This window comes from Empidonax traillii, unplaced genomic scaffold (genome assembly GCF_003031625.1).
Source record: "Empidonax traillii isolate 1590-97213 ecotype Southwest subspecies unplaced genomic scaffold, ASM303162v1 scaffold25:size3598162, whole genome shotgun sequence".
In the NCBI taxonomy this organism is placed as follows: Eukaryota; Metazoa; Chordata; class Aves; order Passeriformes; family Tyrannidae; genus Empidonax; species Empidonax traillii.
The window spans coordinates 1,805,710-1,922,325 of NW_020955218.1; the positions used below are offsets into that span (position 1 = coordinate 1,805,710).

At 46.4% G+C, this 116,616-nt stretch overlaps 4 protein-coding genes across 7 annotated transcripts in view; 2 read left to right on the forward strand and 2 right to left on the reverse strand.

Moving 5' to 3' along the window:
- Nucleotides 1-10,046: 10,046 nt before the first annotated feature.
- Nucleotides 10,047-16,083, forward strand: BID (BH3 interacting domain death agonist). Its single transcript, XM_027905530.1, has 5 exons — nt 10,047-10,178; nt 11,552-11,759; nt 13,034-13,179; nt 14,458-14,661; nt 15,902-16,083. The coding sequence occupies exons 1-5, from the start codon at nt 10,092-10,094 to the stop codon at nt 15,911-15,913; spliced, it is 657 nt and encodes a 218-aa protein (XP_027761331.1). The 5' UTR covers nt 10,047-10,091; the 3' UTR covers nt 15,914-16,083.
- Nucleotides 16,084-20,142: 4,059 nt separating this feature from the next.
- On the reverse strand, nt 20,143-57,907 carry BCL2L13 (BCL2 like 13). Of its 2 annotated transcripts, none has more exons than XM_027905543.1 (7): nt 57,871-57,907; nt 52,448-52,639; nt 44,355-44,465; nt 43,260-43,416; nt 40,060-40,129; nt 34,804-34,947; nt 20,143-23,556 (listed from the first exon to the last, which is right to left on the reverse strand). In XM_027905543.1, exons 2-7 carry the CDS (start codon nt 52,569-52,571, stop codon nt 22,744-22,746), a joined length of 1,419 nt encoding a protein of 472 aa, XP_027761344.1. In that variant the 5' UTR covers nt 52,572-52,639; nt 57,871-57,907; the 3' UTR covers nt 20,143-22,743. The 2 variants fall into 2 exon arrangements, with proteins under 2 accessions (XP_027761344.1, XP_027761353.1); XM_027905552.1 differs by lacking the exon at nt 57,871-57,907 and adding an exon at nt 57,285-57,301.
- Nucleotides 57,908-59,349: 1,442 nt separating this feature from the next.
- On the forward strand, nt 59,350-70,882 carry ATP6V1E1 (ATPase H+ transporting V1 subunit E1). Its single transcript, XM_027905562.1, has 9 exons — nt 59,350-59,494; nt 62,889-62,954; nt 64,424-64,533; nt 65,016-65,082; nt 66,774-66,863; nt 68,153-68,221; nt 68,609-68,703; nt 69,562-69,649; nt 70,251-70,882. The coding sequence occupies exons 1-9, from the start codon at nt 59,462-59,464 to the stop codon at nt 70,311-70,313; spliced, it is 681 nt and encodes a 226-aa protein (XP_027761363.1). The 5' UTR covers nt 59,350-59,461; the 3' UTR covers nt 70,314-70,882.
- Nucleotides 70,883-84,101: 13,219 nt separating this feature from the next.
- Nucleotides 84,102-116,616, reverse strand: part of LOC114069031 (cat eye syndrome critical region protein 2) — a 100,871-nt gene continuing 68,356 nt past the window's right edge. Inside the window, exons 3-20 of one of the 3 annotated variants that reach the window (XR_003573708.1) lie at nt 114,756-114,939; nt 113,863-114,002; nt 113,261-113,365; nt 112,620-112,669; nt 110,106-110,275; nt 109,280-109,357; nt 104,441-104,597; nt 100,923-101,052; nt 100,614-100,651; nt 100,424-100,515; nt 100,002-100,128; nt 98,163-98,596; nt 96,890-97,018; nt 95,964-96,774; nt 92,564-93,971; nt 91,620-91,725; nt 87,878-91,338; nt 84,102-87,445 (exon numbers count right to left, since the gene is read on the reverse strand). Coding sequence is in view for 2 of the 3 variants with exons in the window: in XM_027905573.1 (XP_027761374.1) it covers nt 91,333-91,338; nt 91,620-91,725; nt 92,564-93,971; nt 95,964-96,774; nt 96,890-97,018; nt 98,163-98,596; nt 100,002-100,128; nt 100,424-100,515; nt 100,614-100,651; nt 100,923-101,052; nt 104,441-104,597; nt 109,280-109,357; nt 110,106-110,275; nt 112,620-112,669; nt 113,261-113,365; nt 113,863-113,918 (3,897 nt within the window). In the remaining variant the exon portion in view is untranslated. Of the gene's footprint in view, nt 91,339-91,619; nt 91,726-92,563; nt 93,972-95,963; nt 96,775-96,889; nt 97,019-98,162; nt 98,597-100,001; nt 100,129-100,423; nt 100,516-100,613; nt 100,652-100,922; nt 101,053-104,440; nt 104,598-109,279; nt 109,358-110,105; nt 110,276-112,619; nt 112,670-113,260; nt 113,366-113,862; nt 114,003-114,755; nt 114,940-116,616 lie in introns of those variants that run through there. The other 2 variants (XM_027905573.1, XM_027905584.1) reach the window with 2 other exon arrangements.

The window sequence follows — 116,616 nt, forward strand, 5'->3', positions numbered from 1 at the left end:
TGGTTTCTCTGTCTCTTTGCACCACTGTGGCACTGTATGGAGGTGCTTCCTGGCCGTGACAGGCTTTGGTTGGACTGTCCTTGCTGACAAACATGAGGAAAGGTCTGTACACCTTAATGCATCCTCGGAATGCTGCCCTTTCATGCAAGGGAGGGCAGTGTCATTGTGGCTTTAAACTCCTCCTACTCCAGTGTTTTGCTCACCACTTTCCTTTAAAATTTCAGAGCTTTTATTCAGCCTCACTGAAGTACGAGCAGGGGAGCTGGACTGTGTGTGCAATCATGGCACACACTGATGTTGAATTTTTGTTTAAGTATCTGCAAACTTGCTGTATTTCCTGATAAAACGCTGCGACCTTTGGCCAGTTCTTAGTATGCTCTTGCTGCTGTTTATGGAATGGGCAATGCCCAGGTCTCTCCATATTGGGCTGTTTTCTTCTCTCTGTTAAAGGAGAAAATGAGTTCCTTGCTTAGTGTAACTTCTGGTTAGTTCGGTGTAATTACTGTAACACCTTTAGATTGACAGCCACACGAAACAAATCCACTTAGATCAGCTAGTTGCTGTGTTTCGGTTTTGTCTTTTCTTCCTGTGTTTCAACATCAACCTGTGTTTTCTCCAAAGTTAGAACTGAAAGTGAAATGGTTTTATGCTACTTCATGCACAGTCATGTGTTTTCTCCTAGAAAAAAAAAAAAAAAGACACTTTTTCACTGTGTTTTTAGACCTGCAACTGTAGCTGTTGAGTGGAAGAAGCAGCATGCTGAGGCATCTCCTGTTTATCTGGCACTAGGAAATGTGTGCTCCTGAAGGCAACTGCTCTGCAATTCTGCTGGCACAGTTTCCAAATGGCTCCTGCAGTGTTTCTTTTAAAGGGGTTATTTCCTTAGCTGTGTATTTTTGTTAAAGGTGTTTAAAAGAGGTAATGCTTTCTCTTACGCTCAGAGTGTTTGAGGCGCTGCTGTCAAAAAGGCTTTGGTCAGGGTTATAAATGCCAGTTTGAGTTACCATCATTTGTGGCTGCCTGGTTTGATGCACAACTTCCTCTTCTTGAGGGTGTTCAGGCTCCTGTCATAAGAGATTTTTTGGGGGGGTTTTTTTTGGGGTGGTTGGTTTGTTTGGTTTTGGTTTTTTTTAGTACTGACTTAATCAATTAATTTATGGTAGTGGAGTGGGAGGTTTCAGCACAGCACAGTGGGAAAGTGGAATCAAAGGACCAGTGTCAGGCTTCCCTTCTGGGGATTGTCTCCCTGGCTGTTTGTGCCTCTATGTGGTTTTTTCATAAAAGTGAGGAATGTAAGAGATGTTTATATCTATGATATGCTTGATGTTTAGGAGGAAGGGAGCCAATTTAAAATTCATTTTCATGTTTTGGAAAAGCTGTCAAATATTGAGACAGGGTTGTGTATGCTTTCAGAGCACACAAGCATGCAGCTGTGAAGATGTGCCTTTGTATCCCGTCTTCCGTAAATACTTTAAGTCGTTTGTTTTGGAGGGTTTTTTTGTAGTGAATGTTGAGAGTCTGATTAGGTGAACAAACAGACTCCACTAAAACCATTCCAGGCAGTACCAGTGAGAAAAATTGCCCTCGAAAGCAAGTTGTCCAGTGCACTGAGCTGTTGCTTAGTGGCTCCATGAGTGCCCTCCTGGCTGTTGCAGCAGCATCCTTGTTTGAACTGAGCAGGGAGCTTACCAAGTGCTGTTCTCTGATCCAGTATTTAAACATCACATTGAAGCATTTTTATAGCTGCTGTTTGTTTCAGAAAGCAGTGCAGATATTCCCGGTACTTACGAGTCTGGGAAAGGACTTCTTGTCTGGCCATATGACCTGAAGGTAACCAAGGGCAGAGAGAATGCTACTGTGCCCATACAGCTGTCTTCTTGATTTATTTATTTCTTTTGGTGGTTCTTACTTTGCTTATCTAACTTGCCAGTCAGGTAAAGGAAAGACATATTTACATTTCTCTTTGCTGTTGGTATCAGCTGTGAAATGCACTGGAGCTGCAATATGAAGTGGTATTTCTGATTTACTGACAAATCTGTGCTCATGCTGGCACATAGCAGTAGTGCATGTGTTAAAACTAAAATAAGGAGGATTCATTTGCCCTCTAGGTGGCATGGCAGTTATTGTATCCAGTCCCACTTTCTGAGGTCTTTCGGCTGGCAGAGCCTGTCCGAGGAGCACCTGCATCTGTTAGAGGCACTATTGCCAAGTGATGAGAGACTGTCTCTGCTGCAGGAACTGATCACTTTGCCAGTGCTCAACTGTGAAAGAATGCCAGGGTGCAAGGGTCTGGTACCCATGGCCCAGCAGGGGCATCTTCTAAATCCAGAGGCAAGGCTTGCATTTCCCTGAATGGACGCTGTCACTTGCACATCACCTGTGGTGGCTGCAGTTTGTCCCGATGCTCACCACTTACCAACGTTACTGAGGAGCTCCCTGCTCTCAGTCTGTTTGTCCTTCCTTTGTAGTGTCAAAAGACTGGCACTGTGATTCCTCAGTCCTTTCTCTTTTCCAGTCATTTCTGAGAGACAAACAGTTAAGAACTGCTTCAGTATGTCCTGTTGCTGTTGCAGCTGCCGGGCTGGAACAGTTACACTTTTGAAGACGAAGCCAACCCTGTAAAGACCAGCAGTCTTGAGTGTGAGAGTGCCTTTTCGTCAGAGTTTGCTCTGCTTCCTCCTTCCAGGTCCTTAGGAAATGTAGAAGTGTTTACTCAACCTTAACGAGAAGGTGAAACACAGGGTGGGCTCACCTGGCTGGAGTTACTTTTGCTCAACCCTAAAGGGGAAAAATTCAGCTCAGTCACTGATCAAAAAAAACACCTGGACTGTGATAGTCAAGATGCGAGTCTTGCCTTTTCCTCTTAGTCATAGCCCTGCTCAAAACATGGAGATGCGCAAATTCCTGTTTGAGTTTGGCTCCAGTTAGCTGAATTCAAATTCCAGCTCCAGGCTTTGGGGCAGTTTGAGCTGCAAGCTTCCTGCTGACTCAGTTTAAGCCCAGCTGTGCCTGTAGGCTGCCTTCTTAAGAATAAACAGTGTTGTCGTGCCGCCCCTGTCACTGATCTGATACAGAAACCACAGCGATCAGAAGTTCCTGCCTACCTTTTTTTTTTTTTTTTTTTCTCTTTTTTAAAAGAGGATTAGTGAAATGGCACTGTTCCTTCTTATTCATTCATGTGCTGCCCAGGGGCTGAGCAACAGAGCATTTTGTGCTAAACGAAAATAGTGGTTGATGAGGCAGTTGGATGTTTTTCTTCCTGAGAAGTCAAGGTACTGCCCAGATATCTAGAACATTTCTGCAATTCATGAAATGGCAGTAGACCTTCAGGAACCGAAATAAATCTGTAACAAAAAGTCCAACTGACACCTTCTTTTTAGTGTCATCTCGACTTTAGTTTTCTGAGTTGGAGAATTCCTCAAAGAGGAAAATAAAGCCCCATCAAACAAAGTGTGCAAGGTATTTCTAAATCAAAATAGAGTACTTAGTGTCCAGGCTGAGAAGCAAAGATAAAAATGCCCCAGCTAAGGAAGTAGTTGGTCAAGCATCTATTGGTGTCGTGTCTTTGTGTTCCATTTAGCGTTTCAGTGCCACTCAATACTGGAAGATAAATAAGCACTGAAGCTGTTGGGAGCAGAGAGTATATTCAGCATGTTTCAGTGTATTTTTACATCAAAGGTGTTAGGAGTAAACTGCTTTGTGTTGGTGGTGGGTTTTGTTTTCCCTTGCTGGAGCGATTTGTAATAGCATTATTTGCATCTTAAAGGAGGATAATTTGAAGCTGAAATGAATAGAAACAAAAGCTGAAAGCCTCGTGTAAGCGGCAGTAGTGCTTGAGAGTAGCAGGGAGAGGTTGTCCTGGTTGGATTTTAAGTAGTCTTATGATTCCTGACAAACAGGGTGTCTTTCCTGAGAGCCTAGCAAATAAATCGCAAGTGACTGAGGGATGAGGTCTGTCCTGCTCTGGCCCACTGAGCTCCTGGCATCTCCAAGTATTCTGCTCATGGCTTGTCAGTTTTGCCACCTCCAAAATGAGCTGTTGATGTTGTATCCTCCCTCAGAGGCAAATGGACAGGAAATACCTCTAGTTTGGAAACAGTGTTCCCTAGGGTGGAGAAAGTCCTCGGACTCTCCAAGCCAATAGCTCTGGTGCTACCAGGCGGTACCAAACCACCCCTTTGCCTTTACAGCAGCATGTCTGTGTGCATCCATAGATGTCCAAAGGATCCTGTTCTGCCCATCCTTCATCTGGCTAATACATTGCAACCTGCGTTCCCCCACCATCCTGCTTCTCTTTGCAAAGCCTAGAAGCAAATTCAGCGTTGGGAATGCAGTGGGTCTCAGATGAGTTGAACACTGTTACAGGCTGGCATATCCTGCAGGGTAAGCGGTGACGGGAACAGGTTTTCTGTGGTTATCACAACACCCTATTTATTCATCTCAGCGCTGTTTTGCACACCAAAAAGATATCTTCCCTTTTGCTGTCAGTTCTGTCTGTCTGTCTCTCTCTCTCTCCTTGCAAGCTCTGAAATGTGTGTGCAGCAGCTGTGGGAGTAGTCAGGCTTCTTCCATAGCTCGGGAAATATGAGGAAAAGCTCGGGTTATCTCGTAGATGGGCTGTTTAGTGCTTGGTGGGTTTATGTGCTGGAAATAGAGCATTGCAGGGTGATAGGGATTCCTTTGGGGACTTAGGTGCTAGAGACACCAGTGGCACAGCTTAGAATATCCTCAAATAAGGAACTTCATGTGTCTGTGATGCTGTTTCTCTTCCTTATTTTCCAGTAATGACTGGTTAAGTAAAGTAGCTGTGCCTGTGGCAAGTTTTCTTGAAGACAGTGAGATTGAGGTTGTGGCTTGGTGTGTGGGTTTAAAATGTCAGGACATATCAAGTACTCAGTTTCCCTGCCTGTAAAATGACGCCTTGCTCTGTAGCTCAACAATGAAATGTTTGCCTGCAAGACAGGTAAGAACCACCAGGTCCAGGAAGGGACAAACAGGCACTGTTCCATTTCTTCTAATAATGATGTCATCCTGACTGCTAAAACCACAGTTCTTATCTTTCAGCTGCCAGGCAGGGAAAGCAGTACACACTATGGAAGTTTTTGACTCCTCAGTGACTGATGGTTTATTGCAGTTTCTGCTTCAAAGACTTTAATTCACTCCTAACTCAAATGTGAGACACAAAGATAAGTATCTTGACAACTCGAACAATTGGGCCTTTGATAGTGTGACTGTCCAGGTGTTGGTAAGGGAGGTGTCTGGGAATCCAGACAAGTTGTTAAAGGAGTCAGTCCTACAGGCGTGTGGCTTCCCTGCTGGAAGGAGCATGTTTTCATAACCAGACAGTGTCTGATACAGCTGAGAACAGCAACTCCCAGGCTGAGCTGTGAGGAGAGGCGAAGGGTCTGAGGGGAAGTGATGGTAAGCAGAGACATTATTTGTGGGGTGGATTCTTTTCTGAGCTGTCTTGAAGGTGTAGCAGAAGTGTGGAGAAGAGATGAAATCTGATTTGTAGGGTGGCTTAGCAGTGTTGCTGTAGGGATTCTGGGACCTACTCCTGTTCTGGCAGCCCTGGGAGCTGTTGAATGTCCCCCCCTCCTGCTCCCGGCCGATCCTCGCAGCCAGCAGGAAGCTGCTGCTGACACGCTTGTGGTGCCAGAGAGCAGCAGAACCCCACGCTGGGTTTGGTGCAGGTGACACCTCGCCTGCTTTGCAGCTGTGCTGTTTCCATTGCAGGGAGCACCGAATGTGGTCTCTGTCCAGCGCAGCGATGGCCGGAGGTGGCGTGGCACCATCAGCAAGGGCTGATGTGGGAGAAGTGCTATACAGCACACAAGGCTTTTCCCTTGGCTTACCCCTCACTGCACGATGGAGGAGAAGATGCAGGTGTGGAAGAGAGGAAATTGTCTTGCAGTCCTGCCTCTCCCTTTCCTCTGCCCTGCAAAGTTGCAGTTCTGTCTCTCCTTAAAGCCCGGAGTGAGGGGCTTCTGGTCCTGCCTGCTGTTGCCACCCCTCACTGGTGGGCTGCAGATGGGAACAGTTGCTCTGGTGAGTTCATTGTGAGATTTAAGGATGATATAAGGATAATTTGGGGATGAGAGGGAAAAACATAAGATGGGACATCACACCCAAATGACCTGTGTTGTTGGAGGGCAGTATGTACTCAGGGTGTACTCAGCCCCATCTAAAGAGTTGTGATTGCCTCGGGGGGAAGCCTTGGAGACTAGATTGTGGGAAGCATCCACAGGATTCACTTGTGAAAACTGGCATGTGTGTGGGTGGAAAGAAGTCTGTCCTTCTGTGCTGACAAGTGGCTGGTGGCTGTTCTTCTCTTACTGTAATTATGTTTAATTTGTCCTGGATCCCAATACAATGTTGAATTGGAATGAACATCCTTACGCTGACTCTGCAGAACTGATCTAGGGGTCCTAAACTTGTGTTTAAAGTACCCCCTTCATTTTTTTTTCCTAAGTAAGAGATAAAGAACTGGTCCAAAAAACTGGTTGTAATCTTATCTGTTGAATCCATTCAAGGCATCTAGTGGTTTCTCAGAGGCAGCTGCTAACACATAAAGCTCATTTGTCTAATGAGTGAATTGAAAGTGTGAAAATGAATAATGTATTAAAATTAATTGGTATTTCAATTAAATTTTGTAAAAATTCATTCCCAGGCTTTCAGCAGCCCTAAAGCAGCCTTAGCAAATGATCTAATTTTATTTTGAATGTGAATGCAGATGGGGTTTGTAGCCTTTATCCATCTTTTCTCATTCTTCAACTAAAGATTCCTTTTACCCAGTATAAGGAAAGCTTTTTCTATCCAGTAGAAATGGTCTTAGACTGGATCTAAAACTACCAGGGTTCCAAAGTCTTAATGATTAAAATCTTCAGGTGGCATCAGCATGATTGCATTTGACTGTTTGGGGTTTGCTCCTTAGGGGTCCACGGGGGGTTTTTTTTTTGAGATTCCATTAAGGAATTTGACATCTCAGGAGGAACTTTGTGACTATCCAAGCCCTTTACATTGATTCAGAGTAATTATGTAAAACTTGAGGTTTGTGGAATTATTAGTTAACTAAAATAAAAAATAATTGCCCCTGGATTGTAGTAATAGGAAGGCATTTTGTGATGTGGGAGGAATCCTTTTTCCTCCTCTCTGGCCACCCAAGCAGAACTTTGTTAGCCGAGGGCAGGAACCCTTCAGGGGCTTTGGCTGCCTGGGTGGTCAGTCTTTGATTTAGGAAATTCAGTTCATGAAGTTACCACATTCAAGCTTCCTTGTCTCAATTTATTGCCATATAAGTACTTTAGAGTGTGGTGGAATTTTTCATTGTTCTTTTTTGTTTTACCTCTGCTCGTGTGCAGGAGAGGACAAAACTCCAGTTTGCAACTACAATGGGTGACTTTTTTTGTACAGTCTCTATTTCTGGGGACTTTCCCAGAGCTGAGATGATCCCTGAGGGGAGGGAAGAACCTCACACAATGAAAGTCTCTTCTCCTTGCACTGAGGTCTTGTCAAGGTGCTCTACCTGTGCAGCACCAAGGGAGGACTTTTTTGCTGTAACCAGCATGTGAGCATCTGCCTCTTTCTGAAAATCTTAAGTGCTTTCAAAACGCAATTTTTGAGTCTGTAGAAGCAGACAGGCACCTTTCCTGCACGCTTCCAGGAACTGATGTGTGGAACATGCCCGGGCTTGATCTCCTCTTGCAGCCTCTAATCAGTAAAGTAAGCTGGTGTGGATGGTGCAGAGGCTTGTGCCAAGCTGCTGTTCCCTGGGCACGCCCAGAATAAACCTGGGTTGCTTTGTTTGACTTGCATTTTGTGCGCTGGGAATGGAGCTTTTCCTTCCCAGACTGGAGTGGTCTGTGCTGCCTCTTCTAAAGCAGGGAGTGGGAAATGACAACAGAGGGTCTCTTTTTGGTGGTCTCTTACCGTGAGTGTTCAGACTGAATCAAATGAGTTTCCTGACAGTATGAAACAGTGTGACGAAAAATGTATTGGATCTGGGGTTTAAAACCCCATTCTGAGCTTGCCTTGGAAAGATGTGTCAGGTGGCAAATCCCCCAAGGAAGTATCTTCAATTTCTATTCCATCCTCTTGCTGTAAGAAAAGATTACATTGGTCCCTCTATAGGATGATATTTTATTTACTCTATTTATCACCATCTCTCGATGCTCAGCTCTCCCTCCAGCAATTTCCAGGAATTCTCAGCGATGATAAAAAGTAGGTCATCCCAGCACAGTTGGGCTGGGTTTGGGGGGGAAGAGCTTTGGTTGTAGGGCTTTGGTGAGTAAAGAATCTTATTGGTGCTAGTCAGTCTGGCCACTTGTGTGCAGCTGTCAGCTGGAGAGGCTTGTGTTGCACCACTGCTGCCAGAAGCCTGGGAGAACATTTGCCCCTCCACGATGGAGTGTGGTGTGAACAGAGGGTGGTGCAGCTTCTTGCACCTTGAAAGACGGGCAGGTGTGTTCAGTTTGTACTTTAGTTATAAGGTCAGCTGGCTGCTCCCAGCCCAAATTAGCCAGAAGGGGTTTGTCTGACCGGCTGTGGAGCCCTGCTGTGGTGCCACACGAAGCTTTTGGCACAGGCAAAGGCTGGGTGGGGATGGCAGCACTGATAGAGCCCAAGAAGGCTGCTGTGATGAATGTGGTTTCCCAGGCAAATGGGATGTGGGCAGAGGAGGCTTGGTACTACTTCAGGCTTCCTGTGGTCTAAGCCTTGATGCTTCAGAAAGTAGTGTTTAACTCAACAGGAGTTAATAGCAGAGGATATCCACTGTTTGCCAGTTGTAACATGAACACCTTGGTTTTGGTCTGGATTACTTCAAATTGAAAATAAATGTTATCTGTAAAACCAGACTATGTGCAAGCTGAGGCTTTACCTACCCTACAGAAATACTGCTGGTGTGGACAACTCCCGAGGAGTCTGCACAAAGCCAAAGTCCTGCCACAGACTTAGTGCTAAATCCCCCCTTTCCTCTTCATCCCAGGCTTCTCTTTCAAGTTCTCAAACCTGAATTAACATCTGTCTCTCCTCCAGCAAAGTCAAGCCCAGGAGAAGGGTCACTTTTGACCTGTTTCAGAACTCTGTCAGGTCCCAGAGAAGAGGACAGAGGGGACTGCACTCTCCCCAGCCAGCACTCTGTACGGTAGAGGTGAGTAGCAGCAATGGGGATTTGAATGGAACAGAGAGAAATACAAAGCAGCAAAGGCTTAAGCCTGTGTTTTAGCCATTAGTCTGACATAACAACTCTTTGAAAAGAAGGGCTCATGATTAAGAGGGAGCCTGTGGGCTGTTGCGTGTTTTAAATGTACTTGAGATTCTGTTTTGCCCTTGGACTTTTAAGAGCCTTTAAAAAGTTGGGCAGTTTATGGTCTCTTGAAATATTACTGTGGTTTGCTTCAGAGTTTGAATTAATTTCTGCTTTCACTTCCTCCCTCTTCTCCACCAGCACACTTAGTTATTTAATACACAATTATGAGGGGTTGTTACTGTGAAAGGGGATCATTCATCACTAGCCCAGGTCAGCAGGCCATCTGCCTGGGCTCCTTAGTGCTTTCTCCCCATTTTTGGCATTAGGTGGGAAGTACTGAAGTGAGCCTGAGTATCCACATGTATCTGTGGCACGGGGGCAGGGGGAGGCAGACCTGAGGTCCTGCAGGTGTGTAGTGGTGTCAGCTGGGTGTTTCACTGCAGACTGTGCTGCTGTGCACGCAGAGCCACGCAGCTCACCTGCTCTCAGCAGGGGCTCAAATTCCTCTCTGGTAACACTGCTCTCCATTCCAGCCTCTGGCTCTGTGGAGGGTTGTCCCTCTCCTCCGCAGCACCACCTTGGCTTTAAAACCCCACTCGTAGATTATGTCACTCCAGTGTCTGGCACGTGTTTGTGGCAGGAAGGAGTTTCATTCGTGTTATTCACATTCACATGCCCTTCTCACTGTGGCAGTTGTGGGTTTCTCAGCCCTTTTTCATGACTGCCATTTCTCCAAAAATATGGATATGCATCCCTAAAAAGGTCACTTTCTGTGAGTCCTTCTCAAGTTTCCCAGAGTTCCTGCAGGGACTCTGACACTGCTTTGAACACAGAGGAGTGGATGGAACAACCTGTAGTTTGCAAGCTGCTTCCTTGTTATCTCTCTGTGACACTCCCTCTTGAAATTGCAGGCTGGAGATGTAGCTATTTAAGAGACTACAATGTTTATTGATAAAGCTACAAACTGCTAAAACTAATAAATCAAATTAATAGGCACAGCACTGTGGTCAGTTTATTGCATTATTTTGTGCAACGTTGAACACAACTATGAAGGTGCTATTTTTCACACTTAAATCTGATTAACTACATTGAACTGTTACTGAAATGTCTGTCATCCTGCCCCACCCCAGCTTGTGTTAGGATACAATTCTAACCCTCTGCTCTGCCCTCCCACAAGCCTTTCGAATGTAATGTGATAGAAAGTTTATCTGAGATAAAGCCAAGGACTAGTCCTGTGGGTTGTTGAAGGGATTGCCAGTGGTGTCCCAGAGAGCTTCTGTCACCAGGTGAACTTCACTACTGCCTGTAAGCACTGTGCTCAGATCATGGAAGATGTGCCTTCTGTTCACCTTTGATCATATACCGTAATTTCCATTTGTTTCCATTTCTGAACTCTGCTTTTTGTTGACTTTGTTCCTCCTTTTCTCTTCCCAGTTTCTTCCCAAGTAAACAACCCATGCTTAATTACTCTCTATGCATTTTTCCCAGTTGTGCTACTGCTGCCCAGGCACTGTGGGTCCTGGATGCTGTTACTGATGATGCAGTTATGCAGATGGCCTTGCAAGGTTCCACTCCCCAAAACTCGCTATCAGTTATCAAGTTCATCCTGGTTGCACACTGATCACCTTGTGCAGTTGGCATAGCAAGCCATCCTTTGTTAGCCATTTTTCTTCTCCCTGGAAGAAATTAGGCCTAAGTCTGCATACTTGTGAGCAGCTGCTTGGCTCTGCACGAGGAGCTGAACAGGTTTATTATGGAGCTGGTTGAGGTTCCTTTGAAGGGGGAGAAGAAATGTGAACCTTGGGGGGTTTTTGCAGGCTTATGCTATCTGCTATCTCTGTTTCCCACCTTGTTACTGCTCTGTTCTGATTACATTGAAGGGGGGAGCTGATGACTTCTTTATGCACAGGAAGTAGAATGCCCAGTTCCCAAATGCAGGGGGAAAATCCTTCCAAACAGAGACGTCTGAGTTGGGGAAGTGGATGGTTTTTGCTGAATCCATGTGTGTTTCAAAGGAGGGGCTCTGATCAGGGTTGCTGTCACTGCCACAGCTGGGAGTGTGAGGAGAAGGTGAGCTGGCTCTTCCACCACCAGTTTGTAAAAGCAGAGCCATCTGTCATTCACATATCCAGCAGTGAGCATGCGTTTGCTGAAGTCTTGTGGACCCCCTGGTTAGTGCTACTCAGGATGCCCGAAGGAGGCCACAGAGACGTGTTCAGGGTTGGAAAACAGTGTGTGTGTGTAGAGCTTTGGAGTGGGACATGGGTGTAACCTTGATTTCCTTGCATTTATGATCTCCAGATGGAGCACGCACTGCTGTACACCTTCCTGGAGGCATCCTCTGACTGCAAGTTCAAAGACCAGCTGTGGTCCCTGAAAAGCCCAGGGCCTGCTGTTTTCCAAGGGCTCTCTGACCGGAGGATCTCTCAGCCGGTTTCAGCCTTTGATGATGAGTTTGAGCTCCAGTGTGACGGCAATCGGAGCGGCCACTTCCAGAACGGTGAGCTAGGTGAGTGTGCTTTCCTCCATCCCAAATGCCTGTCTGAACGGGGTGTTTTTCTTTCCCCCTTTCCTGCTTTTGCTGTTGATTGTTTCACAGGAGTGTTTTCTCCACTGAGAAACTTCACAGTGTGGCCGTTGGTTGGGAGTTTAACACTTGGGATAAGACAGACTTTCTCTGCCCCTGGATTTCTAGAGCACCCGTAACCCTGGGGTTTTGCCTGCAGCACATGGGACAAGGGCACAAAGCTGGTTCTCATGATAGCTGCCCTCCAGGAGTGTGATATTAAAGCAAAGCTGGGCCTCGTGCTGCTCCTCAGGCAGTATCAGTACTGGGCTAGGATCTTGGAACAAGTCGTGTTCTGGTACTGGGTGAATCCCTTTCCGCTCTGGTGGAAACTGTTCCTCACTCAAAAGGTTTCTGGTCCTGTTCCTGCTTCACTAGCCCTCTGCAGGATGGCTATTGCCCCTTGCCCAGGGTGTGCCAGCTGGCACATTGACCTCAACCAGGCTGAGGAGGAAGTGCTACAGTAAATAGCACCCCCCCCATACAAATTTGCATAGGTCTCATGCCAAAAGTGACTGCGGGATGCTTTGCTTAAAGGAGATCAGACAAGGTGTAATGGCTTTAAACTGAAATAGGGCAGATTTGGACTAGATGTAAGGAAGATTTTGACAACAAGTTGGTGAAACACTGGCACAGGTTGCCCACTGGCAGTGGTGGATGCCCCATCCCTGGAAACATTCAAGGCTGGCTGGGGCTCTGAGCAACCCAATCTCGTTGAAGATGTCCCTGCTCGTTTCAGGGAGCTGGGACTAGATGGCCTTTCAAGGTTCCATCCAACTCAAACTGTTCTATGGGATGCTGTATTTTAGATGGTGCTTAAAAGACAAGTCGTGACAACAGTCACTTCAATAAATCCTACAATCATTTAGGTTGGGAAAGACTTTTAAGGTCATGCACAGTTTCTCAATTCCCCTCTCAGGGCAGGATGTTGGCTGTAGCTGTCCTGTTCAGATTTTGGTTGGAGATGTTCCAGCATCCCCTGTAGTGATTTTTTGGGCTGCACTTTACCTAAACCACAGATAAAAGATCTGTTTGTGTACTGTCTCTGTTAAGCAACTTGGATTCACTAAAGAAGTTGTGTTTAGAGCTGTCATGAATACTCTATGAGAAGGAAGGTGTTTGCTAAAGGGGATGAGTGAAATGCTGTGGGTCAGCTTACCTGCACTGAACCTCGTCTGGCTGTGGCCTGTGAACTAAATCCTGCTCTGTGTTGGCAGAGTCTGATGCTACGGTAGATGAAGATGTTATCCGGATCATTGCTGCTCAGCTCGCTAAGATTGGAGACAAGCTTGACAAAGATGTCCAAGCAAGAGCAGTAGATGATCTAGTGCAGTACTTTCTGAATGAGAGTCTCTCTAGACAGGTGAGTGAAAAGCAACCTGGCTAGCAGTTCCCCTTTTGAATGTTGTGCATCCTTCCTGCTGTGACTCTGAAAACAGCAAGGTTGTGACTTCTGTATCTTGGCTATTTTGCTGATTTAATTCTTGCCATCTTTAAAATCAACCCAAACACTTACCTTTGGAGTTTTGTTAGAGGTGATTCTGTAGCCTGTGGCAGAAGTTAACTGTGTAAATTTGGTTCCTTGGGCTCATCTCCTTTTTGCAGATGGTGTAATTACAGTTGTGGGTAGTTGTGGAAAAGGACTGACTTTCAGAGGCATTTTGTCCTTGTTCTGTTGGCCCAGTGACTTACCTTTGAAAATTAACTGTCTGGTTAAGGCTTAGTATTTGTCCTTAAGATCTTTGGACTTTGGTGCCAAGTCCTGTGTGTCTGCTGATCGTCACGTGGATAAAAGTGGAGCAGGTTAGTGCCAGAAGCTTGACTCGTGCTTGTTAATGAACAAGATAATGCTTGTAGAATTGAGGGCCCACCTTCTTGCCAAAAAGGCAGGATTTAATGACTTTAACCAATCCTTTTGTTTGGTTGGTTTTTTTTGTGGTGGTGGGTTTTTCTACTAGGGTTTATCACTACACAGCTAGATTCCAGCAAAGTCTGACCATTCCCCACTCTCGCTGCCTTTTTCTCCACCCAGTTAAGTTTCAGATCTTCAAGTTTATTGTCTAACCTTTTAGTCTTTGATAAGACTGAGATATAAACCCCATTACTGACCTTGCTTTTTCACATTAGTAGTATAGCTTAGTGTGTGCATATTGTTCTGTCTTGGAAAAACTGATCTTGGGAGCAAGGCTTGGACACCTTCGCTAGCACTTCCTTATGTGAAGGCTTTTCTGTGAAACTTCCTCTGCCTTTTTCCAGTCCCTACCTAAGCTTGTACCCCAGATCTACGCTCCTTTCCTGGGAGCCTCAGAATTCCTTTACCATTTCAGGACTTGACAGGCTCAGTGCAAACCCTGGGGAGGAGGGAGCTGTTGCATCCTAAGTGTGTAAGGTGCTGTCTAAATTTTCCAGTGGTGTTGTCTCCCTTTCATTTTGTCTTGGGTGAGCAGCTGAGCTCAGAGATAGCGATCCTTACTGTCATTCAGGTATGTAGCAGGCAGGCTGCCCTGCCTGGGAAGAAGGGGAGGGACATCCTGTGGATGTTGAAACAAGCACATCAGTTACCAGCAGTCCTGGCAGGCTGTGCTGAGACCTCTTTCTCCCCCAGCTGTTGCACTGAGATCCCTCTCCTCCTTCCATACAGGAGATAATGCGGCACATGTCTCGGGTAGTGACAGAGCTTGCACAAGCCATCCCCTCAGACATGGAACAGGAGAAGTTCATGTTGGTGCTAACAATGGTCTTGACTAAGAAAATTGTGAATACGGTGCCCTCCCTTCTACACCGTGTCTTCAGCACCTCTGTGAACTTCATCAGTGAGCAGTTCCACAACTACGTTGTCGAAATGGTGAGTGCTGTCAAACAGCTCAGTGCAATCACAGCCAGTCTCTCTGCTGCCCTCCTGGCTGGCCTGGGTTCTTCCCAGAAGGGTGGCCCAGCTCTCAACTGCCTGTGGGCTGCTGGGTTCCCTGTAGTGCTCTGGAAGTTGGGCCAGAAGGGAACGTCAGTCTCCAAAGATCAATGTGCTTGAGGGGGTGTCACAGCTTCTGCTTGCCCCCCTCTCACAGCAACCAGGGGACAGAGAGCTGTGACTGCTCCTCTCCTCCCTGCAGTCTCTTCAGGGAGCTGTGCCTGTAGGACTCAGGTTAATCATGCCCTCAGGGAAGAAAAGACCTGAGCTCTGATGGCTGCATTTCTTAATGTCTTGATCCTGAGCTCTCTGCTCTTGACTTCCCTGGCTCCCCAGAGCTTGGCAGAACTGGAAGGGGAAAGGAATTGCCCCTGAGAAACAACCCTAGCAGAGCAACGAGAAATGGTCAGATCTGTTCTTATTTACTGTTGGAGCTTCAGCATAGATGGATTCTGGGCAGCTCACGGACAAGGCAGGGTAGAGGCCAGAGCTTCACCTGTCCAGGAAGGGGAGAGGACACACATGTACTGAGATGGGGTGGTACTTGAGAATGAGTTTGAGTGGTCGGGGCTGTGATCCTGCCACTCTGTGACACAGTGGTGACGCAGCTGGGGGGAGCTGCAGGTCTTTGGGACACCCCTGTCCACAGCTGTGCCACAGGCAGCCTTGGCAGCCACCTGCAGAGGGGCTGGGCTCACCCTGTGTGCCAGGACTCAGCACCCTGTTCCCTGCCAGGCAGCAGGGCAGTGTCACTGTGCAATGTCACTTAGCACTGCCCTTCCCCTTCACTCAGTTTGGCTCCAGGGTGCTGAGTTATCCCAGAAACGGGTCACTCGTGTGGGACAAGCCCTTCCTGCTGCCCCAGCAGGCTCCGAGCACGGAGCAGCGAGGGCAGTCGGAGGGCTGCTGGTTATCCGCCCAGCCCAGGAGGTGGCATCGGGAGCGGGCTGGGGCTGGGCGCGGGGGGCTGTGCCGCAGTTCCCCCGGGACTCCTCCCTGCCGCTGGCACGGGAAGGAGGGTGATGGCAGCCGAGCTCGGCAGGTGGCAGTGTCGGGGCGCGCTTCGCGACACGGGGGACGCGCGGAGGTCCCCGGGAGCTGCGGGTGGGTGGGCTCAGGGCTTGCCGCGGGAGGGGCTCCGCTGCTGTTAATGCCCGTTCTGTTTCTCTCCCTCCAGCTGGGTGAGTGAGCTCTCCTGCCCTCCACGTGAAGCAAGTGGATTCTGGAAGACTTTTTTTGGTGTTTGAAGAACACTTTATTTGCTTTTTAACTTCTGAGATACTGTGGAAGTGTCTCAGTATCTCCCACAGCTGTGAAAGGGATGGCAGAGCTCCATAGATAGGCTTTTGTAGACTAGCACAGCAGCAATGGTAGTGTGAGCTGCCTGCCAGCTCTGCCAGTACCTGTAGGGAGAACTGCTTGCCTTCTCTCATTTTACAATATTTTTTTCTGTTTTTTTTTGGGAGGGGGAGGGGGCTTTTTGGTTTTTTTAGCAGTAGCAGAGTTCGTGCAGACCCTGTCTTGTATCTCCAGAGGCCCAGTGAGGACAGGGCCTGCACTCTTGTGTTTTTTTCTTATCAGCTGTAGCATTTTGCTTTAGTTATTCACTTTCCCGCCCTGCTCTTGCAGCTGAGCCATGCTGAGTGTTGTTCCCAGGAAGGCCTCAGGCTATGAAATGGGTACAGACCACAAGGGGGGTGGGTGGAAATCAGGCCTATCTTGATGGGGCAGCAAGAGAGAACAGGGCCCTGAAGGATGGAGGAGTAAAGATACTTCAGTATCCATCACCATCCACCTGTGTTGGCTTGAAAAATAAAACTGATGGAGAAACTGTAAAGAAAAAGGCAGGGGTAGGCACAGGGCAAGTTTTTTTGTGAATGCAACCTGGATATGCTTGAGAAAAAGTGGTATCTCTATTAGAGATCACATCTCAGGTTCAACAAACTTCTACTCAGGTTGTTTGACACATAATCACACGAGGTGGCAAATGCGTCACCCGTGATCCAGCTGCCTCACGAGTTTTGAAAGTTTGTAAATATTTTGTGGGCTTTCTTAAATAAAAATGTCACTTCTTGTGGCACTATGGCTCGTAAGAATTTCAGTTTCCACCTGGATTTTTTTGGTGATGTCAATTTTTTGTTCAAGTACTCACGCCATTCCCCTAATTTACCAAGGCTGACAATGCAGCTGGCAGCAGTAGAGACACCCCGGTCCTGTCCTTGTGCCTTGCACAAGCAAATTTTATGTAAGTAAAAGCATCTTTTCTTCTGGTCCTGCACTAAAACGCGGGGGGAAGCACAGAATAGTCTACACATTTTTCTTGAAAACTGTACCATTTATTAAAGTGCAACCTGGGGGCATGGTCTTACAGCAGTGTCCCGTTAGCAGAGGGAGAAAATGTACATACCCCTTCACTTCAACTGACTACAGAACAATGAAGCTGGAAAGAACTTTCTTTTAAAGGTGGAAACACTTTTATTAACCAAATGGCACAAGAAGCTTTAGACAGTTTTCCCCAAGAGGGCTGCACTTGCATATTAGAAGGAACAGTATGACAAGTTCCTGGGATAATGGGTGACTTGAGGACCAGTCAGGGTCTCTTCCCCCAGGCAGGCCTCTTGAGAACAGAATCTGAAATCCCTGCAAGTCTGTCACTATTTGCTTACACCCAGCAGAAGCCTAGTAGAAGATATCCCCTAACATGCAGCTTTAGTCAGTCCCATTAGTCTTTGCTACTTAACAAATCAAGTCCCATTAGTCTTTGCTACTTAACAAATCAAGTGGCATTCTTTTGGTCTGAGTTTGAATAAAAGCTTATACTGCAAGTATAAGCTGCTTATACTGCTTATACTGCAAGTTAAAAATGGGGACAGACCCCCTAAAGGTATAGCAGTAAGATGCATCCTCTGCAGCTTGTTCTGTCCACGTCGATAGTGTTCCTTCCCTCCCCTGCAGATACTGCAGGGAGATCAAAGGCAGCTTCCACTGGAAGCCAACAGGAGCTCCCCCACTTCTACAGCATGACCACAGACCCTGGCTCGGAGGAAGCAAATCACCTACCCAAGAGACCAAGAGAGGGTCAGCTCTAAGTAGGAAAAAAAGTGATACAATTTTGTTATTTAAGTTAAGGAGGTGGATCTGCGCGATGCTGTGTTGTGGTTCCCCTGGACTTTACACCCCTCCGAGGTGGGGCTGTGCCCCAGACAAGGACTGGGCAGGAGAGTTCAGTCTGTCAGACACAGACTGAGTTCCCTGCTCCTCTGGGCCTGAGAGCTCACTCTGCTGGAGTCAAGTAGCGGTGGCTTAAATTTTATAAATACCCCCTCACCCCCCTGTTTTGTTATGGCAATACAGAGCTTGCCCTTTAACGCACAGGTACATACAGGGAGTCAAAACAACGCTGTTCTTGGAACCTTCCTAGGACTGAAACTAAGCTGACCAAGCCAAATTAAAGTCATGCACAGCTTCTGCCTTCACCAGGTACCAGACCTCTCCATGTTTCACCGGGAAGCACCTCCTTCTAGTGTGCTCCAACCTGAGCAGACACAAACAGAGCTTGGGATAAAACATTCTTTTGAAGCCCCTCAGGCATCGCAGCTGGACTGTGTGTTCACCTCTCCACCCCACGCCCTCCCATTTCACAGCAGAGGAACCTCATTACACTCTCAAATTCTGTAACAGGAGCTTGCTCTGGCTTAGGGAGTGAGACATGATGCTGCCAGAAGCACTTCTAGTTTCTTTTTTACACAAAATGGCAAGATCTACCTTCCTGGGTGGATCTTCCTAGTACTGCCCTACCACTGTAGCTGAAATTAAATGCAGGGAAGGTTTATAAATTCAGATTATTTTATCTACTACAGTGATTAAAATGAAAAATGACCAAACTTTAGAAGCTTGCATGTTTAGCACTAATTAAATTTTTCATTAGTGACCCTTAGAAAGCATTGATTAGTTTTAAAAATCCAGTCCAGTGCGTCAGGCTGGCTGTGATTAGCGCTGTGTGAAAAGGAAGGAAGCGGGATTCTGGCAGCAGAACTTGTCCTGGGTAAGAGCACTCAGCACTGCAGCTTTCACCTGGCCCTTGAGCTGCAGATGCCTGAGCACAGCTTCCAGCCAGGATGAAAAATCAAGCCCTCACAAACAGCAAGGATGGATTCCTTAGTACTAACTTGCTCTCCAGAAGGCATGTTAGGAAAGAAACAACCAACTGCAAACACCACCACAACAGGCACTTCACCTCCAGCCAGAATCTAAACTGGTGTCCAAAAGCAGGTGCAATACTGAACAGAGACCATCCAGCTCTGTGCCAGAAAAGCTCCTGAACTGGTGAGTACCTGGAACAGCAGCTGCTCCAAGATTCACATCTTTATGGACAGAAGGCTGCAGAAGTGCTGCTTTCTTGGCTGCAGATTGTTTGGCTGGGCCAGCCCAAGCATCTTAGATTAAGTAAGTTATTTTCTGTAGTCTTCAGCAGCCCAATTACCACCCTGAGAACCCCTCTCAGCACCCCCCAGCCCAGAGAAAACCAAAACCTTAAGTGTTCAAGCTGCCTCTCTGTCTGTGCCCAGTACTATTCCTGTTGTGGCCAGCTGAGCAGCTCGGTACTGTCACGCTGCCCCACAGCTGGATTTAGTGAGGGTGAAGGGAGGCAGGAATCCCCCAAGCTCCACCCCACACATGGCAGCTACAGCAGGCAGGGACGTGGTTCTGTCTGCACTTTGGGCTTTTGGGTAACAGTGGGACTCTGGGGTTTGGTCTTTGCTCCCAGCCTCTTGTTCCTGCAGTGCCAGCTGAAGAAAGCCCTTGCCCATCTCCCAGCCACAATGCCCAAGCATAACTTAGAATTAACCACAGCTGAAATTAAAGTTGCACCTTATCTTGAAAACCTATTCCTTGACAGCTCCTTACTGAGCGTGCTGCCCACTGCAGTTCATTAACTATTTACCACTTCTTTGTCGATCTCGTCTTCTGCTGTTTTAGCATCTCAGCTTTAGGGTGTGCTAAGTGAAGACAGAATGGGTCTAAGGTAGATATTTTGTTAAGGTACAGGCCACTCGAGGACAGGTATTGAGGCACTTTTGGGAAGGGGATACGCAACGCGAGTTGCCCTTTTGCAAGTACAGAGCTACTGCCTTTCCCTCTGCCAGCTGCAAGAGATCCACTACAGAGAGGTTGCATCCCGCCCTTCGGGATAGTTAGACCCTGCAGCGTAGGATTACTGTAAAACACTTGAAGATGGGGGGAAAAAGCCCTTCCATTTTCTAATTCACACCTCTGACAGAGCAGCCTGTCCCTCAGGGCTGCAGGAACGCTGCCATCTGACCTTACCTGCCCTTTGGTGACCTCCATAGGGCCTGTCCCAGCTCTGACTGCAGGACTCCAAATTTGGCAGAGTTCAATCCCACAACTGACCTTTTCAACTAATGGAGTGTTCCCAGAGGAAAGAGACTCACAATAAATGTTCTGAACATGTGGGCAGTGGGGTGGGGGAGAGGAGGGTACAAATTCTTGCTGACTTGTCAAATCTGAAAGACCCTTAGAGGAGAAGAATATTCTAGAGGAAGGACCAAGCAAAAACATACAGTGCAGCTGCTGCTCCATTAAATGTAGCAACACACCAGATACTCAAGACTTTTGCCTGACTGTGAAAATGCTTAACACGGTCACTTATTCTCCTCACTCCTGCTGCCACCTTCTCACTGCTGTGTGGAAGAAGACGCTTTCTATTTAATGCCCTGCTGGGCTCCTTGTGCCAACAAGTTAGGGACTTCTTCCCTAGCCAGCCTGGATTTATTCTTGTCTGTCCTCTACTGATCTCCCACACTAACACTGAAACAACCACATCCAGAGAAGAGTTAAAGGAAAACCAGCCCTGCCTGCACCCCCCCTTGATCCACAAATTATCCATTGTCCACAGGATCCATCTCTGCTTTAGAGTAACCCACTGTGTGCCTACAGCTGGGGATGTCCCAGATGTAAGCTCAGCATCTTCAGTAGGAGAGGATGTAGGTCAGGTTCAGAACAGCCCTTTTCCCACAGAGAACGTTCCCAGAGAAGAACCCAAAGCCATCAGCAAAGCAGCAGGAGAGGGGCAGCCCCATCCCAACTGACCAGGCAGGAAAGCACAGCAATGAGACTACCAGGAAATGGTAAAAAAAGTCAATTCCACTTTGCAATATGATAAAGGGTTTTGGTTTTTTCTGTTAAGGCCAAACTACTAAGTTTTGTATACAGAAAAAGAGCCATCAGTGATCAACAGTAAAGTCTGGAACTCCACAGCTCCCGAGTTCAGTCCACAGTGGCAGCACATACATGACAACCCTTCCTCTTAACTTCACACACACAAAATCCAGTACGTTTTCTAGAAAATCCATTCTCACAAAAGCTTAAACAAAAATAATTCCTCAGAATCTGACACGCTCTGACTAACTTTCCAGCATCTTGGGATAGGAAAATGCAGCAAGAATATCCTAAAATAGAGAATATGCTAAAATCTCTTCATTCTGAGATCCCTCAAGAAAGAGGCTCATCAGGAGATGTACCCTAGATAAGGTTATTTAGAAATAAAAGTACCTTGTCTTTGTGCTTTGTGAAGAGTAAGATTCCCGTAAGCTCACGTTTCGGTTTCTACATTATCACGAGTTCCCTTTCACCTCCCTCCAGCTGATCTAAGCCACAGTGCCAACCCTAGGAGATGCATCCATAGTTCTGCCTGGAAAGCCCAAGGTCTTGCCCACAGAGCTGCAGTGGACATGGACAGACACACAAACATGCTGAAAGAGGAACGCTTGTAGCTGGATCTGACTAAAGAGCATGGCAATACTTCAAACGTTTCTCTCTGCACACGCCCGAAGTGGTGTGGCTGCAGGAAAAGGGGTTTCCTTTTTGCCCAAGTAACTTTTCTCAGCACTCGTGAACCTGTAAGTTTAGCTGATTACAGATTCATTGCCGCAAAAGAAATCGCACTGACCAGCGCTCCGGGTCAGGTCAGGAACAAGCAGATAGAGGAGATGTTTAATGTTCTTTTGCTCACTAGAATCCATTGCTTTATATATCTGGGATTCTGTCACAGGCAAGACCAAGTTAGGACTAAATACACTCTGTGCTTAACTTGGGAAAGACAATGCAGACTGCGGCGTGACACAGGACAGCAGAGCATTTACCACTGACCGTACCCCGGAGAGGAGAGCACTGATCCAAGCGGCACCGTGTCCAGCATGAATTTTGCACCTCTGGTAACTGAGGGGTCGCAGTAAGTGGGCCGGGCAGGAGGAAAGCAAATGGGTTCTCAAACCAGCAGTGTCCCTCCCACCCTCCTGGGCAGCACCTCTACCCCAGGAACACCAGGATGCTCAGAGATAATACAGCAATAGAGAGGCAGCATCTTCACAGGATGGGGCTCCAGTAAACGTTAGGGGCCAAAACCAGTGTGAGCCAAGAGGTAAAAAAAAGCACTGTCCCACCGGGGCTTAGGAGGAACCTGGAAGGTTATGAGGAGCAGTGCTGTACCTGAGAGGAAGCCGAGACAAAAGGGAGACCAGCCTCTCGCTACAGGACTCAGGTTGGCTAATGGTTGTTAGGAAGGGCTCTGGGGCGCGACGGGAAGTGACAAGACAGCACAGCTGCAATAGCGGTCAGTCTGAGAAGCCAAAAACTCCAGGGGTTGGCAGCAGCTGGCTCTCCCCTTCCCCTGGGGATTCTCTGTTCCAGTTCCTAGAGTATGAGCACCCCTTTCTTCAGCACCTGCACTTAAGTTCTTAAATTTGCAGAATTTTTTTGTTGTTTTTTTTTTTTAAAAATACCCCAGTACTTTAATCACGAAAAACCAGTCCCCACCCCGATTCTACTAAAAACATGATTGTCCGTAGCTGGAGGCTTATTGAACAACCTCACCCCATCACCATTAAGTTACTCGAATGTCCAATTAAACAGCAGGCAGCTCGACCTTTAGGTAACACAACTACAAAAAACTGGATGGTGCTCTCTTGTCTCTCCCCCCTCCTCCTCAAGAGAGCTCCGTTACTTTTTCCTAAGCGCCAGCGCTACTCCGACTGCTACAGCCAATATAGCCACGGCAGCAGCCCCGCCGTACAGCAGTATCGACTTCCCTTCCGGCAATAGGATAGGCTTCTCCTCGGCAGCCGAGGATTTCTCTTCCGCTTCTTCCAAATGGCCCTCTTTCCCCACTTTTTTTTCCCCTGGAAGCAGTATTTTCTCAGGTTCTGGTGCAGCCTTTTCTTCTGACGGGGCTAACTTTGGGACAGGTTTACTTAGTACGGGGATTTCAGGTTCAACAAGCTCTTCGGCCGCTTTTCCCTTTTCCTCCTGTTTTGCACGCAGAAGTGCAGAGGGATGTGCTTTTTCAACAGCAGCAACTTCAGCTGGAGGTTTTGCTTCCTGTAGAGAAGCAGAGGTTTCTGGAAACGCCGCCTGCATGGTCTCTGCAGCGCCAGCCGCCACCCCTGCTTCCTCAATCCCCTCCGGTATCTCTTCCTTCTCCACGTGAACAATGTCGGAGTTGGAAGAGTTGTTCTCACTCCTCTCTTCGCCCCCTCCGTTGCTGTCCAGGCTTTTGACTTCTTCGGGATCCATAGCCACTTGCTGCCAGGACTCGGGTCCCAGGGAGACTGGCAGGCTCTCCGTGTGCCAGCTCTGACTCGCCGACAGGGAGACGGGCAGGCTCTCCGACTGCCACGACGTGGTCACCGTGGGGGACTCTGGGGGGCTCACCTGGCCTGAGTTGTCACTGGTCAGGATGTAGATGTCATTACTGTCCTCCGCGATGAGCCCGGGGTACTCTTCCTCTTCGGATTCCAACGTAAAGACTGTCCCCTACAAACAAAAAGGAGGACACAACGCATGAGCCACGGCTTCAGCATTACCTCCCCTGCACAGGAAGGAACAGGACACCTGGAAACTTGAGCTGGAAGTAAGATGAGAGGGCTCTGCAGCTGCCTGACCTACATTTCAGTAGCTTACAGGACCCAGCTGGTCCAGCTGGCATTTCCAGAGAATGGAACCTCTTGGATGAGCTTTGCTGGGAGCTCCTCCTTTCCCTGATGTTTCTGCATCACCCAGTACATCATCACAACATACCACATGGGCATTATTAACCACAAAAGATACTAAAACCAAACTGCAAGCAAACACAAGGGCATTTGCCCAGCTGCCTTCTCCCTTCTGTGCTCTCTACTGTTTGTCTGTTTTCATCTAACATTTCCTCTTAACGTCAATTTTATCCCATTTCCAGTGCTATCTGAAGCCTGCATTTCTACTTTGTACCAACAAGCTGGAATATACAGTAATTCTAATATTTCACTGCAAACAATTTTAGCTATTCTTAAAATTAACTTTTCAAGACTTTGGCTACACAACTTAGGTTGAAGCAAACAACCAAGCACAGACATCCAGAGATGCTGACAGAGTTTGCTTGCTTGTATTTAGCTCATTCCCCAGCGGTGATCAGCGGCTCCCAGAAAACTGCCCAGAACTCACATATGGAGCGTGACAGTCTATGGTATGGAATATTGATATTACCAGTTTGGGTCAGCTGTCCTGGTCACGCTCCCTCCCAGCCTCTTGTGCCTCTCCTTGCTAAGAGAGCATGAGAGACTGAAAAGGGTTCAGGGTAAGCTCTACACAGCCAAAACGTCAGCATGTTATCAACATTACTCTCATCCTAAATCTAAAACCCAGCTCTGTAGTAGCTACCAAGAAGAAAATTAACTATTCCAGCTGAAATCAGGACAAAGAGATGGGGCAGAGAGGAACCCCAAAGTTTGCTGTGCCATATAATAGAAGTCTATGAAACCATTAACAGAGATTCAATAACTTTCTTGCTCATAACAAAAATATTTGAACACTCCATAAAGTACTGCAGTGCTGGGAGCCCCTTCTGTGCAAATTCCTTGTTCAATTATCAAGCTTTCCTGCACAGTCCACCATAAAATGAAGAAAAAAATTCCATTCATTCTCTTTCTTTCTGCTCCCTTCCACATGCAATAGTTCTAAAGCACTCCAAGCAGCTGTCCCTCTTTTTTAAACCTTTCCCAAAACCAGTGCATTTGGGAATTTTTGAAAAAGAATTTTTCTTCATAAATGCCTTTAAATTGGTCAGATGTGGGAAACATCATCCAGCTTGGTAACATGTTCAGAGACTCTAAAGAGGAACGAAGCACAGAGTTCCTCAGGGAAACGGTTAAAAGTGATTAAGCTGTTCATTAACTACTTAAGGATGTCCACAAAGTCTTAATTCAGAATGAAATAAAAACTAATAAAGCATTACCTTTGTGAAAATGTTCAGACACCACCCACACGCCAATAAACCCAAAGCAAGTTCTGCTCTACGAGCAGTGACTGACGAGTCAGGACTCTGGTACCCTCTTGAAAGTTTCGTTAGAACGACTAATTTTTTTTAAATGCAGCTCAGGCCATTAAAACAAAATGAAGCTCTACACCCGGGGGAAGCAACCAGCATCGCAAAGTAAGGGCAGTGGAAAAGAAGAGGCAAGATACTGAAGCAAAGGCAGAGGTTACTGGATCCAAAGAGCCCTGAGCTGTGTGGGCCAGGGCTGCTGTGCAGCGTGGGAGGACGGGACTCCACGGCAGCACTGACCTGTCCCGCTCCAGCACACACTGCAGAGCAGCACAGCAGGCAGGCAGTCACTGTGGTCAGCTCACACCACCCTGTGCTGAGATGGAGAGGCAGCCTGCTGCTCACTCTGAGATTGTACACTCACTCCTTTGACCATCAAGATTTGCTCTGCATGTTGATTAAGTAGGAAATTCTCTCACTGCAATATAAGCCACGGCCAGACACCTCCAATTATAACAGATTTTTTATTTCCAAAAGTGACACAGACTCTTAAGAGTGGCAATTAAACAACAAAATAATTAGGGGTGAAACCTGCAATCTCATGAGCCTCTGTGCTACCCTCCTACCTGCTCAGCTCTACCCTTCCACAAAGCAGAATGATTTCCCCACCACAGCACATCACAACACACTAGGCCACAGCTGTGATCTGCCATTAGCAAAAAGAACAGGGACACACAGCCCTGATAACAGCTCTGCTCTTGGCCCTGCCCCAGGAGTGCGCCCACGCTGCTGTGACCCGCTCAACATGAGGCACAGACAAAACTATTCCAAAACCACACTGTGCTGCTGTGGGTTTGTGAGCCCTGGTGATTGCAGCAAACTTCCATAAATAAAGCACCACCCAGGGCCATATTCAGACAGCCTGAATTCCCCTGCAGTCGCACCCTGTACATGGAGAAAGCCCAGTGGCTTTGAGCCGTGACTCAGCAGCCCATGGAGGGCAGGATGGAGCCACCTGTAGCCAACAGGGACAGTCGGGTACAGAGACTGCTGTGAAATTTAAGCCATCCTGATGCTTCTTAATACGTACTTATTCCTTTAGCCTCTGCTTCAGCTCTCTTCCTGATCCACCACTCTTCATTCTTCCCTCACATGAGGAAAATCAAAGCAAACCCACAGACAATTTGCCCATGATAAAAAAGAACACATAGCATAAAGTACCACCAGAAAATATCTTTGCTCAGTATGACACGATGCCAGATCCTCAAACAGATGGGGAGGCAACACTGATGTATAAGGACTGGGCATTAGTTATTCTGGTTATTCCCCCTAAAAATGTAGGCATTTTAAAAATGTGCTTTGCCGGAGCACTTTCACTGGAGACACACTTCTAACAAAACACAAGTAAATTCTGAGCGTATCCTGAGGGTAACATGCAGGATGAACTGCTTTGGAGAGCATAAGGAAATGAAGGGAGGGTACTACAAGAAACATGGGCAATCCTCAATATTTCAAATACTTCATTAATACATGTACCAATACTACACACACATCCTGCCTTCAGCAGAAGGGAGGAGTGCCAAAGGGGCTCAAGAGTGTTATTGTTCCTCTTCTCACGCAGGCTGCGCTGACCTCAAAAGAGTTATCGGTTGCTGGCTCCCTATAAATCAGAGCCTTATGCAGCCTGGCTGAGTCCTTTCTGTCTTTACAGACAATTTAACTTCCGTGTCAGTGCCTTGGGGACTCAACTCTCCAAGCCTGAAGCCACGGTTGGCAAACCTGGGGGAGAGCTGAACACCCACAACGCCGGTGGGTAATTCCATCACTTTTTCGTTAAAAGCTTGTGAAGCTTTAATTGAAAAGCCAGACAGTAATAGGCATTATTTAGGATACGTGATTAATATTTCTTGAGCTGAATTAAGATTTAATACATAAAGTCAAGCGGATAAAGCCAGGATTTTGTGCCAGTTCAGTTGAGGTTTGCACTTCCTGGTGTTTTGTTGGTTGTTTTTTTTTTTTTCCTTTTAAAGTAACTGCAATAAAAACTGAGTGACATTCAGGACAATTCTCTTGATTCATCTACAGATGTGACCCAGAAGCAAAGCCCCAACAGGCAGATTATTTCAGGACAGGATGTAACATGTGGAAGGATTTTTAATAACCTGAGGCCTTATATAAGCCCTACACTTTAGATTTAATAGTAAGTAAGAATGTATGTAAGCATTTCTTTATCTGCTTTGTTTATTGTAAACAGACAGTCTACCGCTTCCAACCAGAAATTTCACAGCTGCTCTTTTCCAAATTTGCCACGGGAGACTTGCAAACTCATCCAGCACACTTAAGAGAACGACATCAGGTGTGGTAGAGAAGCGTGGGTAAGCCCCTCACGAGAGCATCCTGCCACTCCTGATCCCAGCCACTGCCACTTGAGGCAAGAGTGGGCACAAGTTATGAGGAGGAGAAGGAGAACTGCGCATTTCCCTTCTTGGCTAGAACATAACCAGAATGGTTCACAGCCCACGAGGCAGGCCTGAGGAAAAGATCAACTTAACTCTGTTGAGGTGCCATCTGCAGACCTAAAGAACAGAGCTACTGCAGTCAATCACTGCCCTCAGCCTGTGGGGTCTGACTTGCAGAAAATGCCTGGACAAGTGACAGCACCTGAACAAATGTGGCAGACTCACCCTCAGGACAGGCTGTAGCTACAGGGTGAGCTACACTGGACAACTCTACACTGGTAACAGGATAGCAAAAAAAAAATCTGAAAGCTCCCCCAACAAGCAGAATCCATCAGTCTGGATTTAGCTGTAGTCCTGCCAGCGCAGGAACCTGAACCCTTCGCTGAAATCACTCTCAGCCATGGATTCAGAACACTACCAGTCACAGAATTGACCAGGTTGGGAAATACCTCCAAGATCATCAAGTCCAACCCTTGATCCAATACCAATACTAAGTGCCACATCCAGTTTCATCTTAAAAACCTCCAGAGACTGAGAATCCACCAACTTCCTTGGCAGCCCATTCCAATGTCTGTGACATACAATACAGAACTGCTACTTAAAAACACCTGTCAAGTTTCAATTATGACTTAAAGACAGCAAACATAACAAAAAAACCCCAAACCATGACTTGGAAAATGACTCTTATGATGACTAATATTATTTCTCATAGTATTCTAATAGGTTGTTAAGGGTGTATAAACAAGCTGACTTATTAACTACAGTAGTTATATTTGCTAAACAGCAAAATTTCAACTACACATAGGAAAAAAATCCTTATTTAGCAAAATAATAATTTCAGCCTGATTTATGTAAGGCTGCTTCTGGTGCAAAGCAATATTCAAATCAAAATTCTGCATGCCTCAAAGACAAAAGCAACTTTCTTTCTCTATGAAAATAGTAGGAGTAGTAGCACACACTGCATCTATAATGGAGATATTAGATAGTGAACAGAGATACCCATCAACGTGTCCAACAGAGCATTTACTGCATCCTAAAGAAGACTTTAAATGCCCTGCCCTGTAAACACCAAAGGCCAGGAAAATGCAAACCAGCTGTGTCCAACTGCTGTGGAAGCTGCTTCTAAGGTTTGGTTTTAAGCGTTCTTAAAAGCTCAATTGGTCTCTCTGGTTCAGTTCTTAAAATACAAACAAGGAATTATGTGAACAGGCAACTCAACAAAACTCATTTCTGAAGACACAGAAAAGCCCACCCGAAAAACTACACAGCCCAGCAAGCCACACGCACACCCCAGATTCTGATTTTGTCCAGCACAGGCAAAAATTCCGTATACAGGTCAAAGAGCCGCCAGGGGAAAAAATAAACACGTTCCCTGGGCTTCAACCCTTCAACACGAAACTAAACAGACCCACATAAAATCCCTGACAAAAAGAGTGTCTTGAAGTGCAGGAGGAAATACTGGCAGAACAATTCCAGGAGAGCAATTCTGGCTATGATAAAAAATTCAAACCACTCAACTCACTAGAAGTTTCTAAGGTGAGGGTATGACTATCTTGTAACAGTAACTTATCACAGAGAGAAATGAAGCTCAAGAACCATTTGGACAATGTTCTCAGGCACTTGTTCTCAGGGCCAGGACTTGGACTCGATGATCCTTGTGGGTCCCTTCCAACTCAGGATATTCTATGACTCTACGGCCACTCTCCTCACACCAGCAGTGTCACAGCAATGAGCGCTAGGAACCCATCAAGTGCATTTGTGCTTAAAATCTACTGTCTGAAAAACAAGAGGCAAGGAGTGATGAACTGGCCTGTGTCCAGGGATCCTAAGACATCTCCCTCTGGGGAAATAAGCAAACTTCCCACAGCAACAAACTTCCCCAGAGCTGGGAACACTCTTCTGTAGGATTTCTAGCTGTGGCAGAGGAGCAGTCGTGTGCTGGTGCCGAGGGATGAGTGGGCAAAGGCTGTGCCCAGGAACGGCTGCCGGGGTCTGAAAGCTCCGCTCCCACCCTTGTTCGTCCAGGCTGCAGTTCCATCTGCTCCATGTCTGCATCCACAGCCCCAGAACACTGTGCTTCCTCAGACCCTCCTGGAAGTCAGACCTGACAGCACTACCCTGCTAATCCTTCAGAGAAACGGATTATAAAGGAGCTGCTGACAACACTCAGATCCAGAACAATGCATTTTGAAATATAAAGAAGTAAGAAAAAGCCCTCAGGCACTTTCTGTGCCTCTTTGTCCATCACTCTGAAACCGTCGAGATAGGTGGAGCCAAGACAAAGAGAACAGAGTTCTTACACATAGTCCACAAATAGGACAGCACTTTTTATTAAGGAAAAAAAGGTTGAGTGAACCAGATCAAAGCACTGCTGTATTGAAGCCACTGCTCTCATTCTTCCCTTCAAGGAATGCTTTGGCTATAACAGCCTGCAGAAACGATCCTATTCCATCCCTGCCCTCCAACATAACCTCTACAACCTGCAGAGAGTCAGCACCAAACCAACATCCTTTAAGGTTTTGTTCTTATCTGTATAAATTGAGGTAAATTCAGTTATTTACAGACCACTTCTTCAGACAGCCAGATTTGAATTTGTTGGAGGGAAAAAGAGAAAGCAGATCTAGTTGCTCCTTAACTATTTAATTCCCTTCTTCAGCCACAGTGCCTAAAAAAATCTATTACTGTACCAAAGAAGTTATATAGAAATAAAATTAGACATTTCACTGCAGTGTACCGTGACACAAGTGGAAATTATAATTATTTTGAAAGGAAAACTCCTTTCTAGGACTTCTCTAATTAGACTGCCCTTTCTTGCATCTCTCCCACATTAAACTTACTTCTCTCTCCTCCAGTGGAGCACGTCTCTCTATTTCTGCATTGTCATTCCCAGGGCAGACACCTGGACTGCTGCAGGAGATTTGCATCTCTGGTAGCACAAACTGACTGCCTCCTTCCATGGGAAGAAAAGCATCTCTACTCTTTCTCCTCCAGATTGTTTAACAGACTCTAATATGCACATTATTCAAGCACCAGCAGCAAAAAAAATGTTTAAACTCGCTGCAAAGCCCAAGACAAAACACTGGGAACACGGAGAGAACAGCTCCTTCTAAGGCTGAGATAGGAAACTGTAAACACTGTGCACATTACAAGCAAATTTACTTTTACCCTCTTCAACATGGGCGATGAACTAGTTAAAGGCAAATCCAGGTCTGAACATCATGAGACAAGAACCCTGGGAAGGCAGAGACAATTTCAGCTTCACAAATACAAGTTCCAAGCTGGTACTGAGAGAAGAAGGGTTATTAACTGCACCCTGATAAACACCGATTGCGTGTGCTTATTTCACCTCTTCAAACAAGGGAAAAGCAGATGGGCTTGTAACAGGAATGTGAGTCTGAGAGAAAAAAAAGGCAGCTAGTTTCCAAGCAATCTTACACTTTTTCCTCCTTATAGACGTTCCCAGGCTATTTCTACATATATGAAATCTAACCGAGAAAAACAGGAACCGCAGAACTTGAGAAGAAATCAATTTTTCGGGAATAAGGGTGGAAAGGAAGAGGAAAAAAATCCTTACCAACTGACTGGCCTTACTGTGCACTGTTCCAGGAGACCAAGAATTGATTCTGATGCAGCAGCATTCAGCCCTGGAGAAGTCAGACAGAGCAAAAAGGGAGGGGAGGTATGAGTAGGAAGGGAACGGAGAGCAGAAAAAGGGAGGGGAGAGCAAAAAAAGGGAGGGGAGAGCACAAAAAGGGAGGGGAGAGCAGAAAAAGGGAGGGGAGAGCAGAAAAAGGGAGGGGAGAGCAAAAAAAGGGAGGGGAGAGCATGTACACTGCATATCAGTTTGTTGAGCCCTAATATTGCTTTTGGGAAAGAGAAGAATGAAGCTACTTGTAAAGCAGGCTGGGTATTGCTTTGCAATGGTTCAAGAAGATAAAGGAAGGAGATCTTAGAATGACCATTTGACTCATTAGTCAGGAGGAAGGAATGTGTCCCCTATTTAGAGAACCTGGAATGCCCAGCATTTTTGCTCCAAAAGAGAGATCATACTAAAATTTAAGAGTCAAGCAGGGTAAACGCAAGAGCTGCAGCCAAACCTGTCACAGCAATTAGTGAAAGAGGGAGGCTGTCCAGAAGAAAGCAAGATTTCCTCGCTTTCCTACAGTCCTTTAAAATCCATTTGCATCCACCTGCAAATCTAAGAGATTGTAAACTAGATGAGGTGGTCCTTTCATCCCTTCATTCATGTTTATGTTGCCAGCTGCACCAAACACAGTCTGCAGTGACTGCAGACATTCCTACTTGGAAGACTTTCACCCTAAAGTGGTAGAAGAGAGCCAGGGGAAGGGGAACAGCATACACAATGGCCAGAATCACAGTACTGAAATACCATATGCACTTGAACACAAAAATATGCCAGCCATTCCCTCACCAATCAACCCGCCATTACATCCCAGTCCCATCCTGCCACCAACAGTTAGCTGAATCACAATTTTAGTGCCTGAAGGGACAATGGGAGGGGAACACTCATTGCTTCTACGCACCATCTCATCACAGTATCTCTGCAGGACCGGCATGAAAAAAAATCAAAATGCAACTTCTCATCCTCACATATCTCAAATTTCCCATTCCCTATAAGCCACGTCGACTTCTTGAAATCTGCTGCACAGCCATCCAATTTATAAATCTTAACTCCCTTGAGTCAGCAATTTTGTTTCTAGTTAACTGTCCACCATCCTCAATCGGATGCTTTCCCGGACCAACAAATCTCCTGAGCTCACAGAGGAACCTTCAAGCCTTGCCCATGTGCAGAACCCTGGGAGCTCTTCCAGCCGCATCGTGGCTGCACAGGATGCAGCAAGTGCATGACACAGCTCTGTAAAATTCTGACTCCCCAGACCCACAGTGGGGCCACAGGAAGGGCTCAGCTGACCCCTTACCTTTGACTGGCTACTTCCCTCCTGGAAAAGGTTGACTTCAATTCAAAAATATAGGAAGATACCAAAGTATGTGGTGCCAAGGGAAGAGACCACACCACAGAGTTTTTCAGGTCTGCCCCTGAAAAGCTGATTCCTGTGAAGTTCTCCTCTGCTCCTGGCCCACAAAAAAAAAAAAAGAGAGGCTATTCTGGCATCTTCTCAGTTTTAAAAGCTCTTAGCAGCTGCAGGAAAGACCTATCTTCACCTGCTCCAAAATAACACAAAAACTGACCCTCTTACTGTCACAGCAACATGAGTCACTGGAGACTCCCAGGTTTCTACGCTGCCCTTATGGCTCTAGCAGATTATTACTGACAACTTGATCCGGCACACAGAGCCCCCGTGGCAGATGCTTATCTTAAAAAATGCAAACACTTCCATGGCAGCAAAACCAGCCAGGTGGCTCTTCCTGGCCCTTCTCAGAAACACAACCTCTCCCACCTCGGCCCCCCACCCTGCTCCCAGCACTGCCATCCCCAACCACCATCCCGCAGGCTCGGGACAAACTGAGAATCATGCAGCTTGGTAAAAATGAACATTTTGCTAACGGGGAGGTGGGGGGGAGAGGGGGAAATACAGTAAAACCACGTATTCCCCTTCCTCCACATAAAAGTCACGTGCCCAGTGGGTCCCCAACCCTATGCCCAGAGCAACTCACAAAAGGTTAGTGCAGCTACACTAATTCATCTGGAAAGCATTTTCATCACCTTGTCTCTTTCCTCGCCTCTTGTGCTGTTTCAAAAATAGCTCAGGCTTGTTTGCTGCACCGCTTGTGTCAGTGCGATTTCATGCCTGGCTGGCCGGACACAGACGGGCTCGCAGCCCGGGTCTGCACACACATGCACAGTCACACAAACACAAAGCACAGCCCCCTCCCCTGGAGGCCGTGCTGGAAAGCTGCTTGTTTTCAGAGGCTTTGCACTGTATTAAGTGTGTTTACAGCAGGCCTCTAAAAGGGGCTGGAGAACAGACCACAGCCCTTTCTAGGGTTAAAAACCGAGGCAGGAAAGCAAAACAGCACCAACACTGAACTGTCTTAAAGCTGCAAGTGAAGACCTGCCTGGGATGAAAATACTTTGCAAAGTGAGTGCATTTATCAAGCAACCTGAGGTCATTTGGCTGAGTGCTGTTAGTGCTTCTGTCCATTAAAGACAAACAATCCCTCCCAAAGGCCTTGAAAACTATTATCCACCACTGCCAGGAACGGACCAGATAAAGAAGGTGCAGATGTACAGAAATTCTGGAAAGAATTACTCTTCAAAAAAACCTAAGGCACAGTCTTGAAAGGTGAGAAGCTTCTGAATGAGATTTTTCCTACTAGTGCTTTTTATATCACTGGGTTTTCCTGAACAGCTTTTCTTTTTAGAATAAATCAACTTGCTGGAGCCATTTCACAAATCCCAGATTAATTCCATTCAAATCTGGCACCCTTCCCAAACCCAGTAATCTAAGGCTCAGCCTTCAAGATCCAGCTCCTGGGCTGTGAGCTGTCTCTCTGATGTATTTTTAAATGAAACCTTCTCAGCATGCCATGACTCAGGAACATTGGTTACCATGAATTAAAGATTTCTACAAGGAAAAACGAAGCACAAAGAAATCCTGATTGCTCATTCTACGCATGTTCCGACACAGCTATAAAGTCTAATATGCATGAGGTATTTTAACACCTATTATAGAAATAAATTAGTACCTACTGACGTTTCTGTATGAAGTGCTCTCCAACTACTTATCTGCTAAAAAAACCCTCTGAAATTTAAGAGGAGAAAAGAAAACATATACCACTCCCAGCAGTCACCAGGGCATTCTATTAAAAAGATGAGCCTCTCGGGCATGGTATCTCTTGCTAGGGGTGTTTGCTTCCACATGCAATGCTGCATGTATATTCACAGGAAAGCACATACAATCAAAAGGTCACCATGCAAATTAGCAACAAACCTTAACACACAGTGTATGAAATCTAATTGTTATCTGCCACCTAAGGACCTCTTCAATTGCAACAGCAATCCAGCAAACCAGGCATGCAAAGAACTGGAACAGATTGCCCGGGGAAATTGTGGAGTCCAATCACACAGGTCTTTAATGTCAACATCAGAAATGAATGGGCAAAAGTCAGTTCTGCCTTGGGGCAGAGAATTGACATAGATGACTGCCCAAGATCCCTTTCTGTTCCTGACCTCCTTCTTATTTTTTTGCTTTTCCTGAGTCATTCCCTCTCGCATCTGCTTACTTCTGGCAATCCCTCTTAGCTTTTACTCCTGGTCAGACTCGTATCACACTTAGAAATAAGCACTGAACAAAGTATGAAAATGAAACGTGGTCTTCTTACCCATCCTCCCTGTTGAATGATATAGTCTGCAGAATAGTCTTCTAGATATGTCACCCCGAAGTTCACAAGGGCACTCAGTGGTTCCTGGCCCCGTCTGGTTAACTCCATCAGAAACTGTTGTAACAGAACCAGGGGCACCAAGACCTTCAAAAAACAAGAATTGTGAATAAATCCAGAAAGCATCAGCAATGCCACTGTAGCTAGAACAGAATTCACGTGGTCAACTGAAAAGGTCTGCGTCCAAAGATACCAGGGACTTCATTTCAGACATTTCAATACACTTCATTTCTGTGAAGACACAAGGCAGACAAGCAATACAAGGCACTAAAAAAGAAGCACTCAATTTGATATGCAAAATAACACAGCTTAACTAGAGAATTTCACAGGACAGGACTGCAGTGCTGCCTTAAGCCCCATTTTTTTCCCAAGAGAGAATTCAGGTAGAAAAGCAGAAGAGGTCCAGAACTTTCTATTCCAGAAATGGAAAGATGCAACATAGCTTGAAGGGATATGCATCCAAATTGTATTTAAGCAGAAAACTCACACAAATTCTTGAATAGATATTCTGCACTTCTCTTTAGAAGTTCATGCTTGACCTTCGGACGAGACAGAAACAAACACCTCCTCCCAGCAGCAAAACATCACAGACATGTTTAGAATGACATAAACCCTCTCCATGTCAAACTATGACAAATTTAACACACAGATTTTGCTCCCTCATTTCCCACTCCCATTCCTCTTTAGAAACCTTTTGTCTTTAATTGAATGCTCAGCCTCAAACCAAACTGCTCTGGAAGATGAAAGACTGTGAACCCACCTCCTTCATATTATACAGTTCCAGCCACCTCCTTCTGAAATTATGTTTCTGTTTGCCTAAACAACAAGCAGCTGAACTTTTAAACTCTAAATTTATTCTCCTAGAGCACCCAAGTGGCCCTCTGGGCAAAGTTTATACGCAGCACTTCGCCAAGGTCAGGAAACTGGCATGAACTGAAGTCACGAGAATCTGAAAAAGCACTTTTATGATGTGAGAGAAAAATATTTGTCAGTTTTACCACCCCTCGTTTGTGACAACTGCACCGCACATCCATTCACTGTGCAGACAGGAATGCCGTTCCCCAGCTGCACGAGGGAGATGCAGGCTTTCCTACTGCTCATACCCACCTCCTAATGCCTCCTTCCTTTTCCAGTCTCTTCCCCCTTCAGCCTGGCTTTCTTTGCTGGAAATACTATTACTATCCCTGAAATCACACCTTAGGATGCAAAGCTGGAGGGAGACGAATAGGCAAAAAAAGTAGGCTGGGTTTGTGATCTGTACTTAATCCATGATGGTGTTTCACTGAGGTGCACTACTGAAACCAGACAGGACATAAAAAATGCCTGTTACCTGATAAATTTAAGATGTTCCAGCTGACTAACAAATGTGAGAGTCCAGCACTACGGCAGACAGGTTACAGAACTGTTCTGTGATGAACAGTTAACACTGGTAACTATCAACACTTCACTAGGAATGTCATGTTGCTTGAATTTTAAAAGCGAGATGGTGTCTGATTTTTAAAAGTCTGGGGTTTTTTGAGTTTCTTGCAATTGATCTCAACTCAGAGGCAGAAGAGGTGCAAGCTCACAGTGCACAAACATAAGGAGCCAGTCAAGGTGAGATGTCAGAAGAAACTTCAATCTTTTTGGATCCAAAAAAAAAAGCCTGTTGTCAAGGGCAGGCATCTTTCAGAGGCTTTGGGCACACCCACATAACTCTACAAGAGCATGAACACTGAGATCTCAAAATATTTGACATTTACTGTAAGCTGAAGGCAAGAGAAACAAAGGCAAAAAGAGGCTCCTTGGGAGACAAAGGGAGCTCAAACACTGGCATACTGAACATGACTTGCCTTCTTCCTCTGCCAACTTCAATGCCTAATCCATCCATTCCTCCCAAATTCAGTAAGTCTGTGCAAGCCTCAGGACTGAGGGACCAAACTCAAACTCTAATACCAGTCCCACACAGACCAACAAACACCACCTGGTTTTCCCTTCCTTGTGAATGCACTGCCACTTCTACCTTTGAGACCAGGAGGAACTGGAGCAGGTTTGCACGACACTGTCCCTAAAATTCATGAAAGAAATTACCTACACAGCACTTCCATAGAGGTTAATGACAGCTTTCTGTACGTAAAAGTAGCTGTGAGAATGGTGATGAGGTTTAACTAGACCAAAGTAAAAATACAGCCTTTGAAATTCAAAGCAACGGCAATTCCCTCCACCAGGATGCCAGGGAAGGAATGCTGAGGGCTATTTATATCATGACTGAAGGAAAGCACACACAGAAAAGAGCTGGCAGGAGAAAACTTCTAGGGAATCATTAAAAAAACACTTTACTATCAGAAGATTGTGTAAATGGAAGATTTGTGTCAACGGTACCATTCCAATCCCATAGTTCAGTGTTACAAATTCAAATGTATGCCAAAAAAATTATTACAAAGAAAGTTCAGAAACTTTCAAGCAGCTGTATCTAAAATGATTGCAGCTCTGTGTACCTTTTGACTATTTCAACATGAAATTCACCTCATTCTTCATTATTTCTTACATTTTTTTGTTGTATTATTATTTGGCCCTGTTAATAGCAAGAATGGGGCACTAAGATGACTGCTAACCTACTCACCACTTCCACTGGCTCTCCATAACAGCATTTGTTATCCTTCCATACGATGCACAATAGTGGGACTATGCATTTTGGAGCATGTATATAATATTCAGTTTTAAGCAAAAAGCATAAAAACTTAGCAGTGGAGTACTTCAATTTTTTAAATTATATTTATTACAAAATATAATTTGCCCTGTTTTAGGTGGCTTTGGTTTTGTTTTATTTTAATGAGAGCCTTACTTCAAATAGAAGGTGAAGACTATTTTTCTTTACAGAATCCAACATCATGCCTATTATTTTCACACCATAATTTCTGAGAAATACACAGAAAAAATTATTTTCCTGATTTATTTTTCTGAGAGCCAGCACTTCTAGTGTCTGTGGATAAATTTTACTTCTGTGGGATGTCAGTGGAAGAACTGATCATCTTATGTATTAGCTCACCCTGCAGTATTTCCTCATTCAGATAGGTATTCATGTTTTAGTAACTGCAACCATCCCTTTACACCCCATGTGCCAGTCAATTAACCAAATCCACTCAGGAGTTCAAACATACCACTGCACTTTGGAAAATATCCGTATTTTTAAAGGGAAAAAAAAATAACAGCTATATTTTCCAAGTGTCCTCCTTCTGCTCACACTTGGATGATGAATATTCTTTGGAAGCTGGTATGACTAAACATGACACCTCCCCAATTTCAGACCATCAGCTACTGCCACAGCTCCTGTGCATCTTCAATTTCTGCTCCATCCAAGAAACTGTAGGATACAGGGAGTGCTTTGTTACTCTGTTCTGCCAGGCCAGCTAGATGTGTTTTCTTATTATTCAGTCATAAAAGGGAGGAAGCTCCAGTTCTCCCAAACATACATCCTCCAGATTTTCACAAACTGGAGGCCAGCACAGCCTCATTTTGCTGCTATGTGCCTGCTAATTAGACCTAACACTATCTCTATTTATAGCTGCTTCTTAAAATTATTTTTTTAACAGCTTCTTTACAGTGAAAATTAAGCTGGGCTGAGATGGGAGGAAAGATATCTAGATCTCTTATGTTACAAAATACAATTCTGATTAAGACGATAAAGGAATTTAGAAGGAAATGAAAGCAACATAAATGTATTCCACCTCCTCAAAACAAGTATTATTAAAGGAACTGCTGGGCATTCCTGAAGCATCAAGCTACCACGAAAACAATACAAACAGATGCTGTGCTAGTCTACAAAATTTCCATTCTGGTTTGCTTCTGGACTGTAAGTTTTGTAGCAACAAATGTCACAGGCAAGCAAAGCTGATGGCAACCACAAGGTGACGGGGACCAAAATCCACCACCCCCAGGGACTGCACGAGCGCAGCAGCAACGGAGGCTGAATCATAAATCCCCCAAAACAGCCAATCCATCTCCCCACGGTTGTATCTTCAAGAGGTGGGTTCCAAAGGCAGACTGAGAGGCACCAGGACGTCGACAAGCCCCATCCACCCCCTCCCTTGCCAGCTGAGCCACAATGACTGGTTTTATGCTGGCTTTTAGTTTTCACCAACTGAAAAGTAAAATGTGCTAGCTTAAGCCACCTTCCTGATAATCAGATTTCATGGCTGTTTAAACTAAAATGCTGTGAATCACAAGATGACAAATTGAAAGAGCACACACATAAAGCAATTATAATTGCTGGAGCCATGGGCAGTAACTTGTCATGCAATGTTTAAACAAACTGCTTTACAAGTGCCCACACCCTTGGTTAGTTTCTGAAGTAAGCAGGGAAATCTAGTCAAGGAAAAGTATTTCTGGAAAAAAAAAATATAAAGAGGGGAAAAGATTTCTTGTCCTATTTAAAATTTAAGACTAAATTTTAACGTTCAAATTGTGATTAAATTTGCAAATAGTTATTTAATTTCATTTTTTTTCTGACGCCCACTGAACCCATCAGAGAACAATTAAGGAGATGAATTTGAATGCTTAATGAAAGATGAATCTGGGAAGAGTAATTCTACTCATTCTACATTAAAAGTATTATAAAGATAGTTCATTTAGAGATTTGCATTTTGTTTTACAAAGAAGGTTCAGTTCATTTACAGATTTGCATATTGCTTTAAAAGGAAGTTTTGAATCATTTGAGACAACTCTGGAACCCAGGTAGGCACACTATGCTTACGTTTTCTGAACAATTTCAATATCATGAAGATACTGTCAATTTTCATTTTCACCATGTTCAGCACTGGTTTTTACATGTATTTTAAACCTGACATGGGAACAGAAGAACAGTAGAGAAGTATTATAAAAACATCTGTATTCATTACAAAATGGCTACGGAAATAAACATCTCTTGGGAATTTGAAAATGTTTAATGGTTATGAAAAAATAAAGTCAAGCAACATCTCTAGCTTTTCAGTTTACTATAATAGAGGAAGGTGGACCTAATACTTATGTTCTATAACTTCTGACTTTATCTGAAAACTACTCAGTATGTGCACGTTCTGAGAGTGCAATTTATTTCACACTAAAACCCAGTGGGTTCTTTCTATTCTTGGCCCTCTGCGAAGCACAGCTGTACCTCTTAAAACCATTATGGACATCAAATAGACATGAGACATATCCAAGCTAAAGTCACGTATCTGGTACCTTGTTCCACCCACTGGCATGAGCGGCTGCCTCTTGTGTGCGCTCTCGATATTCTTGATATGTCACCGGCCTGCAGAAGTTAAACCAACACTGAAAGTTATAAAAGGAAACAAAAGAACAAGAATAAAAAATAAAATTCTCAGTTGCCAGAGAACAAAACATTTTCACATGCATCTCAGCAAATAATTTTCCCGACCTAACTAATGGCATGTTTCAGTACATAAAACACCAGCACCAGCCAGCGTCAGGAAGGCATCGCCTTCTCCCAGTTACACGATTTCTTTTACCTGGTTAAGTGAATTTCGTAACAATTTGATACTCTACAACTTAAAAGACATTAGATAAGTAGGCTCTCTGATATGCTACAAAATTTCTAAGCTCTTGCATGTAATTTTTTTATAATCTAAGACTCTAAAGATAGAAAATTCCACTAAGAAATTCATAGGTGAGCTAGAGGCCAATGCAGACTAAAAATTTTATAAACAAGATGGGCTATAAACCAACACAGACTGCTTGGCTGCATTAACATTATGTTAGAGTTAGAACCTTTATTTGCAAAAAACAGCACTTTTGATCATAAAAAACCCCTTCATATTTCAGTAGATACCTCTATTCTAGATTTATCGCCTCTCTATTTCACTGAATTGGGATAATGAAATCCCACTCTTCCATATTCTTTCCTCCAAGATCATACAGCATCTGATATAGAGTCAGTGACAATAAAGGCTTTCTGACAAGTGATGCACTGCTTCAAAAGCAGCTTCCCCGAGCCAGATAATTACAAAAGGCAGGTTTAGACTTTGGTTTAAGAGAAGTAAGTTTTTAACTGGCATTGGACAAGAAAATTCCTTATTGAATCTGCCATGATCTAACAGCCTGCTGAACCCTAACACTTGTTCATATGAGAGCAGGAAATCTAAGCAAAAAAAATATGTATTGCATCAAACAGCACTAGTGTAGCAAACGTGGGTAAAAGAACACAGTTAAAGCACAGTGGGGAAAACATAATTTGGGGTTTTCATTTTAAGTGCATTCTCTTAACTTCCTTGGTATGTTAGTTCTTTACAACACAAATCCAGATCAATCAGTGGGATGAGAAGAGCAAGAACAGCTGCAGGAAGGATATTCTCAGGAGATTAAATAGTAACTCTACTTTGCCTTAGAAAAAGGCCACATAGTTTCAGGGGCATTTCAGACTTTATATGTATGCCTGTACCTACATAAAGAAAAAATAATTACATAGAATGCAAACATCTTCCCAGAGAAAACATAAGAAGCCTAAAACATCAGGTTAACAACAAGCCAGAACCACTTAATTTTCAAAGACCTCCTTTCAGGAACTTTCCAAAAAGAATCAACCTAGAGTGCACCACTTATGACCTCTCAATGTCAGTCAGTCAGCCAACTATCTATAACTTTGAAGGCACTTAAAATGCTGTTATTTCAATGTAACATTTTGGACACAGAAAAAGGACGGGCTGCATGACTTCCTGCTAATTTTCCATCTTATTGGCAGTCTGGTTTCCCAGTGTGTTAGTGAGGTATTTTTCAGAACCTCAGCTCTTCAGAAGACAGTAAGTGCAAGTTTTTAAGGCCACGTGGGACTAATGCCTGGCTTGTAAAGGCAGATTAGCTGCTGCCATTTCTAGAGGAACACACTGGCCTATCTTTTGCCTCTTAAGACAGAGTCCACTTCTCCCTTGGATGACTCATGGAAAAAGAGACAACCATGGTACCTTTGGTGTGAACTTCAGATTGGGGTCACAAAATCACAGGAAGGTTTGGGTTGGAAGGAACCTCTAAAGATCAATGGCAGGGACATCTTTCACTACGTCAGGCTGCTCAAAGCCCCATCCTACTGACTTTGAACAGTCAGTTTTAAATTATATTGGTCATAAAACGTCAACCCCTAATTGTCGATTAAGGAGCTAGTTAAGGAATATATGGGCTAATTAAGGAATCACAGAATGGCTGAAGCGGGAAGAGACCTCTGGAGGACATCCTGTCCAACCTCCTTGCTCTGTCAGGGTCTCCTACTGCACACTGCCCAGGACAGCTTCTGAGTATCTCCAAGTATGGAGACTCCACAACCCCTCTGGGCAACCTGTGCCAGTGCTCAGTCACCTTCACAGTAAAAGGGTGTTTCCTTTGTGTTGATGGAATGAATTCAAAATTTGTACCGTCTGCTTAAAGGATTACCTACATGAGGGCAGAGATGCCTCTCCAATGTATCCATGGAAGACTTAAGGCCCATGCAACAAAGTTTACACCAGGTGCTGATTTCTAGGCTTCCAATACCTTTTTGTTCTAACAGTTCACAACTGTAGCTGTTCCAACAGCTACACAAACTCTTACAAGAAGCAGCGCTGGAGATTCTCAGCCTCTTTTGAGCACATTATTTTAACCAATCCACAAAACACAGGCTCAGAGAGCTGTTTGCTAATGTTGCCTTCACAACTGCGTTTAAAATAACCATCCCTAAAGCAGCACCTTCCAACTCCAGCTCTCTACAAACACATTTTGGAGGTCACTCGGAAAAGCCTCAAGTAGTTCATGTGGATCCATTAAATCCAGGCTGGTGATTTACAAAAGAAAACCAAGCAACCACAACAATTTTACCCGTTTTCAAAAGACATTAATCAAGATACTAGCATGCCAAGTGCAATGTGCTATTTAAACAACCGGCTTAAACTGGCAGCACAGCTCTGAAGGCACCAAGGTTAGTGCTGGGGCCACATCTGCTCCAGATGTGCACCTGAGGGGTGGTCACAAAGTTTTTAACCACCATCCTTTCAGGCAAACTCTCCCACTCATCAGGAGCCGGACTACAAACCAACCCTCAGCTCCACCCTTAACTATAAGGTAAAAGAAGTTAATCTGGCTGCAGCCCAGATTCATTAAACTAATTGGCAATGGCAGTGGCAGCTGCCAGTTTCACCAGCAACTCAAACTGCCTGAATCAGCCTCAGAAGTTCAATGAAATAAGCTTAGAAAGATTTTTGGAACTTACATTATTGTAAAAGCCAAATACCACAAAGAAGTATTTGCACGTTACAACACCAAAAAACCCCCAGCCAAATAAAGGAACATTGAAAAAGAAAGAAATGCAAGATAAGATGCAGTTCCCTCTTCAGCATTTCAACAGCAGTCACACCGCAAAAGGAAACACCTTCCCTTTGGAAAAACAAATGGAAACTCACTTGCTAAGCAAGGTCTGTAGTGCTTTGTGCAGGTGTTCCTTCAACTCCTGGGACACTTTCTCCCCCAGATGAGCCAGGCAGTCTTCTATGGAGCTCTCTGGATTGGCAGGGCTGAACACTGGGGAAGTGTGGCAGTCAAATCCTGTAGTGGTAAATGCTGAGAGAGAAAAGTATACAAAATAAAATAGATTCCTAAAAGACCATCAACAGTCTCGGGTTTCTTATCCCAGCAGTTAACACAGTTTACAGGAGGGATGAAGAAATCACAGCTCTGTAGTCAAAGCATGTTATGAACAAATTGCAGTAAAACAACGTCCAAATACATTCTGAAAATGGTACTTACAAGCCAGAGATGGCTTTGAGCTACATTTCCCCTCCAGCTCTTATTTCACAACTGCATCCCAGCCAGTAACTTTGCTGAATGTGCAGCTATTCTCAATTTTAAGCTGATGCCAACCCTGATGGAGCAGCAAGGGAGCCTCTTTTCTGTGCTAGAATTTGCCCACACATGGACATCTCTGCAGCAGTACTAGAGTATCATTTTTAAAAATATTATTTTGTTCATATAACCTTTTTCTTCTCCATTTAAAACTTCAAAGAAAGCTCTCTTTGAACGAACTGAGAGTCTTTCTACCTCAGATTTCCAAATTGCCATACACATGCAAAGCAAAGATTGTTTTCAAATCATCCCTCACGGGGAATCCTATAAAAGCCACATCTACACATCAAAGCATGTCAGAATAAATAAGCCTGATGTTTAAGAAATCTGATGGCTTAAGTCCACACTCCTTGGGATATTGGCTGCTGAGGACTTCTGCCATCAGCTGCAGCAGCGTAAGGGCTGTTTACTTTTCATTATTTATAGTAGCCTATCAAATGTCATCCAGTTCTTTGCTTTGGCTGGGCTCCACCACTCCAAATGGTGGTGTTTAAGTATTTTACTTCACGTGACAACGTGTAGAAATCTTGTGGGGGGAGGAGGGTAAAGAGATTCAGTGCATTCAAAAATCTCTTTAACTGGAGTACCTGTTACAAATTAACCACCATTACAGTGCATAGAGATTACGGATTGAAACGGGAAAACCTGAAGAGCACCTTCCAAGATTTCTTCATCGAGACGTTTTAGCTCCTCCTCGATTTCTACTTTAATCTTCTCTAAAGCCTCTTTCTCCAGAGCATGTTGGGCCATAAGCTGTTGTTGAGTCCCTAGAAGAAACCAGAGAAATCATTCAAATGTTTCAATTCAACATTTCAAAATGGAACATGATACTGAAATATTAAATATTAAGGAATTCAGGGTGACAGTTCTGTATCAGTGTGACAAGTGATACAGTGACAAGTATAATTCCATAAGGGGACTTATTACATGAACCTAGGAACACATAAACTTCCAGGCCTATTCAAGACAGAACAGGTGCTTTAAATACTAAAAACAAAAAATAGAATTATAAAGTTACAAACAGAATATATAATAGCTTTGAAAACCAGCTTATCTTAAATTTAAGACCAAAACCAAACCAAGGCACACAAACAAGCTGCCATTAAACCGAATACAGTCATTATCAAACTACACCAAAACAAAGCAGACTGGCACAAGCTTGATTTTTACTAGCAAAATCAAAAATTTATGTTGACGTCTGCAAAATCTACCAAAATACTCAGAGCAAATGCGCAGTGACATCAATGAACAGTCCTGAAATCTGTGAACTGTGCATCATTTCCCTGGTCATGAGGATCTACAGGCCACACCGAAGTAACTGGAGACTGGGTTCACAAGTAAGACTAAGGGCAAAGGACTCCACAATTGTCAGCTGTTTGTCAATTCTCGTCTCCTGATTGAGAAATTTAGGAATTTGAAACGGCTGCCTATCCCCACAAGTACACATGCCGTGGTTTGGGATCATGAATATATATCCCATGTGCTGACTCCGGATATTTGGTCACAAAAAGTTGTTTCAGGCACCTCAACCATCTTAATCATTATGCTGAACCAAAACAGACACACAAAACTGTCTCCAAACAATCCAAGGTATTTATGACATTTGAATCTTTAAGCAACTGCCCGCTGAATGTCAGCCTTTCAATATAAGACGTAATGGCAAGGTAACTACTCAAGTATCTTTTGTGGGACAGGTACTAATGCAAAGATCAGATGTCTGGGACAGAGCTCTTGCTATTTAGCTGCATTTTCTTTGGGTTTGCTCATCTTTATTTCTTCCATCAGCTTTCAAGCACCTCTTCAAATCCCATTTTTAAGGTACACACAAGAACTGTTCCATTAACTGCTCTCTTATTTTCTCCAAACTTCACTGAACCAACAGCCCATCACTGACATTTTCTTCTTCTTTTCATTTCATTCCTTAAAATGTCCTAGTTAAGAGATAAAATGGGTCTCTGTTATATCTAAAGGAATATCAAAGTGAATTTTGTATCAACTTACTCTTGAAATAAATAAATAAACAAATGAAATTGTCAACAAAACTTTCCTTTGCTTAGTAACCCCCCTTCCAGCCATTTCCTTCCCTAAGTTTTGGGTCAGTTATCAGTCCTCATTAGCCCTGCACTCTGTTACTTTTAACAGTATCAGTGACTGGGTTACCCAAAACACACTTTCTTAGCTCTCTTACTTCTGAATGTTCCTCAGAATTCTTTTTTTGTGGACTTTATGTTCTCTCACACCCCTGATTTAAATACCACCTCCTGGCTGAGCTTCTGATAATGTTCCTCATGTCTAATCCCTGACAATCACCCTTTCTGCACCTACACCAACTGCTACAGCTTTCATATCCAAATCTTCAGGTAAGTCCTGTAACAGTCAGTGTGGCTTCCTGGCACACCCTTCTTCATTCCTGTTTTGAAGACACTAAATCATAATTTGGTGGTCTTATGAACGACTGTTTTATGGCCCGTTTTCTTTGGTCTGTCTCTGTTTAAATTTTCTGGCACTCTCCTTAAGTGTTAATTGCTGTCCCTTTCCACAATGGACACATAATATCACTAATTTTCACACCAGAGTGTGTGAAAACCCTAAAAGCAGTTAACACACAAGCCACTGAATGTGTGTTAATGCTCACAGATTATCTGTGAGACAAAACCTTTCTAAACCAATGTGTGTTTAAGTCAGTGCACAATGTTTTTATTTATTTATGTGACCAGTCCAAAAGAACAAAGCACAGTCAGTTTAATTCCATTTTACTTAACCACACATGTGCAGAATAACTTTATTTAGCTTCTTAAATCCCTTCCCAAGCAGTCTCTCTTTGCCACTCCGAACCATAAATTCCTGAGAGGAGCAAACTGTTCCTCCTTTTGGTTATTGCCTTGTCAGTCCCTTCCAGTCGCCTCTTTGAGTCAAGTGCAACAAGTAGGTGCAAGTGCAAACTCCTCCTTGAACCTGCGCCTGCCCCTGTGCGTGGAAGGGACGAGGGTGTTCAGGAGAGTGCTGTTCCCACGGGACTGATGTGATGGTGATGGCACATGACAAGCTGTCATACTGGATAAGAAGTCACCCGGAAAGTGGAAGGAAGAGAAATTCCATTGCTGCCAGGGTACAAAAGAGCTGTTTAGATAATCAGCGCTGCAGTCCATGGTTTCCATCTCGTAACACCCACAGCTTTGCAGCAGCTGCTGATTCTGAGAGCACCTGACTGTTCAGTCATGCCAAAACATCAAAACCCTACCCCTCCCACACCAGTGACTTTGCACTGTTTATTCCCTCGATTATGAATGGACTTCAGGTTTCCACAGCTCCTGTACCACCAAAAATTGCACACGGTGTTGGAGAGCAGCACGTTCCAACAGCAAAGGTCCTAAGTGAGGGTACCTTTTTCTCCTTCAGACAACTTCCAAGTCTGCTTGCAAACAGATAGAATAAAACAGTAACAACAGTTTGTAGGAGATGAGAACGTATGTTCATCATTTAATGATGCAAATGGTCACTCCCTGTGGCTTGTAAGAGACACAAACACCCAGTGCTTTCCTGTGCTCAAGAAATGGCTTTGCCTCTTGTGAGCTTTGGATAAACCAGCCCTTCAAGGCTACTTCCCAACCCAGAGGCTCAACAAACCTCTGTTACACGGTCTTACACAACCAGCTTAGTGCATTCTACTTTATGTAATAAATGTTCCCCTTTGCACAACTATGTTCTTGTTAAGATTTTGGCTTTCAGGTACTTGGAGGTAACACAAAAAGTAGAGGAAACTGTGTTTTAGAAGTCCATCAAGCGCTGCATCACTGCCCATCAGACTATTAAATAAATGTAATATTTCAGTAAAACTCCACCGGTGAGGCCATTCCAGAAGTTTGGTAACAATGCAAGACTAACCCGTTCCCCAGGTTTGATCCCAGGAGGAGGAGGGGTGGGAAGTCATTCCTCAGAGCTGGAGAGTCTGCACATCTGAGCCTACAGTGCTTGTGGTAAATACTGCACCTAACAAGGGACAGCAGCAACTACAAGGGGAGATCTCTTTACAAACATATCAATCCTTTAATGAAAGGGTTCAGCTTATAAAAAAACTAAAATAGCCTAAAATATTAAGAACCAAAAAGAGACAAGACATTGCCAACTAGCAGGGGGGTTACAGCACTTCATACAGTGATTCCAAAATAGATAATAAATGGTTAAAAGAACATAATAATTGGATTGAAGTACTGTGGATAGCAGGCACCTCAGGGAAACTGAAAAACTGTCAAAACCTTGTTCACCTCTTGACTAATCTATGTCACCATGCAGTTGTGGCACTGATTATCAATCTTCCAGATGCTCTGTGTGTTAAAGGGATTAATCAAGATTTCGCATTCTGTCAAGAAAAGCACAGAAAAACTACTGTCCTTCACAACCTCTGTTATACCCACAGGCTCTTGGGATGGTGTCAAAACATGGGAAAGTACATTAAAAAAGAGGAATACACTAAAAGTCCCTCCTTGATGAAACACAAAGCAGTATTTATAATACAAATTCACTGAACCACAAAAACAAAGTACTTTGACTCACTTAAAAACCAAGTAGTACAAACAACTTCAGCAGATGGAAGCTTCTATAATGAGTGTAACTTCGGGGGGGGAAATGTAGAGATGTTTTCCAATACTTGATATTTCTTTTCTGTGTATGAACCAGTAGTTACAGGTATGACAAAGAGTTCTGCAAAAATACTAAAGCATCTCCCCACAACCTAATGAACAGATAACTGAGAGCTTCCACACCTTTTAAATGCATGTGCTCACTTGTTGCCTCAAACCACACAAACTTACACAGGTGACATCTTACTCTGTGTGTTTTATCAATTTATTTGAGCAACTGGTACTATCCGTCTACCTGAAAACCTACCAAAAAGTAACAGAATTTATTGCTAATGGACTTTGTTTTTAATAAACTGAAGAGGCTATTATGCAGAATCACTATTCTGCCAAAACTAACAGGAAAAAAATCCCTCAAACATTCCCCAGTTAAATTTGCTGGATTTTCTTCTGGAGGCACTGAAATCCATCGAAGAGAACTATAGAGCTGTAATGTTAAAAGTTTGGGTTGTCCAATAAAACCATCTTTTCTTCAAGAGTCTGGAATACCACAGATGGTTCTCTCTTCAGTCCCTGCACTGAAGAGATCTAAATAAAAATTTGGAAGTACTAATCAGGTGTTGACTTAGATTGGCCTTGTTCTCTTGAAGCTGAAAGTGATTTCAGTGCTGGTAATTGAGGCCATCTTTTTTGCAGCAAAATCAAGACCAACCAAGAGATCCAAAGGGAAACACGGGAGGTAATTTTCTGTGTAATTTGTCTGAATTTTCCATTCACTAAACAAAAACTCTCTGAAAACCATCAGTCTTGCAAAACATATCACGTCGGCAAAAAAATGAGAAGTTTTAACTTGAAACCTACCAAGCAACCTAAAGATTTAATCTTACCTGAGTTTTTGGAACAAAAAGTCATACATCAGAAAAAGAACTCTTTAGCAAGAAATGCAGGAAGGCAGAGGTTTGTGGCAGGTGATGGGAGGAGGAAAGGAAGGGGCAAAAGCATTTAATCTCTCCTATGAGTTCTGGCAGCGATAAACTTCCAACTCCTATTGACTAATTTTTTGGCCCATCAGACACACTCTTTGGTTTAACTGGACTGTTGAAACTTTGCTGAAATCAGGGAAACTGCTGTATAAGGAGACTCAAGAGCGGTAGAGAAATACTAACAACAACTTAAAAGTAAGTGTGGATTATTTCCTTATTTCCCACGTTCTGTACACATGCAATGGAAAGGCAGAAGATCCTGCAGCAGGTGACACAAGAAGGCTGTAATTAGGATCCTGCGTTGAACTGCCCTCTAGAGGAGTCCCTCACTCTCCCACACTGAGGGAGGCCAAAGAGGGTAAAACTACGAGGGCAAAGTAAAACTAGTCTTTCTGGACACTCCCATCATATTGTAACGTGGTTCAGAAAACAGAGCAAAAGTAAGGGCTCATTTGGATTTAAAAAGAATACACAAAGGAAAGTACCATAAACCAGAGTCAATGTCTCATTGAAACATGAAATAGAGAAGTGTTCTGCACCTGAGAAGGAAACAGGCCATAACCCAAATCACTGCTTCATTTTTTCCCATGACAGGTCTGACAGCACAGGAACCAAATTAAAGCAAAGTAAGATTAATCAACAGGTGCTTTTTACTGAAATCCTCTCAGTTCACAATTCAACCATGCAGAATAGAGAGACAACTAAGCAATGTTTTGAAGTGCCACAGAAATCAACAACAGGAGGAAGTTGGGATCATCAGACTGATGATGGTGCTTGAAAAACACACTGGCAAGCACGATGTAACGTCAAGCTGTTATCACCCTCCTGTGTCTTAGTTACCAAAACCCAGAAGTTTCCTCCTCATGACGGGATTTTAGACAACTGTCCATTTTCATTTACTGGCTCTCACGTTTCTCTTGCTCTTACCAGGTTCTCAGACCAGGCTGTAACACCCATCTGTGTCCCAGCAGTGCATTAGCAGGGCAGGAAATATCCATTATGGGTATTACTGCCCTCCTAGGGGAGGACACAGAGCACATGGAGCAGAGTACAGCAAGGAGGCATCAGCCACGTGCCAGACAACAAGGAGAAACAGACTGTATACAAACTGCTCAGCAGTCAGAGAAGATGGATACAGCACTTTTAGATAACCACAAGGCTGCTGCCACACGTACCCTGAGAGTGCAGTGAAACACTCTTTGTTTACAAGCAAGGAGAGAATAAGTAGGAGAAAGGATTTTTAAAGAGTAGGTGTCAGACAAATGAAAGCTGTTGGGTCATGGAAAGCAAAAAAGCACCAGGAAAAGTGACTTAGGACAGAATGAAACAAATCCTGACTTGGTTCAACACAGCCTGAAGTCCATCCAAGGCTTTACAAAACAGAGTGAGAAACAAGATGGCAAGTTAAAAGTAAGAGGAAATTATTTTATGCAGAGGCTTTGATCAGAAAGCAGTAAAAACACTGAAAGAGAGATCAAATTACAGTGAAAGATGACCAGGAGAGGAGACTTTGTGGGTGCTGTTTGGCATTGGGAATGAGGTGGGAAAATGTAGGAAGACTTCCTGTTTAAAAGGGAAGGTTTAAAGCAACAGGGATGAAAGAACAGTATCAATGATTGAGAGTATTTTATTAGCAAATCCAGCTGCAGGCTGCTGTCAGACAAGCTAACATATCTAAAGAATATCTGAAATATGGACTCAATTGTTATCTGCACTCAGGAGCTCTTACCTGAATACAAAATTTTTATTTAAGCATTTGTAGCTTCCTCTTTGGAAGGCTTTAATATTGCTCTTCAATTCAAATTAGAAGCTTAGAGGTTTCAGTAATGAGAATCAGTTTGAAGGGTTTCCCCTCAGCTTGCAAATATTTCAAAAGCTAACTACAGCGAAATTGTTTTTAAAAAGCTTTAAGACTAACAGTTTCCTTTCTGAATCTTGCATTTATAAGAACAAAGCAGACTCTTACACACTGAACCGTTACATGTACTCGATACATTTCCAGTTACAGCCCAGTTATAACTGGATGGGATATTCAGAATGAGACGTTATTGCTTAAACGTTGAAAAATTCCACATTTTTCAACAAGGGGTTTTATGAAACACCATCTTGGCACTAAGGTGCCTCTCCTTTCATGGACCACAGATCAAAGTGGAAGTAGCAGACATATCTTAAATATACTAAGATTAATTTTATGAATTAAATACACTAAAGTTAATTTTATGAATTATATATAATATAACCAGCATATCCTATAGGCTTTAGTGCCGAACTGAAAATCATTTCTGTCATAATATGATGCAATCTTTTTTTTCCAGGAATTTCTCATTTCATGACAGTTAAGTTCAATAAATGACACAGCAGGCATTCTTAAATGCTTGTTCAAAAAGAAATATTTTAAAGACTGTCTTTGTGTGGTTCAGGTATTTTTAATTCTTCTTTAATCAGAATAATCACTACTAATAAGTGAAACATCATTAAGAAGTGGCAAGTCACCCGAGCAATCTTGACAAACAACATTGTTTAAGTGCTTGACACCACAAAATAGAGAAAAGCTTTACTCCCCAGGCTTATGTGAAACACAAACTTTTTTTATTTTGCCTTCAATTTATTTATTTAACCTCTTTTGGTTAAATGTGTAACGCTTGGTTCTGGAAGAACCATCTGACTCCATGCAGTCCTTGACTTCTTATAAGTAAATAAATAAATAAATAGGTGCAGGATAGGCCACGTCTCAGCACTACCCCTGACTGACAACAACAGAAGCCTCAATGTAATAGGGCAAAACTATTTAGCACAGATTGCTCAAGCCACCGCTCAGCTGGTAAACACCACCTCGCCCCTGCCATCTTCTACTTGTGTCCCCAAAAAAGCAAGCATGGGCTCCAATTCAATGAAGGCAATATATATCCACCCCTCCTGGCCTGAAGGCAGCTGCTAAAACCACCTACTTGCTTCATAAACACCAGTCGGCCCTGAGGTAGCTCAGATTAAAACCAGTCATCTACATACAAACAGCTTTGTTTCCATCAACATCTCTTGTCTTTCAACCGAAATTTATTCCGTTTTCAGGGAATAAAACGAGGGCTGCATCCCACCAAACATCAGGCTCACGCTCCACCGACAGCCCAAGAGCTAACTGCAAGCAGAGCTGCCCGCGTAAATGGCACAGATGAAAATGCAGATGTTTACCTTGAGCTGGAGGAGGAGGAGGATGCTCCTGCGGCTTCTCCTGTGCCAAGAGCCCCAGGTAGCTGAGCACTACGTACTTGGTTTCATAGTGGAATCCTACAGGCACGGCAGTAGCGGACGCCATCGGGTTGGCGGGCAGGCGGCAGTGTCCTTGTGGGGCACGGCGGGAGCGCTCCGGGGAGCCCAGGGAGACTGTGAGGAAAGAGCAAAGGGTTTTCTTTGGTTGGTTCGTGAACTCATACATAACCAGGAATTATGTAACAATCCGGAAGCAGTATCCAGGTTTTTGCCCTGATATCCTATGCATTCTTATTTTAATAAGAACCATGCAGAGCAAACCCAAGGGTGCCCCAGCCCAAGCTCCCTGCCAGCAGTGGCACTTGTCCCTCCTGCCTGGTACACAACTCTCACCTGAAAGCAAATGGAACAGTCCCTCACCACACATCCTCCTCCCAGCGCCTCAACCACATAAAGAGGCCTTGGCAGATTCTGAAGCCCTACTTAACTACAGTGTGAGGTAAAAAGACAGGTTGCAAGGAATCTCTCTTCCCCTAAGCCTGCTATGGATATTTCCCCAGTTCTCTGCCTTCTCAGGTTCACTGTTATGATGCTTAAAAGTCGTAATGCAGAAAAAGTGACCACAATTGCCTTGAATTCATTTTACTGCTCCAACAGCAACAGAAAACATATGGTCAACAGAGAAAATTCCACATTATTGTAGGGACTGGGAGAACAGATGGTTGTGTGTCCTGGATTTCTCACCCAGACATTAGTAAGTATAAACCAGAAAGCCACACCTAACAGCAACATCTGACCAAGAACCTCCTGTTTTACTCTCCTTTTTTGTTGTTTTTTTTCAAATATCCAAATAAGAAAGCAGGAAACACTACAGTGGAGAGAAATTAAAAACAGTCAGAAAGGACAAGGTAAAAAATAAAACCTCAGAAAACAAGATGAAGTGGAAAAAGGAGCCAAGCAACAGGTTGAAAGGATGTTTCAGATTAATCAACATGTTTTAGCTCTTTTTATTAAGTGAAGTCTGGATAACTACTTCCAACGTGCTATCAACTTGATGAATCAAACAGTAATTTTTAGTGTTTTATGATAAACTCTCAAAATTAAGTTCTCCACGACTTCAAAGAGTCATTTTCAAACAAGCAGTAGCCCATTCTTGGCCATCAGAATGAAAGTCCAAACGAAAGACGTGCAAAAATTTTCATACTACTGAAGAGACACTGAAAGAGCCGGACAATTCAAACAGTGTGAGCCTGCAGTTGCATTTAGAAGAAAAATTTAAATCAAGTTTAAAGTTGAAAGCAGTCAGAATGAGCAAAACGCTATATAAAGGGAACAGAAGTTGGACCATCTCAAGAGAGTCCTCGATTACGCTGGAAATGCCTTGAGACTAAGAGGGAGAACCAGGTTCCAAACCCAAAGCACAATCTGCAAATGATGCCTCGAGATTAAAAACAATAATAATAAACTGAGCAAGCAAAAGAAAAGCACTGGCCTGTCTAGCTACTCAAGATGTCTGGGCTAACTTCTAATCCCCCCTCCCTGAAGAGGAATTGGGATTATCAGCAATTGTACAGTGGTTACTGAGGATAAACAGAACTAGAACTGTGCTGTGGCATGGTTGCTGTGTGAGTAGGTAGCTTGGCAAAGAAAAATTTACCCATCAAACTAAAAGCTGCAAAAGGAAAAGAATTGGTGTAAAACTGGCTGTGTTCTTTCTTTAATCTTTAGAAACTCTAGTTTCTGAAACTCATTCAGTATTGAAAACAGAAAAGGACTCTTTCATAAAGACTATGGCAGCCCTGCCTCTTGCACCATGCCTTTGAAAATGCCTGAAAGCTTTTACCAGAAAGCTTCAGTTGTGTCTTTGCTGCAGTTTGAACCAAAGTAATTCTTCGTTTATGAAGCAAACAATGTTGAAACTTTAAGTCAACCCTCATCCCTTTCTCCTTGGAGCACTAATCCTACATTAATGTTGCCTCTTCCTTCCCAGAATGCTCTATGGGAACCATATCCTGCTTCAGAAAGGTAAGAAATCACAGCAGAGACAAAGCACAGCTTTTGCAAAATGCACAGTTATCCTTCAGCCACTTCCATAAATGGAGACTTTCATAAAAATAAGGAGATTTGGGAAAAAAATAACTGCTCTGAGGACTTTAGGATCCTTTAACAACAGATCTTCTCTTCAGACCAGATCCCCGTGCACAACCACCACATCACCAGGTGGGAAAGACGCCATCCACCAAAAAGCCAAAGCTCCTCAGCGCGTTTCAGTTCTGGTTTGTTCCGCACAGATCCACAGCCCTGGAATCAACGTGCTTCCCGCAATGCCTACAGAGTGCATGGCAGCCCTTCCAGACAACCTGAACTGATCTCTCCTGAAAGAATCAGCCTGACAGATGGTCCAGACACATCCAGAAACTACGCTGCAGATCAAAGAACAAATTTGGATGTACAACAAAGATTGTTTTTCAAGATATAATTCCATATCAGCGCAGAAAATGACAGAAAAAAAGTTGATGAAAACAAGCAGGAGATTCCAGAGCAGCACAGTGATCCATGTGCAGCAGGGAGGCCTACTTCACAAAAAGTTCAGCTTGCTTAGCTCAGCATCTCTGGAGGGAGGAGGGAAACAAAAGCAGAGAAGAGAAAGAGAGAATCAGACCACAGTGTATTTAAATAGTGGCTAAGGTTTCCCTGGGAAAAGAATGACAAAAACCAGCTTTGGATGAAAAAAATAATCCCTCTCGTCGATATACTTATACTGAGATGAGAAGGGAGGCTTAGGAACTTGAATGGGAGAAATCTTCAGCTTCACACAAAAGAATGCTGTAAGTGGAAATGTACTTCAGCATCCCTGGTTCTCCCTTGAGACAAGCCCACAGCACAGCAACTGAATTACTCACTTTGAATTGTGAATTCCTGGTTCTGTTTACAAAAAGAAATACAGAAATATTGACTCAGATACCGTAAATATCTCAGAAAAGGCCATTTTACAGGAATGAGTGGGATTGAAAAAGGACACACAGCTTGAGAGACCAGATCAGAGGAAGGAGAGCTTTCCACTAAAGGAGCAAAATGGAAGAGAGTCCAGATACACTTTAAGATAATAAGCTTGAACAGGAGATGCAACAGAGCAGAGGAAATAAGGTATTACACAGACTCCATAAGTCTCAGAGCAAGAGCTACAGGGTTACTTCTGGTTTAACAGGTTCACTGCAGGAATATTGCCCTGATCAAAATTATTGCCAATTGTTCCCTACAAAAAAATTCACCTTTCTCAGTTCCTGCAGCCTTGGGGGAACAGAAGGCTATACCTGCTGAAGCTTACTGAGCTTGTTACTCCTCCAGCCCTGCTGTCACTTGTTCCATGTGGGCTGAGCTGCTCAACCGACCTGAGAACAGGAGTTCCAGCCAGACTGACATTTCTTCATGCAATCTGTCACGTCCTAATCCACAGAAGAGTTATACATTGGATAACGGGCAAAGCAAGGCTACCAATGAATACAGCGAATATAATCCCCCAGTGATGAGGCTCTGCTGTGTTTCAGTCCCTGAAATATCTGCAAAAGGCCACTGTGCATCGAGCTTTCACTGTGCATCATTCAACCCCCAAAACGCACCACAACACTGCCCATGGGAACAGTTCAGCACTGCTACGGATCTGTCATGCATCTACTCAGCTGCTGCTGGTCTGAGACTTGCCCTTCTGCAGCCTCACAAAGTATTTTGCTGCGTGCTTATAAACAAAATAGTAGGTGATCACTGTCACTGTGCATTTCAGAAACAGCAACACTATCACAGACTGCCTTCTTGTTACAAACAGCAGCACCACCGCCCTTCGCTCCCACTGGAACACAGGATCAGTCTGGAGCTGGATGCATTTCCCACCTACAGCCCAGGTCACCAGGCCTCCCTTACCGGCTACAAACCAAATCACCCCAGACAGCTCTGGCAGAACACCTCCTGTGCTGCAGAATTATTTCAGAGCGTGAATGGCCTCAGCCAGAAGCAGTCACTCAAGCATGGACAGGCAATTTAGAGCGGTAACAAAACGGAGTTCAAATCATTTTCAGGGCAGCTTTACACCGGTATGCTCATGGTTTGGGTCATCCTCCTGATAGCAGTCTCTGCAACAGGCAACCCCTGTAAGTTCAGCTGCATCTGCAGCCTTAGGTTTACACCGTGCTCTTTACCAAAATGTACCGAAATTCAAGGAGTTGAAAAACCACACCCCGTATCAACAAGATGGAAAATATGCAAGTGCTCTGCAGCCTTACCAGAATGCTCCTGTAGGGATTTTGGATGAGACCTGCATGTGTGGACTAGTTCAACCATGCAGCAGTTTGCCTCTGAACACATTTCATGTAACAGGCAGGACTATCTAAGGCACTTGATCGTGATCAAATTGGGAGATAAAAATTCTTCAGAGTACTTTTCCAACAGTGTATGAGAGCATGACTAAGAGATTGTTTTTAATAAACTGAGAGTTCAAACATGTCAGTTCCTACTGGAAATGAATCGATATTGCATCCAGTGCTGATCCTCTGGTGGCACTTAATGGATAGAAATCCTGGAAAATACTATGGTCGTTTATCTGGGCAGTGGTTGTAGTCGACCTTACTGGGAAATATAATTACAGTATTCTAGGCAAATGGTGTGACTTCTCTTCTAAGAAGAGAAATAAAAAACTGTGTGAGTTACCCACTACAAAGGTCCTCGATCCTATCCAGCTTCAAACCACCTCACCTCAACATCAAACCGTGACAAACCTAGCTTTCACTAACAACCTTCCATTCACTTTCTGCCTGAACGTGCCTACTCGGATTTGAGAGCCCAGCAAAAACTCAGTTCCAAGTTTTCAGCAGCGCCAGAGCAGCGTGTGCCCCTCAGTTACTACGGCGATGAATGAGATATTTATACCCAGGCGGGCGGGCTCGGAGCCGCGATGAGTCACCGGCGGGGCCGTGCGGGACGCGCAGCCCGCGGCCCCTGCGGCGGGGGAGCCGCCGGCTCTGCTCCTCCGCCCCGGAGCTGCCGGCGGGGATCGGGGGGCTCCGGAGGGGCTCCCGCCGTGCCCGGGGGTGTTCCCGGTGGGATCGGGGGCCCCGGCGGGGGCGGGAGCGGCACCGCCCGCCAGGGGGCGCCTCCGTCGCCGGCGCGCGCCCCCCGCGGCTGGGGGGGGGGAAAGGGGGGGAAGGTCCGTGCGCGCGCCCGGCTCTAACCACCCCCCCCTCCTCCCCTCAGCCCCTCACGGGGCGGGGGCGCGCGCGGTGCCGCCGGTGCCCGCTCCCCCCACCCCCAAATACATAAATAAATAAATAAATGTAAATAAATAAATAAATAAATGTAAATAAATAAACAAATAGGCAGCGAGCCCGCCTGCTCCCACACCCCCCGTTCCTCACCTGCGGGCGCCGCGGGGAGGAGCAGGAGGAGGCGCGGCGGAGGTCGCTCCCGCCGGGGGCGGTGTGTGGTGTGTGTGGTGTGTGTGCCCGTGTGGGGTGAGGTGGGGAAGGGGGGGAGCGCGCGCGCGCGCTCGGCCGGTGCGCGCGGGCTCTGCCCTAATTTGCCGCCGCCGCCGCCATGATGGAGGGGGCGGGGGGGGTATGGAGGGGGGAGGAGCGCGCGCGGGGCGCGGCGCGGCGCGTGCCGCGCGTCACGGCTCGCGCCGCGTCACGGCAGGGCCCCGCCCCCGTCACGTGACTGCAGGTGGGGGGAGCGAACGGCGCTTGGAATCCCATGGACACCGGGAAAAAAGGTGGGTTTGGGAGATTCCTGCCGACCACTCCGCCTTTTACCCGCGGGTTCGGGGCAAAACGACCTTCTGGCGCTTCAAGTTTCGCGGCCCCCGACCACGTGGGCGCGTCAACCCCCTAAACACCCCACCCTACCCCTCCCTTCCGCACGGATAGGGGAGCCACAGGGAAAACAAACCGAGTCTGAACGTGGTTCACACGTATTATAATATCATTTAGATGGTGCCCGAAGTAATACGAAGTGTTCTCAAGGCCCCAAAGTACAGGTTGATTTTCCCGCACTATAATTGCCATGTGAAAAAAACCACCGAAATTACCGTAGTTTTATAATCTTGGGGTTTTTTTTTCACGTAGAAAAGCGCGGTAAAAATTAGGGAAATAGGAATAAATCGGGAAGAAGCACGGATCTGACAAATGCCGCGTTTGACACTTGATTCGCAAGGAGAGGTTCTATTTTTTCCAGTGCATGTACCTGCAGAACGGAAACAGAAGCTTCCTGCCAAGCAGAACAAACAAACACTATTACAGGTTACGAGGATCGCCTTAAATTTTGCCAGGAAGAAAAGAATGGCAGCAGCAACAGAAGAATTCTGAAGAATTACCACATCACAGAATGTAATATTAAATAAATAAATAATGAATAAATAAATAAATAAATAACGCCTCCCCGCTGCTGCAAGGCCGTCCTTCCCCTCCTCTTGTCCACCTATTCCCTGCATCCTTTCGCTTTTATTCCATGAAATCACAGAATGCCCTGTGCCCGGGTCTGGGCTTCTTAGTCACTACGGGACAAGGAGCTGCCGGAGAGGGTCCGGGGACGGTCACAGAGACGACGAGGGGTCTGGAGCATCTCTCTTATGAGGAGAGACTGCGGGAGTTGGGCATGCTTAGCCTGGGGAAGGCTGAGAGGGAGTCCCATAAGCGCATATAAATTTATTTAGTCCAGAAAAGAGAAGAAGGAGAGCGGATCTCATCAATGTCCATAACCACTCTCACGCAGGGGGCGGTGCCGGGCAATGTCTCGCGGTGCCCAGCGCCGGGGCGTGACGTCACGAGGCGCGCGGCTCGCTATTGGCCCGCGGGAGGGAGGTGGGCGGGGCTCGCGGGTCGCCTGACCCGACCCGGCTGTGATTCCGCTGCGGGCACCGACGGCGCTGGGAGCGACATCGGGCACCGCCACCGCCACTGTCACCGCCACTGTCACCGCCACAGACACCGCCACTGCACAGACACCGCCGCCATGGCGCTCAGCGATGCCGACGTGCAGAAGCAGGTAGGCCCTCAGCCGCGGGGAGCGCGGGCAGGGGCGGCCCCGGCGGCTGGTTGGGCCTTTGGGGCGGGGGGGGTGTGAAATCGCGTCCCCTGCGCTGCTGGGGGGGTAACCAGGCGCTCCCCCGGGAAAGGAGGAAGGGAGGGGGAAGCCTCTGAACGAACTGGGGTTTTCCGTGAAGCGTTTTGGTGACGTTCTGTGCTGGGTTATAAGCCAGGTGTTTGCTGAGTGCAGGGTTTAACCGCACTTCAAGGCGTATCGATACACGCCCCTAGACAAGTACCGGGTTTTTGGATGCGGTAGATGCTTAGAGGCCGGGGCCGGTCTCTTCTGCAGTGAGAGGCCTTAAGATGAGACAGGGGAGATTCAGATTGGATATTAGAAGAAAAAAATTTTTGCTCTTAGGGTGGTCAGGCGTTGGAATAGGTTACCCAGGGAGGTGGTGGAGTCACCGTCCCTGGAGGTGCTCAAGAGGCATCTGGGTAATACAGTTTAATGGTTTAGGGGTTACAGGGGTAGTCCTGGGTTCATGGTTGGGCTGAATGATCTTAAAAGTCTCTTCCAGCCATGATTCCATGAGTCTCTAAGGGCTTTCCATCCCTTTTTTGCTTACAACTGTAATCTATCCACTTGGCTGTACCTTACCTTTGGGTGGGATGTTTGGTGTTCTGGGATGCCATTTTCACATCTAAGCAGAGTGGTGCAGCCTGGCCTTGGCTTGCAGTGGAAACTTACAGCCCTGCAGTAAGTCTGACTGCAGACACCTTCTCCCGGGGCAGGACAGCCTGTCCCTGTTGACAGTAAACACTGCCCCTGCCTAAAAAAGCTGCTTTCAGCTGGGCTGGAAATGGTGTGCCATGCTAAAGGCTGCACGGATCCAGTCAGGGCTGGGCTGGGGAGCTTCCTGCAGGTGATGAGCAGATCAGGCAAGTTGCCTTTGTCCTTTGCATCACAAGTACTTCATGTCTCACATTCTCATTCAGTAAACATAGACTCTTGGCAAGGAAGCATCGCATTGAAAGTAAAATCAGTGGGCTGCCTTCCTCCAAAAGGAGAGCTGTAACATTATATTTTATCCACAAAGCTTGTTTGTTTTTTCCTGCCTCTTCTGTGAAGACAATAAAAATAAATCTGGATTTGGGGGTGTTCTTGCTCTCAACACAATGGTCCTGAACTTCAAAGGTTAGTTCAGGCTCTGGTGATGTGCTACACATGACATTCTAATAGCATTTCACATCTGCAGCTTTCCTGTCAGTGCTCTACACTCCCGAGCCCTGGATGATCCTGTTAACTGGAGAGGGGAATGCTGATGATATGGCAGTCCTGGATGTGCATAACTCTGGCAAGAACTTGCCAACTGGCTCTCTTACCTACTCGCCATGGCGCTTTCAATAATTTTCACTTTGAAAATCGTCTCTAATTGTGGATTTTTTCCATTGATGGATTTGTTCGCTCTACTCTGTCAAAGGTGTTTAATAGATTGTTCCATCTAGTTACTTCTAGCTACAACCAGTCTAACACCTAGGACTTCCTATGGAAAGGATAATCACAATACTACTGATAGGCAAACCCTCCCTTTCTGTAGGAAATAATACTTTAAAATTAACCTCTCATTTCAAAATACATTTTTTGTTAGTGTTATTAAAACTAATCCCATTTTTACATGTGAAAGTCTCACTGTGGATCTCTTTTTGTGTCTATGAAAAGCAAAAAGGGGTTTCAGTACAGCAGCATTTGGAGGAAGTAACACTGTTCAGTCTTACCAGACTAGGGGAAGTGAGTTCCATATTCCCTTACTTCCATCTTGTTCCTTTTCTTTACGCAGAGGGTGTTTCTTGAACACCCAGAATTGTTAGAAGTACTTTTCCAAAATTCAGAAGCCAAACCACACTGGGGAAGTGACTCAGTAATGTGAGGGTTGCTGCTGTTATACAAAAGTTCTTAGTCTTCTTCAACAGTAGGCTATTCAGCAAAATGATTTCCTCACTTCGTGTGCCTCTCTTGTCCTTTCTGAAGTGCAGGGTAGAAAACTGATGCTGTAGGTAGACACACACTTGAAAGTGTTGCAAACTGGAATTAGAAGAAAAATTGCTGGTTTGATTTGAGGATGTGGATATTACTGCTCACTTCTTCCACTGCCGGTGTTTAAAATCTTCCGCTTGTTGGTTCACTTCTGTTTTCTCCTCTCTGTGGGCATAGTGCTGTTGCACGTTGGCTCGGTGCTCAACTTGGCACCTTCCTAATCTCTTTAAAATATATGATTTTAACATGAGATTCTGTAAGTAGAGTCTTTCGTGTGAGTTTACTTAGACTGGATTGTCTGCAAAAATGTGTCTCGGCACTAAGTTGCAAGCAAAAAGCTGGTAGGATTTTGTGGTCTGCTCCTCCTGGCCCTGGAAATGGATGTACCCCTTCCCAGCTGCAGTTTGTTTGGTCATGAGTCCTTGTGGTTTGCCCCACAGCAGGATCCTAACGTCAGGCCTGGTCACAGAAAGGCATGTGATAGATAAGAAGAGCTCAGTGTGATTGCTTTCCTTGTCTTTAAGAAGCTGGGCCTGTGCTCTGTAGTGTTTTGAGGTGGCTTCAGAAATGTTCTACAAGTGGAATATGTTGGTGCACACCAGGCTCTGAAGCAGCGTGTGATATACTTGACGTGGTCTGGATCAACTAGCGCTGCTGCCTCTGTCTCCTTCCCCAGCTCCTCCCAGCTGACATGCATCTACTTTGTAAAGTCATTTTGTAGCAGCATTTTTTAATGACCCCGTAGATCTTTACAGAATTTATTACTTTTTTTTTCCAGGAAAGATTTCTCAGGTGTTTGAAGGAACTTCTGGTTGTACAGGTCTGACCAGAGTGGTCAGTAGCCCTTTGCTTTGCTTCACTGGTCACTGAGTGTAGAAGGTCCAGATTCATTCGGATGCCATCTGTGTTAGTCTTCTCTGTTTCATGTAAATGTCATAACAAACACACTGATTTTGCTCTGTGAGGATTTTTGGATTTTTTTTTTTTTTTAACCAAACCTGGAGGCTAAAAAGTTGGTCTCGTTAGTGAAGAATGAAAACACCCAGCCTCAGATTTATACATATTTACTTTTGGGTTGGTTGGGTTGGGGTTTTTTGTATGGTTGCATATCTGAAGAACGTTGTTCTAATGATAGCCAGTGAAACACCATTATGTAGAATTATTGGGGAAAATAATTTTCTTGTAGTCAGTTTTAAGATGAACTGACTCTTTGGCCTACATGCTCAATTTAATTTTGTTTGCAGACAACATTATATGAATTAGTAAATGGATATGGAGGGGCCTACTGTACAAATGAGGAATATATATATACCTACGTCCTCTAGTCAAAGTGCTTTCCTACACAAAACATTTTCTTTCCTCTCTCTCGTTACAGATCAAGCATATGATGGCTTTCATTGAGCAGGAAGCCAATGAAAAGGCTGAAGAAATAGATGCAAAGGTAAAAGTGGAAGTTCACTGTCAGTAAGTGCGAAAGGAAACCTGCATCTGGCATCCTGGTTTGAATAGTTGCAGTCAGAGCAGGCCTAGAACACCCTTATAAGCTACAGCTGATTTCATGGTCAGTTATTACGTAGCAAAAAATGGTGTGTACCAAATAAAGTTAACATTTCTTAGCTTTTGACAGATGAAAACAAGTTGGAGCTGTTTTTTGGTCTAAGTTTTCTTAGTGGTTCTCAGACAAAAATTTATCCATGTGGAAGTTCACTCCTTTTTCTAAGCCATCAGGAGATCTGAGTGATAATGTGACTAGATTGGATTAAGTGAAACACTTTCCCCACCTCCTGTACATAACTTGATACCACTGAGGGTTGAGGGAGTTCTCTTCATAACTATTAATTCTGCTGGGGTTTGTCATAACAATTGTAGTATTGTTGTATTATAACTATTTATAATATTGCACAAGAACTCATACATGTTCCAAAATGGTAGAAGAGGTTGAATTATGTTGGTGAAAGTTTGTTTGTAACCAGATTTGTAACTGTACCTAAAACTGTGTAGACAGCCGCAGTCTTAATTCTAGATGTGATTTAGTAGGATCCCGGGGAGCTAAACCATCAATTAATATTTAAGGTATGTGCTGAATTACTTGCAGAATTCTTCACTTAGGTTAAGCCACAAGAGACCAAGTTTAATATTAATCTGGTGACAGAGTGTAGGTGTTTACTAAAGAAGGATTAATGGTGCCTTACAGCCCTAACAGTCTGCATTGTACCACTACAGAAACACCTTGTTGGTATTGGACTCAGCATATGCATTACTAGTAATATTTAATCTCCCTTAAACGTTTAGATCTACACAAATATTTAACCAGCACTAAAGCAGGTATTCCTGAGGATCTGCAAGCAGAAGTCAAAGGTTGAGATTGGATTCTCAGGTGTAAAAAGGGAAGTTTTCCTTGTGTTTTCACATGCTGCCTGGCTAGGCTTTACACAAAAGTCACAGCTATACTGTCACTCTCCTTGTGTAAGAATTATTTAAAGTAATGGCGTTTGTGGACACTGAGAGTTGAGTTCCTTATTTTAGGTAGAATCTTTTGTAGCCAGAAAAGAGACCAATTCTGTAAAAACAGAGCAGAGCTGAAGCTAAAATGAGTTTTGTATAACAGTATGTAATATATAAATTTGGTACTTTTATGCCTGAGGAATGCATGCTGCAAGGAAACATGCCTCAGTCAATTAATAAAATAAGCATTATCTTGGTGAGTAAGATTCTAGTTCAGCAGAGCACATCCTATACTCAGTCTGACTTGAGGACTGGTTGAAATGTTTTATTTTATGTGGAACCATAAATTGTATCATCCTGTCTTGTCTGTGAATGTGCTCTGAAAGCACGGCTGTTACATTTTGATTCTGTTTTTTTCAGCCCATGGAATCAGTTTCCACTTCAGTTATTTAATTTTTACTATAGGCAGAAGAAGAATTCAACATTGAGAAGGGTCGCCTTGTTCAGACACAGAGGCTGAAAATCATGGAGTATTATGAAAAGAAGGAGAAGCAAATAGAACAGCAAAAGAAAATGTAAGTTGTTTAGGTTAGATGGCTGTCTTCAAAGCCTGAGCTCTTATTTTATTGCTAATTTTATACAAAATTCTTTTTCCCTGGCAAACAGGCAAACTGATGGTATCTTTAATTCTAATTATGAGTTTCTGGTCTTTTTTTCTGGGGAGAAACTATCAAAGCTGAGCTACAATAGTGTGACTTTTACTAAGTATGATGAAAGGATCCTTCATGTTTCTTTATGTACTTAATTTCTGGAAATCTGCCCTGGTTTGTTACCCTGGGACAAACAATCATGTCAGGTTTAGTTTGGATGGGTCTTTACTCAAGGACAGAGTTCTGCATTTTAATCATTTGTGCAAGGTCAGAAACAGGTTCAAAGAGGTGAACAGGCTTCATTATTAAATGTTGTAGGATTGTTACCTTTAAAGTATACAGTTAAATATTGCAGTTATTCTGTCAAAGTCTGATGGATTGATTCAAGTTTATCATTCAACTTGCAGTCAGATGTCCAACCTGATGAATCAAGCAAGACTGAAGGTCCTCAAGGCAAGGGATGACCTTATTGCAGTGAGTATCTCTCTAGTAAATACACAGAGGCTCTGTTTCTACCATGTGTTAGGAAATGTAACCATTCTCTAAAGAAAAATAGGGTTTGGGAGTGAGTGACGTTTGCTTCAACATGCAAAAGTGGCTTTCCAAGCTGCTCGGAAAAGGCATCAAGGATTTAGTCCAGATTTGCTAATCTACTTTAGCTTATTTTCACTGTTTCTATTACGTGCTCCTTTAGGAAAATACAGTTGTTCCTGTTCCCAGGAACACTGCAGGCACTGTTATATCTGTCATTTGCACAACAGCTTGTTTCTTTAAAGAGCAGGAAAGTTCTCTTGCACGGTTGGTAGAAGTTTGAGGTTCTCTTTGCCCAGAGCAACATTTCTGTGTCAAAGCTGGTGTGGTGTAAGCAAGGAGGCTTAAAACACCATAAACTGGGCTTTTCTGTCTCCTTCAGTGGCCCATATTACTTGAAAAGCTTTGCTTCTTGTTCTGGTAGGTGACCAGTCTGTGTCTTGCCCTACAGGGTGAGCGATCATTTATCAGAGCAGGCTTAGGTGTTTGTCTTATACCACATGCAGTGTGTTCTCATTCTGCTCACTGAGCAGCATTCTCGTGCCTGTCTTAGAGGCAGTTTGTGTGTTCCGTGCTCTGCTAGGTGGGGCTGTTGAGCTGCTGGAAAAGCTGAGAGACCTGTGGAAGTCAAAAATAAAAGCTAATGGAAAAAGGATAATGTTCAAGTTGATTCTGCCATGAGAAAAAGGGAGTTAGCAGAAGAAAATCATCAGTTTATTGATTCTTCCTCATTTATCTGCTGACTCACTCTCATGCTTCTGAGTAATTCTAAACACTCTTCCTCATTTTAAGACATTTAAAATCACATGCTGCTCACTCCTTCTTCCCTTATCAGATCTTTGGCTTCTTTCATGAAGAGAGATGAGCAGTTCCAGAAATCTGTGTTGCTCTAGGGAGGACAAGCTAGGTTTGACTATGACATTAAATTGTGATAGTGTCATATCCTCATACTGATTGCGTTACCCTACACTTCTTCTTCTGAATGCCAGAACAGTAGAGAAGGGTTTATCCCAAATCATAGTTTCTTTATCTGAAGTAATTATGATGGTTCAGTTCTAGGAGCTGTGTTCGAGTTGACTCAAATTTCTTAAAAATTCAATCCCGTCCAATATTGATTTGTCAAATAAAGATAATCAAGACCAACTTCTTCAAATTAAAAATAAACTCTCTCTCTCAAATCTTGACTTGCACTTGCTTACAATTAAAAAAATACCTAACCTGAATATTATTTGATAGAAAGATAGATTACGTTTCTTTGTTTGACCATAAAGCTGAAAAATTTGTTTGGACAACTTTATTAGTTTACATGAAGCATTTATTTACAACATATTTAGTTTATCTGAACTAATACTGCAGGTACTGTCCTTTTACTACTGAACTCTCCCTTTTTCATGAGAAAAGAGTTATTGTCAGATTCTAAGGAGTTCAGATCAGGGCAGGAAGAAGGGAAGTGTTTGGAGAGGATAGTGTGCCATGCAGAGAGATGAAGGTCTAGCTTGGATGAACACCAGCTGGAGTGTACATTTACGTGTTGGCAGGGTGTGATAGCTATAATAGAAGTACAGAAAGTTGGTAGGCACGAAACCAAATGCCAAACAGATGGGCTCTGCTGATCTGATTTCTTCTGAATGTAGGATTTGCTGAATGAGGCCAAGCAGAGACTTGCCAAAGTGGTGAAGGATACTGCCAGGTACCAGGCACTGCTGGATGGACTAGTTCTACAGGTAAATATTTAAATTGTAGAACACAGATCATTGCTGCCCTATCCCCCTAAGATTCTTTTGTCAGAAATAACCCACTGGAAGCTACATTTGTATCGGAGTTTAGATCAAATGTTGCTGGGGGATCTTTGAGTTTTAAACATCAGTTCAATATGTTTCAGGGTTGGACTCTGAACAGAAGAGGTTGCAGCTTATTTCGAGGGGTAGAACCTGGTATGCCAGGCAGCAGTTCCATTGTAGGAATAATTGCAGATGTGCACACATACACTGTAACATGCACATTTTAGGCTGCACACATTAAGCTCCTGTAGTAATTAGTTGGATTGAATGCACCTTTGACAAAGGCTGTTTCTCCAAACCCAGAAGTCAGTAGTTATCCGCTTCTAAAATACTTTGAGCGTTTGAGACTTAATAATCCCTGGCTTTGACAAATTTACTGTAGTATGGCATGTGCCTGTCACAGGCATATGAAGCAGAAATTAAAGCTTTGCTTACCTAGAAGAACATCCTCAAGCACCAGAAATCAACTGCCAAAAATCCAACAGGCATTGGCCAGATCAGTCCTGTTGGCACTGGTGCTGCCCCCTGGTATGGATTGGTCCTGTTTCTGTGAACTCCCAGGAGCCACCCACGAGCTCTCCTGTCACAGTTGAATGGCTGAGTTTTCTCAGCAGTGTCTCCTACCAACTTGTGCCTCCAGTTCAGTGATGTTTCCTTGCCACGCTCAGGTCTGGTCTTGCTGTACATCAAACAAACCGGTCCTGCTCTTGTGAACTGGCCACGTTTGTCTTGGCTCCTTATATTTGGTCCAGTGAGAGATCTGTACTCACAGCTGGACTGGATGATTATTGTAGGTCCCTTCAAACAGGAACTAAACTTATTTTAATCTATTCTGGTCTCAGGTATTACCCCAGGAACTGCAAGACAGGAGTTATTAGAACAGGCATCTGAAACTACTGCATGTCTTCAGGAGCTTGGCTGCATCCTCAGGCTACTTAGACAGCAGTGCTTCTTATGTATACATGAACATTAACTGGTCAACACAATCCATGTTTAGTTGCACTTGAGTTCCAAACCTATCATCCATATTTGGGCCCTTTCCCAGGTGTTGGTTCCGTCCTCTCGGAACGTCTGCATGAGGTGAACTTGTGAGCGAAGAACTAAATAGGAGAGGCTAATATGGTCAGGTCCTGGGTTTCAAATTGATCATCTTCTTTCCTTTCTTGGGGTTCAGTAATTCTAAGACAGTTAAAATGTTGACTCTGTGATACCGAAATGGTTGTTCCGTGCAGGGATTCTACCAGCTGCTTGAGCCCAGGTTAATTGTTCGGTGCAGGAAGCCTGATCTCCCCATGGTTAAGGTAAGACACTTGGAATGGTTTGACAGTGCCCTGCTCACGAAGGCCTGGACCTGACTGCAAGTATTTGCTGCTCAGATCCCCTCTGTGTGACACGAAAACAAGCTTTGCTTGTTGCACTTCTGTTGTAGATACAGTGCAAGAGAACAAGTGTGCTTCCAAAGTTGGGGATCATTTGCCTGCTTGGATATTACATTGGAAACTTTATGCATTGCTGCAGTATTAAGAATAATAATTGGGTTTGGCTCAAAAGCCAAGCTGAAATGCATTTGCTTAATTAAAAAAAAAAAAAAAAAAAGAGGCCTTTATTACTACAAATAATTGAGTGGTCAAACCCGAGTGGTGCAATAGCATTTGTCAGTGCTAATTGGTGGTTTATCTTGTATCCAGAGTGCGGTACAGAAGAGCATTCCTGTCTACAAAAATGCCATAAAAAGGGATGTGGATGTTCACATTGACCAAGACAACTTCCTGCCAGAAGACATGTAAGGAAAATGGGAGTGTTTTATACACAGCACTAACATAATGCAACTTTTCAAGACACAGCTTGTACTAGAACGCTCTCAGAAAATTAAGTATGGAACATCCTCACAGTGTCTGCTGCTGTTCTTGTGGAATTTGGCACTTCTTTGTGTTAATCAGGCACAGACTCTGCACTTCCCTCCAGACAAAAATGTCAGTAAAAGTTTTGTTTGACTGTGTCTCAGTCAAAAATGTCAGTAAAAGTTTTGTGCAACCTCCAACCTGATTCACACAGTACTGAAGTGGAGGATAACTGCACACAGAAACTTAACTACTGGTCTTTTAAAGAGAGAGGATGTCGATGTTGCTTTCTGTCTCAAGATGAAGCAAGTTGAGTCGTGAGGTGCTGCAGGATAATCACTTGGTGGGGTTTGTGTCTCTTCTGTCTGCAAAGGCTCTAAAGAACACAGCACAAAGCTGTGTAATCTGATAGTGATCTTTGTGTATGGACCAGCAAACAATTCTTTTATCACTTTTCCTCACTTTCCAAAATCTGATAGCTGTCTGAACAACACAGAGGCTGAAGCTGCTGTGAAGTGACGAATTTCATGGCTCTGCTTAGATTTAGATCGTGTTGACGAGGACCCTTGCACGTGTCTGTGGGCTCTGATAACTCCAAAGATGCTTTACACTGCTGCTTCACTGGATCACTTTGTGCTGATTCCTATTAAGACATGATCAAAAAGTTTGGGTTTTTAGAAATGAAAATCTTATCTGTGTATCTGACTTGCCCATAAACACTGATTTATGATAGTATCTCTGCCACATTCTGACTCTGACCCATGGAGTTCACAGATTTTAATTTTTTTGTCCCTTTTCAGTGCTGGAGGTGTTGAAATCTACAACAGTGATGGTAAAATTAAGGTTTCCAATACCCTGGAAAGTCGACTGGACCTTGTAGCCCAGCAGGTGAGTTTCTCTAACCACCAAGGTGAATGAAGTACAGTAACTAGTTTGGTCTTGTAACTAAATCCTCCTGTTTCCAGCATGTCACAGTAATGCACAGGATCAGATTTCAGTGTGCATGACAAGAAATTATGTTTTAATAGAAAGAATTAAATTACCTACTTTTGTGCTTGTCTGCAACAAACGTAGCTTTCCCCAGAATGATCCCTTTTGAATTAAGCTTGAGCATTAAGCACTATAAATTATGATACTGAAAGACTTGGTATGACCACGCTGCAGTCAAGATGCTGAAATGCTGAGGCTAACTTGAATTCCTGAAGTAAGCTTGAGACTAGAAACTTTGACTGAGACTTATTAAATCATAGTACAAAAAAAAAACCCCACCAAACTAACTCTGACATCTCTTTCTTGTGCTGCAGTACAGGCAGTCCTTCCAGTCTGGAGAGAAGCAGGCAATGTGTGATCAGATAAAGGCTTCAGAAAGCTCAAATGAACTGACTTGTTAATTTTGAAGCCTAGCTTAGCTATCCCACAGTGCCTGCAGGAGGAACACAGAGGAATTGTATTGCCCATTGCATGGAACTGATGTGCTCTTTCTCCACAGATGATGCCAGAAATCAGAGTGGCTCTCTTTGGTGCTAATGCCAACAGGAAGTTTTTGGACTAAACCTCTATGAGAGAAGGTGGGATCTGTTCCACTGCCATACTGAAGGGGATGCAAAAGCATCTGCTAATTTGAAATCTTGAAATATAACATTACTGTGTCATCCAATATCTGTTCTTCAATGGAATAATTTTGCATACCTGCTGTGCTTAGCCTCTCTACTTGTGGTTAGAATGTATTGCTCAAAGGATGTGAAGACATACATATTCATCCAGAAGTGGCACTAGGAAATGGAGGCATTTGGGCTCTTGGCTTTCCTTACACTGTTGTGACACTATAAAGACAAGTGGTCCATTTAGGGTCACTTTTCTTTGCTTTGGCCACATCTCTTTCAAGTTGTCTGATCTGTGAAGTAAATCACTATGCTGGCAAATTCGCTTTTATTTGCTGCTAACAAATCCCTTTTCAGTTGAGGTCTTCGGTGTTACAGAGGGCATGTATTCCTTCCCAAGGTTAGTAGTTTAATTCATGTTACTTGGTCAGGCATTTCTTGTTCTGTATATGTGATTTCAAATAAAAAGCCTGAGCCTGTAAAACTCTTTATTTATTAAAATAAAAATGCGTGTGTGTGTGTATGGAGTTCCCTGTCGCTTCTCTCTGGGGCATTGGCAGCAAATTCTGAAGAGTGGGATTGTTTGTGTAAGGACTTACTACTTGAGCTGTGTGTATTAACAGTTCTGTGGAGCCAGAACTCAAGTGCATGGAGTGGTGTCAAGCTCTTTGCTGGAATAGCCTTGGATGGTAGGCAAGGCTTTTGAATAGGACTCCAGGATGAGCCTCATCCTCCCTGAAAAATGGGTCAGTAGTTTTGCTCCCTCAGTCTTCCTTCTCTAGAGGGAACTACAGTAACACAGCTGTGCTGCTTAGATAGAGCAGATGCAGTCCATTTCCAGTCACAGGTTTGTTGCTGATGTGCTGGAGATCCAAACCATAACCCTGTAGTAATTAAGTTTCAGGACTTGAGGAACAGCAGCTGACTCTGTTGCAAGTGTTTTCTCTATTGGTAGAGTAACTATTAATTTAATTAACATAACTATAATAATTACCAAATCTGTTAAGTTTTACTATTTGCTTCTCCTTTCCTTCTGCTGTGGTGACCAGTATTGTCTCCACATTTTATGGTGCAGGACAGAAAAATTCTTGGAGTGACTTTCCACGTGACAATCCTCTGCCAGAATACTTGACTCTCTGCCTAGTGCTCAATTCTGAAACTTCTTTTGTGGGAATAAGAAACTGATGAATTACTACTTGAGTGTGTTTTGAAATCATCTTCTCTTACTGTTGCAGTGAATCAGGAACAGTAGGAGTTTTACACTGTGCCATGAGGAATACTTGAAAGCTGCAGCAAAACTGCTTTATGGGGTGTTTTTTTAACTGAGGCCCATTCTTCTCAAGCTGAGTTGTGTGCCCTCATGTAAAGTGGGCTCTAAATGCTAACTGAGCCTTTTGCTGCCTCATTTCTCTCAAATGGAGACTGACTGCTAAGAAAATCCTGAATCCAAACGTACTTAATCCCTGTCTAGAAGAAATGCTTTAAATTTACTCTTAGGAAATGAGATTCTTTAGCGAGGCTGGGTGGTGGTTTTTTTTGGCCTACTGTTCCTTGGTGTTGCATTTAGGTGCCAGTTCTTGTTTTCCCACATAGATGGTTTGTGGTATTTATTCCTTTAGTGCTCTGCTTTTTAAGACACGTTTCTGTGACTGGGCAATAAGTGTATCTGGATTAAAAGTCCCACCCTTTCTAGATTTGGGATAACTGTTACACCTTTAATCTTTGCAATAGTCAGTGATCCAGCTTCCTGACTAAGCTTTGGGCTCCAGTTTTGTGACACATCTGCAGGAAAGGAAAATCCTCACATATTCATGCTTAACTGTGTTGTTTCTTGGTTCAAAGAGTACTTTTTGAAGCGGATTTGTTTCCTGTCTGGAGATGGCTCATCAATAGGCTATCTGCCAGTGCTTTGAAAAAGCAGTTGAACTTACTTGTGTCCTTATTGTCTCTGCAACCAGGGCTTGGAAAAGAAATTAAATGTTGAGATGGAGTGCAGTGTGTGGAAATAAAAACTGAGGGGTGAGACAAGGAGGTTACTGGTCTTTGGTGGGTGATGTACACTATGAATATTTGCTCCAGTGCTCCATGAAAAGACTTCAAACAGATGGTAAGATTATCTCCAAGGAAGTGAACAGCCTAGATTTGGCCATCATAATTCGAAAGTGTAGCTTTTATGTTGTCCTAGTGCTACTGTTTCCTTTGGAAAGATGATCTACTGGCCATGGTGTCAGTGTATGCAGGTAAAGTCACGGGCAGAATAAGTTAAAGGCTGGGGCACAGAAAAAACAGATTGCTTTGTTGTACATCATTCCACAGTGGTGGGACATACTACAACATTATCTTCAGGTAGGTTTTATTCACTAAAAAAGACTATTCTTTGAGAAGTTATGAAGATGTTCTCTGCTATCAATAACATGAAGATGCTTGGCTGTGACAAAAGGAGATTCTTTGGTCTGTTTCTTTCTTGAAGGTGGCAAGACCTTCAAAAATCCATTCCTCGTGTACTTTTGAAAAGCAAAACAGTAACTGCTTAAGTGTCTGACTGTGGTTCCTCACTGCAAGTTCCCTGCAAGTGTGTTACAAGGAGGATTGATTTTTATCTTGGGATAACCACATGAGATAATTTGATTGCAAAAAACTCTCTGCATTACCTGGAACATCCTTCTCCTTGATTCCAGGTAACAGAGGTTGTTACCAAGTTTTGTTACCTTAGAGATGCAGAGAAAAATGGAATATTCCCTCCAGGTGTACCTAGTGTAGTTAGCAACCCTGCTATGTCTTCATCCAATCTTCTCTTCAGTGTTTGTACACAGATTTTTACAAGTAAAATGTGAGACAAAAGCAGCATTTCAGGTGGATTTCGGAGTTCCTGCTGGAGCCTTGTTGCAGCACAGTTTCATGAGCTGAACTGTACTGCTGAATGAAGCAAACGAGGTAGGATATGTGATTTTTTTTCTCACTAATGTATCTGGTGACCCGGAGCAAATCAGTGAGGATATTGATCTTTATTCACCTTTGTATAAGCATGCACAATATTCCAACTGGGTTTAGTAAACAAACCCTAAGCCAGATCAGCACATTGAGAAACTGGACAAATACAGGGAACAAAAGAGGCATTAAATTGGGGTTCAGGTAAAAGAATTAAATTGTGGTGGGAGAGGCAAGCACTGCAGATTAACAGAGAGTGCAAGAACTAGTGCTGGAAAAGGAGTTAGGGAAGTGGATAATGTTGTGCTTGCTCTGCAGAGCTGGCAGTGGAAAATTTAGGAGCGGACTTGACTCCAAGTGATCAGCAGAGGACTTCAAATGTTACTGCACATCTGAGTCACAACCCTGCTTTTAGCACGGAGTTTTCACCCCAAGAGGAATTAACATTAATCAGAGAGACACATGCTGGATGAATGATCCCTGGAGGTGCACCCGAGTGTCAAGGTGAGAGAAAGACTGGAAGAAAACAACCAAAAAGTACCGAGAACTGAGGCCTCAGTGCCTTTATTCAGCCAGTGACAGTGGAAAGAGAGAGAACTCCTGAAGGGAAGCTCTGGGCTGGCTGTCAGGGGGTGAGTGTTGCCCACCAAACACTGACTGCTGGTGACAGGGCCAGGGTGCTGCAGGGAAGCTGTTCAGGTGCCCAGCTCTTCCTCCAGCCTTGGAGAAAAGCACAGCCATGTTTTCCACAAGCCGTGTTAAAACTGGCAGTGAAAATCCAGGCTTTGGGTGGAGCCTGCCAGGAAAGCCCAGCTCCAGGCTTTGGGGTGCTCGGTGTCCAGAGAGGCCACAGATCCCAGCCTGCAGCCAGAGGCAGGCTGGCAGGAGGAGGGTACCTTGCTTGTTGCATGCCCTGCCGATGTGAGCAAGCAGAATATGCATCTCTTGGAGAATAGAAGAGTGTTGGCTCATACCTTACATAGACCAACAGCAGGGCTGGGACCCTCTCCAGAGACCCACAGGATTGTGAAGTAGTTGGGGAGGTTAAGAGAAAATTACCCAATTATTTACTTCCAAAGAAATAGCAGTGAAGGAGAAACAGAAAAATTTGGAAATAAAAAGTGAACGACCCCAGGGGAAAGCTCAAAGCAAAAAAGTTTCTTTGGGTAAGGGAACTCTGAGCTGCTATTCCAGGGAGCAAAGGCTTGAGGGTGCAGTAAAGCAACTTGGCAAAAGGTGTTTAGCCCTGAGCAAGAGCCCAGACAGACTGCAGTGTGATTTGGCTGGATTTGCTGTTTGATACAGGCAGCTCAGAGAGGCAGGTGGGGGCCCTCATCCTGCCTCTCAAACATGTTTTCAGGGAACAGGCCGTGACAAGAAGGCCCTTCCAGGGCTGGGAAGTTCCTGCTGTTCTCAGCCAAAGTAGAGCTGGCTGGGAAACCCCAAATCTGTCTTCCTAGGCATCTCGTTCAGAGCATCCCATACCACTTCTTTGGCTTTACTTTAGAGAAAATGAGACAAACATCTGTATGGGAGCATTCTCAGGTTAAGAGTCGTACTGACAGTGTGCCAAAAAATGGCAATTCCCAGCCCTTGTTACATGATGGAAATCAAAAGCTGTGGAAATCAAGGCTGCCATGTTATTTTGGGTAGTTCAAGGCTGATCTGTTGGGAGAGACTACAGAGTGAAACTATCAAGGGTGGTCCCTCCCAGCGTTTCTGAAGGCCCTTTCCCTTCCTGTGTCCAAGAGGGTTTGTAGGAAGTCAGTTCCTTTTTCCAGACAGCCCCTGGCCCACATATCCACTGCCTGAACACCAATTAATCCACATCCCCAACCCAGCACCAACTGCAAACCTTGGGGCTGCCACACGGGTGGGGAAAATGGGTACCAAATACAGAGGCAGCATCTTGACATCCAGCTGGAAGTGGAGAGAAGGGAACAACTGTCTTGGCTTGCCCCAGCTGTTGAAATGAACTGAACACAATTAAGGGAGAGAGGTGCACATTGAAGTACTCCTGGTACTTGGAGGGATCTTTTGCAAAACTCTCCTTTCATCCACGTGTGCACAGTTTCTACCTGGCTCCCTTGGGACCATTTGCCTGCAGTGCCAGTGTAACACCTTTCTCCCAGAAAAGGCCACTTTTACTGAGGTAAAAAAAATCACTATTTTTCCCCCATGCACGTGATGTAAAGCAGTTTGAGCACAGCCAGTTTTTCCACCCTTCTGCTCTCAGCTCCAAACACTTTGAAGGAAGGCAGTAGCATCACTAGCCAGGGCTGGTACAACAGGAATTGGGAGGCTCCTTTCACCTGCTGCCCGGTTGACTTGCCAGCTATCCACACCACCACTGGTGGCACAGCACTGCAGAGTAACTGGACTTTAGGATCACAAGAGTTGCTAACATCAAGGACATCCACATCCCACCTGTGGCAATAAACCACACAGAGGAAGGGCTTCTGTACTTCGGGGGAACTTCAGTGGGGGAACCATTCTTGGCTAAGAGCATGGGCAGTTCATCACTCATGCTCTAAAACCCTGGCATTTGCAATTTTAATCCCAGCATAACACTGACTACTGCTGCAAGGAAGGTTAAAGGTGCTAACCTATTAAAACCCCTTGCAAATGTTATTACTCCAGCTATGCCCATGCCATTCTGCAGCCGGGTGTTCCTCAGCCTCATTTCGCTGGCAGGCACGAGCTGTTTGCTTTCATCCAAGCCGAAGCATTTGCCTCTCAGTCCCGCCAGGTGACCTCTTGTGAAGTCATCTGGGGTTGTAAAGTAAATTGGAGCAACCATCTGGCTTTTTTTCCTGTTCCCTGTTTAGTATATTGCTACCACATCTCCCTGCATCCGAATGGTACAGTTGCTCTGGACGATCCGTCCCTTTTGCATCTTGTGTCTCCCTTTTCCACCGAGCACCAGCTACGCTCGACAGCGGCTGGAAGGTCTCTGGCTGCGTGTGCCAGGGGGATGGCTGGGCTGGAAATGGCTCTTGTCTTGCTGCCATGGTGGGCTGGCAGCAGGCAGGGCCATCCCCTGGGCCAGAGCATCGGGACAGAGCCCCTCACGCTCCTGCAGGGACAGGCGAGCACCCCAGGGAACGCCATCGCCCCGAGCCGTAGGGGGATGGCAGGAGGGGCACTGCTGTGCCACAGCTCTGCTCCTGCTTTGCTTTCACCTGAAGTGGGCTGGGAAGAGGCATGTGAGGGCACTCACCTCTCTGTGGCCACCCCCAGCAGCTCTAACTCTAGGTCAGCATGTGCTTTTCCAGCCTGGCAGCTGGCAGGAGACCAACCTGATCCATCCTCCGGGCTGGAGGTGGCTGTGCTGCACAGCGTGGCGTGCTGTGGACACAGCGTTTCTCTGAAATACAGGTGGAAAGAATAAAACCCATTACTTTTCTGCAAGAAGAGCTGGGCTAGAGCCTGCTTAACTTATGAATAACCTGCCTGCTCAGGTGGAGACACAGGTGGAGACACATGGGAAGATGGGGAAAGCACATTTCCCGCCTCTGTGCAACCCCAAATGGGAATTCCCCACCTGCAGCACCCATGAGGGAGGTTTGCATGTGCTTTGGAGGTCCCCATACACTGCCTGGCCCCTCATTAGGGAACACTGATGGAAAAGAGGAGAGGGACAAACCCTTGGAGCTTTCCATGTTTACTTGTAAATTATGTGCAGGTACTACTGTACTGACTTTATATTATAAAGCATGGAAAAAGTAAAATTATGATTATATAAATATGAAATAAATATTACTTTAGTTACTAATAGTACAAACTGGGTTTTCTTCTTGCACCCCAGTGGTGTTTCATTCTGCATGCATCCCACTTTGGAGACATCTGATGTACCCAAAAGGCTTTCCATGCTGGTCAGTGTAGTAGTAACCTCTGTACTAAAGGTGTTATATCACATTCAGTCCCCATTGGGGGTGTCTCAGGACTTCCCCAGAGGTTGGAAACCCCTGCAGGACTGTGAGGGGATAAGAGGGCTGCAGAAATGTGCAGGGGGCAAAAGTGGGCGTCTCCAGAGGGTCTCCTGGTCATCACATGAAGCTGTAACACCCTTTAGCATCTCTCAGCCATGTGGGGTGGGAGATCCAGAGGTACTGCAAAGAACCCCCCGAGTGACAGGTTCCTTTGCCTCCCACCCCAAGTAGCAGCAAATCCCAGAGAGGGAAGCAGGGTGGCAAACCTGCAAGACACCCCAGGCTCACTCCCCCTGCCGCTGGATGTGGTGAGTGGGAGCAAAGGGTGCCTTTCCCTGCTGGCGCATCCCGGGCTGCAGGGAGTGCCAAAGACAAGAGGGGGTTTGGAAAGCAAACAAAGGAAAGGAAGGAAAATATCTTGGACAGGAGATAGAGAGCATACGTTACAAGTCCTCTGGGAGATGCAGGGGGGTGTGTGCGCACACGTGAGAGGAGGATGCAGCGGGAGGCAACTTTGATCTCTCAGAACATCTGGTACGTGGGCATCCACCCCACATCTGCCTATGGGGCAGGCCCAGAGACATGCAGGACTGGGAGAGGGGGATGAAAACCCAAAGCAAGATGCTCCCTGTTTCCCATGCTCTGTGGGCCCTCTCCTTCAAAGCAGTCAGGCGGCCCAAGCCCTGGAGAGAAGGCAACGCTGGTGGAGCCAAGCGGTATCCGACCCTGGATCTTTGCTGTTCCCACACCTGCCAGTGCCCCAGGGCTCAGCCCCCAAACCACTCTGAGCCACGTGGGAGCTGTGGCCGCTCCATGGGCAGTGCCTGAGCTGGAGGGAGACCAGCTAAGGCAGGGCCTTGGGAAAGGAGAGCGACCTTTGAGGCTTTAATTTCAGTAAGGCCTGAAAACGGGCGCTCTGAGCCCAGACACCGTGACGTGCCCCCTGGAGCGGGCACGGGATGCTGGGCAGGGTGACAAAGAGGGCTGTGTTCAGTGTTCTAGCAGCGACAGATGCTAAAGGCCAGCAGGCCTGGGGTCAACACCCAGGGTACAAAGTCCCTGCACAACGTGGTGGGACATCAGTGTTGAGCCCCCAGCACTGCTGAGTCAAGTGTGCACGGACAGAGACAGGGAGAGGTTTGGGTTTGGGAGCAGCCAAATACAGATGGAAAAATTAGAGGGGGAGAGGAGAACTGCAGGGAAGTGGTGTGGGCCTTCAGGCACACAGGCTACCAAGTATAATAGTGATTGACCTGGGGGCAGAGGGTGATGCCTACAAAGGGGTCTGGTTTGTCTTCTACAGAGTTTCTGGGGGACCCGTGTGCCTCCGAGTCCAAGGGGCTGCCTCCTGCAGCATAGGGTTTTCAGCTTGAGGTGTAATAGGTGTTTCCCTTCTCTCCTTTTCCCTGAACTCAACAGATCCTCATGGAACGAGGAAACAAGCAGCACATTTCTCCATATCATGGTCTGCTCTGCCTGGAAATCAGCACACTACTTCCCAGGAAAAAAAAACAAAACCTGGTTCCCATGCAAGTAGTTGGGCTGGAAAGGAAGGTCTGGGTGTTGCAAGGCCACGCTTGGTGTTACTCGAGGGGACAGGTGGAACTTTAAAACCCTCCCTTCAGACCCCAGAACCTAAGAGTTCTGGGGGATTCCTGACAGAGCAACTTCCCAAGGGAATTCCCAAGGGAATCTGTATTTAACAGCAGGGAAGTGTGGTAGGATGCATTTCCCTAGGGAAGCGGAGATCAGAGGGAGGGGAGAGGGGCATGCAGCCAAGGGAAGCGGAGCAGACCGGTATGCACAGGCTGCATTTCCTCAGGGGAGATTCGTCTCACATGCAGGTATGTCTTCAAAGGGGACACCGGGGTGCAGGGGAGCAAGTGCTCCTGGGATGAATTGCCCCCCCTGGGAACTCCAGGAGAGAGGCAGGTGCCAGCCATTTCCCAGGGGATAGCTGTAGTTTGCCACTGATTTTCCTAACAAAATTTAGTGCTGTGGGATCTCCCAAAAACTCACGCAGCCTGGAAAAGCCAGGGACCATTAGCGGCCGAGGCTTTGCAGGCTGCAAATCGCTGGCATCTCCCGTTTTGTCCAAGCTCCTGCTAGAAGAACGATCCCAATGCAGCTGGCCAGTCTGCAGGGCTGGCTCTGGGCACAAGCCCTGCAAAACGTCCTTCCCCACTTTGCTGATGCAGCAAATCACAATCCAGCATCACTCCTGGGGAAAAAAGAAAATTAAAGCAAACTCTCTCAAATCTCTCTGGTAGGAGCATACGGTGTGGCACACACGGTGAAGTTTCCCTCACTGAATCCCACATCAGGAGGGGCAGAGCGGTGTCCTTGTGTCCCCTGTCCCTTGCAAAGGCACCCCCTCCCCCGGCAGCCAAAGGCAGCCCTCTCCCCCATCCTCGGCATGGGCCAGGGGGGCTTTGATGGATTGCAATCTTCCTCCATCACGGTCAAAACAAAGGTCACGGCCCGAGGAAATTGCAAACAACTTTTGCCCACCGGCCCCGGAAGAGCGGGTGCACTCGTGACAAGGGAGTGAACTTTTTATGATCTCTCCACCCTGGCAGCCTCTTTGGGAAAGGAATTTTACAAAGTGGCCGGGGAACATGTGGCCTCCGGGAGCCAACAGAGGGAGGAGGGGGCAGCCCTGAAACGCAGCTCTGGGCCCATGGCAAGCTCCCGTCCCTGTCCCTTGCCACCTCCTCCCCTTCCTCCAGAAAAGCCGCTCTGTCTCTTTGCTGCCGGGCAAATATGGGGCCCTTAGGCATTCCCATCTGGGGACCAGCCTTTGGGGCTCTTGTTATGGTCCAGAACATTTTTCTGTTGGTGCCTGGGATACCCAAACATCCATTATGTGTGTGTATAAATGCACAGGCACCAACGCTGCACCTCAGACCCAGCTTGTGGCTGGGAGCCAGGGTTGGGGGCTGTTCCCAGCTGGCAGGGATGTGAGCTGCCCCACCAGGCAAACGGCTTTGCTTTGCCTTCCTGTGCCCATGACTTCTCCACCAAACAAAAACGGCAGCAGCTTTGAGGGCTGGAGGAGATACAGCAGGGGCCCACCCTTCCAACGACCCCAGACTGCTTGGAGGAGTTGCATTTTACATCCCTATGTGGGACAAAAATCAGAATTTCAAATGTATGAGTACACATATTTTTCATAATACTTACAAGCAAACATTTTGGTGAGTAGAAATTGTTTTAGCCCAAAACTGTCTTCCTGAGCTACCCCAAATGCCTTAGTCCTGCCTTTCTGTGCGAGGTAGCGTATCCCCAGTGTGTGGGATAGGAAAATTCAAGATGGGAACTTTACCTGCAAGATTCTTTGTTTTCAGGGAAATATATAAAGCCAACTCACCCCTTCCAGAAAAAAAAAGAAAAATAAAAGAAAACATGATGGGTGCAAAGGCACTCCGGTTCTTCCCCCGCCACTAAGTATCCCCCAAAGATGCATCATCCATCAACTTTAGCAAAGCCTGCCTGGAGTCTGAGCTCTCCCCAGGAGTTGCCCCATAATGGGGTTGAGGGGCTGCCATTTATTTCCATTTATATCCAAACTGGGCACTAAACAGGTCCCTGTTGAAACTGGTTCATCCAATCCAACCCCAAACCAAGCCTACATGAAGTAGTGAGCTGCTTTGAAATGGTTGCACAAAAAATCCGGGTTTGGGAAGCATTCCAGCTCTCTGGGAGAAGGAGGCTAGAGGAAAAGTCAAGAGCTTAAAGCCTCAGTGTAAGAGCTCAGGAAAGCTCACTGTGCAGGGCGGTAGGGGTAGCTTTGCCAACCCATGGAGGCAAGGAAAGAGGAGAAGAATCAAGAGCTGTGGACAGCAGAAAGCAGAAAGAAAGGTTAAAAAGGCTGGGGGACTCATGGCCTGTTACACTCATGATAGCATCTCGTCAAAGTTAGGATGTGGCATTTCCTAGAGCACAGATAAGCTTTGTCTTTGCCTGGACTGCAAGGCAGCTCTAAAAGCCGCCCCTTCCCCAGGACTGGTTCCAATTAGTGCTGACTCCACTCAGTGCCGGCTTAGCCCCAGGATTAAAAATCTTCCCGTGCCAATCCCCTCTGACCCAAACACTTCCTGGGACTGATCGGGCGACCAAATTCCTCTCCTTCCTAAATTGGACAGCTTGCTCTCCTCACCCCGAACTCTGGCTCCTGCAGAAGGGAGAGGGGGAAGGGGGTTAGGTGACAGAGAGCAGCCCTTCGTCCTCCCCAGAAACCAGGAGCCAAGTTCCTTGGACAGCCTTTGCAGGGCCCGGAACTGCAGCCATGCTGGGAAGTGCCCATCGGGGATGTTTGGCTTCATCTGCCTGCCCTGGGCTGCAGGGGCAGCTCTGACACCCCACCTTGGCATACTCAAGATGTGATCACATCTCAGGCTCCTCCCAGTGCCCAGGATGGGAATGTGCTTACACTTGTTCTTGCTCCTGGTTGCTTCTTGCATAAAATATGCAAGTATGTGGAAGGATAAGTCACTCTCAGGCCCAGCCATGGAGGTGATGCCCCAGGGGCAGGGATGCCCCGAGGATTTAGTCTGGGGAACTAGAAAACAACAAACCATTGATGGGTGCACTCTGGTTCTTCCCCCACCACGACGTACTCCCCAAAGATGCATCATCCATCAACTTTAGCAAAGCCTGCCTGGAGTCTGAGCTCTCACCAGCTCACTCATCTTTGGAAAATGCAGACAGCCCCAGGGGATGAACTCTACTGCTTAGGGCACACAAAGAGGAGCTGTGAGGACAGGATGAGGCCCCTGGTTTGGTCAGCAAAGCGTGGGGTCCTGTGTCAGGGACAAACATTTTGTGAGCCTCGCCTTGCAGAGGCAGAGCTTGCTGGGCCTGGGAGCAGCCCCGGCAGCAGAGAGGCTCCGGCAGGAGGGGCACATGGAGCCAGTGGAGTGAGCAGGCTGCAGCTGCAAAGCTGTTTTGGCAGGAGGAAATGTGTCTGTTACCAGCCCTGGAGGAGACAGAGGGAGCTGGAGAGGAAAGGGAAGGGGCCTGCAGTGTGCACCCAGGAGCCTTTGTACCCCCAGCCTTTTGCTGCTCATCCCTCTGTGCCCTCTTTTGCTGGCACCAGCTTTTAAATATCATTGCTTTGGTTTTGTCCTGATGCAAAGCTGCCGAATCAGCAGAGCTGAGCAAGTTATTTATCCAGGGACCAGCTGAGCAAGGGCCAAGTGCAAGCTGCCTCCATGCACCTACAGCGGGCATCTTGCAGCATGAAAACAGCACGGCCAGTTCTTGGTTTTGATGCTGAAACTCCTGTGAGAGAGAGCCAAGTTGCCTTTAAACACCTCTCTGCCGGGAGGGCTGCAGCCCCTGCCCCATCTCACAGGGGAGATTTTAACAAACAGCAAATGGTAAGTGACCTTTTTGGGTCCAGTATGGATTTGGACCACCGTGCATGAGCTCAAAAGGCTTCCCATTCCTCCAATAATCCCCAAGGGCCCTCATAGCCTGTGCTGCTCAGCCTTAAAGCAGCACAAAGGGGAACCACACAGGCTACACCGGTTCCTCCTTCACAGCAGCATCACTGCATGGGCTTTACTCAAGAGCAAGGCACTGCTTTTAAAGCACAGAGGCTTCACACAAGTGTGGGGGAACAGACTACCTGCACCCCAAAGCCACGTGGTGTTTTGGGGAGAGAGGCAGGCTTTCCAGCACACCTGGGCTGCAGGAAAACCCGCAGCCCACCAGGGACTTTGAAGGGAAAGCAGTGACACCATCCCATTTCCACAACTGGGTTGTTCACAGGCAGACAGCTGTGCTTCAGAACGGGAAATGATCCCAATTAGCTCTCCAGGTGCTCTCTTGCAAATGGATTTCAGGTGGCACAACTGTGTCTCACTGCAGTCCAGGGCTTTGTCTCTCTGAAAAAAGCCCTCTGTGTTACCTTCCCACCCCCATCCACTTCCCCTCACAAAGGAAGAGGGAGACCATCCAGGAGACAAGAAAACACACATACAGCAAGGGTGATTGCTATTTTAAGAATGTACTTTATACAAAATAACCAATTTATATGGAAATAAAATCTACAGACCTCCAAGGATCAAGATTTTAAAAAAGTTCTTTAAAAAAATTACCCAACACACAGTATTAAACTAACTATTGAGGTAACTGTCGCTCTTGGGGAACAAAGGTAATCAGCAGACCAAGACAAAATATACACAATATAAAAATAAATAGCATTCCCCTTTCCAGTATTGACCAGGAAAGTTCACACAACTTTGCAGCAGCAGGAGAGAGAAGAGGATCCCTGACACTGTGCTCTACGGGATGGGGAGGGAGGCAGGGGTGAGAACCAGGGCTCCTGGACAGCAGGTGATGGAGAGGTGCAGCACCTGAGCTCCTGCTGGGGAAAGAAGTGCTGGGGCGAGCAGCTCCAGCATGAACTCCTTCTTGCACTGAGAAACTCAGGCTATCAAATCCAGCCTTCCACAAATAGCACGGGCAGCTGCCCAGCCCAGCTTCTATTTGAGTCAGAGACAAGCAAGACCAGTCCTTGAGAGTTGCATCCCACCCCCAGCAAGGTGTGCCAGTGCAGAGCCCCACGCAGGTCAGATTCCCCCACCGAGGGACACAGGCAGAGGTCGTTTTCACAGCTTGGTGTGGGAGGTCTCTGCTGCAGCATCAGCTCTCCCTCCCGTCGCCCTGGGACAGTTGTAAGCAGTTGACGAGGGCCAGGCTTATGCCCCATGGCCTCTTAGACCCCTCCCTGCCCAACAACAAAAAACACAGCAACATAAGAACAGCCTCACCCCCCCAAAAAAGGCCCCCGTTTTCTCCTTGTGCCCCCGACAGATTACATTCTTTACAAACTTACAATAATACAAAAAAAAAAAAAAACCAACAACAAAAAACCCACAAAAAACCCCCCAACGTTACCCAACTTCAGAAAAATGAATGAACGTAGTGGCATTGGCTCTTCTGCCTCCCCCATCAATGCCAAGTGAAGCAGCAGCGGGTCACTCTCCTCCCCCAGAGGCAATTAATCAGTGGTCCACCCACCCCTTGCTCCACGGCAGCAACAGGCAACCCCTCTTACGTGTGCTCTGCTTTGTGGATGAGGCTCAACTTTACCAACTTGCTCCCTCCTCCTCTTTCTGCCTTCCCAAACACAGAAGCAGCAACCATCTCTCTCAGGGCTACCTAGATCAACCCACCAGTCTCTGGGAAAGCAGGAATGTGGCACAGATAAAATGCAGGGCCACAGAAAGCACCTTGCTTCCCACTGAAACTGCGAAGCCCGGCAGCGTGCTCCACAGCCATCCACTCCGTGAAACAGTATGGGAACATCAAAGTTGCACTGCTGCACGTTATTATTGCTTGGAAAAAGATCAGGCAGCAGTGTTCATCGATACATCATGGAAGAGAGACAAGAGTTTTCACAGTTGTACAGAGTATATATTTTTAATCTAAACCCCCTTGTAAGTAGACACGCCAGGACCATGGGTTGGAACCTTGCACAGGGACCAGGAGCAAATCCTTGTCCTGGCAGAGGGACAGACCTCGCTGTGCCAGGGAGGCAAACCCCAGGGGCACACAAGAGAACACTCGTGAGCCACTGAGGACACCTTAATTTCATGGGGAGAGTAAATGTGTTCTCCCCACCTGCCGTCTGTGTGCCTGTGCAGAGGAGACAGCTGGCAAGTTCAACCTTCTGCCCTCGTGCTCGCGTGGGCAGTGAGCTTTCATCTCTGCACTTGACAGCAACCGACTGCAGCGAGGCGAGCAGAGGGAAAGAAACTTGAAAGCTAGGAAGTAAGAAGAGGGGAAGTGTTGGCATATGACACAAAAGGGGATCAGAGGACTTTTCAGACTAGAAGTTGAGGCCTGAGCTCCTGTAGCTGCCTGGCTGGCTTCAGAAGGGGAGATCACTCCTCTGTCATGCTCCACAGTGTTTGAGGGCACCGGGTGTCTGTGTGCCTCCTAACCATTTGATGCCCAAAGGAGTTCTTTCTGACTGTCTGGTCTAACTTTGTTCACAACAAGGGAATTTTACCCACACAGAGTCAGTTCCACTTTTATTTAGAAGATATTCCACTTGCTGCCCTTCTGCTAAGTTAGCCAAGTATTTCCAAACAAAAGGGGCAAAGGACAGAGGGGCTTGCTAGAGTTAGTAAAAAGCTCAATTAAGCTTCAGCCCTAATTAATCCTTCGTCCCCTCTTCTACTGGTGGGCATAGCCCTTGCCCTCTCTTGGATGCACTGTTTACTTTGATATCCATGCTTCAAAAAGAGGAAGACCTTTGCCAAAAGGAATCTAGGCCACTGCTGCAAATGAAGGAAAAGGGTCCTCAGCCAATGCAAGACTAGCAGTGTTAAATCTACAAAACGCTCCATGATCTCTCAAATCCTGCACGTGAGCCGAGGCAGGACAGTCACCAAAAAGGGAATGGCACCACACAGCTCGCTACAACCTCTGCTTCAAAGGTACGCTTGGATGTTGGATGTTACCATCCAGTTTCAAATAAAACCTCTGTCCTGAATCTCCTTGCCTAGGAGTGGACTGAGCCTTGCTCTTGTCATCCCCAGGAGCTCCTACTGGGAGAGAGCTGGAAATGGGTCCCTCCCCAGCTCTTTTTCAGAGCGGGAGGTGGGCAGCGGGCAGAGAGTGAAAACCAGAGCGCGCAGTTCATTATGAGCCGGTTAAAAGCGTTTTCCTTCCGCATGGGCGGCAGGGGTCCTGCCAAGCCCCAGCGTGCTCACCCCCATCTGTATGTTAAACAGGTACAGATGGGGAAAGGCTGGAAGGTCAACGTTTGAGATGCTTTCTCGGTTACAATAAGCACACGCTCTTAAAGCCTGTCACATGGCCTGCAGCTGCAACCCTACTTTCACAGCCTGCTATCTCAATCTCGGCCCTGCAGAAAGGATACGGCTCCCAGACACCTGCTCTCCAACAGCCAGCACCCAACTCAAGGCAAAACAGGAATTCTGCAAGAGCAAACTCCTCTGCCACCAATGCACCGCAGTCAAAACTTCGTAAGGTGTCGCCCTGATTAAGCGCAGGCCCAGTTCTGTGGTTGCTCTGCAGCGAGGGGAACCAGGAGTGACTACACCATCACAAATTCCCTGCTATTCTTCTCCAAGCCACCCCTTGGGATGACACTTCCTTGTCACTCAGTCCAGTGCCTTCTCTGAAATTCCACAGTTCATACAGCAACACAGTCTTCTTCGAAAAAGAAAGCAGAACAAAGCCATCAAGAACAAAGAAGCAGCCCTGGCTGATCACAGAGATGCACATAAGCCTGACAGAGATCAGTGGAGGAAATAAAGGGAAGTCGTTTTCTAATTATACTTTCATTTTAAATGGAGAAGTGTTGGGGTGAGAAGCTTCAGGAGAGCTGCCTCAGTCAGCAGAATGAAAGACAGCCTCTGTGACTAGCTTTCAGATAAGACATCAAGAAGCTGATAGCTCTCCAAGACCCCGAGAAACCACACTTACAAAAATATACACAGGCGATTTACTTCGGAAAGTCTGCATGGGAAAGGCATTTGGCAGACAAGAATCAGAAGCTCTTCCAAGAAAAGTGTCTCCATGTACTTTAAAGTCACTAATCCAACCAGTTGGGCCTTGAAGCCTCAAATTTACTTTCCCCTTTTGTCCTCCTCATTGCAGGCTGTGCCTGGGATTGCTACTGAGTGGTTTGGTGGGTTACACCATGGAATTTACAGACTGCAAACTTCTGCTAAACACAGCTCAAAGTCACTGTGAAGCCTCAGTGACTGCCCTTTCAGCCGAATTACCTGGGCCTGTCCTACTCAAGATGCCCAAAGCTTCAGAGTCCCTGGGGCAGTTTATACAGTGGCCTTTGCAAAAGCAAATTGACATCTCGGGAGTTTGGGAACACCACACACCACTTACAAAGGAGGAGGTGCTGGGGAGAGCAAGATGCTAAAAAGCAAGAGTAGAGTACAAAGCTCTTCTGAGAATATTGGAAATTTTTGTCATGCCTGAGCACGGCCAACATCATCTTTGTTCTGTGTATTATATAGTCTTGCTTAACCTCAAATCCATAACTATAGCAAAATACATCCTCTGTATGGGAAAAGTTATAGCTACAGGAAACTTTGAAAAGCTCAGGATGCTTTCTGAGAAAGGACCAACTGGTAATATACTGTACTACCACAATGCTGGGGGGTGAGACAGAGGGCTTCCAACCAGTGACTAGAATTTCTCTGTATTGTGTTAGAATATTACTTAAGACAGTGACACAAGTATGGCACTCAAAAGCCAGGTTATTTTAAAATGCAGCTGCACTTCTCCTGCACTGCTTGCCAACCCATGGCAAAAAACCCACTCTGTACATAAAGAGCTGTCACGTTACTCCCTTCTAAATCCCTCAAACCTGTCTCTTTTTCAATATCTACAAAGCAGCCCCGTGCAATATGGTTTGGGAAACCATGAACTATAAAATTCACATTATCTGCTCCTCCCCATAAATATCCACTGGTGTTCCATCCCACCACCTTCTTCAGAGCCCTGTGCCCTCTGAGGCGTGCCAGTTTTCTGTGATTTGCTGATTGTGCCTAGCGAAATAGAGCTCTGGTTTTGGGGCATTCCCTAGATATTATAATAGGAAACCCCCCAAAAACCCCACTTATGAAGAGAGCATTTGAAAGTCTGGAGACTCTGAGCTGAGGTTCCACAAGCAGCTCTCCATCTCAGCATGTCCTGTCCTCAGGATAGCCCTGTCCCTGTAGCCCAGCCATTGTTCCCCCTATGCTATATTAGTACTTTTCTAATAGAAACCATCTGTCCCAACAACAGCAGCTTGTTAGCCTCTTTAATAAGAATTACTGACTACATCAAAAGCCATTTACCTAGAAACCCTCCCAGGAGGAGACAGTTTCACTACTCTGCTTTGTCTACCACCTGCAGGACAAATCCTTCCCCCAGACTTGCATTGTGTCAGGTGAGGGAAAATATCTTCCTGTTGCACAATCCACACAGGTTCTTCAGGGTACCTATCACTGTCTAACACTCCACTGTGCTCTCCAGGCAGACCACAAGCAATTCTTGCCTTTCTTGTTCATCCCCTGTTTTGGCCTGGGCTTGGTGAGACACCATGACCTCTAGAACCGTGTTTTCAGTGCCAGTTCCAGCTAAGTGTGCTTCAGCTTGCTTGGGGACTTCTTATAGCTTCTAAAAACCTCCTGCTCCACAACGTTCACAATGAGCTGAATGAAAGGCACTTCAAATATTTGGGTGGCTGTGATACAGAGAACACAGGCTGAAGTATGGCAGGGATTGTTTGCAGGATCTACATTCACGTTTCCAGAGTTCTGAATACTTTGCTACAAGTTATATTTTACCATTCCTCTGTTTTTAAATCTACAGTGAACTCAAGATTACTTTACAAGGAGAAGCAACTGTGTTCTTGTTTGTCCCAGGTTTATTGACTTGAAGAGCAGTTCTACTTGCACAGTTTTTCATAAATACCTCCTACTGCTTCAGTATCTGCTTTCAGTGAAGGACCAAGAGCTGCCTTTTGGTGCAGCTGGGGCACCTCTGAAGACCAACTACCAGCTGAAGAGCCAGCAGCAAACTCTCAGACCTGAGACAAATTCAGAAGATCCATAGCATAATGTTCTTGGCTGGGTAGAGCAGTTACCCACTTCTCAGTCAAAGGACAACCTTCAGGATCATCTATTCCCGTTTATATCAATCCACCAGTGACAACTGCTCCCTGATAGACGAACACAACCGAAAAAAAACCACACCAAAAAAATCACCTTCCTTCTCCTAATGTAATGGCATCTATAGATAGATATTAAGTAATTCACATCACACTGACATCTTCCTTCACAGAGGGGCCAGCTGTCCCAGGCAACTCACTGGCCCAAGGAGCCAGCAGCTACAGTTCACAGGCTGGCTGCAGCAGTGGGTAAGAACTGCAGCTGTAAGATGAATTTTAACTCCTGTTAGGCTTGGAAAATGCCTTAGCCCTGCACAGCTCATCAAAAGCAAAAGTACTGCAGCAAACCGAGCAGTGAGGCTCATTAGTAAGAGGGCACTAACATGGCGGTCCTTCCATGTTCTGACTATTTCAGGAAAGGGTATTTCTCATCTTTAGGCTTTGTGTGCTAAAATACTTAGGAGTAATGGCTCAGTCAGATGCTACCTGCCATTTGTTCAAACAGCTTTGCCAGCACATGGCAGATCTACGCAGTGGGACAAAGGTGGTGCAGTCACAGATGTTAAATCCAGCTAAAGATTCAGGTGATGGCACCCTCCAATACAAGAAAGCAGCCAGAAAAATTCTCCAGAAACCTGGAGACAAAGTCCCTCCCCGTGCTGGTACCACAGACTAAAGGGCAAGCTGCTCTGTCCTCCTTCTGCTGCCACTTGTGCTCTTGCTAGCATACTCTGACACACTGGCACATCCTCCTGTAAACTGCACCACTCTCCTCATCCCAGTGCAACCAGCTGCCTGCCCACTCAGGTTATGGTTCCAGCAAGTCTTGCTGCCCAGCCTTGTAGAGTAACAACTCCCCAGCTTCCCCAAGAATAACCAACTGTGTGTGCCTGTTAGCTTTAAGATGCGAATAAATGCAGGTGGGATTCCTGCTGAACTCACTTGGACACCAGTGGCTCTCAAGATGCTGGCACTCAGAGGTTCTCCAGTACAGTACTGGTGAGAAGGGCCCCTGTAGACCGTGCACAGGGAAGCTGTCACTAGTCCTGTAGGACCTGCTGCTGCATCATCAATGAAGACAAAAAAACCACCTCAACTCAAGCACGCAGCCCTCTTGTCCCCCAGCCCCTGAGCTGTGCGACCTTAACACCTGACTTTGAACCAGTGCTCTCTGATTCAGCTGCGAATGCCAAATCCAACTCCACAGGCCAACAAATGGCTCACACTGCAGTAATCCTACCATTCTTTCAAGGCAGCCTCTTGCTCCTCCTCCTCAACAAGCAAGAGTGGTCAGGAAACCTGTGGTACTTTCTGCTTTGCTGCTGCTAAGAAGTGAATATAGCCCAGCGTCAGAGAAACAAGGTGGGGACTTGGCTCCTCTCCTCAAGCAGCAGGGCACTACAGATTTGCACAAAGTTTGTTCTAGTGGATGGGTGCTCCTGCACCCACAGCTGCCCCAGTTTCACCAAAATAAGTCTTAGGATGACCAGTTATGTCATTTTCTGTTTCCTAGAGCACACATTTCTCCTATCAGAAAAAGGCAGGGAGAAGGGTCCTGTACTAGCAGAAGGGACAATGCCATGAGTGTCCTGCCCTGGTGTCAGTTCCTGGTCCTGGTTTCCTCGTTCCCCCATGATGACAGGACCTGGAAGTGCACTCAGGCCCTGGATCCGGAGGGGTGGCAATGGGGGTGAGAAGGGAAGGAGGAAGAAGGCAGGAGAAAGCGGAGGACATGTTATACTCCTGAGCAATTCGCGCTATTAGGTCAACCAACCGTCGGGTCATGTCTTGGTTGCAGAGGACAGGAAGGAGGACAGCAAGTCATCCATCACACATTCCCTCGCCTCTCCCTGTTCCCCCCCCCGAAGCCTCACCCTATCCTGAAAGATTTCAGTGTGATATGATTGTAAACAGTTAACGATTCCTCCAGTGCTAAGCCCACTACAAGCTGGGCCCACCCCCTCCCCCATTATGTACAATACATTCACCAACAACAGAAATTTATTTAGAAAGGCAACAGGTTAAATTCTGTAAACTGGATCCAGCTCCAAAACACACACGTTAATACTACAAGTAAAATTTCATCATCGTCCTCTTCCACCCTGAAAAATATACCTGAGTTTAGCAGTCAATGAAAGTTTCCTCCCCCACCCCCGCCCTCCCCACCCGAAAATTCCCCCAAACCCTGAATGAGACGCAGTCTCCGGTCACGGAAAGCCACTAGTTTGCAGTGCTTGCCCTGTGGTGTTGAGCCAGCTGCTGGGCTGGCTGGGGCCCAGCACCGCCCCGGGTTTCCAACACAAAAGCCGTCTCGGCACCATGTTCCACAGACCCAGGAAGCTACATGCTGCTGGGGCGAGGGGAGGGTGGGAGGAAGGCCTGCCCCTCCTCCTCGGTGTCCAAATCATGTGTGGCTTTCGTCTTCATGAGGTCCTTTCCTTCCTTGGACTAGCTCTGGAAGAGGAAGAACAAGGATTGGAAGCTTTAACTGGCAGCTTTAGAAAGGATGACCTCATGATTGCATGCAATGAATTCAAAGGTAGCACTATCAATCTGCCTAGGTTATGTTTTGCAGTTAGCTAAGACTTTAGAGACATTCCCAACTCCTTTGCATAGCAGTAGTTAATTTCCCAGCTTCCTCCAGTTCTTCCCACTCTAATCAAACACTTCACTCCTTTAACCAGTGGGAAGAAGCAGACTTGCATTTCAGCTCTGCTCTCTCTAGCAGTCCTTACTTGATCCAGAGGCAGCGCTGATGTTTTTTGTGATGTCAAATCTTCCCGGGACATGGTTGCTGTAGGCATCTTCGGGAAGGGAACTTGAGCCTGATGAATTTGCATTCTGGAGTCAGGTTGAATGGAGAGAATTTTAGCACATGAATATCAGGAGCAAATCCCTACTCTTCCTTCAAACTACTTCATTGAATGCATACATACAACCTTAGCATACAAGCATGCAGTCTTGTGTATTCCTCTGTCTGGCTTCCCCCAAAACACAACCCTTAATCCATGCCACTCCTCCCAAAGGCTTAGTTGTAAACCAAGTTTCCTGAATACTAGAAGAAGGAAGGACTGTCATGCTGTGACGGTGACAAACCAGTAACAATTGAACAGTAAAAACTGAACAGGCAATTTTTGGAGTAGCAGAATTTTCCACTTGGGAATAAAATGTGATGTGCACAGTCTCAGTGAGAAGCAACTTTCTGTGAGGGAAATTTGACGTAGGAGGAGCAAATCAAGAGGAGGGGAAAAAGAAGGCAGCATTAAAGGAGTCCATAACAAAAGGCCAGCTTCCAATTTAGTCAGCTACTCTGCCCCACTATGAGCAACATGAAATAAAATACTTGCAAAGAAAATGGCAAGAGTACATTTGACTAAGAGATGCACAACCCTGAATTACACATTTACAAAACACTGTTAGATCAAACAAAGTACTGGTGTGGGGATGGATGGGGCAGGCTAACAGCCTCTCCATGTTTGTTTTAAGGAGATGCATTGAGACTCCCTCTCCATCTTAGGAGAGCTCTTACTCCAAGGGTCTGAGCCACCTGTTAGCCTCTCAACTTCATTTGCCATCTCCTCTGACTTCAAGCCACATCCTTTCAAGGACATCCAACAGTGATTGTCACACAGGCATCGCCCCCTCCCACCTTGCCTTCTTGCAGAAAACATGGTCTTACCCCGAGGGTCTATACAAGTCCTGGGGTGGCCCCCCCATGCCACCTCCACTGCCTCTCTGCTCCATCAGCAAGGCCTGAAAGTGACCCATGTTCTCCTCTCGGCAGCGGTACAGGGGGCCCTCCTGAGAGAGGCCATTGGCCTGGCTGGAGACTGGATGGTGAGACAGGTGGGCATTCATGGGCGATCCATACGTCCTGGGCTGGAAGTGACTGGCAGGATGCCGGGATCCATAAGGAGAGCCAGTCTGTAGCATCACCCCATGGGGAGGGAAAGCTGAGGGGCCAAATCCCATCCCCGCACCCAGGTGGGGTGGGGGGGCTCCGTAGAGGAACTCCCCTGCCGCCACTGAGCTTTGCCTCTTCGTGGCTGCATTGTGGTTGTCCAAATCAAGAAACTCTTTGGGACTCTCCGGTCTTTCCTGGGACTCCTCGGACTTCTCATCTTCAGGCCCCAGATCCTGCCCGTCGCTTGGAGAAACCTCTTTGGCACTTGCTACGTCCATGCGGTTGGGAGAGGCCAGGGCGGCGCTCAGTGCCTCGCAGCCCTGCAGGCCGCCGGCAGAGCCCCGCTCTGGGAACGGGGCTCTGGTCAGGGGCGGGTGGGTGCTGGGATGCCCGCTGGGGCTGGCCTGGGGGTGGAGAGGCCTCTGCCAGTCCGAGTATCCCTGTGGACAGGCGTAGTAGGGCGGTCGCTGGTAGTGGTGGTATGAAGGTTGAGGCTGTGGCTGGTAAGGATACGGCATTCCCTGTGGGGGCCGGTACCGTGGAAAGACGCCCGGGTGGGCGGTGCTCGGCTGGAAACCCCGTGGGGAAAAATGCTGGGGGTGGGAGGCAGGAGGAGGTGGCTTCCCCCCCATCACCGGGCCGAAACCCTGCAGGCCTGGGTTGATGTGGTACCGCCCAGCTGAATTGGGGTATTCCAGGCCAGGCATGTACAGAGGGTGATACTGGTTGGGGGTGGCCCCCATGGAGCCAGCATCCATGCTAGGAAGGCTGGTGCCCTGCCCCATGCAAGGCACAGCTGCTTCGGGTAGAGCCTTGCCCCCACCACAGAGGGGCTTCTCCAGCAGGTTGGCAGCCAGCCCCTTCCCCTCGGTGCTGGTTGCCGACCCCTCGCCCGCCGCCCCGTTCTGAGGCAGGGGACCCCCTCTTTCGGAGGCGGGCACCAGATCCCTCACACAGCCCGGGTCACTGGCGTAGCCGCTCTCTGCCGACCATGCACCTTTGCCCGGCCCTGCCTTCAGCTCGCCCTTCACACCAGAGCCATCCGCCTCCCCATCCGGGGGCAAGGCGCGCCTGGTGCACTCCATGGGCAGTGGGGGCTTGGGATGAGGTAGGAGTTTGGCGTAGGCCCCGTCAGGAATGTTGATGCACTGAGCCTTCTCGTCCATGCCTGCTGGTGTCTCCACTGAAAGAGAGGGAAGAAAGTCACATATCGGTCTAATTTTGGAAATTGTCCCTCCCTGCTTAACACATGCACATGCCTGGTCATGCTCACCCAAAGCACACATGCCAAAGAGTAATTCCTGCCAGGTTAACCTGGTCTACCAAACCTCTTTAATTGCTGACCCAAAGTTGCTGGGCAGCTCTGCCAAACAGGTCCCTAACATGTGGATGGAGAAAGCCTTCCCCTTTTATGCAAATGGAAGAGAAAAAGAACTGACTTTCTAAAGCCATGCAGGTCCTTCCATCATCAGTACTCCAACGCCTACAATGTCCTGTCACCCACACAAACCTCTCTACAGGGCTGCTGGAGCATGGCATCAGGACAACTGCTCTTTTCTGGGGCTGCAGCCTTCCTCCCACATCCATAACACAGTTTTCCCTTCAGAGATCTTTAGCAATTCTGAAGTGCATTTTTTTTTCAAATTTGGGTGACCTTTAGTGGTTGCTTCTTTCAAAAGAGCTCTTTTGAAAACTACTCATGAGGTTGCACCACTCTTGGAAAGATGGCACACATGGGCTGAACCCTCATGACACAGACACTCCGCAGTTTGCAAGCCACTGCTAGGTCACACCTCCACTGGAGTAACACAGCACACGGGTTTGGTCTGACACACAGGGGTGCAAAGGCTGCCTAAAGGAGAGGCAGAGTTGGGAAATACCACAGTGGGATCCACATGACAGCAAGATGATGAGTCAGAGTAGCAGCACTTTGATTTCATGCTGCCTTGCCCCTTCTGGTCACAGAATCATAAAATGGTTTGGGTTGGAAGGGACCTTAAAGACCATTTGGTTCCAACCCCTCTGCCATGGGCAGGGACACCTCCCGATACACCAGGTTGCTCAAAGTCCCATCCAGCCTGGCCTTGAACACTTCCAGGGCCAGGGCACCCACAAGTTCTCTGGGCAACCTGTGCCAGTACCTCACCACCCTCAAAGTAAAAAATTTCTTCCTAATATCAAATTTAAACCTACCCTCCACAAACCCCATTTGCCCACAGTGTGGGCAGCAGCACTACCACACACCGAGATGCTGCAGAGCTGATTGCAGCCACATTTTAACCAACTGTGGTTTGAAGATGAGAATACTCTGTCCTGCAATCACTCAACGTCCCTCCCTGGTCTCTGTTCTATATCCAGCAAGTTAAATTATGATGATAACTTTTAAGCAATGCCACACAAGGAAAGAGTTTCCTCTTAGTACAAGGCACACGAGGGATTGATAAAAGATACAAGGGTTTTGATCTCTAGTTTACCAGTTAGAATTAATGAAAAAAAATTTTTTTTGATCTCTGAGGTTTTTTGATCTCTATTTTAGGTTTTATTTTTAAGGTTGGTGTTTTTTTCCTTTTTTAATCTGTAGTTTACCAGATAGAACAGATGAAATTCAACCAGAAAGGAACTTGAGAGGGCACACATGACACACTGCCATCCCACCTGAACTGATACAGCTGCTCAGGGGCTTTCGGGCAGTCCTGTTGTGTGAAGATTTCAGAGCTCACAAGGCAGATGTGCGCTTTAGAGGAGAAGCCATACTGATGTACACTCAAAGGAGTATATTTAATATATACTACTTATATATTTAGGTTTTTTCACATAACGTCTCCTTTCCTTACTTAACTCTCTGCAGATCCCATTTTTATATTAACTCCAAGTGAGCTCTAGAAGCATCACAGCCTATGCTCTGCATTTGCACCCCATGGCAAACTGGTAACTTGCAGGTATAGCTGGGACAGAGGGTACTTCTGGCAGGTTACAGTGAAACAAAACAGCCCAGAAAAATCTAAGCGATGGCTGGATTAGAAAACATATTCCAATTTACATTAAACAAACAAACAAACAAAAAAGACATGTAAGAGCTGTGTCCCTCCCAAGTATTTAATCAAAATTTGAAGTATTTTCTGGGAGGTGCCAGGCAGGGAAGGTCAACAATACCAGTGGGCACTCAAAGGGTTACCTTGGTTGCTCTCCATCTCCATGGTCTGCCCGGTCGGATCTTGCGAGCTCCCGTTTCCCACGACAGGTTTTGGGGGCTGCACGCCGGCGGCGGAGGCAGCGTGGGCCAGCTGGGGGAAGGGTCCAGGGAGGTGCGGCGGGGGCGGCTGGCGAGGGTGGTAAGGCACTCCCGGCGGGCACACGCGGGAGGAGAGCTGCTGCATGGCGATCATCTCTGGGCTGTCCATCATGGAGTCCCCGCCCTGGCACCCTCTCTGAACCTGAGGTGGTGCCCCAAACAGAGCAGCTGGAGGTTGTGGCATCCTCTGGCTGGCGGCTTTCCCAGGCGGTCGGATATAACCTGAGGGAGGCACCCCGTGAGGTAGGAAATTCGATTGCTCTGTCCACTGGCTGGGAGGCAGTGGTGGCCTCATGGCCCGTGGGTCCATCATATGACCCAGGGCACGGGGCTGGAGCGAGGGCCCCGGCCCCATGGGCGCCTTCTCCTCCGGCCCCATGGCGGGGCCGTGGCTGCCGTTCCACAGGGCTGGGTGTGCGCGGTTCAGGTACTTGTAGGGCCGGTACATGTGCCCCGGGGGGACCTCCGAGCCCTCCGGCGGCCTCACCGGGGGCCCGTTGTGCCTGGGCGGGAGGAAGCCCTGCTGGAACTGGGCTGGCTGGTAGATGGCGTCGGGCGGGGGGCCGCTGACCCTTCCCAGCTGCAGCGCACCTGGCCGGGGGCCGAGGCCGGAGACGTGGGTGGGTCCCGCGCACGCCTGCTTCTCCGGAGTGGGCAGCCGGTGCCCGCGGTGCTCGCTCAGTCCCACGGCCGGCTGCGGAGGAGGGAGGGAAGGAGAGAGAGAGAGAGAGAGAGAGAGAGAGAGACGAGGTGGGTCTCAGTGAGAGCCGTCACACTTGTAGGTTGCGGGGTGCTGCAGCGTTCTTTACCTGCATGGCAAAGTGCTGGTGCTGCTGGACCGGTTCTCCGGGATGGGGCTCAGGCACTCGTGGAGAGCCGTACAGCTTCGTGGGATCCGACCCGCGCAAGGGACCAAACGTTCCCGGTACGGCTGGTCTCTGGGGGATGGGAAGGGGTGCAGGGAGGAGAAACAAAACAGTGTGTGAAGAGCAGAGAAGCAGCAGAAGTAGTACAGGTTTGGGGAAGCCAAGGCTGGAGGTACCACATGAATGACCACACGAATGATCACACGGACTTTTTTGGAGATACCATGGAAAACCTGTAGACTCTCTTCTAGGAGGTGACACAGCTCCCTTACCAAAGCTGCTCTCTCACACCCCAGCCACTCAGCTGTGCTTTTAGGTTGCAATGTGCTCACTTGCCACCCAAGTACTTGGGAGCAAGCAAGAAGACTGGAGAGGGCAGTAGTTTGCTCCAAGAAGAGGAGTGAACCACAAGATTATGGAAGCAGGAAAATAATGGGGGAATATGCTGGATTTCCTTCAAAATACTTGATGCCTCCAGCTCTCCTACTGCCTCCCACTATCTTTGTTGTAAGAATCACTCTATAAATTTTGTTTGATCTCTAGCTAAAAGGACAAGGGATAGCCTGGATCTCAGAGGAGCAGCTGATGATCCACACCACAAGACATCAGTGGTTAAAACAGAAAAGGCAGTAAAAGATGGGTGAGGAACAGCTCAGACAGAAGGCAGAACAGGTGGCATTCAGAGAAGAAATGCTGGGCTAAAGATAGGTCACTGCTGCAGTCCAGGGTGGCCTTTGTTTGATTTAGTTTACTGCTTTTATAAATACTCAAGGCACAAAATGCAGTAGTACACAGATGGCACAAAGTTACCAGGCATCTGTAAACAATTGAGACAAAAGAAGACCAGTTTGTTTCAGCTTCATAAACTGGAGATTAAGAGAGGAAACGTGACAGCTTTCCATGCACAATGGGGTAACTTTCCAAGGAGAGAAGACAAATGGGGGAACCAGGGCCAGTGCAAGACTACACAGGGACATGCTGGCCACGGGAAACATTAGGAGATTGTTCCCAGCTAATGTGGCAAAGACTGAAATTGTACCAGTTTAAACCTAAGTGCTGGAAAGCTTCACTTGGAGAAACCGTAGCCCTGACCCTTTATCTCTGGGAAAAGGTTCTTGCCAGGCAGTAGGGATTTCACAGTAGAAAGTTTCATTTCCCTTTACCTCCCTCCCTCCACAGGTCTGATGGGCACAGAACAGTGGGAGCTGGTCCTTACCATCTGGCCAGGGTGTGGCACAGGGCTGGGCATGCCACCGTACTGCAGGGAGCGGGGGAAGCCTCGCCCATTGGAAGGGCCCACCTCCCGAGTAGTCTGGATTGGGTTGCCACTTGGGTCCTCTACAGAGGACGAGGAGAAGGATGAGGAAGAGGAAGAGGAGGAAGAAGCAGGAGCCCTGGAAGTAGCTCGATATGGCGGAGGTTTGCCTCCGTTTTCCAGGCGTTGCTGTCTCTTGCCTGGCCCATCTGGGTCTCGCGATCGAGTCCAAACACTGCCCGTGCTGGAGCGGCCAGTCCGCCGGCTCCTCTTCTCTCGTCTCCCATCTTCTCTGATCCAAAACTCTTCATCTGTGTCTCCATCTTCCCCAGGGAAGTGCTTCATCATTGCTCGGTGGAAACACCTCTCTAAGTTGTAAGCCATCTTGGTATATTCTGCAGTCAAAAAAACCCAAAAGCAACATCAGAGACGAAGCCTTACAGAGAGAAACAACTACGCAATATCAGATTCTCCCCATCAGATGAATAATCTCCCCTCCTCCAAGTTTCTCAGAAGAAGACTTTTGTTTCTAACTAGTTGGCTTTGGTTACTAAACTTCCATAAGGAACACAGCATCAGATCTGTTCAGTAACCCCACCAGAGGACAGGCACATAGGCGTGACAAAGTACCACTGGCAGCAGGGCCAGCAGAGTCAGCATTACCTCTGTTCCAGAGCAGTGCCAAGAATTACATTAGAGGAGCACCACCTCTGCTCTCAGAGATGTGTGACCTGCACAGTTAGCCAGCAGAGTGCTGGGAGAAGAAATGTGAACTTCCAGCAAGGCTATTTGATTACATTCAGAGGCTTTTCTTGGAATCATTCAAATCTCTGGTGTAGGCTACAAGACAGAGGAAAATCAGTAAACGCATTTATTCATGTACAGTTTCTAAAGCACTTGCTGGCCCTGACATAAGAGCGACTGCCAACACCAGCGTCCCCAGTGCATCATTTCCACAGGACAGGCCTGCTGAGATGGGCTTCTACTTTTCGTTGAGTGGGTAGGAAGGCAAAGACATGTGAGAGGTGTTAATGACAAGGCCTTGAAGCAAATGACTTTCCAGTTGTTTCCACTAAACTAACCTCGAGGTTCCTTGGAGAACAGAGCTCTCGCAGTGGCAGTGCAGGTATGCTTTTACTTGCAGCCAACAGCAACAAGCTGATTAGTTCCTGTTATCCCTCTCAAGGTGTTGCTGGTGAGACACAGTCTGCAGTGATGACTCACCATACAGAACCTGATTTCTTACCCAAGTAAGATGTAGAATTTTAATTTTTTATTGGCATGGCAATTAAACCCAGGATTTCCCATTTGCAGACTCATGTTGTTCATTCAATAGACCAGGAACCTAAACCCAACATTTTCCATCCAGAGGACTACAAACCTGGTTCACTCCTCACTCTGCTGTAGTACTCAAACACTGGGAGCTAACCACACTTCAATGCTTTTCAGAGTCTGTGTTAGTTATTATGAGAAAAAGGGACACACAGGTACACACAAGCACACAAAGGAATGAGCTCAGAAAGAAATAGACTTTCTTGTCTTTGTATGTTCTGCTGTCACAATCTAACAACACGGCAGCCCTCAGTATCCCATGCCCTTTTCAGCATGGCCAAATTGTGCTAAAAGCCTCACTAAAACCCCAGGCCTTATTACTCAGGAGCTTCTACTCTTTCATCTGGTCTCCCAGAAATATCCTGAAAGAGAAGAAGCACAAATCAAGTACTGGTGAGAAGGAAGAGATCACTGCTTGCTTTGACTGAGCACTGAAAATAGGCAGATTTATTATCCTACTGCTCTTACCACTGCCTTCACCGTTGTACTTAAGACAGTTCCTGAACATGGTCTTCATATCACCCACAAATTCTTCCTTGGTGCAGTACTGACCTCCGTTCAACTTTTTCTCCATGCTAGAGATATCCATGGGAGCCTGAAATACAACCAAACCTCCCTTCAGTGACAGCAAGCATAGTAAGGCTTACAAAGTTGGAGCTATAGCGTCCTCAGAGACGGAATGGGGCAGCAGAGGATGCCCTCCAGAGAGGAAGCCTCTCATCTTTGGTTTCCATTAGTTGTAAGGCTAGAAGGAACTACTGGAGACATGCAGTTTGAGAGGTGAGAGTAATAGAGCCCACAAAACATCAAAAAACCTCCAGAAAACTCCAAAAAACTGACTCCTGGTCAACAGAGTGCATCAGTCAAGATGGCTGGACCACTTTCCATACCTTAATGATCTGGTAATAGTTGGGAGCATAGGATTCATCAACAGGCTCCAAGAAGGGCCAAGAGTCTTTGTGAGCTTTCACCACATCTAGAACTGGCAATAGCAAGAGAAAGGTGAATGGTTACACACACGCAGGGGAGGATTTCACTTTGAGCAAGTCATGCAAAGCGGAAAGCTGGGGTAGGACTAACCTTTGTACATGGCTGTGAACTCATCGTCCAGTTCAAAGCTGCAATGGGAAGCACCACAGTGAATATGCAGACTGAGGACATGCTCTTGTACTTCATCTTCCCTTCCACCCACGCACAGTGTCATACGGCTGGCAAATAGGCCTCATCACAAACACTCCTCTCACGTGGACCAAATTCAAATGTTTCCCACCTCGCTGTTCTCTAACCTCACTTCTCTTTCCTCACTCCTGTGAATGATCACACTCCTCTCCTTGCCATACTTGCTACTTCAATGGACTCACAAGCTGCAATGTCCAGTTGCGTACTCACATATCCTTGGTCCTTCGCTCTTCTCTGGAAGGGGAACTGGGATCCAGGTGGGAGAGCTCAGGAGGGAGCTCCTTTCCTTGTGCCAGCAGCCAGGCCCGCTCTTCACGAAGTTTCCTCCTCCTGGCCCGTTCTGCAGCAGGAAGAGGTGAAAAAACATTCAGCACTACTTGTCAACTTCTTTCAGGGAAAAAGAAGGCAGGTCCTGCAGGTCTCAAGATCTCCAGTGAGATGGTCTTGCCCTTTTGGCAAAAACAGCGACAGCACAGGAGCAGGTGAGGTGAGAATACAGGGCACCATCAACACATCTCTTCACCCTCCCTTGGTTTACCATCACCGGATTTGAAGCATTGCTGTGACACAGATGCTCCTCTAGCAGCTTCCAGAAGTGGTGTGGTACAGAGGGAGAAGTTCAAGCAGACCTAGGCATAGATCAGCACTATGGAAAGAGCTGGCTTGTTGTTACCTTCCTTTAGGTGCTTCAGCTCAGGCAAGTAAACTCAAGGCACCTGGTTTTGCACTGAATGGGATAAGAGCAGTGCAGAGGGAAGGGTGAAGTTCTACCACCCGAGTGGCAATGAGTAACTGGGGACATTAATATCCTCCATGACCAAGATGGATAGCTTTGGGAAGGTTGCTCAGGTAGGTCTTCATGGCCAGCAGCCAGAGCAAGCAAGCTGCCACACAGGAGGGCCACTGGGACAGCTTTCATTTAAAGAGGTGAGAGACAGGAAGAAGCAATTCTAGTAATATAACCTGTGGTTTGCAACCAGACAGCTGGCTAACAGATTGCTTCATAATAGAAAGTTTATGGGCTCTTATGAACGTCATTTCCTTTCTCTTATAGAAAATCTGAATTCATTTGACTTGCAAAACACCTGTGGTTGGACCAACCTCATGTAGGAGCAGAATACTGTGAAAGTAGTGTTCCAGGAGAGATGTCACAGGAGTAGGGCTCCTGAAAACAGGCCACATCAGGGAACACCCAGAGAGAAAGAAAGATAGGAGAGACTTGGCTAACACCCTCTGTCAGAGGCTTCATCTTTGGAAAATGCCAAAGACTCAAGAAGTACCAGCTCTGGTGGAAAAATTTTAATTTAATGTCTCACTGTGTCAGTCAAAAACAAACTTGGCAGGGGCACTGAGGGCACAAAAAATGTAAGAATAGCTACAAGGTGATTATTTACAGGGACATCCATGGTCATATATGCCCAACATTGGTAACAGAAAGCCTGAATTTCCTGTTGGAAGACTCTGGGCAGCACTGAAGTTGGGAGTATAGGACTTGGTTCTAAGGTATCCTACAGAACGCAACAGCATCTATTACAACATTTGAGGATGAGAAGTCTAGCATCCAATTGCAGGTAATAGAGATTATCTTAGTCTGTCCAAGCACAGTTCAGCACTTCATGATTCTTTCCTACAATTAGCATCACTCAGAAGGCATTGGAATGGACGCCTCAATGAGAGAGCTGAGGAAAACATGAAGCGATGATTTGGGCAGCAAAAGGAAAATCTCGTGGCAACAGCAGCCAAGAGGTAAGGTGATGTAGATCTGCAGATTTTAGAGATCCACCAAGGCCTGCCAAAGATGGGACTCCAATAAACTGACAGGAATTGAGAAGCACTACCCTGGTACCAGACTTGATCTCAGTCAGGATTAATGGCAGGAACCTCTACCACAGCTAGTGATTAGCACAGCACGTTACACATCACAGGCAGAGCTCATTCTCACACTGTTGGCCTGGGTGGAGTCCTACCCAGCAGCTCTAAAGTCTAAACAGTGCCCCAAAAAGTACTTCAACCAGCTAGAAAATCACGTGTGTGAGAGACTATGATGAAGTAGCATCTGGAAAGAGAACCGGGAAACTCTAACCTGCTGTTGTGGTAGAAATCTAGAAAGCTGCCTTAACTCATAAATTCAGGAGAGTACAGATGGGCCCAGCAGGAAACTTACTACCTGGGGTGTTCACTGGAGTGGGGGGAAGTGAAATCTCAGACTGCAAACAGGAATGTGATCTAAAAAACAGGCATACAGTCCAAAACTGAGACGAAGGTGAAGGGCTGATAAAGTTCATCAGACAGTAGATATTTCACTTTGTATTTCACATCCTTCCTCTACAGAAGACCTAGGACTAGGGATGAGTTTAAACCAAAATAAAAGCATCTCTGCCAAGAAAAGCTATGAATTTATGCTAAAATTGGCTTAAAACATTTTACTGCCCAATCCCATGCCAATTTCTTTTAGTGGCTCTGGTGTCTTTGAATCAGATGATGTAGTGATTGCATTCACCCAGAAAAGGAAAGGGCTTATTCCCAAACAAAACCATTTTACAGGAACATTTATCTTTGCAGCTCTTCTGGAACCTCAAGATTAATTTTGTCTATACAGATGAAGAAATAAAGCACAGAAAATATGCAATTTGCCAAGGTGAAACAGATATCTACAGCAGATATGGCAGCTGGATGAGTCTCAGTTTAAAGCATTGGATTAGCTAGGACTGGCAACCAGCAATACATGAAGGCCGAGGAAGTAATTGGATTTTCTAAAGGTTAGAAAGGTAAGCAGGTAAAAAACCCTATTCTTAGATAACATCTGGCCTGCTACCAAACATCTGGTAGCAGACTGTTTCATCTTGGAAAGTTCACAAGGTTTGCATGAACCTAATCTTTTTTTTCCTTTTCTGATTCTCTATCCCTTTAAGGATTCGGGATACTGAGACTGCCACACATTACCACCACAGCTTTCTGAAGATGCTCAGCCTTTCCCTAGAACTGCAACAGCCCAGCCAGTCACTGTGGCAGAACCAGCAGCTCAAGGAATCCCCGTAAGAGAGGCTGACAGAGAGAAGGTGGTCAGAAATGAGCCTGCTCTGACACCCATGCCTACATGGCACAGCTGAATGCCTGCTGTCTGTGCCTTGAGCTGATGTATTAAATACACTAAATACATCTTGTAGAACAGTTTAACTCAGCATCTAATTCATAACCACCTCTGGTGCTCTGGTAGCCTGATCCCTTCATCTTTAGTTCTCCAATTGGTAAGGCCAGGAGTGAAATGCTACTGTTGCTACTCCCATGTTGTCCCCTTCCCTTTCTCCCTCAAAGGGAATTCTTCTTTCATCATGGACTGGGCCAAAAGAACCAAATGTTATTCAGTAAGAGCAAATCCAGCTAATCCTGCACACAGGGAAATCCATACGGAGGCAAGTGGGGAGATGGAAGAGAACTAAGAAACAACATGAACAGCAAGAAAAAAAGCATAGCTGAGGCAAGGGAGAAAATAAGCCTGATGTGAGGAAGACAACACAGTCAAAGGGTGTACTAGAGAACAGCCACCAACACCAAGGGAGATAGGCAAACAAAAACAAGCTACAGTCAGACCAACTTATCAGAGGTAAGTGAAAGAAAAGATATTCCCATTAGCAGGTCTGGCAGGGGAGGGATGCAAATGGCAGATCTTAATTCAAGATTTCAGTCTTGGCTTTGAAAACTTCTGCTTCACACTGGCTGCATGTTACCTTCTACTGCTTTGACCTTCTCCTCCATCTCTCTCTTCCTCTCCTCCTTTAGCAGCTGTTCCTGCTCCCTCTTCTGCACTGCTATAAGGATCTGGCGTTCCTCCTCTTCCTCCCTGCGCCTCTGCTTCTCCATGGAACTCAGCACATTCGGGTTTACCTGTGACAGAACAGGGCACCAAAAACTGTAATGCATTGGCTTATTCAAGTCTGAGCGGAGGAAGGATTACTTTGAGCAAACATTAAAGCAAACCTACAATGAATGGCTGGGAGGAAAAGAAAAGGGGGAAAAATGGATTTGTATGCATGAATTCCTAGATGAAAAGCAACATGTAAAGGAAAGTTATTTGTCAAGCAATGAAATCCTACTGATACAAGGACAATGGAAGGAGAAGCGATGGGTTAGACAAGCTGCCATTCTGTCAGGGACGCACCGTGTGTATTTCCCTTCCCTTCTGGGCAAAGGATTCAGGCTGTTGACAGCCCCACAGAACACCTCTACCTCTTCCAGCTAGCAGAGCTCCAAGTGGGAAGTGTGAGCAGAAAGAACTATGTTGCCAAACCTGGCTCTGCTATAAAACACAGAGTACTTCAATAGGAAAAGAGACTGGTACAGCCTTGCACTGAGGTATTGTTTGGAATGTTTTCCTTTCCTGTTCAAAATTTCTGTGTGGTAATCTCCCCTGAACTAGCTCTTGTTTGTTTATTTGGACAGTTTTCCTGCTGGGTCCCAAACCCAGTTTTCTCACTCCAGGATGCCTGGCTCTTTATTGCCCCACTTCCTCAGTTCCCCACTGCCAGCAGGCTCCAAGGCTGTGTTTGATCCTACTTCAGACTGCAGGCTTCCCGACCAGGGATCGCCTGCTCCTATTTCTCCAATAAAGTGCAAGGTATGTACATGAAAGTGTGGAATTATCTTTATTAGCTTAATTTAATGATAAGACAAATGAATCAGTTTGACTTCTGCAAGACCAAGATACATGTGCCTTGTCAGCAGGGAATATCAGCCGGAAAAGAACAGTGAACACACAGTTTGCTCCAACTTCATTTTCAGGGAATAACCAGCAACCACCACTTAGGCAGAAGGCATTTCCTGAGGATTAGCAATCAGCTGGGGTCCACTGGCTGCTGCTCAGACCATCAACTTCTCCAGGTCCATTATTAATCCCCAGGAAAAAAAATAATTCTGGCCCCAATTACTGTTTTGTCCTTGTTTCATTGCCTAGAAGTGGAACCTGGGGCTGTTTTGATAAACACCTAGAAATGCTGTCTGGTTTCACTGTACATTCATTCCCCCTCTGCCTCCCCTTCCCCTACACAGCCCTGTGCTGCCCTACAAAGTCCCACTCCGACTCCCTGTGGATGAGCATCGTGGATTATCTCCCTGCTTCCAGCAGCAAAAATATTTTAAGAGAATTATACTTCAACCACCAACAGTCAGAGAGAAGTGTCCAAGAGAGGGTGATGGGACTCTTAACAAAATTAGGACCATATTCTGCATTTAAAGACAGACTAGGCAGCAAAAACACCTGATGTTTTTAGGTGAATCCTATAGCATCATCTCCCCATGAGGGAACTCTGCCTATCTTCTTTTCCTTTAGATATTTGCCAAATGTTAGTAGTTTACTCTTATATCCCTTTCCTAGGAAAATCTTTCTGTGAGCCCATGTGCCTTAGATAAGCCAGATTCTGCTCACATTCAGCCTAAAGTTCATTCACATTCCAGCCTTTATGGGCTTCCTCAGACACTTATGCAAAACTTTGACATTTCTGCAGTCAGGTTAAATGTTTCCTTATAAAGCAATCCTTACAGCTCCAGTTGTCTCTCAGGCCTTTTCTCCCCGATCAATATCCAAACACCAGGATGCTCAGGACTGAAAGTGCTATGCCAAACACAAGGGGTCGAGAACCTACAGAACTGATTTCTACAGTTCTGCTTTTAATTCTTTTCATGTCCCTTTCTCAAATGCTCTACTATCCGATTTTCTACTCATGAGCTGTAAACAATTTCCCTTCACGTCTCATCCCGACCATCATCAAACAGTTTACCCGTAACTTTCTTGATCAATCTCCAAGTAGCAGTGAGAACCAAAAAAGTCAGACTCTGCAGCAATTAGAAGAGGTGAGCAGGAATCAGCCATCAGGATTTGGTACACCAAGATATTTTATTGAGGATGTGACCATCAGCCTTTAAACTCTCCAATCAGTAGATCTAAGCCAGCCTGGCACGACACACTAACTTCTTTGATTGTTGGTACACAGGTGAGACCTTCCCTTTCCCTGGATTCATACAACTTCCACCTTTCATGTCCTACGGAAACATGAACACAACATCCAAGCTGCAGTGCTCACCACGAGGACCTTTCCAAGCCTGCAGGGTGCATTCAGCACCCTACACTGTAATGCCATCGAATCCATAACATGTTCCAGGTCAACACACCACGAATATGGCATTGACAAAGCAAGGGGACAATTTTAAGCAAAGAAAGAGTGTAATCCTACCAGATCTAATAAGTAGAAGAAGAAAAGGGAAAAACAGAAACCACAAGCACATTGTAGTGAGCCCCAAGGGCTGCAGCAGACTCACAATGGCACTTGCTCCCTGCAGCACTTGCAGGGCAGCAGCAATGCTGGCACGGGCTCTTGAGACACTTCAGACACAGAAACAAGCTGATTTTCAGAGGGATCCTCTGCCTAGTGTACCTCTTAAGCCCATTGGAGACGAGTGTGCTCAACTCAGGGTTAAAAAAATACGCAAACACAAACCAGTAAACTCCTACGAGATGTGGTAGAAGCCGACGCTTATTGGAATGATAAAAACAAGAACCAAACGCAAGTTAAACTTCCTTCCTGACCACAGAGGTGGCAAAAGGACATTTCTTCAGCTTCCTCCCCCACTTGGAGGATACAAACCACTGCTACCACGGCACCACCGCCTCCTTCCCTCCGGCAGAGAGCACTCCAGGACACAACATCGCTGCCTTCCCCTGGCCCTGCGACCTGAAAGGGCCAAACTCCTGCCTTCTGCTTTGCTCTCCAGGCAGTTGGTATCAGACTTCAGGGGCAGAAGGCCAGGAGGCGCGGGTGCCCTGGACACCCTGGCCCCTCATCCGCCAAACCTTTCCCGCTCAGGTTTCCGCAGCGTGATCCTAATGAGGGTGCTGCTCAGGCGGCTCTTAATGAGGAGCTAATCTGAACCACCTGTTGAGAAATCCCCTGCAGGATCAGGAGCCCATGGAGCAGTTACATCTCGGACTGAAGCAGCAGCCAGGAGGAAGGGGTCACCTGCACTCGGTCGAGGTTTTCTCCCCCAGCAGGCTCGCCTGCTGCCCACCCTCATTGACAAACATCAGACACGCTCGCACCTTCCTTGGCTCCCCAGTGGCAGGGATGACTGCCACATCCTGCTGGGGAGCACTGTGAGCATCACCACCCTCACACTGGCTGGTTCCCTGTGCCCCAGGAGCCAGGAGGGCCCCCCGCTCGCTGGAAATGTTTCACTGGCCCACAGGCAGCAATTAACGGCCCTCTGCCACAGCAGACCTGGAGCACCTGCGGTACTGATTAGCATCATTCAGGCTCCATGTGTTTCCCACTCCCCTCCTCCTCTGGGATTTCTGCTGCCTGTGAACAAACACGTGTCCCTGTGCTTCCTGCACGGTGGGCTTTGCAGAGAGCAATTCTGGCCCCAAACTGACCATCACTAGGGTCTTATTTTCCTCCCAGCAGGCTTTTATCTGCAGCATGATGAGAAGTTCTTCCTTCCTTTCATTTATCTGTTCCAAGGAAGTAAATTTATTGCAGGGAACTGTACTTTCTCCTTTGTTTTGTGGGAGCCCCTGACTATGGCTCATGTGGAATATTCCCTGCAGCTTAGTTTCCCAGGCTCTGACAAAACACCAGGTAAATACATTTTGATTACATCTACAGTGAGAGATTATGCCACAACCTGATAGAATCAAGACAATCTTTTCCTCCACAGCTAATCCTGAGCTGTCTGACTGATTGCTTTGGGTAGCAGTTGCCAGTTCAAAGACCCCCCATCTCCACGGCACCACATCCCTGACTGTGCCAGCATGACTATTAGGGGGCTGTGTGGTGAACTGGATCGGAAAACTGATCTATGTTAAAAATAACCCTGACCAAAGAAAAAGGTTATATTTAACTCAAGTCATTTTCCTGGGGCTGGTTCACTGCACAGATCCGCAAGGAGCGGCCGCAGCAGTGCTGTTACACTGATGGCGTGGAAGAGATGAGGGTGAAGAGGCACGGAAAGAGCCTTTTCAGCCAACATAGCTGCAGTTTGATAAGCATTTCTTTAAGCTGCCTAAATTGTGACTTCCATTTCCAGCTGACCCCCTCCTAGCTCAGCTCCGCACGCTGCATCAGTCATTCTTCTCTCTCTCAGCACTATCTACACCCTCATGTGTTTGCAGCCTCACGTTTTCCCCTTGGCTGAATTTCTGTCATTTCCCTTTGTAAGCCGGTTCTTCTAGCCCTCTCATCCTTCTTCAACTTTTCTTTGAACTGCCTCGAATGTGCCAGCACTTTCATTGAAGTGGAATTCCCCAGACTGAGCGCAGATTTCCATATGCAGCTGCACTGGAGACTGCAGCGAGGCCGGTTACCTCTGCGATCCAGAGGGCAGCACCTCCCTGCTCGCCATAGAAACCCCGAGTGTCAGCCTGCCTTTGACAGGCATTACCACCCATCTCTCTTTCAGCACAAGCACTTTCAAGCGACTCCTTCCCACTGAATAGCGATGCTGCGGTTTATTTTTTCCCCCAGGAGGCATCTGCTCTCGCCTCCCTCCTTCGTCCTCCCCCTCGCACCCCCCCTCACCTCCTGCTTGATTGGTTTGATGGGCTGATGGTCAGACATCCACCTGGGAGAAAACTCTGTCCGCTGCAGACGCTTCTCCTGAAACAGGGTTGAGAATTGAGGGAAGGAAAAAGAGAGTGGAGGAAATTAGGGCACATCGGTGACACTGGCAGCAGAAACTCTGGGGGCTAGAAGTGACCATGAAATCCCTATTAGCTTTACAAGGGTAGCAAACAAGCAAACTGAACTCAATCCAAGAACATCGTGCTGGCTGCAGAGCCCATTTTACAAAGCCATCTAGCCGAAGGATCCCTTTCCAAATCTGTCCCACCTGAAAACATTCAGCTGACGGACAACACCCTCCGGAGTTTCAGGGCTCTGACATAACCAGCTCAAGCAGACTTAGCTAGAACAGCTAAAGCAGCCAGTGCCCCTCCAGCAGAGCCAGCTGAGAAAGGTCAGTAAAAGTGGAATCACAGGCAGTTTGCACAGAAAAGCTAGGCTGTAAATCGCAGCAGTTCAAAAGCACAGAGAATTCCCTGCTAGGAGAAAAGGGACACAGACCATAGCTGAAGACAGTAACCCCTTCAGCCATCCTACCAACGCTGCCGTGCAACCACGAACCAGATCCTCGAGCATCAACTCTAGCCCTGCCACAGCACGGGGGAGAGTCTTTCCTACCCCCACAAGCTGCACAGCCCCCACATCCATGACACTGGGAGGTTGGAGGTGGGAGGAAGCAGAACAGGGTGACGGGCTCCTTGGATTCAGCTCTCCTTCACTCAGCAAACGTCCATGCTCTTGGAAGCAGTCAAAGAGAGGTAAACAGGATGTCATGTCTCCTCACCTTCTGTGCAATCATGTTGCAGATCTCCGGCAGGAAGTCTTCACTCAAGAGTTTGTAGAGCTGCCGCTCTCTAAGGGAAGTCCTCTCTCTGAAGCTCTCTGTGACCTGCCTCCACTCCTCTTCCGTCTGGCACAGCAGCCACCATGTTCCACGGCCAGGCCCTTGGGACCCTTCAAAAACATGAAAGGATGTTATCTCCACAGCAGTTATGACTAACAGCTCTTCTTGATCCCTTCTCTTCTCTCCTCAGGGCTCAGGAAGAGCAAAAGACACCGTTAATGGGCACTGTTATGAAAAATGTGCTCTTTGCTCTAGACCCAAAGCTCTCCTCATCCACCAGAAGCACTGCTACCTCTCTTAGTGACACTGAAAGTGATGCCAAGACACAGAGGAAACACACAGGTGAAGAAATAATGGTGGCACATGGCAACACATGGGTGGTACAACATCCTTGTAGCAAGCCTACATTCCAGTTATGATGGCCCAGAGAAAAGGATTTAATTTGCTTCTTGTAATGGAGGCTGTCAGCCAGAGCAGGACAAGGGGAAAGACAAACGTCTGATTTAGTCTGGCAGCAGAATAAAACCATCAAAAAATACTGTAATTTGAAATAAGCTTTTTTTTTTTGTTTTTAAGCACTGCAAACCTTTTCTGCAGTGAAAAAATCCTCCTGTTCTCCCCAAATGAAACATTTTGTTCACAGGCACTTGAAAGAACACAAGAGGAAGCGAAGGACAGGGTTCATCAGGCTGCCAGATGAAGGGGAAGTTCCAAAAGTTCACATCCCATCCCTGCTTGATCCAGAGTGGGATTGAAGCAGATCACCCACTGCTCTGAGCGTGTCCCAACTACCAAGACACTCTGAGCTGTTCCACCTTGTGTGAAACATTTGAATATTAACTGTGAAGGAAGGGCTCTCTTGCACGGTGGTTGGAACACCCACCTGGAGAGGGGGAATGTGGTTGCTGCTCCACAAATGTTTACACAGAGCAGGGAAGCCTCATGGGTTGCAACTTGTACGCTTTTGCCCCAGGATGCTCTCTAAGCAAAAAAGGTTGTGGCCTTTTTTTTTTTTTTCACTTAGGAGATGGTGGGGGGATAAGTCTTGAATCAAACACCTTCAGGCTGGAGAGTTCTCAGCTCCCTCTAGACTTTTCTAGAGCTAACCACTGGCTCCTGGAAAGAAAGCAATGGCCACCACTGCCACTGGCAGATGTCATGCACCTTCTCACCACATTTGCAGGCAAACTAACAACGAAAAATGTAAAGAAGCAAAAAAACAGAGCCCCTTTCTCTCTGGACCTGACTCTGGGCCCTTTATGGGTCTGAGCTGCAAGTGCCTCTGGCGTGCAAGCTGTCAGGTTGCCCTAGGAAGACCAGAAAGCTGCAGCCTCCCCCCAGCCACCTGCCCTCTGTCAGAAGCCTGGGTGCCATGGCAGTGGCACAGAGTGAGCACATGCTCCAGGTCACAGGCCAGCCTGGACTTGAGCCCACCCTCAGCTTCAGCTCAAGTGAATGCACTGGGGCCTAGTAAGGGAGATGGCAAAGGACCAGCCATCTGCCCACCTGCAGGGGGGAGCTTACCTGTACACTGCCCCCAAACCCTGTACCCTTGTTTCCCATTCCCTTGCCAGCTGCCTACGGATAACTCATTTCAATAGCAAACAGGACTAAGGCACTGCTTTGTGCCACCAGATTACTCTGCAGCTGAAGTGACACAATTTGCTGGAAGACAATGATCTGATAAAACCCCCAGCGCCTCAGCCTCACGCGCACCGCTCTGGCTCTGCCTCCCAGCTCTGGAACAGCCGCCAGGAAATCTGAAGACAAAGGGCAAAGGGAAGGAGGCATGGGAAAGACAATGCCACCCTTGCCTTTTATTGTGAGGGAACAGGCAGGCCGAGTCCCTGGGTTTTGTGGAAGCCAGTGGATACACATGTATGACAAATGAGTCCCAGCTCCCTTGAACTCACATTCATGTTGCCAACTCATTCTTTCTGCTTACCTCATTAACCCTTAGGTGGGTACCCCCAAGATGTCATTTACTGTGCTCAGCCACCCAGTAGCTACCAGGAAGGAGAAGTGAGGAGGATCAAAAAGGTTCTTCCTTCTCTCTCTCTTGGCATCACTGACCCACTCTCTTCCCAGCCCTAAAAAACACACCCGCTACCAACAGGGCCGTGTGTTTACCTCATTCCTGGAAGAGTGAGGACGATTCACAACCCATTTTTGTAGGTGAGCCCTCAAGGTCTAGTGCATCCCAATAGGTTAGGTTTCTTCCTCCCAAAATCATCCGTGATTAGATTGCAAGCCTACAGGTGCCCAGGCTCCCAGCTGCAAGGCAGCCTGTAATCCCTGCAAACCCCTCCTTCCCAACTTGGCCCCAACCATCAGCAGAAAGACTCTCCCTTTCCTGAGAAAAGCTGGGTTGTTACAGACATCTCTCTGGGCTTTGATAATTTAAGAACCATGTTAGCTGATGGTATCAACCCTGATGCCACAAAATCTCTTTACCATTTCTTATCTGAGTCTCATGGATTAGCAAGTTGTCTTCTGCCTTCTCCCTACCAAAAAAAACAAAGAGAAGAAGTGATACAATAAATACATTACTTCACACCACTGAAATGCATCTGCTTCTAAGAAGAAGAATGGGGGACACAGCAATTATTCAATGCACAGCAAAACCATGAAAAAAACACACTGCAGAACACACGTTTGATATATGTTTTCACATATATATTTATCATAGCTTCATAAAGTTTTTAAAAGTGAAGGGTGCAGGCTGAAGTTTGGCAAGTACAGTATTTCAGTTCTTGTGTAAGCATCCTGAAATCTATACTGACTCAAGTGGCCATGATTTTTGGCTTCAAGTGCTACACAGTGAAAGTGTCCTTTATCAGGAGCAAATCCTCTAGCACTGCATGGTGGAACTACATTTGAAGTGAGGTGGTTGGAAGAGTGATGCCCCGGGTTTCACCGAACTTCTAGCTCGGTCAGAATTTGCTTTGGAGAGTGATCAAAGCATCCACCAAGCCTGAGCTTGCTTTGCTTCAGAGATGCATTGAAATTATGGCTGCATGGTATATACATACTTATTGGGGGAACCCCAGAACTACATTATATTTCCCTCTGTTGCAGGAAGAACGCTTCCATACCTCAGCAAATTTTCCTCCAGTAGTTTTTTCCGCTTTGGAGGTCGCCCTCGTCTCTTGCCTGTTTTCCCAGGAACATTTGGGGTGTTTGTCTGCCCCCCACATCCCCTGAAAAATGGCAAAACCACCATGAAATATCTGCTGAGCAAGGGAACTTAGGCTGGCAGGATGGGAGAAGGGCACAGAAGTCGGAACAGCTGCTAGGAACCCAACCAAAGGAGGGATTAAATCAGAGCAGCAACAGGACGGGGAGGGGAGAGGAGGGATTCCCACTGGCTGGGAGCCTGCTCTGGGAGCCGCCGGCACGGCACGGTACGGTGCGGGGCAGACAGGCAGGAATGCAGTGGGGCAGGCAGCATCGTTCCCACAGCAGGCTCTCCTGGTGCCACAAAGGCTGCAGGCTGGCTCCGACACAATGCGCGGCGCGGGGCAGCTCCGCTGTCTGCTTGGCAACTCCAGTCTCGCCCCGCACTGCCCCGGCCTCTCCCAGGCCCCCCCCCCAGCACAACAGCAGTCAGGCGGAGCCCCCTCCAGCCGGGTTGGCTGTGCCCCCCTCGCCCCCTCCACCCAGACGTGGTGGGGGGTGCATGTGTGAGGGTTGTTACCTGTCTGGAGCCAGCTCTCCGTTGGTTTTCCCCTGCACCGGGTCCTCCTTGTACATCCGTGTGCCATAGAAGTACCAGTACAGGGCCCCGCTGCTGTCCTCGCCCAGCGGCTCCACGCGGAGGCTGTCGGCGTCCAGGCCCTGCGCCCACCGGGAGCCCCCCGCCAGACGGTGACAAGTTGAAAAGCAGCCACATTGTCACACAAAACATGATGACACTTCTCCGCAAACACCTCCCTCCCTCCCTCCCTCCTTCCCTCCCACCACGCCACAGCAGCAGTACAGCTGCTCCTCCCGGCCGAGCTGGGAAAATATTACTCCAGGGGGAAGGCGACTGTTCGCTCTCTGTCCAGGGAGGGATTTAGATTGGCATCTCTAATTTGAATGGCCTCTCTCGTTTTAACATTTCATCTCTGGTGCTCCTGACAGGGAAGGTCTAATTAGTGCTGGCGACAGTCACGCACAGCCCTGAGAAGCTCCCTCCCCCCTCCCTGCCTCTACCCTCCCCCTCAGCTCCCCCAGTATACTTCAGCCCCATCCTTTCATCTCACACCATCCCTCAGCAAGGCAGTATCAGCTCTCACAGCCCTGCCACTGGAGCATCTCCAAATTCACTCTTCTCAGGAAGAGTAGCCAGCAAAGCCAATTTGCTTAGTGACTCCCATGTTATGAATTCATGCGCAGAGGACAAGGGCCCAATCCGTGGGGCACTTGCCTTGGGTCCTCTGCAAGGCAGAGGAGGAGATGGAGAACTGCCAACCCACTGTGTCACCACCGGTTACCTGGCTTAAAATACACTGAAAAGCATCTACTCCTCTCTTCCCAGGAAAACTCATGGATCTGGCCCAGCTCCTAGGGCCACACTGTTTCCCCCGTCCCTGCTGCCCAAAGCACCTTGAGGAGGTCGAAGACGTCGTCTGCATCGAGGCGGTAGTCGCAGAGGCGGTGCAGGATCTCCACCCGGGTGCGCAGGGGCAGCTCCTGGAAGGTGGACTCCCGCAAGGGGTTGGGTTTCCCCTCCTCCAGCTCCCAGCGGTAGTTGATGATGTCCTCCAGGTAGCTGTGAAACGTCTGGGATCTAACCAAGGGAGAAAAGTCCCACTTACTGTAAACACTTACTGTAGTTTGCCATGCCAGAAACACCTGGTGCACCAACCAACTCAAACACAACACAAAGACAGCACCTGTAGGAAAACGATGCCTCACAACAGCTATGGCTTGGTGCAGCTCTGTAACCCATATTCCCAAAACACAGCAACCTCACAGCAACACCATAGGATTTCACATTGTATCCCCTACTCGTCTTTCTCTCCATCCCCAAAGGTATTGCCACTTTCTGCCTGTTCCTGCCTCCATCAGTGCCTCTGGAGCAAGCCCAATTAATAATACACATGGCTTGGACCCCGACACACAATGAGGATCATCCCCAGCATGACTGTACCTCCCAAAGAGGGCTCAGCCCAGAGGGCTGTGTCCTCTGTAGTCTCCCAGACGATCAAACTGAACATTCAAGCTCTTCATAAACAAATTGCTACTAAATTGATCTTTATCATCTTCCAGCTGGGCCACATGAAGTCCCATTTTCATTCCCAGTAGTTCATCATACAACTCAAGGAAGCAGACATTTCTAACCCTTGTCTGTCATTGAGTGTAAATGTCCCGATCTGACTGCTAATGGAGGTTACAGCTAAAAGAACTCCTGTCCATATTTTAATGAGACATAAGCCTTTAATCTGAATGCTGAAAATTTCAGGGCAGGGAACGAAAAACATGGTGAGGCCATGTGTCCCTAAATATTAAACTTTCTGAAGATCTGTCCGTATCACTTTGAGTCCTGAGACTTGCCAGGCTCGCTCAGCCTGCTCGAGCTGTGTACCCTGAGCACAGCAAAGGGGGACCCCCCCATGCCCCAGCCATTCTTGCACACACGGGAAGTCCATATGCCAGCAAGAACACCACTGGGTACACATTCCCACCAGTTCTCAAAAAGGCAGCTCAACTTGATAGGTTTTTGGCACAAGCAGATTCCTCTATATGATTAATGGAACCGCGCCAGCACCACAGAATTGCATTTCCCCGAGAAACCGCTAACTTCTACAAAAGCTATTATTTTTAAACAAAGAGATAGAGGAGTGTGATCCAACTGAAAAAAAGATGGTTAAAAGTCAACAAGAAGTCAGCTATTAGACAGAGGTCTTCACACATTTGGTAAAAACTGGACTTCTTTGCAAGGAGCATGACTGGACAGTGACTGCAGGAACGAAGGAACAGATGCCTCAATCCATGTCCACCTGGCAGCATTTCCCTTTCTCCTTGAGTAGAGAGAAGTTGGTGCTACTACCCTGCAGATCACTCCTCGCCAGCCTGCTTCCTTCTGACGTCAAATGCAAGCTGACCTTCCCGGGATACGTCCTCTCACCCGATGACTGTCACCAGCCCTCTGGTTGTATTTAACAGCAGATTGAATGTACACAGATCTACTGCCTTCTGCAACCTGGAGTTTGCTCTTTTCTGCATGACACAAGTAAAGCATCAGTATTTCCAAGTACCATTGTTTCACTCCCACTAATATCAGCAGTCAAACAAACGCAACTTGAAACAGCCCTCTGTGTTGACAAAGTTCAGTCAAAAAGGGAGAACTGACATCTGGCATTTTATGAAATGATGTATGTGCTGCCTCAAGTAATAATTTTAGGGTAAAAACGACAGCAAATATCCTTTTTTAAAGTGAAGTATTTGATGCAGAATACACCTA

Coding starts and splice junctions, on each gene's coding strand:
- BID (XM_027905530.1), top strand. CDS start 10,092: ATGGAACAACCTGTAGTTTGCAAGCTGCTTCCTTGTTATCTCTCTGTG. Junction 10,179..11,551: donor CAGGCTGGAGATGTAGCTAT/TTAAGAGACTAC, acceptor TATGATCTCCAG/ATGGAGCACGCACTGCTGTA. Junction 13,180..14,457: donor ATGAGAGTCTCTCTAGACAG/GTGAGTGAAAAG, acceptor CCTTCCATACAG/GAGATAATGCGGCACATGTC.
- BCL2L13 (XM_027905543.1), bottom strand. CDS start 52,571: ATGGCGTCCGCTACTGCCGTGCCTGTAGGATTCCACTATGAAACCAAG. Junction 43,417..44,354: donor CGATGAAGAAATCTTGGAAG/GTGCTCTTCAGG, acceptor TTTCTCTCTCAG/CATTTACCACTACAGGATTT. Junction 40,130..43,259: donor CTACAGACCTTGCTTAGCAA/GTGAGTTTCCAT, acceptor TAACTTCTGCAG/GCCGGTGACATATCAAGAAT.
- ATP6V1E1 (XM_027905562.1), top strand. CDS start 59,462: ATGGCGCTCAGCGATGCCGACGTGCAGAAGCAG. Junction 64,534..65,015: donor ATAGAACAGCAAAAGAAAAT/GTAAGTTGTTTA, acceptor TTCAACTTGCAG/TCAGATGTCCAACCTGATGA. Junction 69,650..70,250: donor TGGACCTTGTAGCCCAGCAG/GTGAGTTTCTCT, acceptor CTTTCTCCACAG/ATGATGCCAGAAATCAGAGT.